At 48.9% G+C, this 141,807-nt stretch overlaps 6 protein-coding genes across 15 annotated transcripts in view; 2 read left to right on the top strand and 4 right to left on the bottom strand.

The window, feature by feature from the left end:
* The window catches only part of ccr10 (chemokine (C-C motif) receptor 10), a 1,164-nt gene extending 492 nt beyond the window's left edge, over positions 1–672 (top strand). Inside the window, exon 1 of the mRNA XM_070991089.1 lies at positions 1–672. This exon is cut by the window's left edge and continues 492 nt beyond it. Coding sequence (XP_070847190.1) covers positions 1–672 — 672 coding nt within the window.
* Positions 673–5,230: 4,558 nt separating this feature from the next.
* Positions 5,231–24,966, top strand: LOC139349437 (formin-like protein 1). 2 transcript variants are annotated; one of them, XM_070990235.1, is made up of 27 exons: positions 5,231–5,498; positions 12,534–12,617; positions 12,806–12,889; positions 13,102–13,175; positions 13,408–13,491; positions 13,625–13,768; positions 14,459–14,546; positions 14,781–14,857; positions 14,941–15,034; positions 17,163–17,237; positions 17,631–17,741; positions 17,839–17,988; positions 18,081–18,182; positions 18,513–18,756; positions 19,361–19,639; positions 19,776–19,900; positions 20,083–20,285; positions 20,379–20,613; positions 21,150–21,218; positions 21,893–21,973; positions 22,082–22,211; positions 22,529–22,692; positions 22,780–22,881; positions 22,964–23,059; positions 23,740–23,854; positions 24,133–24,212; positions 24,860–24,966. In XM_070990235.1, the coding sequence occupies exons 1-27, from the start codon at positions 5,364–5,366 to the stop codon at positions 24,863–24,865; spliced, it is 3,231 nt and encodes a 1,076-aa protein (XP_070846336.1). In that variant the 5' UTR covers positions 5,231–5,363; the 3' UTR covers positions 24,866–24,966. The 2 variants fall into 2 exon arrangements, with proteins under 2 accessions (XP_070846336.1, XP_070846335.1); XM_070990234.1 differs by lacking the exon at positions 24,133–24,212.
* A 4,748-nt stretch (positions 24,967–29,714) lies between these two features.
* srcin1b (SRC kinase signaling inhibitor 1b) lies at positions 29,715–101,549 on the bottom strand. Of its 9 annotated transcripts, XM_070989951.1 has the most exons (20): positions 101,240–101,549; positions 72,232–72,542; positions 63,316–63,342; positions 54,634–54,835; positions 52,339–52,468; positions 50,310–50,481; positions 45,943–46,871; positions 45,029–45,118; positions 44,555–44,595; positions 44,290–44,313; positions 42,578–42,738; positions 42,081–42,256; positions 41,657–41,787; positions 40,344–40,491; positions 39,004–39,328; positions 38,393–38,735; positions 38,154–38,296; positions 36,401–36,550; positions 35,035–35,172; positions 29,715–31,989 (listed from the first exon to the last, which is right to left on the bottom strand). In XM_070989951.1, exons 1-20 carry the CDS (start codon positions 101,259–101,261, stop codon positions 31,984–31,986), a joined length of 3,669 nt encoding a protein of 1,222 aa, XP_070846052.1. In that variant the 5' UTR covers positions 101,262–101,549; the 3' UTR covers positions 29,715–31,983. The 9 variants fall into 9 exon arrangements, with proteins under 9 accessions (XP_070846052.1, XP_070846057.1, XP_070846051.1 ...); XM_070989956.1 differs by lacking the exon at positions 29,715–31,989 and having other exon boundaries at positions 35,001–35,172; positions 101,202–101,549; XM_070989950.1 differs by lacking the exon at positions 29,715–31,989 and having other exon boundaries at positions 35,001–35,172.
* Positions 101,550–109,671: 8,122 nt separating this feature from the next.
* Positions 109,672–120,362, bottom strand: grb7 (growth factor receptor bound protein 7). The gene is made up of 15 exons (XM_070990502.1): positions 120,269–120,362; positions 117,692–117,854; positions 116,421–116,547; positions 114,027–114,183; positions 113,829–113,950; positions 113,159–113,233; positions 112,807–112,944; positions 112,602–112,712; positions 112,319–112,417; positions 112,056–112,139; positions 111,815–111,931; positions 111,512–111,569; positions 111,339–111,426; positions 110,491–110,584; positions 109,672–110,402 (listed from the first exon to the last, which is right to left on the bottom strand). The coding sequence occupies exons 2-15, from the start codon at positions 117,847–117,849 to the stop codon at positions 110,256–110,258; spliced, it is 1,575 nt and encodes a 524-aa protein (XP_070846603.1). The 5' UTR covers positions 117,850–117,854; positions 120,269–120,362; the 3' UTR covers positions 109,672–110,255.
* Positions 120,363–121,650: 1,288 nt separating this feature from the next.
* Positions 121,651–128,021, bottom strand: arf2b (ARF GTPase 2b). The gene is made up of 5 exons (XM_070989960.1): positions 127,945–128,021; positions 126,659–126,816; positions 125,381–125,491; positions 123,536–123,660; positions 121,651–123,428 (listed from the first exon to the last, which is right to left on the bottom strand). Exons 2-5 carry the CDS (start codon positions 126,804–126,806, stop codon positions 123,267–123,269), a joined length of 546 nt encoding a protein of 181 aa, XP_070846061.1. The 5' UTR covers positions 126,807–126,816; positions 127,945–128,021; the 3' UTR covers positions 121,651–123,266.
* A 1,782-nt stretch (positions 128,022–129,803) lies between these two features.
* On the bottom strand, positions 129,804–132,719 carry LOC139350001 (uncharacterized). The gene is made up of 5 exons (XM_070991088.1): positions 132,098–132,719; positions 130,929–131,035; positions 130,725–130,845; positions 130,544–130,644; positions 129,804–129,968 (listed from the first exon to the last, which is right to left on the bottom strand). The coding sequence occupies exons 1-5, from the start codon at positions 132,717–132,719 to the stop codon at positions 129,804–129,806; spliced, it is 1,116 nt and encodes a 371-aa protein (XP_070847189.1).
* Between the last annotated feature and the right edge of the window lie 9,088 nt (positions 132,720–141,807).

The raw sequence follows: 141,807 nt of genomic DNA, 5'->3' as shown, positions 1-141,807 counted from the left end.
CGCGGTCGGATATTTGCGGCTGGGACAGTCGCTGCTGTAGGCGTGTGGCTTGTTGCGGTGCTCGTCAGTTTGCCTGAAATCCTCTTCTCTGGGGTGTCAGGGTCCGGCAGCGAGGCGTTCTGCGGCATGCTAAAGAGTGGAATAGTCAAAATGGCCACCAACGGAGCCATCATTGCGGTCTTCTGCGTGTCCCTCTTGGTGATGGTGACATGCTACTCTCTGATCGCCCGGATGCTGTGGGAAGGGCAAGCGCACCGGCGGGGGAAGCAGTGGCACCGGCAGCGCACCCTGAAGCTGATGGTGGCTCTGGTGCTGGTTTTTCTGGTCTTCCAGCTGCCGTACACCGTGGTGCTGTCGCGTAAAATGGCAGGACAGTTCTGCGCTCTCCTGCTGGAGTACATCACCTGCACTTTGGCGTACACCCGCTGCTGCCTCAACCCTATCCTGTACGCCCTGGTCGGCGTGCGCTTCCGTAACGACGTGTTGAGGCTCATCCATGACTCGGGCTGCCCATGCGGCCTCCAGCTGGTGCCGCAGTTGGTCAGCTCCGTGTCCCCCTCCTCACCCGCTGTCACGGTGCTCTCGGCTTGCTCGCCAACGTCCGCCGAACGCAGTCACTTCAGCTGCGACGCGGTTCCTCCCGTCAAAAGTCAGTTTCCACGAACCCACTAAAATTATAGAGCAGACTGTAAACTTGTTAGATTTCCATACCGTACACACAGTGTACACTCACAGAAGCAGTGAACGCAGTACTGTCGACTACTTGTAAATATTACTACACATTGATAGGCTTACAGACTTACTTATTGACTTACTTTGTTCCTGATTGATTATCTGTAAAATGTCTTTTTGACACTCTGTTTCTGTAATACTTCAGACACGTTTTCATTTGGTAACCCTCAAACATTGTATTTATTGTGCAGGATAAATGACCGCAGACTCGTTTCGATCTTTCTTCATAGCTCTTACATTTGGCTTTCCTTCTTTAACCGGGTTTATTGAGACATTTGAAAATACTGCAGAGTACTGTGGAGGTGTACTGCTCTGCAGAACATATATAAAAGGTAAAGTTAGGTTTTCAGGCTGTTTAACAGATCACAGACGTGAAGTAACTTTAATAAATAGATACATTAAGAAGGAATTTTAGATATCTGCAAATCATATTAATGCTTCCAGACTCAAGCTAAGCTAACCTTTAGCAAGACCAGGTCAGCTGGTGTTACTTATTCTCCATGTAACGATTGGGCGTAGCTGCTGCCTCATTTATGTCGGATACCAAACTAAATGACCAACATTTACAGGAGGTTGTTGAAATTTGTTTTTTAATTACCTGAACGCAGCATAAAAATGGAATAGATTTGTTCAGTCGTGTCTCATCTGCTGGCTTTAAAAAGACATACGGCTGTTTTTCTTTGGCCGCCTTTAAAGAAGTTAGTCGTTTCTGTTAGATCTTCTTTTTTGAGGTATAAAATAAATGTCAGACAGTCACAACCCCGATGCCAAAAAAGATGTGATGCTGTGTAAAACGTAAATAAAACAGAATATGATTGTTATCGTGAATCTGATGCAGCGACACGTTTCAAAAACACCTGTTTGGATCATTCCACAGGTAAACAGGTGAGAGGGTCATGATTGGGTATGAAAGGGGCGTCCTGGAAAGGCTGAAGGATATGAACACATGAACTCAGAGACACTTCAGGAAACTGCTGTCAGTGAACACTTTGATTATTGATGATTGATTCTGGTTTGATTTGTTTTGCAGTCCAGACTGTAAAACAAATGGTCGTCGGCTCCTCGGGCTTCGTCAGTGTTGCTCTCATGTGGCGTCTTTGAATCAAAATGTGTGTTTGTATGAATGTTTTGGCGGATGCAGTAAAACCGTTGGAGCTGTCATGAGGTTTGAGTGCTCGTTGCCGCTGACACGCTTCAGTTGTTCCTCAAACAGTCTTGAGGTTTGATATCAGCTGTAGTCATTATGACCAAAAAGTTACAAAAAAAGTGTTTTTGGTCACACTTTATTTGTTGCTTTTTCAGAGATCAGGTGACACCAAGCAGATGGCCGGCGCCACAGATTTTCGTAACCTAACCACAGCCATGAAGGCAGCAGTTCCACATTTTTATTTTGGGGAATTTAAATCTATGAACGGAGCGGTCACACTGCTGCCTGTCGAGCTTCGTGTTCATCACGCTCGTTTCATTCAGATAAAGTCTGAAAAACTGATTTTCATCTGCTGAGGACACGTTTCCTTTTTGTTTTGACCTTCTGTTCTCTGCGCGATGCTCCATATGTGCAAATGTACTGTATATAGTGTGTATACTTTTGGATGTTTTCCAGGGTTTGCCCTTTGGCTATCTGCTGTATCTGTTAATATATTTACATTATTATTGTTGGTAGGTCTTTTTTGATAAGCTGTGTGTCATCATTGGACTGAAATAATTATTTTTTATGCATCACAAATTAGCATACAAGCAATATTATGATTATTATGAGTGAGATTTACAGAGTTTGTCTTTGTTTCAAAGTTCATTGTAACATCAGATTAGAGTTTGTTTTAATGTAGTTTTCTTCTCGTTTGTACGATTAAACTTTGATGTGTTTAATGACTCAAAGTCTCATCTCTCCACCCACCAGCCGTGTTAACAGTACAGTGATACAACAGATAGATTGAAAATGTAAAGCAGTTGTGATCATGATGCCTTTCATACCCCCCCTGCTGTCACACATTCACACCCAGACCAGACATTTTTAAGGTGATTTTCACATTATTGGTACAGATCATAAACACTGCTATAACAGACACTGAAGGCACTATGACTCATATTTACTGGCTATTTTTATTAAATAAGAACCATATTTTTTACCTTTTGCCTTTGACTGCAGAGAGATGGATGCATTAACCAGGAGGTTAATGGAAGGCGATTAAACCTGCTTTTGATTATAATATGAAGTATAAAGATAGTTTCTGAAGGATTTCGTGAACAGTGCTCTTATTTAGTCCACTTCACCTCTAGTTTTTAAAGAGGCCCAACATTTGGAGACTGGCAGGAAAAGGTGCAGAGCTCTGCTGCTGCAGTGTGACGGTTTGACCACTAGGTGTCAGCCTGCTGTAGAGGCTCTGAACCATTCTGACCTACAAACAGGACTACTCCACAATACTACAGTACTGTCACGGCTGTGTATGTGAGTCCTGCCCCACAACACAGCACCAACACACTCACAATAAATTACAATGAATGAATGAAACCGTTTATCAGGATAAGAACAAAAGAAAGGGCTGCAACTACTGATTATTTTTTTCTTCATTAATTCAGGGTGTTTTCTGTATAAACGATGTCAGAAAATAGTGAAAATTGCCTGAGATGATGTCATTTTCTTTGTCTGACCAACGATCCAGAGGCCACAGATGTTCAGTTTATCGTCACGTAAAGGTTGTCACCTGTGTGACACGGTATTAAAAGCTTGTGGTCGTGTGCGCCGGCTGTGGGCAGATCAATAACTTCACACTAAGGCTTTAAATCAGTTTCAAACTGGACTCGCATGCAGAATAAAGGATCAGGTTTAACAGTGTCTGTTACGCTCCTCAGCACATTTATCTAAATTCTCACTCTACCATGTGTCACGCTTCGTTATGTCGTGTGTGCTGCTGACCAGGTGTGTCCAGACATGCAGGTATCAGAGTGACACTCATGATTTATTAACAGCCGCCTCCGCCTTCCAGTAACGCTGCATTCACTGTGCGGCCGGCAGCTCGCTTACGAACGGAGTCCCTCGCTGAGCAGGAAGTTACGTCAGCGCTGCTGCACAACTTATGATTGTGATTAAGCGTGTGATCCTCTTTAGCAGCCGTGTCACAGCCGTGTTTTGTTCGGCCGCGGGGTGTTAGCAGAGCCTCTGGTGATGCAATGTGTCGCTATGAATGAGGCTTTGAGGGATCCGGTTCTGTGAGCTGCCAGCGTTTGGCCCTTTGTTACCTGTTAGTTTGTTTGTCTGCACCTGCTGCTGCTTTCGCCGACAGTTTGTAGCACCGACTTGATGCTGCTTTGATTTATTTAGGTGGAAACTCGTGTCCTGAGCCAAAGACCATAATGACGACTTCACATGCTCAAATATGAACATCAGGTCCAAATAAAATTCCATAGGATCGAACATCTTCAGGAAAGTAAAGATAATCAACTGAAGCCTGTACCAGAACTTCAATATATACTCAGTGGCCACTTTATTAGACACGCCTGTGCAGTCTGATGCCATCCAATACAACAGCTCTGCCTTAACGTCCATCTGTATGAAGCTCGACAGCAGCTAATTTCCACTTCCCTCCACACACACTTCAAACTGAGGCGTCATCAGACTTCAGATACATAGATGACATGTGTGCAGTGCATCATTTCTTTTGTCAAAATGTCAAAAAACACTCATCGCAGTTGAAAGCATGTCTTCAGATTCGCTCTTTTCCCTCTTCCAAAGGCCAAATTCTGTTCATTTCTACCATAAATGACAGAGAAAAGCAGCAAACCCTGGAACGATCAATCAGTCATCAGTTTCCTTTCGATTGACTAATCTGGCTCAGGTTGTGTAAACATGTTGTTTTCTGTGGATTACTGGTGGAGTATGTGCTTCCTGTACGTGGAGGCTTTAGGACCCAGAGGGCTCCTTTCAGCCGGCTCTGCTCTGGTGGAGCTGCTGCCTTCTGCCTCTCCGGCCCTGTTTCTCATAGACTCAGCGGCTGCCTGCTGGATCTCTGCCTTCTGTCCCTCTCTTTCCTCTGGATATGGAGATCACGGGCCCAGAGACTCCCAGCATCCAACAGCAGATGGAGGCCTTCCTCAGACTTACCTGCACGCACGGCGCAGTCTGATCAGCTGAGAGCGGAGTAGTTTCCTCCAGAGTTTCCTCTGCACCTGTGCAGAGGGGAGCAGAAGTGAAACCATCCTGTCCTCTTTAATTTTCCCTCTTGTTGCAGCTCGTCCTGCTCGCCGAGCTCCGGCCTCTCAGCTCCTCCCCTCGCCTCTTTCACTCGTTCAGCTGTCACTCTGTCACTCTCAGGATATCCCCTTCCCTCTGTCTAGGGTTTCATAATGCATCAGGATCTCATTCAGAGGCAGGGGTGGATTTCATCCCCCTGCTTTCTCCTTGGTTCAGAACGTGGACGAGTCGTGAACGCCACTTCAGCGTGAATCCACAACCGGGGGTCATGGAAATAACGGAGGGTCACAGGGCAGCCCCTCCCAGAGCCGCAGACTTAACTCTGAAGAGCTAGAAACAATAAAGATACTGACCTTTCAGTGCTGATCTGAGCTGAAGCAGATTTTTGGAAGCAGTTTTTTTTGTATGTGAATTTCTTGAATTTATTGGATATACACTCATGGGAAATGCAGCAGGAAGCGCGGAGGCCCCCCCGGGGAAGGAGGGCAAGGCGGCGTCGGCCCCTCAAACCGCGGGGGTGAAGCTCCCGATGCCACCTGAAGAAGAGCTGGAGCAGCGCTTCGGTGCCGTGCTGGTGAGTGATGCAGCAGGTCAGGCTGCACGTCAACTTTGACACAGAAGGACGCAGCAAGGCGAACAGCAGAGAGAAACAAAGAATTCAGAATATGTTGGAAATGTGCGCAAGCTTATCGCTGTACCTGGTACACAAAGCCTCTGTGGAAAGATACATAAGAGGTCCTTTATGCAGGAGCTTACTGCAGCATTAGGTTCACTGCATGGTCTGCTGGGGGGGGGGGGGGGGTCTGTTTACTTTTTGATCTGAACTTTACTTCTTCATCATCGCAGCTTCAAAATTCACTTGAAGTTCTGTTTATTATTAGGTTACCTTTCAGAGAAGCATTACAGAGTTACAAGTGGCCAAAAGTATGTGGACACGTACTTTGGACGCCCCTTAGTCTGTCAGGAGAAACCTTAATGCCACAGCAGGCAGTGATAATTCAGACAGCGGTTCTTTGGGTTTGTTCCTCGTGTTTCGACATGGTGGCGTCCCCGTAGACAAACGCTGCACTGAGCCACGACCTCAACCCCATCCAGCACCTTCGGGAGACCTGGAGCACTGACTTAAGTCAGACCTTATCAAATGAACGTTTTCTGATGTACGCCGCTGTTGGCAGGATGATCCCACATCCTTGATGCGCCGCTGCAGTGTACAAATACTGCGTTCTGTTGCTTCATTTTGTGTGTAATACTCAAAGGCACAGTGTGGACCTGACAAACTGTAGGCTTAGCTTCAGAGTTTCTCACCAAAGCACACTGTGTGTCCTGGAGGTCGAACAGACTTTGACTCTTCTTCAGAGCTTGATACCTGCGTTGTTCACGTCCACGAGCTTCCAGCTTCTTCTTCCCTGTCTTTGTTGGCTCATTGCTGCATTTCTTGGCACATTACAGCCACCTGTAGATCAGTGGACTAGTACGTCCTCCTGCATGTATGAGACAGACATGTACGCTACGAGAACCTTTAATGTGAGGGATTCTGTACTTGGATCATGTTGAAGTGTCCTTTGGCAAGACACCCTGAGTTGCTCCCAATAGGCCACCCAGAGCCCCGCATGGCAGCCCCACCGTCAGTGTGAGGGTGTGTGTGAATGAGGCATGTTGTGAAGCACTTTGTCCCCCTCGTTCCTGGACAGGCTGGTCTCACTGCTGCTCGTGTCTGAATCACATCCTGCAGCATCTGGTGGACGATGTGACGATGTGCTGTTACTGCAGCAGATTAATGCTGCTGGTTTGGGAAGAAGATGTCCAACAATCACGTATGGGAGTGTTATTAGGTGTCCGCATACTTTTGGCCGTGTTGTGTAAGTGGAGACGCTGACTTCTTCAGCCGAGCGGCCTCGTGCTCAGCAGCAGTACACTGCGTCTTCAGAAAAGAGAATGTTGATATATTAGATTTCTCATTGGCCGTCGTTCCCAATGACTCAAAGCCACGACGGCCGGCGTTCCTCAGCCATAACTTGATTTTCTCTTCATTACTTCCTTCACGGAGCTGATAGTTATCTCGTGTTTACAACAACACGAGCAGTGAACTCATGCCTTCGTGGTGACACATGGGAGTCTGACAATGCAGCTATGTTCAATATGTGACCGGAGCTTCATTCCTTTGGTCACCTGTGAGCGTCATCAGCGTGACGTCATGTTGATCTGCGCTGTGATAGCATGAAACATGTTGTCAGCGAGCGTGCTTACAGAAACAGCCTCCTGAGGGTGAATGTTAATCTACTGGAGCCCTGATAAATGTTGTTTCCTTCCACGGAGGCGGTTCAGTCGATGTGTGTGAGCGTGAAACGAGCTGAGGGTTTCTTTTCTGTCGTCACCAGATCAGCTGACTGTCATATTTGGTGGTTAAGAGCACCAACGACCAGCTCGTTAAATCAGGTGATGAGGATGATGTCACAGTTTAAAAGCAGGAATGTACATTTTTTTCACATTGAATTTTTCATTTAAGGGTTAAATGATGTTTGCAGAAAGTCAGATGTTGTGGCCTAAGAAAAGCTCTCATGGGACAGAGATCACATTCAGATGTTGTTAACCCTCCATCAGTCATAAAGCTCATATTGAATAAGTCATGCACTGTTTTATATTTGCCATTTCTTTTGTTTCTGTCCATAAATGGAGCTGTGTGCGGTATCTAACCTAATCTGAAGGTGATGCCTTTTCTCCAGTCTCCAGACAGTGCATGTCTGTACTGCACAGGGTAAACTCAGTGACCAGTGACGACCACTGCGAGGCCTTACTGTGCTGTTAGCGTGCTGTTAGCGTGCTAGCCGCTGCACGCTGTTCTACCTGAGGACGAGACGTGTGTGTTTGTACATGTGCAAACACACAGGCCTCACTCTGCAGCCCCTTCAGCTCCCCCGCCCTGCCCTGAGCACAGTCCCCGGGTGTCAACAGCAGGATTTCTGCTCCATCACCATCATATCCCACCAGCCCCTCTCCTCATCCAGCCCCCCATCTTCTGCTGAGTCTGCATAGCAAATCTCCCGTGCTAAGTGGAGAAGATGCTCCGTCTGCATGCGAAGCAGCCGGCTGAGTGTGAAGAGGCAGCAGTGAGGGATTCTGCAGGCTGTCACCGGTCTCATCCTGCAGGAGCTCACAGGGAACAAAGTGTCAGGCTGGTGTGGACCTGGAGGCTAATGGCAGGCTGCTCTGTGTGTGTGTGTGTGTGTGTGTGTGTGTGTGTGTGTGTGTGTGTGTGTGTGTGTGTGGACATGATACAGGCAGCCGGTGGGTTTGCGAGCTGCTTTTATCGACGCTGTGCTCGTTTTAAAAAGCTGGTGTGTGATGCCACTGCAGTGTTTTCAGACTGAAAGAATCGATATGAAAGCAGCAGAAATGCGCTCAGCTCAGCGCAGCGTGCGCTCAAACGCTTCAGTCACGTCTGAATTTACATGGAGCACTTTTTCCTCAAGGTTTTGCATAACACTTTGCATATTTCCCAGCAGGGAACGCAGCTGTGGGTGGAATCCTAAATGCACATCTGTGGTTTTGTGTACTCTGTTTACAGAGACAAAAGACGGCGTTGGGAGGAAGTCGATATATTTAATTTGTTTGTCAGCAGAATATGACTGACGCTGTCTGATGATAAAGCAAACTGAATGGCCACATGTATGTGGACACCCCAGGTGCACAAAGAGATGGGTTTCCCAGCTTCCCCTCACCTGTACCCATGCAGCACCTCCAGCAGCAGCACTGGGCTGTGTGGCAGTTTTGTTGTGTTCAGAGTTGAATCAATAACTCATTTTCATAAACTGCATGTGTGCAGAGCCGACAGGAAAGCACCTGCTCGGCTTCTGTGTCCAGGTGTCCCAATACTTTTGTCCATACAGTGCATTTACTTTCTGTTAATAGGGTGATGTTAACTTGTCTCACTCGTTCTCTGTCTCTAAGTATCTGACACTTGGTGCATTTACCAATGGGGGGAAATTCAAGGCATTTCCTGTCAAATGTGTTGATCCTGAAATTGAATTCTGTGTGTTTTTATGTGATTACCTGTGATGCAGTGGAGTCAGATTACACACAGTACGGCAGCCTTGATAGTGTAGGAGAGGACAGCGAGGATGCAGATTTGGCAGTAATTATTCAGCCACTGCTGCAAACGCAGCTTGTTTCTGTGTACATGATAAATCCATTGATCGGTCTTTTTGGGAGAGTCAGCACGTTTAGGACTCAGGGATTCATCAACATTCATCGCTCAGAGACAGAAATGTCCCACTTCCCTCTGCTGAATTCGGCTCATTGTGCTCGTCTTCGTATTCTTGGATCCACAGCTGTTTCCAGGCTTGTTTTACATGGATTACAGATGCACCACGTTCGTTCTGTGGTTGAAATTAACCTCAATCTGCTCGCTGCTCAGACACTTAGCGCACACACGAGGCAGGTGTAAAGGTCACACATTTTACTTTTTAATGCCACTTACATCAGCACACTTAGCACATTTAGAGGATTTGTAAGCCTGGAAAACACTGAGGCAATTAGTGTGCAGGCTGTCATGGAGAGCGCGAGTGTGACGAGCGGCCGCATGCTTTCACAGCGAACACGCTCAACACGCCGCCGCGTGTCTGAGGCGACACCAGCGGGCCACACATGAAATTCAGCTCATTCATATTTCAACCTGGACGACTCACAGCTTGTGTTCTACATTACAAAGACGACTTCCTGCTGATGCCATCGCCACAGAGCGCCTTCACCCACCCTGACGTGCAGTCCTCTTCGCCAGGTGCTTTGTACCTGCAGGAAACTGAAGCCCTGTCGTCTTTTCTACAGTCTGTTACTGAGAAATTATAGTTTCTAGTTACTTGATTAAACAGTAACTGAATACTTTTTTGGTTACCTCCACCAGAAAGCAGTGCTTCGCTGTGATCAGTAAGGTCTTAGTTACTGTTTAAATGTGTATTTTGAAGCTGTCGTTGGTCAGAGGGCGGTGCGATATGACCACAATCTGGACTTCTCGAACCCAAACCACGTCCACGTCGCTGAAGCAGCTCCTCCTTTAGGCACTCGCTCCTCGTTTGGCTCATTCCCTCTCCTCCGTCTTTGTTTGTGTTTCCTTCATGCAAATTTCCCGCTTGCATGCCATGTGGAAGAACACCAAGCATCATTCAAACGACAAAACATATTCCCATCATGCACTGTGAGTGCTGAGATGTCACTTTTGGTCAGTGTCTGTCATGCCCTCAGAGCATCCTTTGGACATGTGTGCAGAGCATGTGTCTCAGCTCAGGTGTCTGCTGCACTTTGTGCCTCTCACCTGTTCAGTCACGCACATTTTCTGTCTGTTCAAACACTTTCAGGTATTTCACTTCAGACGTTTCTGTTTTTTCTCTGTGCTTCTCTCACCTGTTAAGTCACTGAAACACTGTGGAGACTGAGCCTGTGGCCCACCGATGGAAGTACTGCAGTATTAATATATCTGCAGTATTATGAACTGAGTGTCTGTGGTGACTTCACAGAAGAAAAGCAGTATTAAGTTACTGCTGATGCAAGCCAAACACTTCCTGCTGCTGCAGCTTCACATTAAAAGCATTTCACCAGGTAAACACCAGATGACTTTTATTCTGAAGCATTCACAGGAAGTGCAGTGTGTTTGTCCTTCAGCTTTGCTCTGACTGCTGTCATCCAGCTTTTTCTGACCGCGGATCAGTTTGAAATAAGTCAGGAAGTGATGGAACGAAGGAGCCACAGTGAGCTGATGGATGAGGAGCTGCAGGCTGCACACCTCCAGCTCCTCAGGGAGGAGACAGACTCCTTCACCGTGTCCCGCTGACCACACTCAGACTAACATCAGAAAGATGGAAGAAGTCCAGTTTTCACCGGACAGAGTTAAAACACACTTCCTGTTACCAACAGAAGGTCCAGGTGTCCCCAGATCAACCAGGACTGACTGAAAGGACCGACTGTGTGCTGTCTGATAGATCCATCAGGTCAAATCTAACCAGCAGGTATTGATCCAGCAGCTCCGCTCATCAGGCCTGATTCATCACATCCACATCCTCACAGCCCCATCGATCGGCTGTGCTATTTCAAACTGGCACACATGATGTCCAAACCAGGGCCGGCCGACAGATGCTGAATGCTGATGTGTTCACGCAGGTATGAGGCCCCCACTCAGCCAGTCAGCAGTCACCAATACACTGTCTCCATCCCAGCCCTGGTCTGCTGCACAGTCGTTTTCCATGTGCAGATCTTCACCTCAGGAATGAGTGAAAGGAGTATCTGTGTGTTTCCAAAAACAGTTCAATGATTGGAAACAATCACATTAAAGCCACAGATACTCAAAGAATTTCATGTGACAAAAGGAGAAAACTGGCTGTGAGGTTGAGCCGGAGCTTATCTGAGGCCTGGAGGTGAAGCATGCAGCCAATCAGCTCGAAGTAACGACTGCTGGACATTCCTCCACAGACCACAGAGTCGCCGCTGACGCCTCTTTGTGCCTCCTGATGGACGATTTCAGCAGCGGAGACGAAAGCAGGAGGTGTGGGGACGGACGGAGAGGAGGACCAGATTAGACATGAGGAGCGTTTAAACAAAGGGAGGAGGAAGCCGACTGCGTGTCGTCCATGAGTGGGTCGCCCACTTTCACCTGTGTGTGTGTGTGTGTGTGTGTGTGTGTGTGTGTGTGTGTGTGTGTGTGTGTGTGTGTGTGTGTGTGTACCACGTCAGCTGACCGTAAGAGTTCAGCCTGATTGGTTCTTTTCAAAGTGTGTTTCTCAGATCGAAGTGTGACTCTGCTTTCAGACATGAAGCAGTTTACTCTGCCTGTGTTCATGTGCAGGTGATGACTGATACCTGTTCCTGTGTTATGACAACAGACACAAACACACCTCCAACCTGTGATGCATCCGTGAGACAGAAGCAGAGACACAGTGACTCAGAGAGGACCGTCATGTCCCTGACTAACAATGAAATCATTCACACTGCAGCCATGCATTATTGAGGACGGCTCCGTGCTGGTGACGTGTCCCAGAGGTGGATCTGGTTAGTTTGAGGTTAACGTGAGGGTTTACCTGAACACAGTAGACTCCATCCACGCTGTGCGTCACAGAGCAGCGGCGCGCTCTCAGACATCATAACAGTCTCACTGAGTTTGTTCTTGGAAAGCACAAACAGTGGACACAGATGGACAATAAAGAGGACAAACACGTCCGTCCTCTCCAAACTGTTGCAGATTCCACCTCAAGTGTAATCACTCTGATCGTCTCCTGGAAATGACGCCGGTCAGTCCCCGTCCCTGGACGTTTCCACAGCTTGTGGACAGCCACCATTAACAGCTGCTGGTTGGTGTGTCCCTGTCTCCTGCTCGCTGCTCCTGATGAATGTCCTTCCAGTCCTAGAAAATGTCACAGTGCGTTTGAAATGAATGTTTGACGACACAAAGGGACTTAAGTGATTTCAGCCGGTCTTTAAGCGTCCTGCTAAAGATGCTAAAGATGCTAAAGAACGACACACACAGAATGTCAGCTATGGTCTGTCCGCGGCAGGTTTTTATCCTCCATGAGACTCTTTCTCTGAGACATCAGAGTCTCCAGTTTGTCTGTCCGTCTGTTTGCAGAACACGATGAATCTTCCTCCAGACAAGGTGAAGATCCTCAGCCAGTACGACAACGAGAAGAAGTGGGACCTGATCTGTGACCAGGTGGGTTCACCATGTGATCCACCGGCTAGCCGGAAATGAGGAAATGAGGTGGTTAATGACGTTTTGTGTGTGTGTGTGTGTGTGTGTGTGTGTGTGTGTGTGTGTGTGTGTGTGTGTGTGTGTGTGTGTGTGTGTGTGTGTGTGTGTGTGTGTGTGTGTGTGTGTGTGTGTGTGTGTTGTGTGTTCAGGAGAGGTTTCAAGTGAAGAATCCACCATCTGCTTATTTGGAGAAGCTGAAGAGTTACCTGGATCATGGCGGAGTCAGTCGAAAGGTAAATAATCACAAAAACAAAGACAAATAAATCATTTTTATTAATAATAAACATCTCAGTTCACAGTTTGGCCTGAAAAATCATTTAAAAAGTTTTTATTTTTACTGTGTCGTCACCGCAGATCAGTAACCAAACCGCTTCGTCTCTGTTTGCACTTTCTGAGTAATTAAACACGAACTGGTCGTCTAACCTTCCTTCACGTCTTCTGCCAGTTTAAGAGACGAGTCCAGGAGTCCACTCAGATCCTCAGAGAGCTGGAGATTTCCCTGAGGACCAATCACATCGGGTGAGTCTGCAAATCGTCGTTGAAGGAAAGAAGAGCATGAATGAAAGTGGAGGACTGTGAATATTCACAAATCTGTAGTTTAACTGAAGCATTGGAGCCTCTGATGGAGCTGCTGATTATGTAGATATTTATCTACATGTGATCTTGCTTTAGTTCGCTTTAGTTTGTCATTTTAAACCTTTGGACGTCCGCGCTGTGAGGTTTCCTGCTGACGTGTCTTTTCTCGTTGCAGCTGGGCTCAGGAGTTCCTGAGCGAGGAGAACCAGGGCTTAGACGTTCTTGTGGATTATCTGTCGTTTGCTCACAGCGCTGTCACGTACGTATCAGCCTCAGACTCCTTTGTCTTTCATTCCTGGAACAGTCAAATCTGAACTATGTGCGTCTTATCTCCGTCACACGACCGCTTCCGTCACTATCAGCAGTCTCATGAATGAATCTATGACTCACAGGCACGACGTGGACACTTTGGACAACGGCACGCTGCCCACAGACAAAAACAAGACTGTGGACAAGTCAGCGGAGGATCTGAGCAGAAGCGCCAGTAACTCGCCTTCTCACGGCGCCTCCAAGGCCAGTAAGACCTTCACGGTCAGGTACGTGGATGCTTTCCCGTGTCTGTGAGCCAGACCTGATGCTGGACATCACAGTCCAGCTCATCCCAGAGGTGTTGGATGGGACAGAGGAAGGAGACGAACACACACTGAAGCTCGCTGCCGTCTCACATATAGCTGTTAAAGCTTTAAGAGTTCCCTCTGTTGGATCTCAGAGGTCTCAAACCATGAAGAGCCAGTCTTAAATTACCTGTGAACAGAGGTGTCCACAGACTTTTGGCCACATGGAGCAGCTGAATATTCCACAGAGTCACTGTAAACCCTTTAAAACGCAGCTTTATGAGAACACACCACCACCACGATCTGGAAATCTACACGTAGTCTGATCTGTTGTGTGTGCACACACTGTATGTACACTGCTGCACTACAACACACACACACACACACACACACACACACACACACACACACACACACACACACACACACACACACATTCTTAGACATCTGATCAGCATTCCTGTCATCAGTGTGTGTGTGAGCTGTTTCAGTGTGAATGTGTGAAATGTCCCTCTAACCTGTCATTAGGTGGGAGCTTCCTGTTTGTCTCCTCTGCTGGTTTCCATATTGTGACCAGTGAAACGATGACTCATGTATTAATTGTGATTATATTGATTATGTGTCATCGTGTCCCAGAGCAATCAGTCAGCTGACAGACAGTGTGTCCAACAGGAAAGCCCTGAGGAGCTCTCGCGTGGTGAGCCCGACGGACGACGTTCACCTGTGCATCATGTGTTTACGAGCCATCATGAACTATCAGGTATTTCACCTACGGAAGCCCATTGCTGCCAAAAACACAGAAAAGGACAAACAGTTTGGGCAAAAAGCAAAATTTAGACTGTAAAATGACAATTATTGGATGCTAAGACAGAAAATGGACTTTCTAAGTAAAGACTGAGACTCATTCAGATGTTTATTTTCTTAATAAAAAGACAAGTGTGTGTGTGTGTGTGTGTGTGTGTGTGTGTGTGTGTGTGTGTGTGTGTTTTGTCAGTCCGGGTTCAGCCTGGTGATGAAGCATCCGTGCTGCGTCAACGAGATCACTCTCAGCCTGAACAACAGAAACCCGAGGTAAGGACCGCCACCATCGTGATGTCACGGCGAGCGTCGAGCGGCGTGAGCGTCTGACTGAAGGTGGACTTTATGCTCCTCAGGACCAAAGCTCTGGTGCTGGAGCTGCTGGCGGCCGTGTGTTTGGTGAGAGGAGGCCACGACATCATCCTCTCCGCCTTCGACCACTTCAAAGAGGTTTTTAGACTTTTACTAAACTACATTCAGACACGTCCGTCCACGTCAGAGGGACGCGCGATGAGACACTGTGGATGCAGTGTTTGTCCTGCTGGTCCAACCAGTCAGAAGCAGCTGTTTAAAATCACACTGACAAGGAATTAAGCTCAGTACGTCTATATTTTTAATGTAAGGGCCTCGATGATACTGAGTTTCAGTGTGAAGCCGAGCAGCAGACGGACGCCGTCAGAGACAGACATTTAGCAGCTAAAGAGCAGGTATGTCCCTCAGGAGCTGGAGGAGACCAAACACTGAGCTAGAAGAGACAGAGGACTGGATCAGGTGACAGAGACACGACAGGAATCATCGTGTTGTTCTGTGGCTGCTGATGTGGAAACAAACTGTTAGCTAACGAGTTCAACACCTTGAAATGTGACGTCAGTGTCACAGCTTGTTTCTGCTGCCCCCAAGTGGCCAAACTGTCACATAACTGCTGCGTACTTTCAAATAAATCTCTAAAATTGGCAAAATCTTGATCCAAACCAGAAACTGTTGAATGAAAGAAAGACAACACATTTCAGTCTTTACCAGAAAACCTTGATAAAGGATCAGTTGATGCTTCAGACCTCAGAGATTTGACTGAAAGCACAGTTTAGTGTCTGAAAATGAAGGGTTCGCTCTCACCTCCCGCCCGTCATCCTTAAAGTTCTGCTCCACCCTCGAGCTCGTTCCAGGATGACCTCCATGTGTTCACCGGCTGCAGCACGATGGCTCACACAGTGTTGTAAACTGCTCTCAAGCTTAACATAGAAGGCAGATCAGTGTCACAGCACCCACATACCAGGCGCCCTTTAATGTTGAAAAGCAGGTTAAGGGGACGCCCGGACCCACCTGCCCCCCCACCTCAGCTGCTCTGCCAGCTGTCCCGCTGCCAGACCGAACAGCCTGAGGAGGCGTGAATATGTGAAGCACTCGTGGAGCTGCCTCTGACCTCTCCTTGGCCTCCTCACGTCTTTGCCTGAGAAAGCAGCAACTGTTGCCAGCAGATCTCCTCCTGCGGCGCAGCAGCGCAGACAGACCAGAGACTAAACCTGAACCAGGACGCTCTAAAATTAGTCCGACGCTGCTCTGCAACAAGCTCGACGGCAGCACTGTGGCTCTCAAACTGGATTTCCTCAGAAACAAAGAGACTTCAGTGAACACAAACTCTGGTTTTGTCTGATGTAAAATCACAGTTCGTCCTTTAGTTTCATTCTCTCACATAACTTTATAAAACATTTGCGTATCTTGATCCACCGTGTGGCTTTTATTTTGAAGGCCTTTTTCGTGGAAGACGTGTCGCAGGCAGAAAGCAGCTCCGGTTTCAGGGTCTTCGTCTTGTTCATGTTTGTTTCATTGATCGGGATCCGACCGTGAACCGTCTGCTCTGATGATCAGGTCGATCAGTCGCGTGTCCTCCGGCTCAGGTTCATGTCTCTGCGATCTTCATTAAGCTGCTTTTATCTGACTTCCTCCACCGCCTGCAGCCGGTGCGCGACGGCTGCCTCCGCACACCGACTTCCTGTCAGACTTCAGATAGATTTCATCATTTCACTGCTCACTTTCAAACGGCCGTGGTCCTGAGTGTGTTTCTGGTCTGTCGGCCTGGTCGGTGTCCTCTGTGGACGCACGCCTGCTGGTCATTTGTCTCGTCTCTGACTTCTGTCATATCTTAAAACTTCGCAAATGTTTGATTTACAGTTTTTATTCCTGTTGATTTGATCTTATTCGCTTCATTTTATTGTCTTTTCCTCCTCTGGGCTCTGGTCTTTTTGTTAAGAAAAGTGCTGTCCTTCCCTCCGTCTCTCCGTCCCTCCGTCCCTCCGTCCCTCCGTCCCTGACCTGAACCTGCAGTTTCTCCTCAAACAGCAGCCATGTTAACCTGGTCTGTCTCATTATGTCAGATCGTTTCCACTCTGTGTGACTTCTGTGCAGACGAGTTGAGACAGACAGAGTGAAGCTGCTTTAGTCCACGTCTGTGTGGACACACTGCCCCCATGTGTGTACATACGGAGGGACATAATGCAGAGTTATTTATCTGGATTTAACATCAACAGTTAGTCGTGAAGCACAGGTAAGTTTGAATCCTCACTGCGTTGATGTTTTCCAGGTGTGTGCAGAGAAAAGTCGATTCGAGAAGCTGATGGAGTATTTCTGCAAAGAAGACAGCAACATCGACTTCATGGTGAGACGTCAGTAATGCTGGACTCTACGTTAGCTGCTGCTAGCATCACACACGCAAACCTCCAGTCCAGCTGTCTGTGCTTCAGTTGCATTATGGGTAACGTAGGCACCATGATTAAGGTAGAACAAGTGGACTAAAGTCCATCATGAGTCCAGCAGTTTTTCCACTGAACAAGTGAAAAACATTAACAGCACGTTTTGCTTTTTGTATGAAGTCGCTGATCTTTAACATCCTGCAGAACACCTGTTCAGGCTTTGTGAACATGTTAGAAATCAAATGAAACACTGGTGTGAGGATTGTTTTTGTTTTTAGTGTTTTTAGTCGGACATAGAAGCTGCTGCTTCATGACCTGCCGCGGTGATCTCACCTGTATTTCCTCCGTCTGTCCACCAGGTGGCCTGTATGCAGTTCATCAACATTGTGGTCCACTCGGTGGAGAACATGAACTTCAGGGTCCACCTGCAATACGAGTTCACTCGTCACGGGCTGGACGACTACCTGGAGGTGGGTTTGACCTTTGACCTCACGCTCTCGCGGCGCCCTAGGTTCAGATCATTAGTCCGGCTGGTGATGATGTGTTGGACGTCCTCTGTCTGTGCAGAAGCTGAAGTTCACAGAGAGCGACAGGCTGCTGGTGCAGATTCAGGCCTACCTGGACAACGTGTTCGATGTGGGCGCTCTGCTGGAGGACGCCGAGACCAAGAACGCTCTGCTGGAGCACATGGAGGAGCTGCAGGAGCACAACGCGCAGGTAGACGCCGTCAGCTGCACGCACACGCACGCACGCACAATGTGATCCGTGACCTCTCGCACATAAAGACGATGACTGTGCAAATGTCCCAGCTGAGCACCAGGCTTCAGGACAGCGAGAGGGAGGCCATGGACAAAGTGTCCGATTTGGAGAAGAAGCTCATTCAGACCACCAAAGAAGTGGAGCTGCTGAAGGTAGAGTGCACGTCCTCCTCTGTATGCTTCATGCTTTGACCCAGCACGCTCGCCGTAGCAGTGGACGGGTCTGTGTTTTCATTATCAAACCCTGTCTTATCCCGTCCGATCTCCTCATTCTGATTAATGAGAGGTTTAACAAATCAAGTGATTATCGTCTTCTGGATGCATCAGACACGATGAGGACGCTGTTTATCCTTAGGTTCATTAATTAATGTCCAGGTGTCCACATACTTTTGGCCACACGGTGTCTTTCGGTGCAGCCTCTGTCCTACGATGTCCTTCACGCTCGTGGATCTGCTGACGTGTCCTGATGCGTCTTCTTTGCAGGAGAGTCTTCGCGAGTCTTGCTCTCAGGTGAGTCTCCTCCAGCAGCGAGAACGAGAGAGAGAGCTCGAGCTGGAGAGGGAGAGAGAGAGAGAGCGAGACAAGGACCGGTCCACGCAGGCCCTGAAGGAGCTGGAGGCCAAAGTCCAGGATCTGGTGGAGCAGGGCCTGGTCCGCGTGGAGCGCTCCTCCTCCGGACACCTGGACGTCCAGGTGGTCCCTGTCATCCAGCGCGTGACACAGACAGGTGAGAGACATAAGAGAGACACGTAGAAGCTCTAAACTGTGATCAGCTGAGGACGTCCAGTCAGGCTGCTCTCACAGGAGACGCCTCCTCCTCCTCCTCCTCCTCCTCCTCCTCCTCCTCCTCCTCTCACACAGCTGCCTGCATGAATCATGATGAATTCACTTTCTCCTCTCACACCAGAGACGCAGCAGTCACATTAAAGTCCATGAAAAAGTGATGAGCGTTTCCTGCTCTTTATTTTCAGTCAGCTGCTCCACAGAAATGAAACGCCGATTATTCACATTCTGCAGCCGTGAGAGCGAAAACTCCTCCAGAGTCAAAGACGGGAACAAACGACGACGTGCTCGTGGAGCAGATTTCACAATAGAGTCAAAACATTTAGTGCGTTTAGCAAATGGAGAATCAAAGGTGAAGCGGTCGGTGCTTCTCCACCCACATCCCAAAACCAACGGCTGGAAAAGACAGAAACCCTTTGACGACGTGGAAACGTCTCAACGACGTTCTGTTGATTAGACCTGAGGCTGTTCTGTGGAATCAGCACATTGTGTGCTTCTTCTAACCTCAGAGGTCAAAGGTTAAACAGAGCTGTCGATCCTGACTGCAGGTAACGACGAACCAGATTCAGGTAGAGAGGCCGCTCCCCCCTCCTCAGACCCTCCTCCCTCTGAAGCTCCTCTGCCGTCAGCGACAGTGCAAGCTCCTCCTCCACCTCCTCCTCCTCCACCTGCAGGCTCAACTGGAACTCCTCCACCTCCTCCTCCTCCTCCTCCACCTGCGGGCTCAACTGGAACTCCTCCACCTCCTCCTCCTCCTCCGCCGCCCCTGCAGCCTCCTGGAGGTGGTACGACCCAGCAGTCAGGGGGCGTGGCTGATGGGAGCTCAGGTGAGTCCACAGCGAGAGCAGGACGCCTTTCAAATGAAACACTTAAGTTTCATCTTAATATTAAAGCTGAACAAACAAGAAAAAGACCAAATTGAATGTCTTTTTGTGGAATAATGGAACTTTTTTCTTCTTCCAGGTTGTAGAAAAAAGAAACCCGTTCAGACCAAATACCGCATGCCGCTGTTGAACTGGCAGGCGCTGAAATCTCACCAGGTGACGGGAACCATCTTCAGCGAGCTGGACGATGAGCACGTCTTAGAGGTTTGACTGGATCTGGATTCCTCAGTCCTGAACGATGACGCGTCCTCTGTCTAACAGTCATTCTGCAGGCTGCTGCGTGCCGTCAGGTCCAGTTTCACCTGTGATTTGACGAGTCCGCCGTGAAAAGCTCGTTTAACTCCATCTCTGCTTGTTTCTCTGTTTTCTCATTGGACCTTCGTCAGGAGCTTAACATGGCGTCTTTTGAGGAGCAGTTCAAGACCAAGGCCCAGTCCCCCCCTGTAGAACTGGGGACCCTCAAGATGAAACTGGCCCACAAGACCCCCAGTAAAGTCTCTCTAATGGAGCCCAACAGGGCCAAAAACCTGGCGATCACGCTGCGCAAGGAGGGAATGGCTGCGTCCGACATCTGCTGCGCGATTGAGACGTACGCACCAAAACATGGAAACATCAGTAAACGTCTTAATCTGCCGAGCAGCACGATTACTGCGCTTATCTTTACTTTACTGCATCCACACAGGTACAACCTGAGAGCTCTGAGTCTGGACTTCCTCGAGCTCCTGGAGCGTTTCATCCCCTCAGAGTACGAAATGAAGCTCATCCACAACTACGAGCGTGAGGGCAGGCCGCTGGACGAGCTGAGCGAGGAGGACCGCTTCATGGTGCGCTTCAGCAAGATCCCGCGGCTTTCCCAGCGCATCAGCACGCTCACCTTCATGGGCAACTTCCCCGAGAGCGTCCAGCTGATACAGCCGGTGAGTCCCACGCAGGGACACCTGAGGCCAGGTGTGAACGACAGGCGTTAGACTCACCTGAGGCCAGGTGTGAATGACAGGCGTTAGACTCACCTGAGGCCAGGTGTGAATGACAGGCGTTAGTCACCTGAGGCCAGGTGTGAACGACAGGCGTTAGAGTCACCTGAGGCCAGGTGTGAACGACAGGCGTTAGACTCACCTGAGGCCAGGTGTGAATGACAGGCGTTAGTCACCTGAGGCCAGGTGTGAACGACAGGCGTTAGAGTCACCTGAGGCCAGGTGTGAACGACAGGCGTTAGACTCACCTGAAGCCAGGTGTGAACGACAGGCGTTAGACTCACCTGCGGCCAGGTGTGCTTTGTTTTTTGTTTAATTTCTCTCTGATTTGTTACCTTTAAACGTGTATTGAGTGTAAATTTATTTTAACTCTGCAGAAAAACACTTTATTATCAAATGTAAGTGAATGACGGCAGACAGTCGTTGCTTTTATCTGCGTCCACAAACGAATAATAATCATTTCCATCTGTTCCCGGCAGCAACTGAACGCCCTCATCGCCGCCTCGATGTCGCTCAAATCGTCCACCAAGCTGAAGAAAGTCCTGGAGGTGAGTCCAAAGAGCAGCTGAGTGAGTAAAGTGTCACATGCATGACTCTGCATGAGGCCTGTGGAGAACCTGGAGTCACAGCTGGAAGTTACTGAAGGTGAATCACCTCCTCACCAGGAACCTGAATACAGAAATACTCACTGTGTGTTTTAATTAAGAGCTCAGTTTGTTCAGAACTGCATTCAGTTTCACTTCAGGTGTTTTTAAAGTCAGTGATGAGCAGGAGAGTCAATTTTTAATTACATCACTTATTTTTCCTCATTTATCAGGACAGACGGTGTTTAATATTTAAAATGACTCATAATAACGACCTGCAGAGAGAGAGAGTGTGTGTGTGTGTGTGTGTGTGTGTGTGTGTGTGTGTGTGTGTGTGTGTGTGTGTGTGTGTGTGTGTGTGTGTGTGTGTGTGTGTGTGTGTGTGTCCCTGTTTGTTGTGACACTGATGACATTTCACGTTTTATTGCTCTCTGAATGATTTCAGTTTCTTTTATTAGAAAAACTTTTTTATTTTCAGTTTCAGACAGAAATCTCATTTAAATGACAAACTTTAATTCAGGAGGATTTTTCTTCTTCTCTGACTCAGAAGTGTCTTACTCTTTACGCCCCTGAGGGCGGCGCTCTCGCTCCTTCTCGTGGTTCCCAGCTGATCTGGTTTCTGTGTTTCTGCTGTAAAGATCATCTTAGCGTTTGGAAACTACATGAACAGCAGCAAGCGAGGGTCAGCATACGGCTTCCGGCTGCAGAGTTTAGACGTGGTGAGTGAGACGTCACACAGCGTGTTTACCGCTGCCGTCCACAAACCTTCAGCCTCGTCCTTCACATTCGTTTCTTCTTCTTCTGTGGTTTTCTGTCGTCTCGCTAAGCTGTCAGACACCAAGTCGACCGACCGCAGGCAGACGCTGCTGCACTTCATCGTCAGCATCATCCAGGAGAAATACCCCGACGCCCAGGCCTTCTACAGCGAGCTGCACTTCCTGGACAAGGCGGCGCTGGGTGAGTGACGACGGCGGACGGAAAGTTCTGGAGGTCCTCAGAGGACATGAGGACATCACAGCAACATCAGATGTTTTAATATGAAGGCTGAAGCTGAGGAGTTTTATTTCTGATGTGTGAGAGAAACGCTTCTCCTGAACATGATTTTAATAAAAGGTCGTTTTAGCTGATGGAAAATTAAACCTCAGATGAGTTTCAGACGTTAACGAGGAGCAAAGACAGAAGATTTAATCCCACAAATTTCACATCAGCAAACTGCAGCTGAGCGCCGATCTGAACGTTCAGCCTGAACTGTCCTCTGAATGTCTCTGTCGTAGTGTCTGTGGACAGCGTCCTGCAGGACGTGCGGGCTCTGGACAGAGGCATGGAGGTGACCCGGAGGGAGTTCTCTGCAGAGGAACACAACCCCGTTCTGCAGACGTTCCTCAGCAGCAACGCCGAGCTGCTGCGCGCTCTCAGCGCCGACGGGAGGACCGCCCAGGTCGGCTTTCATTGGCCAGAACACACCTGAGACGCTGCGTGACGTCATCTCTGCTGATCTCTGTGGTTTGTCTGTCCTCTCTGACAGGACGTGTACGACTCCGCTGTCGAGTACTTCGGAGAGAACTCCAAAACCACGCCGCCCTCCATGTTCTTCCCTGTGTTTGTCCGGTTCATCAAAGCGTACAAGGTCAGAAAACGCTCGTGTTATCCCTCGACCGACGGGCCAATCAGAGCTGAGAGAGGTGGAGCTAAATGTGTTTCTCTGACAGCAAGCCGAGCTGGACAATGAGCAGAGGAAGAAGCAGCACGTCCTGAACTGTGAGGCTCCGCCAGCTCCACCCAAACCTGAAGGCACCGCCAGCAAGGTAACGTGCAGCTTCCTGCAGTGAAACGATGCGTTCACATGCCCACGGACATCCCACCGCTCTGACGTTTCCATTTCTCAGGTTTTAAAGGATCTGCTCGTTTCGGTCCAACACAAAAACAGCTGTGTGGACAAACAGCTGTTCCCAGCAACACACATCTGTATGTGTGTGTGTGTGTGTGTGTGTGTGTGTGTTTGCGAGAGAGTTCATAGATATTAGCACAAAAAGCTAAATGTGCTAAATGTGGCTGTAAGCGAGGAGCTGAACTAAAACAGTCTCCAACGAGGAGCCACAAGTTTTTTATACAGACGTATGAACACACACACACACACACACACACACACACACACACACACACACACACACACACACACACACACACACACACACACACACACACACACACACACACACACACACTCTCAGGGCGACTGAGGCCGTCACAAATCACGCCGGCTGAGCTGCAGTTTGTTTCCAGCCTGTTGGATCGTCTGACTGCTCGTTTCTCTCGGCCTGCTCGATGTTGTTATTTCCCCGTGAAGCGAGCGAGTTCGTCATGTGATGCACGGCCTCCGAGTCCGTAAATTAAACTGACTGTTACTCAAAATGACACCCCCGCTGTGAGACGGCGGGACGATCCGGCAAACGTCTCGCTGACGTGGACGCGTTTGATGTTTCAGGTCGCCATGACGTCCAGAGTGTCGCAGGTGGAGCTGATAGCAGAGCTGAAGAAGAGACAGGTGTCTCCTCAGGTGAGGGAGGGGAAGGACGGCGCCATCGAGGACATCATCACAGGTAAGCGATGCCTAGAAGCACGGTGACGTGGTCTGGATGTGGTTAGCCTAGCTTAGCACAGACAGTGGAGACAGGTGGAGCAGTTAGCATAATTAGCAACGATGCTAACTCTTCTCCAGGTTTTCTGTCCTTTTCCTCAATCTGTCTGTTTTTTGCTGTTTTTCTGATTTCACTGAACGTTTCTCCTCCAGGACGCTCTTCCTCCTCCTCTTCTTCGCTCTGAGGCCTCTCTGACTTTAACGTGTCCTTGCTTCTCTCTTTGTCCCTCCTGTCTTCAGCTCTAAAGTCTGTGCCCTTCACGGCTCGCTCTGCCAAACGTTCCTCTCGTCTGCTCTGCGACTCCGTCTTCATCGACGAGGTGACGTCCTCTGATCCCTCGACGCTCCGTCTTTCTCTCCAGCTGCTCGCCTGTCTGATATTTACATCCACACCATTATTCAGTAACGTGATGTCCTGGAATAATTTCTGTGAAGCTCAGAAACGCTGTCCTAACACAGGAGACATGTTTTCTAATGTAGCTGCAGACTCACCTGCAGACAGATTAACGCCACCTTTAGTAACAGCTGACAGCAGCACAAACCTGCTCGGAGACGTTCTTATTCCGGATCCTTAATGCGTCTTTGAAGGACTATTTTGAGGCAGTTTAGTGTCTTTACGCTCCAGGTGTCCTCCAGAGACGTCGGCCTGTCTCAGATTTAGCGTCTCAGAAACAGCAAAGCTCTCTGAGCCTCTCTGATTGGACGGTTCAGTTTGCTTATTCAGACCCAAAAACGACCTCCAGTGGATTAATCGATACGTTATCAATACCAGACCTGATCAAAGATGGCGTCCCTCTCAGTGAAAGCTGGTGACTTTTTTCCTGCTGATTTGTTTAATTTAAAGTCAAAGTGACAGAAAGCTCAGACTGTGCTCAGGTGTCCACAGACTTTTGGCCGTTTAGTTTACCTCAGATCCGATCAGCTGATGTGGCGTGAGCGATCTGACAGAGTGTCCGTCTGTCCTCAGATTTAAGGAATCAGCCGTACAGACGGACGGACGGCAGCCGACGCAGCGCCAAGTGGAAGCAGGGACAGCAGCTCCACGTGTCCTCCGACATCTCGCTGTGAGGACGACGGGCAGACGCAGAGCTGCAAAGGTCAGGTGATTCAGTCACCGCGGCAACAAGACGCAGAGGTGAAAGGTCACCACAAAGATCAGAAATCAGCTGAAATCTTCCTGAAGGCGGTGAAACGTCCCGTGATTGAAATCAAATGTTTGAGTGAATGTTAGCCGCTAACAATGCTAACGACGCTGGATGTCCTCTGAGCTTCGTTAAGACCATGACGAGCGCGTCGTTAACGGCGCTCAGATAAACTGAACGTTCAGAAATCATTTTGATAGTTTTCTTAAAAGCTGATTTTTTTAATCGATTTGAAATTTTACTGGCTGCTGTTCGTCTTTCTTCACGCAGGTCCAACTCCGAAGATTTGTAATATATTTAAAGTATTTTTAATACTGAAGTGAAAGAACGAGAGCTTCGACTTTGTTTCTGCATTTCAGCAAATTAAACATTTTCTACTGGTTTTGGTTTGGCGTCTTTCTTTTCTAGGATGGTGAAGTCAGTGAACAGTTGATGAGCGTGAAGCGTTACCAGAACAGATGAACACATGAATCCACATTCATGCGTTCATCTGAAACAACAAAAAGAACTTTCACCTCTGACACTTTTATGAATGTTTATTTTAATATATTAATATTTTAGAGTCAGATTTTAAACGCAGGACTTTGACTTTATTTTTTACTTGTACACACTGAGTATTTCTGGACTGTAGTATTATTACTTCTGAGTACTTCTTTGAAGTAAAACCATGAACATATTATCATCCCATTAAATCTCATCAGGAGTCTCTCGTTAGCTTCTGTTCTGACTGAACTTCCTGTTTGTCTTTCCCGGCTTCCTGTTGGCGCTCAGCGAAGCTAAAACGTCGTCCGCTCTCGTTCTCGCCGCCTTCAGCTCTTCGGTCGTTTTCTTGCTTCGTTTCGCTGCTTCTTCAACGCAGGAAACAAACTGCGGCAGATCTGCGGCTCTCTGAGAGTCCGCGATGGCGTCCTCCATCGTGGTCACAGAGGCCAGAGTCTTGGCGGTCTGTGCTGGTAAACCGTGTGCGGCGGCGCTGGAGGCCATTTTGTCACTGATGGTCTTGATGGTGTTCAGCTCCTCCAGCAGCGGTTTGATGGCCTCCATAAAATCTCCACTTTTCTGCATCAGCTTCACCTTCTCGGACTTCATCTTGGCTCCTTTTGAGTCTTTGGTTCCACAGAAATAACCGATGACGCCGCCAACCAAACGAACCGCAAACCTCGTGGCGTACAGCGCGCCGAAAGCACCGCCAACGGCACCGCCCGCCGCACCGACCTTCCCTCCGAAAGTGCCACCGATGGCACTGCCGGCTGTGAAGCCGATGGCGAACCAGGCAACATCGCCAGCGGCGCCATGAACGGGACGACCTGCGGCTTCAGCCGCAGCTCCAACGCCGCTGCCGACGGCGCCGCCGAACACTCCGCCGGCTACACCGCCGAACATGCTGCCGACCAATCCCACGGTGGCTCCCACGGCGTTAACATCACCACACAACCTGCTCCACGTCACCGCACCAACTGCTCCCAACGTCCCCAACGCTCCTCCGGAAACGCCGCCGCACGCTGCACCCAGAAGGCCTCCGAACACGGCGGCCAGACACTGAACCATCTGTCCGTCACGAGCCTCGTCCTGAAGCCGAGCGGCCATCAGCGCGAGGCTCTGCGATGTCGCGTGAACACGATCTGAGCGCCGACTGCAGAGACGAGAGAAACGAGTCAGACTGATGACGAGTTCGTCTCCGTCGTCCACAAAATCAAACAATTCCTCCATTTTTGTTTTCCGTCACGTCGATGCCGCCGAAGCCTCAAAGTGTGACAAAGGAAACGTGGAGCCGCCGGGCAGACTCGACCTGTGGAGGAAAAACAGAGGACCAAACCTGTCACATCACAGGTGAGTCTTTAATAAAAACACAGAAGAAGAAAATGACAGAAAAGAGCGACGCTGGAATATTTACAGACTTTTACAACAAAATTATATTTTAGATTAAAAAAAAAAAATACATTCAATCTTATTTTATTCAAAAAGAAAATAGAACTTAATCGCTGCTTGATTCATTTTTAAATTCAATCAAGAATATCAAACAAAACTTTTAAAAAACTTGTAGTTTTTACATGAACTCATTTGTCTTCCACAGATCAGCTGTTACCTGTTAAATGTGTTTAAAAAAATCAGCGATTCCTTTTTAAAATGCAGTGATTCATTTGTCTTTTCACAGAATTTAACTGTAAAGTTCAGTAATATTTGTACTTTTATTCGAATACTTTTTAATTAATGGTCTAAATGTAAATTAAATTCATCTCTAAAAGCTTTTTGAAGTCTCTTAAAATAAAAAGTCTCAAACTTTTCATATTAAAGCTTTTATTCATTTGGCCCTCTCGAGCCTCCGTATCATCGTCTCAGCACGTTGTTTGTGTTTTAACACCCAGCCTCAGTTTGGGAAGTTTGAACCAATGACTGCAGCCACCAACTCTTCATCGTCATCATCATCGCGCGGACTCGTCTTAACACGTTTCCACATTTCAACAGTTAAACGTGCGTCTCGTGACAAACCGTCGGCTCAGGTGTTACAGACCTGCTGACCGGAAGTGAAGCTGCAGGTTCGTCGCTCTGATTCGTCCTCTGCCTTCGGTCACCGCGGCGGCTCGACTGTTTCTGGACAGATGTCGTTCACACACACGCAGGTGAAGAACACCTGAACGCTCCCATGTGCGGAAACAGGAAGTGGAGTGACGTGAGGGGGGCGGAGCTGATAAAACTTTGACTTCCAGGTGTCTCGAGGGAAAATGAGCTCGTAGAAACAGCTGCAGGACGTGAGGAAAGACTTCATCTGACTCACCTGGACTCAGGTTTCCCTCAGGACGGCAGAGCAGCTTCAGTGACGAGGAGGCTCCTCACAGAGATCAATACTGCTATTAGTAATGATATCAGTAATAATCAATGTGAGGTCTTCCTGTTAAACTTCATGGGAGCTCGATTCAGTTAAAAAACAAACTGAATTCTACCTGAAATATCATGTACAGGTATGCACAGATGGAAACAGTACTACAATACTACAGTAACAGTAAAAGTACTGTTACTTCAAAAAGTTTTACTCCAGTAAGAAAAAACTCCTTCAGGAGCCGCTTCAGACCGAGTCCTGATGTCCAAACACACTTCTATGGACAGACACACAGACTGTCCACCCAGCCTGCCTGTCTGTCTGTCTGTCTGTCCCAGTATAACCAGTCCTCAGTTCATCTTCAGGAATAACGCAGAAACCCTCCCTGGGGGAGCTAGCATTAGCATTTTAGCATTTATCCAAACAGCAGAAACTCAGCTGTGGTGTCTGCTAACGTTAGCTAGCTTAGCTTCAGCTAACCGTTGTAAACTAATGTTCTGTGAACACATCACAGGGTTACACTGATCAACTCAGAGGTCATGGTGTGAAAATCAAACGTCCCTCCACCAGTTTAAATGATGACAGAACATGAGTCCTCAGAGTTGAAGGACAGACTTACCTGAACTTTGCTGGACGTCCACAGATCCACTCCAGCTGGTCCAGGATCAGCAGCACCTGGTTCCTCACACAGGTTCAGAGAATCCAGCCGGTTCTGGAAACGACTGTTTTAATGTAATTCACCTCTTTACCTCGCTCACTCTTCCTCCTCCTCCCTCTGTTCACAGGTGCGTCTCATTGATCTCATCACCCTCTGTACAATTCCAAGGACGTTTGTCCTGCAGGGGCAAATCACTGATCAATAACATCGAATCAGCAGTTCAAAGTGCAGACAAACGTTCTCAGCCGGAGATCAATGATCCAACTGCTCATCAGACAACTGATGGGACAAAGCGTCCAGTTCAGGGACACACCAGGTGAAACCCACACAGGGTCCGTTCAGGCCTCCAGCTTCAGCTGACTCACCTGTCCGAGCTCCTTCTTTGTTTCTAAGAGCTTCAGTTCCAGATTCATTTGTTCCCGTTCAGCAGACGTCAGTCACACGATGAAAGTCATAATTTATTAACGATCAATTCTTCCGTTTTAGCTGTTGATCAAAACTTTGTACGTTCTTTAAGACAAAAACTAGACATTCATGTTTCTGTCTCAACAACTAGTGCTAATTAGTGCATATTAGCATGCTAACATGCTATACACTATACCTGCTAAACATTAGCATGTTAGCATGACATCATTCAGCTCATTCAGGTACTGCTGTGTCACAGAACTGCTAGCATCTTTCCAGACGTCTTCACTCGTCCACGTGACTTTACAGCTGTAGCTGTTAAGCTAACCGCTAACTCGCTACCCGGCTGGGAACATCAGCTCTCATCTGTCACAGCAGCCTCTTTTCTCTCTGAGCTCACTCACAGCATGCTAACGAGCTAATCAGCTAACGAGCTTCAACTGCTGTTAACTTTTGCTCAACGGCAGGAGACACGAGATGATTCTGACTGACGAAACTTCAGGTTTTTACCAGCAGTTTAGTGAGTTTGTTTGACTAATTATCAAAGAAAAATAGTTTACGACCATTTAAAGCTGCAACCAGAAGAAAGTTAAACAGTAAATATTCTGATGACTTTAAAACAAAATGTGAAAACCTTTTGGATCCTGGTTGTAAAATGTGTCTTTTCTAAATTTCTCTGTCTCACAAAATCAAATATTTTTCAGCTTTTAGGCAAAAAAAAAAAAAAAAGAACTGATCAATGAATCAATGAACGACAGACTTCAGGCCAATGACAGAAGGACGCCGACGCCGTCGTGTATAAGAGGGTCAAACCTTTATTGTCACAAAAACACAACGGGAACGTACAAAAGCAGAAACCGTCCGTCGGCTGATTGGCAGCTTTGTCGTCCACACGGAGCTGCTGCCGCCGCTTTGCTCGGTTTCGCTTTAGTTGCTCTTTAGTTATGTTGTAGTAGATTTTCATTCTTCACGATTCACAAACAACACTTACCCCCACGGCGCGCCAGGGTCAGCCCGGGGGGGTCGAGGGGTCGTCCTCCACAGCGACAGTAAAAGGGGCTTTCCCGCCATTTTCAACATGATACAAAGTGTTGCTGTACAGGTTTAGTTTTTAGTTTACTCACACACTCACAGGTACACGGATCATCGACAGGAAAGAATGAGCTCTGCTGACGCAGCGTGCAGACTTCAGGAATGTTTACAGTGTGCATGCCATGTCGGAGGGTTTCTCCGGCTAGAAAACTTCACACAAAATCAACTCTGGAATATATTGTTTGGGTTTATATACACTTCTGAACATCCACAAACGTTTGAACAATCACACGTTCATCAAGGAACCACCGACAGTTTAGAGGGAGTCTGTGGGTTATACAGGAGGAAGGATCTACAGCGCGGCGCCGTTCGGACAGACGGACGGACGGACGGACGGCGGGCGGGATGTGCTTTGTCTACGCGTGGTGGGACTTCGATCTGTTGGAGCGCCGGCCGGGCGGCGGCGGCGGCGAGCGTGGTCATGGGTTTGGTTCATGGTTGGCAGGAGAACATAAAAAATCTTCAACACAGAAAAATAATAATTTCCAGGATAAATGTGTCGCGTGCTCATGAATCCTCTTCAAGTATAAAAATACAAAAAAAGCTTGATTATATAAAACATAGATGATACTTTTCTTTTTTACACGTCAGTAAGGCGAAAAACTAAATGGTCATTTCATCTACATACAATAACTCTGACTGCTGCGGCTCAGACTCACGGCGTCTACGTTTGTGCGAGCTTTGATGGCGTTTCCGAGGCGACGGATACATTCTGTCAACGTACGAACTGTTACCTGCTGCAGCTCTGCCGTGTACAAGTACACGCTCAGGAGTAACGTGTCAGTAATACTTCACTCTCAGCTCCTCGGTTTGAACCTTCCGACCAGGTTTGACGTCCGGACAGAAACCTGAAAACAGACGTGTCCGTTTCACACCATTGCTGATCTGTGATTGGCTGTTTGACGTCTGCGCGAGCAGAAAAACACGTCAATCAAACTGAAACACGACCTCGACTTAAAGAAGAGCGGCGGCACTCTCACCACCATCAGCAGTTCAACAGGAAAGTCCCTCATTGGCTGACGCAGTCGGCCAATCAGATACTGTCCTGCTCAACTTCAGCGCCGCCTCTGACAAACCTTCAAACTTAAACGGACTTCCTGGATCGTCTTTCACTGGTACCTCGCCTGGCTCCGCCCATCACGCTGTTTCATCACAGGTGTGTTTTCGCTTCTCCTCTCTGGTTACCATGGTAACCGAGGTCCAGGTCAGGATCTGAACGCTGCATTTGTTTTTAAAGTGGAAGGAGACATTTCAGAAGACAAAGAGACGAACGAGCTCCTCGAGTCCACGGAGCAGCGTCCGAGCCTCGGCTGCTCGGTCTGGTCACGTGGACTCTGAAGTCTCTGGAGACAGCAGCCGTCTCTCGTCCTGTCAAAGTCAATAATGTCCACGTGTTTGAGGACAGGACGACACTTCAGACACAAGGACGGAGTCAGACAGACGCAGCTACACCGGAGGACGGCGTGACAAGACGGCCATCATGGAGACACGTGGTGTCGTTTAAATGCGGAGACAGTGGCTCGTCCCTCAGCCGTCCAAACCCGAGCGTCCCTTCAGGTCGCAGCACTAAATGTCTGGAGCGCCGTTTCACCCCGTCACCTCAGGGACTCCTCCAGAGTGAACACATGACAGCGTGTCCGCTGGGACAGACATGTTGTTTGGCTCTTAGACATGTGGACAATGGGTCTGCGTGTTAATTGGTTAATTACTGCTGCGCCGGCATGCTGATTGGCTCCCTGCTGACGACCTCTAGCACAAACGAGAAAATGAGATCGAGTCCAGAACGATGGGAGAAGCCGCTTCCTCGCGCTTTTGGTCCAGCAGAGACCTGAGAGGCAGACAGAGGATGAAGAAGCAAAGCCAGCGAGACCATAACGATGTGAGAGGGAGCAGCGAGGGACACGCCGGCCAGACGGATGGTGATTGGCCAGAAGGATGAGCGGCGTTTGTGCTGAAGCGGCGGTCAGAGAGAAACCTCAGCGCTGCTCCGAGGAGGCCAGCGGAGAGAAGAAGACGAACAGAAGCAGCGAGAGGAGGGAGAGAAGAAGACACACATCAGAACCGGCACACACACTCTGGGTCCAATCCCACATCTCACACACACCCCGCGCTGCCTTCTGATTGGCCACCGGGGACGTCAGGCTTTGCTGCATCGCACTTGTGGGCAGATGAGGAAGAGGAGAGGAGGAAGACTGTGGCTGTCGCTGAGCTGCAAACAGGCAGAAATGATGCTGCCCTCATTCAGCTCCTCTTCCTCACTGTGTGACGCAGGGAGGAGGAGGAGGAGGGAGGGAGGGACGACATGTTGCAGGAGGGGAGGGAGCAGAGCGAGGAGAGGAGGAAGGACGAGTCTGACAGGAGAGGAAGAGGAGACAAGGAATAAAGAGAGGGGAGGATACAAGGAGGGGAGGAAACAACATGTCGAGAAAAGGGAAGGGGAGAATCGAGAAAGGGCAGAGGAAACAAGGAGATGAGATAAGGAGAGGATACAAGGAACAGAAGGAGAGGAGATTCAAGGAGAGGAAAAAACAGAGGAGCAGAGATGAGATGAGGAGAGGACATCGGGAAGAAAAAGATAAAGTACGCAGAGGAAGAAGGAGAGGAAATGAGGACAGGAAACGACAAAAGGAGATGAGGAAAGGGAAGAGGAGAATAGGGAAAAAGATGAGGAGAAAAGGGAAGGAGCTGCCCCCCCCCACTCAATGTTGAATGAATGACGCCCGCTGACGGTTTGTCCGTCCAAATGCTCGAGGAAGAAGAGACGACGAGGAAGAAGAACGAGGCTGTTTGCTGAATGTACGTCCAGAGCTGGAGGAGCCCGAACCAGAGCCAGAAGGCTGGATGCTAACAGGCTAATGGAGGCTGGATGCTAACATGATATCCAAAAACACCTGGCAGCTGTTGTCACGTCTGAGTGGGCGTGTACAGGTTGTGCCTGCAGTGATCGTTCTCATTGGTCCACTGAAGACACCCGAGCAGGTGTGACCGAGCGACCCTGAACGCCTCACGGGCCGTTGAACCAGAGTGCGCTGAGGCTACGCGTTTGTGTTTGATGACATTATCTCACTGCTGATGTAAAACTGGAGTTTATGCTAAAAGAACTTTATCGAGCGTTTGCTTCGGGCTCTCTGCTGATGCATTTTTAAAAAGCAATGAGGGAGTGGAGTTGATATTCAGACGGGCGCAGGACGCCGGCCCTGAATGCTGATCCTCGAGGCGCTCGCCCAGATGGCGCCGCCGTGTCAAGTGGAGGTCAGCCGTGTTAGCCATGTGCTAATTGCTGTTACAGCTAATGGAGGCTACCGTCAGAGACGCTACGGAGTGGTAACCTGAAGCTGAGAGCTGAGTCTGTAAACGCGTCGCGGCTCCTATGATGAGCAGCGAGAGAAAGTAATGAAGTCGAAACACTTAGAAACCCACACTGCATGTTTAATGACTGAACTCATGAATTAATCAGAGCGGATTCCTGAAGCTGCTGCAGCTCTGGGTGGAGTGGGGGGGCCACGGGGGGGCCGCAGCGGAGGACGGGTCACGGCCGCTCGGCTCAGCGGGTCGGAGGCAGCTCTGCAGGCGCCGATAAGACGAGCGGAGCTTCAGAGCTCATCGGCTGAGTTTAACCTCCCGATCACACGTTTCGCTCGTGAGCCTGAAACCTGCCTCATTTACATACTCGACTCTGATTGGACAGTTTATTTCACACAGGTGCAGGACGAAGCAGCTCTTTTCCTGAGTGATGCTTTCATGAAACATCTTATTTAGCAGCTTGTTGAAGTTAAACTCAACGAAGGAGCTGCTGACAGCGTCCTCAGAGGGAACATGAGGACGACTGGACGTGTCCACGAGGACGTGGACAGGACGCGCTGCGAGTCCAGGTCACTAAACTTCACGTTGTCTCTCAAACAGCTCTACTTGTACAGGACTGAAACATTTCACTTTCACTGTTTGTGATTCTCAGAGTTCAAGCTTGGATTTGTGTTTGAGGGTCACGTGATGGACAGGAAGTAACCTGATTGGACGGACGTCTTCCCACTGCGGTCTGTTGGCTCAAATTTCTCATTTGAAGAAGAATTAGAGAAGATCAGAAGAATTTTGTGTCTGAATTGTAATTTGAGCCACTAGAATACGGTTTTTCAAAGAAACTGAACCCTTAAAACTCTTTAAGTAAACTTGAAAATGGAGACTGAACCAACACAAAGCGGACGGACGGACGGACGGACGGACGGACGGACGCCGGCAGCACGTTTAAGTTGCCTGTGTGTTTTCAGTCCTCGCAGCTTCTCCTGACGTTGGGTTTTAATCTGCTGCCTCAGTCGCTCTCCCTCCCCAAGCTCCTTTCCCTCTCTTCTATATGTATTGCACACACTGACCTGCAGAGCTCGTTCTCAGGTCACTTTGCACCTTGTGCTTCGCTCTCGTCGTCTTGCATAATGAATCGTAGCATCAGAGCTTCTGAAAGGCAATTCTGAGTAAGCTAGCTTAACGGACTGGCCTTTGGGCCGTTCCCGCCGCTCACTTCCAGCCGCACCAACGTACCGAAACACTGCGCAGCCGCCGCAGGGCTGCCTGGAGGGCGAGAGGACGGGCGATGCTGGATGAGCGGCGCGTGGCGATGACGGGACGAACAGAGCGAGATGAGGGGAAACATGTCCGCATCACGGAGGAACATCGTCACGTCCACCTTGAGATATGAACTCACTCCGTGGCTCTGCTGAAGGTTCGGAGTGTGAGTAGAATCTAGTAAAGCTAGTTGAGTCAGTCACAAGCACCACCAAGACCTTCCTCAGGAAATCAAAACATCGACAAACTCGCACGACAAAAACTTGATCTCTAAGCAAGCTAGGTTAGATCCAGGAACTCAAAACACATCAAGAACGGGGAAAGTCAGGGTTTCTGGAGGAGCTCCCCGGCCCGTGGAGTCCTCTCTGACTGTCTGCCGTGTGGCGCAGGAGTCGGAGGAGCCTCCTCTGAGCGGCGGCAGAGAGGAGGCCAGGCGGAGCGTCGCAGCCGGACGGTTAGAAGTGGAATACCTGCTGCTGGCCCTGGACTTTGGGGAAATCCTCTTTCTGCTTGCGGGTTTTGGGCCTCTCCAGACTGCCCTGCTGGAGGTGTTTGAGCCTGGCGGTGACCGTCGGGCCCTTCATCGGCCCCGGAGAGTTACTGCTGTTCTGTGGAGCCGACAGGAAACAGATTCACGGTCACAGACGCACAAATCACCGCACATACGTACTGTAAACACACACCACATGGCCAGAAGTATGTGGACACCCCACGCTACACTGAAGAAGGTGGAGGAAACCTGCTGCTGCAGCAGCTTCCTCTCTCCTGCTGCAGCTAGCAGCAGCTAGCTGTTAGCCGCTAGCAGCTTTTGTGCGGTAAGTCAGACAAAAACAGGATTAATCAGTTAAACGTATCAAGAGTCTGCAGGAAGAGACTAAATTGCACATCAAGTCGTTAACCGAGAGGACGAGACAGAGATTCACAAAGAAAGATCAAATTCAGAGCTGGAAGTCAGCAGAGGTTAACAGGTGAGGAAGAGAAGCTCGGCGTGAGAGAGCGAAACCACACTGAGACACAAAGACAGCGTCCACAGCAGGACCAGAGGCCTGCGCAGCTAACGAGGCTATCACGTGCTATGCTAACGTTAGCTGGTGGGTTGACTGGAGCCGTGAGGTTTACGTACTGAGGAGAGAGAGCTTTTCATACGGTGCTATGAAGCCATTTTATCAGAGGACGAGCGGCTGTTTTCAACACAGTCTGAGGATTATTGAGTTAAACACCGTCAGCTGTAATATTTAGAAGAGGCTGATCATGAAATCAGTATTTGGGAGTTTAAAGAAAAAATAAACGATTTATCAGATCTTGATGCAGATTCCTTTAAAGTTTTTTTTAGAGTCATAAGAAAAGGTGCGTTTTATTGTGGAAACATAAAAAACTCTACTCATCAGCGCCCCCTGCTGGACAAACTGTGTAATGGTATAATTAGCTTTTTCCATCTCTAACAGAAACTTTCCAGGCGACGCTTCGACAAATCAAACAGCTCAGTTCAGTTCTTCGTCTTCGCGCTCACGCTCTGTTTCAGTGGTTAAAGGTTTGAGGAAAGTGGAGAATGATGAAGGACGTCAGCAGCAGGACAGGTAAGGTCCACAGGTGTGGCTGACGGAGACGTTTACCTGTGTGGTGCAGGGAGCGGTGGGCGTGGCCTTTGGCAGACTGCTGAAGGGCTTATTAGAAGCTTTTAGAGGCGCTCGCTGAAATATCTTTGATGGTGGTTGTTGTGTGAGAGAGCGAGACACGTTATCACACGATGAGCGACACAGAACAACAACAGCGACAACAACAACAACAACAACAACGACGACAATGACCTGCTTCAGCTGAACAATCTGTTTGTACCTCGAGCTCAGCGATGATCTTCTCCTCATCGTCCTCGTCCTGAATGGCCGATGCTGCGATCACAGGAGGGGTGGAGGCGGGGCGCGGCGTGTCCGACGGGGTCCGCCTCAGCTTCACCAGAGCTTTGGGCAGCTCGCCATCGTCGTCCATCTTAAAGGGAAAATAAGACATTCAGACTCAGATGTTAGAGGAAAAGCAAGGTGGAAGCAGTTTACAGCAGGACAGAGGACGAGTGTACCTGAGTACAAGTACTCCAGTACATCTGAAGTACTTGTACTTGAGTCTGTTCTCTTCATGGTACTCTATTACAGTCGACTCCAACAGTAAAATCCTGCTCTGGGTCCCGATAAGACGAAGAGGACAACAGTTACAGGGGACATTTACTGCACTGCAGTACTTTGACTTTCAATACCTGAAGTACTTTTTCCTCATTACACTGACATACTTTTACTGAAGTAACATTTCCAGTGTGCTTTTCGTGTCCCTGTACTTCCTCCATGGCTGCTAACGGGTGACATTTCTGAGTGGACGGCAGGAGGACGGACAGTTCACACTCGTTTAGCTCCAAACTCCCGTTTTGTTCAGTGTTTAACACATTTCACAGACGTGGAAGCAGAAACCGCTCGCCGAGCAGCCGCCTCGCTGGAATCGATGCACTGAGGAAGTCAAACTGTTCAGAGACGAGAGTGAGTCCCACTCAGCAGGTGTCTCCTCAGAGACGTCCAGCAGGCTTCAGAGCAGCAGCAGCTCGTTCTGAGCCTCCAGCCAACAGCGCCTCCTCTGTTCTACATGTGAGAGCCGCTCAGAGACTTCACGCCGCCGTCCTCACCTGCCTGAAGGTACGCAGGACTTACAATGGCTTCTGGGATACTGTGGACCAGCTGCAGGACGCTCTGCATGAGACTCAGACAGCAGCACCTCAGAGGTGTGTCCACCTCAGTCAAAGCGCTGCTCGGGCAGGCGAGCAAACGGCGTTATTTACAATAAAAAGACTTTTTTTAATTAATGAAGAAATGTGTGGATCAGCCCTGATCTGATCTGGAGTCTGTTTACTTTCATTTCAGGGTCTAAGATCTTCATCAGTAGAACTCTACTGATGATGTGCTGCTTTGTTGTTGTTGTTGTTATTTATGCAGCTTCTCAAACAGAAATGTGAAAATTGGTTCAGTAACTGGAGAAGATGATCTCAGTCGGCCAGATGGGGGCGCTGTAATTAAAAGCTCATCTCATACACACTTTCAAACACAACGAGCCTATTGGACCATAAATGTCCTCCATGATGGATTTCTTTTCTAATTTGCATAATGTGAGAAAGAACGATCGTTGAATTTCAGCTGAATCAGCATCAAGTTCGACTCACAGCTCGCAGGAAACAGCCCGTTCCAAAAACATGGCCGCCGTCAATCAAAGAGGCTTTGCACACCGCCTCGCCGACTGTTTGTCCAATCATCAGAAACCTTCTACATCACGTCAGAGCCACAACAGACGTCCTGCACCGTGTCCTCTGTGTCCTGTATGTCATGTGTGTGTCCTGTGTGTGTCCTCTGTGTGTGTCCACTGTGTGCTCTGTGCGCCCTCTGTGTGTGTCCTGTATGTCCTGTGTGTGCCCCCTGTGTGTCCTCTGTGTGTGTCCTGTGTGTGTCCTGTGCGTGTCCTCTGCGTGCTCTGTGTGTGTCCTCTGTGTGTCCTGTGTGTGTCCTAATTAATTAATTCTGTCTTCACTCTGCTGGACCAGGCCGTGGCAGCGTCTCACCTTCAGGGTCTTGTTGGTGACGATGACCTCTCCGGTGCGGTTGGTGGTGAGGCCGTGTGCTGACGGGAAGCTTCGGCGAGGCGGAGGAGGAGGTGGAGACTTGGAGGGTTTCTCTGTGCGATACCTGGCCACGTTGAGGTCCACTGTAAGCAGACGACAGCACACAGAACTTAAATCACCGTAAACCTTTGAAGCGACTCGGGATGAACAGATTTACTGGTGAGAACCAGGCGACTCACCCGACCCTCGCTGAGAACCGGCGCCCTCCATGCTGTTCAGCTTCTGGGCAGCCAGCTGCACTTTGCCAGGCTGCTGCTCCCCGCTGGGGGTGGTGGTGGAGGTGGTGGTGGCCGTGGTCCCGGTGGTCCCAGCTGCGGGAGAAGTGGCCGTGGTGGAGGTTATTGGGATGGTGATCTGGGGCTTGGGGGGCACCGCCGGCTTGTTGATGTGCCTGGCAGCGAAGTCCAGGTCCGGGATGGCCTTCATCAGCTCGGCCTGGGTCTCCTCCAGCAAACGATTGATGTCCTGAGCGCTGAACTGGGTCAAGCTGGCACGCTTCTCCTCCCAGTCCCGTTCCGCCGCCTGACACATATTCAGATAGAGACAAATGACGACAGGCCGAGCTGGAAAAACGCAACTAAGACGCATTCATGCCCAGTTTCAACATGACTGCTGCTGTTGCTGCTCACAGACTCAAACCAAATCGAAGCGTCTCTGATGTGATTTCAAATGGAAACGGATATTTGCCATCTGGCTCATCCTGACGTAACAATAAAGAGACTGATGTGCGTTCAGAGTCGTGTAGCTGAGAGACCGAACAGAGAGATAAACTCAATCTGCAGCTGATTACCAGTCTGACTTCAGCCGACACCGACTTATCACCGGGACGCCGACTCGGCAGCTCGTCGAGGACCCGGTTCCTGAAGGTCATGGAAGGCTGGGTGTCCTGCTCGGGGGCCGAGGCGTCCGCGTCACCCGAGGACGCGGGGATCCAGTTAGCCAGGCCGGTACCGGAGCTCAGGTCGGTGAGGCTGAGGGGAGGACTGTTCAAGATGTCCAGGTCGGAGCCGCGACTCGTGTCGTCCACTCTCTTCTGTGATTGGCTGGAGAGGTCTTCGGGGCTCTTCCACACACCCTCCGTGACTTGTCTGTACATATAGGAGGGATACAAGAGACTACAATACACACAGGACACCATGAAGGTCCTAAACTGTGTTAGAGAGGAGTCTACAAGCTACAAGAGACACAAGATAAAATACAAAAACAGATCGTTTGTCAAATGAACAGTAGTCATCAGAGCTGGAGCGAGATGAGGAGATGGACGTGAGGACAAACGTCTTCAGCTGGACTCAAACCACCAGTCATCCTGGAGTTATTATCTATGAATCTCTTTTATTACTTAGTCTTTTCAAAACTAAACATCAACAGAACAAACTGCTAAAATTTACAGTCGTTTAGACTCAGTTTAATATTTCTAACAGTTTCTGTTTTGTCTTAAACGATGTCGTCTTTATTCATTCTGTCTGGAAGAATGACTTCATTGTATTTCTCATTAATGTCATGCAGATGAGTGTGGGAGGTTTGGGAGAGCTCTCATGTTCATTGTTTAATGCTGAATTCATTCTTATTTCCATTTTTCTGTATTTATGGTTTGTTTAAAGGTACGATGTGTAAGAAACAGGGTGCAGCACACGGCTAACTGCTGCTCACTGGACCCTTTAGCTGCTAGCTGCTATTAGCTAGTTAGCTCAGTTAGCTGTGCAGCTAGCAGTCATGCTAGCTGTTAGAACTGGGAGCAGACGTCAGCAGAATCATTTCAGCTCTTGTTTAAAACCTTTCAAACTTCTGGCCGTTTCACCTTTAATGTCGATCTGAAATCTGAAACAAATGTTTGATTTCTCCTCAAAGAGAAGCTCCTGAATTAGATTTTACGGAGTCAGAGTGTCTGCCGTTGTCATGTGACTCTGTTCACGCGGCGCTGAGTTTTAGGAGCTTCCTCTTCTGCACGGCCTTCTGCGTACTGTAATCCATGTATATCTGAGTGACCATGCAGGCTGACATTTAGAAACACCTTCAGAGTCTCAGCTCTGCATTTCTGAGCTCTGAATAAAACAAGAAGAAACAGGAAATCACATGAAACGCGAGCTGAGCTGCTTTAACCAGAACATGAGGAGCGCTTGATATGTATACCTGCGGAGCATGCTGAGCGCATCCGTCATGGTGTTGCAGCGCTTCAGCAGGGCGTCCAGGCGGTGCGGCTCCTCTTTCAGGAACTTAACAGCCTCCACCTCCACCCTCAGCACCACCCGCATCTTACTCTGCAGGCTGGGGAACTGGTCTGCACGGCAGGGAGACAGAGAGGGGATGAGGACGAGGAAAGACAGATGGATGAGAGGAAGCTGCGTGTTGGAGGGGTGTGTTGAGATAACACCGTGTGGAAGAATGGAGGCGGCGAGATAAAGAGGGAGGAAGAGGAGATTACAGGAAGGGAAGACCGGACGCTGTTTCTGTCGCTGCTATTCGAAGCGGCTGGATTTTCCCGTCATGTCCAGAAGGAGGATTCAGTGGACGTTGTCCAAATGAGACGGCCCGCTGGACACGAGGCGAGGATAACAAAGCACGCGCTCGTCTGTGGACGTGCTGCCACTCAAACTGTGGCTCAGAGCACAGGGAGGCGTCGTGGGCGCGAGCGAGATACGCTAACTATCAGCGGTCAGGCTTGACGTTATGACGAGGAAGTACACAGGTCAGAGAAGCAGGACAAGAGGCTACACCTGAAACTGAGGCGGGTCATAAATATTCATCTGACTGTGTGACATCAGTTTGACACTCAGTGTTTAGCAACGTGAACGTATGGCTCCAGGACCGAGTCACTGAAGTCACGAAGGAAACATTCACACCTTCACTCAGTAACTTCACTTCAGTGACCACGTTAAAGACACAGCAAGAAAGACTGCATGAACAAAAATGTTCAACCAGTGAATAAAGTTCATGTTTTACATCCGAGTTTCAGTAAAATAAACCCAGTAAAAAGAAACAATGTCAGTTTTTCTACTGAAGCATCTGATGGGACTATTTTCAGCGGCGGATGGATCCACATTTGGTGTTGCAGTGAGTGAGTGAGTGAGTGAGTGTGTGTGTGTGTGTGTGTGTGTGTGTGTGTGTGTTCATGGAGCTGAAGGAGCAGCAGTGACTGATGAACTTTAATAGAGCTCAAAGGAAGGTCTATCACACAGGACTGTTAGCAGTTAGCGGTTAGCATCCACTGCTGGTTTTGGTCTTTTAAGCAGCAGAGGGGGGAAGTTAGCGTTAGCAGCTGACAGTAGCTGGACGGCTAAAAGCAGTTGCTCTTAAATTTGTAGTAATTGGAGAGTAAAAGCACTGAAACAGACAGTGAACATCACTCAGCCGCTGGAGGTCAGAGGAGGAAGACTGACGATGAGGATGACGACAGGAAACAGCAGAAAAGACACAATAATGTCCAAACACACACATTCACGTACTTTTGAGCTCAGAGAGCGTTTCTCCCAGAATCCTCAGCTCTTTGCTCTTCTGCTCCACGTCCTGCTCCGTCACCAAGCCGTGGTTGACGGATGAATTCCTCTGCAGCTCCTCCACCGACTTCTCCAGGTCACTGTGGAGGAGCAGGCCACAGGTTGACATCACAGTAATGTTTGAGGTGACACACACACACAGAAGACAGAGGACAGTTTAAAAAGAGGAGACAGCAACAATCAGACGCCGAGTGTCCCATCTGCTGTCTGAAGACACCATCCTCTGACTGCACGCAAGGACATGTGTGAGGTCCCTCTGTCCCCGTGTGAGGTCCCTGTGTGAGGTCTCTCTGTCCCTGTGTCCCCCTGTAAGCTGAGACGAATGGCCTTTCTGTACTGTGCGTTGCAGAGATCGATGGCGCTCTGAACTCACTGCAGCTGCTGGATGAGCAGCTCCTCCTGGTTCAGGTACTTGAGTCTTTCCTCCTCCACCAGGAGGCGCTGTCTCTGGAGCGGGTCCTCCTGCGTGCGCATGGCATCCAGCATCATGAGGCTCAGCTCGGACTCTGTCTGCCTCAGCAGGGACAAGACCGAGTCCTGGTTCTCCAGCTGGGACAGAGTCACATGATCAGTCAGTGTATTTCAATGAGAGGACAAAGAAAGTCGGGGTCATGGGTCATGGTGGAGGCTGGGGAGGTGTTTCTGTTATTTAGTCCACCTTCACGGACATAAACAGGGTGGACAAAATATTAGAAACACCTCTCTAAAACAGCCTCGACACAAACTGACATTCTAACTTCATGAAGGGAGGATGCACTGCAGCACTGTTGTGTTAGCATTAGCTTTAGCCTGGTGGACCAATCATAATACCACCTGAGTGTAAATACCTGTAAGCTGCCCAATCCGAATCAAACCACTCTGCTCACACACCTGCATGTTGCGTAGCTGCGACAGCTGCTTGCGCAGAGCGTTGGTGTTCTGCTGCAGGCCTTGTAGGTGGAGCTGCATCTGCAGACGGGACACCATCACAGGCTGGTTGGCCCCCGAGGGCGGAGGTGGCATCAGGGCCAAAGGGGCAGACGGCGTCAAAGCTGCCCGACAGAAAGCAGAAGAATCAGGGAACGTTCTCTGAGCTTTGGGTTCCTTTAGAGCACAGAGGAAGCGATAGAAGGTGTCCTGAAACACTGTTAGCAAAGGTTCAAATGGACTCCTCAGAGGACAAATGTCCAAAGGTTTGACCTCAACAGCTCATCCAGCAGAAAGACAATGTGGCTGGTTGCAGCAGTAATTCAGGACATGTTCTATCTGTGCTGGACGTCACAGTCTGGACAATGATAAACAGCATGGGACGGCTTCGGGGACAAACAGGGTCCACAGTGGAAGACAGCATTTCCACTAAATCTGAGCATCTCTCGTCATAAAAGAGTCCACAGACAGCCTGAATGCACGAGTGCTTCAGCTCAGATGGATGTCTGACAGTAATTAGGGTGTAGAGTCACACGCATCATGCAGAACGAGACAGGGGACGGTAACTGCGAGACAATCAGTCCATAACAGGCTGAGGAGTTGCATTTTAAGACACTAAAGGGATGAAGAGCCGGCCTCCTGCGACGCCTCCGGACCGACACCTCCGCAGACAAGGCTGCCTCAGCCGCAGTGTCTGTCCTAGAAACTGAGGAGACCTGCAGCCACGAGGACGCCTTCACCGTAACTCAAGACATTCAGAGGAGCAGCGGGTCGTTACCCAAATGACTTTCTGCTGCATCATCAGCTCAGACGAATGAGAGCGGTCCAGATTTTAACTGCGAGCACAAAGACAGCCACATAACAGTCCGTCTGAGTCCAAATGTCCATTTACTGAAGGGACACTTTCATCATCCAGCAGACGGATAAGAATCTGATCTGAACAGGAAGGAGAGTCTTCACTGAAACTAGCACAAACTCAGCTCAACAAACAAAAGATATGAGGAAAAGTCCAAAGAAAAGCTGATTTGAGGCTGTGAAGACTCAGAGCGTCCGTCTTATCTGAGACACCAGATCACATATTCCAGATAACAAGAGGAAACTAATCTGAGTCCCAGCAGCTCTTCCTCTTGGATACTTCTGAGCGCTTCCACAGCAGCTCAAACTCAACACTTTATCAAAAGAAATCAATTAATTTTGCCCTGATTCAGCCGTGAAAACATGCGCTTTCATCAGCTCTTGTGTGGGCGCAGCACTTTTAGATTTGGTTATCGGAGAGGTGTGAACACAGCAGATTATTTTTTAAGAGTGCCAACAAATTTTCAAACGCTCGCTGGACTTTCTGAACACGGGAAATGTCGGACTGCCCAAAAATAACTCGCTGGGAGGGAAAAGCAGAAGGAAGACCTCGACAGAGCGTTGTTTTTGTCTCTGAATTAATGCAACTCAAATGATTTGTCAGTGAGAAAGACAGAAAACAAGTGGAAGTGAAGGACGCCTGCTGAGAGGGAGGCACGTCCTTCAACACACACACACACACACACACACACACACACACACACACACACACACACACACACACACACACATTTTAGAAGCTCACGGGGATCCAAGCAAAGAAAGACGACCACGGGGGGGGGGAGATGAGGGGACAGGACACGTCAGGGACACATAGCTACCTTTCTTTTTTTTAGTTGGTCCAGCTAAAACAAGAAGCACGGGCAGCAGTTACACAGCAGCAGAGCCCACACGTACAGCATGAAGAAGCTCGCAGTCAGCCATTATTAGAATTATGCAGAGAAAATGAAACAGCGGCAGCTCTGCGAGAGGAAGAAGAGCCGATTTCTGTGGCTATCAAACAGGCAGCAGTGGGAGCAGTGACAGGCAGTGATAGGAAACACTTTGTCTTTTTTTTGTGGGGGGGGTGGGGGGGTGAGCACTTACTGTCAGTTCCCGAGCAGTCGCTGGCTGACTCAATCTTCTCCCTGGAAGAGGCAAGTGCTTAGAGCCAGAACACACTAACCACCGAGCAGCTGAGCAGCCATTGATAGAAGATGAAACTGTGGAAGTATGTGTGCAGCTTCCTGCTGTGTGTGTGTGTGTGTGTGTGTGTGTGTGTGTGTGTGTGTGTGTGTGTGTGTGTGTGTGTGTGTGTGTGTGTGTGTGTGTGTGTGTGTGTGTGTGTGCGTGTGTGTGTGTGTGTGTGTGCGTGTGCGTGTGTGTGTGAATGGTGATCAGTTTCCTCATCGACAGACGTCAGAGCGCCTCCTGCTTCAGGTGTACTCTGCACTGAGGGGAAAATTGTCTGGACACGGGCTTCATGTGTGAGGCAGACGTGTCTGTAAATGGAGTGTGTTTTCACATACACTATTTATCTGTGAGTGCGTGTGTGTGTGTGTGTGTGTGTGTGTCTCTTACGGGCTCTCCGCCTCAGGCGCTCTGCTCAGGACTCTCTGCAGCAGCCCGGTCAGGCTTGCTATCTGCTTCTCCATGGCCTCCATACGCTCCCTGGACCCACACAGCAAAGAGCAGATGTGCTGTTACACTGTGCTTAATGAAAGCTGCCCCCCCCCCCCCACATCACGCCCCCCCGCAGGTGTAAGTACGTGCAGTCCTGGCATGACTGATGGCTGTATTGATAAATCAGTTCATGGATAATAATCACTTCTTTTCAGCACAGTTTGTAACACTCAGGCTAAACGACGCTTCTTCTCTTCCTCCCACGCTGCTTCAGTCGTACCACTGAGGCCGAGCTGTCCTGACAGCGCTGACCTTTTAGAAAACTCAAGAGCACAAACCTAAAGAAGCTTTCTTTTTAACTGTTACACCGTCCGATTTTACAGGACGGTGAAAAAGACGCTCTGCAGCAGCTGTGAGCCAGGAGTCGATCACATGAACCGATGAGCTTCTCTCAGTTTAGGACGAGACGTGAAGCTGATGGCAGCTCGGTGACTTTTCTGTTTTCTGTTAGTCGGGATGTTCCTGCCGCAGCAGCGAATACACCAGTTAGCTCGTCAGACGCAGTATTTGAAGTAACAGGAGCCCGACAGGTCGTAACCACGTCACCAAGCGCCCAGCATCAGGAGAGGAAACCGTCTGTTCTGTTGGCTAACGTTAGCTAGCATTAGCCTCAATAAGCTACTGGTCATCACAGCAGAGTTCAAGAGTTCAGCTTCGTTCAGAGAGAATAAACTTTGTTTACGTCAGACGTTAGTTTCTCCTGAAGGAATAAACATGCTGTGTTCAATAAACAGTGAGCTCAGAGTAAAACATTAACGCCTCAGTGATCCTCAGGTGATGACAGCATGCGTGCAGACGTGTAGCCGTCCTACCTGGTCTCTGTTTCATTCCCCACCAGCGGCGAGCCAAAGCCTCCGGTGCCCCCCCCCTCGCCTCCGGGCACGGCCATCAGGCACAGCTGCTCTGAGGTGAGGCCCAACGCCGAGCCCTGGCCTCGGGCTTTGGGGCTGTCCGCAAACACAGAGGAGGTCACGGAGTCCCGTCTCAGACTCTGCCTCCCGGGGGAGCCCCGGCCGGGCATGGTGCCGCCGTAGGAGTCCCTCATGTCAGGTATCTTCTGCGGGGAGGAGGGGGGCGGCACACGGAGCCCCATGGCCAACATGGACGCCGCGTAGGCGTCGTTATACAGCGGTCCTCCTGGTCTGTACAGAGCTCCACTTTCCATCAGCTCTCCTTGCAAAGCGGCTGCTGAATAGGAGGTGAGCGACCGCATCGACCCAGCGCCTCCTCCCCCTCCCCCTCCCCCCCCTCGGCGGTACAGGGAGCCATAGGGGTCGGCTCTGGCCGGCAGGGGGGAGTGAGGACCTCCTGCCAGACTCAGCCGACTTGTGTCTGGGCCCAGAGAGTAGGGGTCTGCGTAGATCCCCCCTCCTCCGCGCTCGTCTCCCCGCAGCAGCACCATGCTCCTGGACCCCCCCAATTCGTCGTCGGGCTTCACGTCCCTGCGCTCCAGGATGGCGCTGGAGGAGGCGCAGAAGGCCTGCTGGCTGTGATGGGGCTGGTGGAGCTGCGGCTGCTGGTGAGGGGAGGAGTGGTGGGACTGGGAGTGCGGATGAGGCAGGGAGTGGGTGTGGTGGGGGGGTCCGGCATAGGAAGAGGGCCTGCCGCCGCTGTAGAGGAGGCGGGCGCGGGATGGCGAGCCTTGAGGGGAGGCAGAGGAGGACGAGTGCTGGGAGGACATGGGCGGGTTGCTGAGGCGGCGGTTGGGCGGAGAGTCCTGAGGTGCATACACCATCTCTCTCTGCGAAGAGACACAAGAGACAGAGACGTGGACAGAGGACATGTGATCAGGAAATGACTGCAGTCTTTATTTTCTACTCCCTGATGACGACGAGCTTCAAAGAGCTTTTCAAAGGAGAACCTGGAGCTGCTTCACAGTCTGATTTGGTGTGTAACAGCCGAGACATCAGCGGCAATAAATCACATTTCGATGGTTCTTACAGCTCCAATTTATCCACATAACAACGAGATAATTAATTTATCTCCCACCTGTGAGGGCGAGCGTGCTAACAGGAAGTGTAATTAACTGGAAGCTGGACAGCTATCAATGGGTTAAGTGTCCGCAGCCCCACTGAGGGTCTGCCTGCAAACTACTACTCATAAAGGACACCGGATGAGGCTGACGAGGACGTGACGCCTGAGCCAAAGTGTCTCCTGCTGTGTCCAAAGCAAAGAGATGACTTTTTTCTTTGTTCCATATGTCCTGTAACGTTCGTGCTCAGTCGAATTCATCACGCTCTGTGCTGCTTTTCAACTGTCTCCATGATCCAGTGAAAACCACAAACCTCCATCATTTGTCCTCTGCACGCTCCGTCCTCTGGCAGTTTACGGGAACATTCTACACAAACTCACAGATGCTGCTTCAGGATTGACGGGAAAGACAAACTGTCCGCTGTAGTGCATTTTAAGTTGCACTTGATGGCTTATTGACGGACTGAGCATGGAGGGATTATCTTTTGGCATCAAGCCCAAGTGTGAGCGGGAAAGACAAAGACGGCAGCAGCAGCAGCAGAGTGGACGTGAACGTCCCGCGTCAGACAAGAGTAATAGATACAGCAAGGAGACACAAAAGGAGACAGCGGCGTAATGGCTTGAGACGCACAGAGCTGTCTCCTGGAGACGATGCAAATTGAAAAACCAATATTTCTACGTAATAACCCTCAGGCCTCCTCAACAACACCCTGCGGACAGCCTCGCAGCAGACTAATGGCTCCAGCACCACCGTCTTCCATCCTGTATCTTAGCAACCTCCTCGCATCGACGGCGTGCTAGAGCCGCACCGAAGACAAGCAGACATGTCCTCCCACCTCCAAGACCCCCCGAAGACACAACATGTCTGTCACAGGTACGCTCCTGAGAGGTTCCCATGGCACTGTTCAAACCTGGCCTTTGTCCCGCTGAGGACAATCAATGTCATCCTGAACCACAGTCTGTCCTCTGTCCTCTGTCCCCCAGCCCCCGGCCTGGACAGACCCCAGTAATCCTGGTCATGCTTTGTGGCGTACAATCAGGGAATAATCTCAGCTGCGCTGGCTGGGGTTCAATACGCACACACGCACACACACAGACACGTCCTCGTCGCTCACCTTGGCGCTGGCAGAGCAGTGATGAACCTCACACACATAAAACTCAAGGTAAGCCTGCTGCTTTGATTAGGCTGTAAAACGCCAGGAAGCGTTCAACGCCACGGCGCCACGAGAGAGACGACCGCTCGACCTCCTGAACATGAGCAGGCAGCAGCGGATCACACACACACACACACACACACACACACACGAGCATGCAAACAAAAGGCCGCAGGGTGTTTGATTGACGGCAACAAAAACAGCAAAAGTGTCATAGACGCTCACACCAGCTAAGCCAATCAACACGCAGGTTCGTTCGTCACAGCGTGCACGCCGCGTACGTCTGCTGCTCTGTAATGTGATTTATCGACTTCATCATTCATCATATTCTAGAAACGCGGCGTTCTGCAGCACTTTAAATCACCGCTGTCTCATTTCCATAATCACGCCGTAATTAGACGGCAACAAAACACACAGAGAGACTGACGCTGCGGCGCTGAGGACATCAGGCTCTGTCTGTCCACTGGCAGAGGTTCGCCGTGCTCCAGCTGTAGCCTAATGCACACAGCATCAGTAATCACGCTAATCAGGCCGGCGCCAGGTTCGCTGTGCCAGCAGCGGGAAGATGAATTGAGATAAATCCTCATCAATAAGAGCACAGCCTCAGAGCAGGACGGATGTTACAGGGACTGAGGACAAAGACAGAGGAGGAGGCTCAAAAAGACGTCTTCAACTCGTTTAACAGTTTTTACATTTCAACACGCTCTCGCCGCCACCTGCATCCACAGAGCGCCACCCAGAGCTCAGACGATAGGCTCACCTGCACACTGGATACGCCGGTGATGGGACATAAAAACACGAACATCATGTCAGTCGGTCTTTGTGAGTCTCGTGTCAGCAGCATCATCGCTGTGCTGCACGTCAAACCTGTAAATAAAGCTCTTTTTGAGTGAAGCTACATTTAGCCGTTTCTTCTGAGCACAGGATGTTCACGTGAAATAAAATGGATCGTTTGTGAAGACGATATTATGGCGGTCGTGATGCTAAGTACCGTTAGCATTCTAATGGAACTGCTATCACGTGTTGACGACCTGTTCAAGCTCTAAATCGTCATGTTCCTGCTGTGCTTTAATGTAATGTTATTCAGCTTTTTTGCCAGGTTTCCTCAGTTTTGCAGCTGCTGGTCTGATTGATCTGCTGTTTCTGTGTTTCCAGGTTTTAAACTGACAAAATGTCGTTTCTGGACCCAAACAGTTAATCCAAAAAACGATCCACCATGACAAAAATCATTGGACGCAGCTCGACTGCTGCAGAAACCCTGCTAGCATTAGGACGGACAGGCGTGGAGGAGGTCATCGACTGGGCTGCTGGTTTGATTCCCGGCTCCACTCTCACATGCCGCAGTGTCTCTGAGCCCCAGACTCCCATTACTCGGTGCAGGTGTGTGCAGGTGAGCGATGGTGAAGCGTCTGCTCGGCGCTCGGGTTAAAGCACAGCCCGCTCTGCATCGGCGACCCGTCCTCTGGTGAACTGGACCTCAGTCTATCATCTCTGAACACTGTTTGTACTACTTTACAGTCGGGCGGCTTCCAGCCTCGTCAGCACCGGCGGTGTGAAGGGCTGGCGCCGGTCCAGGAGCAACAGGTCACATGACTCACTGTTAGCCTCTCAGAGCGGCTAACTTGTGCTTGGACACATTATGTAATGCACAGAGTGTTTGTAAACAGGAGGGGATGATGTCAGTGTGAGGTGGGAGATGGATTCCAGCGTGCCGGCAAACAAAGACCAAATTTCAAGGGGAATTACAAAACGTATTATTGGAGGGATGATTCGGTCGCTGCTATCTGCCACGACCAGAGAGAGACGAGCGTTTGTCTCGCTCTCTAATCTGTGAGTCATAAAGCAGCTGCACACAGGATGAATTGGTAATGAAGGAAAAGGTGACTGTGACTGAGGCAGGATCATTTTCTTGGCTTTACATTTTGGCGCCACAATAATGCAAACTAATCCGGATGGAAAGTCACTGTGCGACATCTCATCTGCCTTCTATCAGGACGACTGGACGTGGAGGAAAACATCTGCACCAACACAGAGACGGTGGACTGAGCTCTTACCCGCAGGTCGCCGTTAGCCAGGTGAGGGTTGTGGTGTCCGGGGTAGGTGCCGTAGACGGGCTCTTTGCAGTAAATCTTAATTACGCAGCGGTCCTGAACGTCCCGTGGGTCCTCCAGCTCGTAGAAGACGTTACGCGTCTCATCTTTGATCAGCAGAGCCGTGCTGGGAGACCTGCACATCAACAGCCATCAAAACAAAGACCAGATCATCTAAAGGCGGATAAATAGTCCAGGCAAAGACATTCCAGCACCTGTTAGCCGCTAATAATCAGAGCTGTACATTCATTCACAGACCAGGAGGAGACTGGAGGTCTTTGACTGCACGAGGCGCCGTGATGACAGTCTGCTGATACTGAACTCATCACAAGAGTAATACTCAGTGAGTTTAGAGGTCAGAGTACAAAAAAACAACAACCTGTAAAATCAGGTTTGAGCTCTAAAGTCAAACTGAAATTCATTTTTAGTAGCATGTCGATGGTGAAAAAGTTAATCAAAGTCATCTGCATAACGTGCTATGATCACTGCGAGTGTGCTGCGACAGCAGACGACTCAGCAGGTGATGAAATAACATGAACTAATCAAAAAGTCCAGAGGGAATTAATGCTAGCGTTAGCATGTTAAGGCCCATTTATACCCTCCGTAAATAACGGATACAGACGCTTTCGTCGGTATCCGGAGGCTGTTTCATCCGTCAGTTTGTCCGTCGGCTCTGAGCTTAGCCATCCGGAGCTCTCCGGACGAAACCACTCAAAACCACCGGAAGTCATGGGGGCAGTGTAGAGTCAAAATGAGCAAAATGAGTCAAACTACAAACCATCGAAGAATAGAACCGGTGAAGCAACTGGTTGAAAGTTGCGGCGGACATCCGAAAGTAGGAGAAATGCCTTTCTTCATCCATTTCCCGCATGGGCAACACGAGTGAGAAAAATTCTCCATTTACATATCGGTCTTCATTCAGTGGTCTTACATGCCACCGCCTCGCAGACCTCTGATTTTTTCTTTTTTCCCTATTTCTCAGTACTGTCATTATAATAACCTCCTCTACTGACGCCATTACTGATGCCGGCATATGCTGACAGAAGCGTTGACAAGGCAACGGCTGCCATGACAACGGCTCTGTAATTTATGACTTGACATTGCCCTCTAGAGGACACACTGACAAAACGCTGAAAACGGATGGAGGTATGAAGGCCCCCTACGGAGGCAACGCGTGGGGCAGACGGACGGATTTCGTCCGGATCTGGAGGGTATAAATGGGCCTTTAGGCTAACTACGTCATCTTATTCCAGCACTGCTTAGCCTAGCCTGCTAGCTTCCACTGTCTGAGTTACACAGAATGCTGTGAGAGGACAGAAGACGTCATGGACACTGAGCAGGTCTGCTGAAAAAGGAAGAAGCTCAGTTGTAAACATCGCTGAGCTCTTCAGGGCCACGAAACGCTGCAACACACTGAGCTGCAGGACCCGCCCACTCATCCTTTCATCCTCTCTGAAGAATGAAAGAATGAGCCTGTGGTGTCACTGTGGTTCACAGCTCCTCGCTCAGACTATGTGGAGAATCCAGATTGACTGGAACTCGTCATTTCGTGATGCTTCAGATCAGATTTTATGATGGCCTCTTGTGGCCTGACGGCGGTTATTTCTCACTTCCTTTGGCTTCATTGATTTCTGTTTCACTCCCTGCTGCTTTCATCCTCCATCTGCTTACAAAACCCATTTATTCAAGTGTCTGAGGAGGAAACTGCAGTGTGTCACTCTGACCGCTCACCTGGTGACTGACTGACAAATCCTGCAGTGTAGTACTACTACTACTACTACTACTACTACTACTAATAATAATAATAATAATAATAATGCTAATCTTTATTTGTATAGTACCTTTCATACAGAGACAGAACGGCCCTTGAACGACTGTGTAGCACTGCAGATGTTCAGGAAACATCTCGGCCAATCAGTGGGCTTGCAGACAGCTCAGTGACGTGTGCACATACATATATTTACACACACAGCTTCATGAGGTGCAGGCGTACCTGAGCATGGCCATGGTGAGCCTCTGGGGGAACATGTGCACGATGAGGGCCCTCAGGGTGTCCAGGCTGGTCAGCTCGTGGGTCAGGTGCACCCGGCGAGTCTCCTCCCCAAGCTGGAGGAACAAGATCCCTGCATTTATGGATGGGGAGGAGCAATGAGGGAGACCCGCAATGGTTGAAGAGGGGTGATGGAGTGTAGAGTCAGGGATGAAAACAGAGAGCGGAGGAAGATTTTCACCTCAAAATGCTCGTTTGTGTGTCTGCTGTCGTACTGATGCTGAACACACCTGAGGAGTTCACAGCTGCTAATGAGTTTGTTAGTATGTGACGTGAGAAATATCAGAGTAAATATTTCCTGTGACTTCTGCATAATAACATCAAATCCTGAGAGCACTGACTCTCCTCTGGGCCATGATGTGCTTCACACCTGAACCAGTGAAGTCCCATGAAACCACACACAATTATCATCCACCTGGAAGCTGCAAAGCACCGTGAGCGACTGAAGGTTCTCAGCTGTGTGTCAGCTAACGTGGAGCACACAGAGGGAAAATCACCTCAGTCAAAAATGTTATTCAACAGTTTGAACACCAAACAAAATGTGACACACGGTGCTTAAAAACCCTCCATTAAGAAAAGCTGTTTCCAGCTTTCTGTGTGGCTTCATGATGCGTCTCGCCATAAAATGACTGTTTGTTCATGAATACACCTTCAACAATCTGCAGGCAGTTCGAAACAGATGCTCCGTCAACAAGTCCAATCCATCACTGGATGCACTTTGTCCCACATTTTCTGGCTCCTGCAAATGCATCATCCTCCTCCTAATATGCGAGATGGACGCATTGAAGGAGGAGATGATTTTGCTTCTCGCCTAAACCATTAATCAAAGAGGACAGGCAGCGCGCAGCGTGAGACGGCTCTGTTTACGTTCCTACAGGCAGGACGCCGGCCGCCTCGACGCTCAGGTCGGATCAGGTTCACTAACACTCGACGCCTTCAGTCCACTCAAATAAGTGATTCACAGACGACTAATGCATCTTGTTTATTGCTGCTTGTCAAAAACAAGACTGATCGTTTACACGCATGGACAGTGATTGGCTCTCAGCTTGTCAATCAAAGCAACATCGTCACAGACTGGAGGAGTCCACAGTCACCACGGCTGAGATGGGACAGGCAGAGCGAGGGATCGGTGACCTCTGAACGGGATGGATTGACTCATCAGCCGAGGAGGCGGCGACTCCAAACGCTGAACGTTATCGGTCAAGTCCTCGAGCTTTTGTTTCACCGCGTCATTGTACTCCGAGAAACAACATGGCAGCTGTTATACACTTGGCCTCGTCTCACAAAGGAGACGAGGTCTGCGAGTGGAAATAGAGATGAGTGATAGAGGAGGAGGATGAATGAGCAGGAAGCTGTGTCAAACGACGCTGCCGCCTCTTCCTCCGTCACATCAGGCGGCAGCAGAGGCACTGAGGTGTGAGTCTTTCAGGTAAAGTGTGTGAAACCTGACGTGTACGGCGGCTGCTGTGCAGGTGAGTCAGACTGAAGCGTCCAGAGTGTCGGTCAAAGTCAGCAACGACGCAGCTCTTCAAAGACAAAGCAGCTCTGTGAGCACAGTGGCGCTGGAGCTCAACGCTAACATCACATTGATAATGCTGGTCTCCATCTTTTCTTTCCTCTTGTGTTAGCATGCTTGCTAATTTGCACTCATCCTCATCCTCTCTGCTAGCATAATGTAGTGTGTCTGAAATAAAATGGACTGTGGACAGTGACGAGGACGTTAGCGGCTCTGACGCTGATGTTAGCTCAGTCTGAGCCCGTCAGACGCAGAAACCACCTTTTTTGGACGTACAGACGCTGCAAACAGCAGAGGGATTACAGCTGCCGGCTGAGCCACCTCGTTCGATACTGGACCAATTTCAAAAAACGCTGTCCCCATTAGTCACTTTCACAGACGCCTGAGAAACACGGCTCCACAAACACAGATAATACTTCAGCTGGATTCCTCCTGTTTGTCCAGGACACTGAGATGTTCCAGGACTGGACTGACTGGGAGATGCAGACCAACATTAACTGGTCACTTCCTGGTTAATGGCTGAATGAAGTGAACCCGACACCCCCGGGCGCCGCTCGTGCACATGTCCATGTGACTATATTCAACTTAAGTGAGCAAACTGAAAGCTGTGCTTCTAACTCTGTGCAGACTGTGAAGTGTTGAAGTGAGCTCTGCTGCAGCTGAGGGACAGATTGTCCTCTGCGGTGTCTCGGTGCGGTCTGTCTTAAAGACGGCGGTCTGACCTGGCGCTCGCAGCTTGGCCTGGCTGGACGAGCGGGCCAGCGGCAGGCTCTGGCGAAGCCGGTTCATCCGGTTAAAGCCGATGGGGATATCAGGCTCCGACATGGTCTCCAGATTTTCAGCTGACGCAAAGGACACCCTGCTGGCCTGGTCAGCGAGAGCCGGCTGCGTCGGGCTGAGTCGAGTCACACGAGGCGTGCGAGTCTGCAACACAGCAGATAAGAAGTTTGGAGAGAAAACAGCAGAGTGCAGACATAAAGACAGACAGAGCAGATGACGCTGAGACCTTTGTGTACAGTAATCAATGAGTTGACACCAAAAAAATGTGGAACACGCCAACAAAAGAAAAACAAAATGGCCTCAGGAAATCAATGCGAAGACACAGAACAGCGAGTGAAAGCGTTTGGCGCTCAGACAAATGAACAGTTTACCTCAGACAAAGCAGCCTTTACATCCTCCTCCACCAGCAGAGGCTCAACACAAACCAACCTGCTTCCTGAAGATAAAACCAAGCGTCTGAGACGGAGCAGCAGCGCCACCGCGGCCGGCGTCACGGCCCAGCACGCCGCCGTCCACCTGCATTAACGATGACGCACAACAACCGCCAAACAACGCTTCAATGAAGTTTTCAGAGAGAGCCGAGTGTGGAGGCAACAATGAAGACTGAGCACGCAGCAGCAGAGTGAAGAGTTTCTGAACAAAGATGAAACAAACGGATGTTATTCTGCAGGACGCCGGCCCCGAGCCGACAACGCTCCGTAAAGCACTGAGCCAACGTGAGCATTGTTATGCTAATGACAGCGACAGAGCTGAACTCCATCGCCGCAGCCTCTGCCTGCGATGCAGATCACTGCTGATATTTCACCTGTCCAATCTGAGCCGCCGGCGAGCTCAAATTGTGAAGGACCTCTCATTACAGCGCGACCAGGAGCTGCTGCAGCAGGTTGGCTTTTAATGAATCCTCACTGACAGACATTTTCCAGCCCACAGGATACAGTAATGAGCTCCCACAGTGCAGCAGGGAGCAGCTCCCATCGCCTCCTGCATCTGTGCTCGCCGCTCCGTCCTCGTCGTGTGGGTGCCGTATGATGTCCGGAGGCTACGGCGAGCTGAGAGCACGCAGGCATGACACTCAGCCATGCATCTGTGCGCAAACATGCAGGAAACACTAATCGTGTCAAAAGACATAACATAATAAGCAGCACGCGCACACACACACATGAACACACTTACAATCTGTTGTGCTGAATTAGCTCTCAGGGCTTTGCTGCTTCTACATTAATAATGTTTGAGAGTCTTTAAAATGCTGAAAGCAACACGAGCAGCCACACTCGTCTCCAAACATTCAAACAGCCTGACAGATTATGTGTGCTGCCTCTCATATGTTTGGAGATTTACGGTGTCGGCGTGCGCCTGTCAGCCAGACGCCGCACACCTCCTGCCTTCAACCACACAGCCGAGCGAGCGAAGAGAAAGAGCGCAGCAGCGGGGAATTATAAAGTTTGTGTTTAGTGAAGCGTGAAGAGGAGACGGATAGAGGTTAGAAGAGAGCGTGCCGGAGCTGATGTGCACGGGAGAGACGAAACGCCGAGCGGACAAACAGAGGAGGCAAACCAAAGATGGACACATGACACGTCCTCCAACTTTCCTCTAACTCGTCCCGTCTTCTGGTGGGTTTGCCGCAGAGCTTCATTTCTTCAGGTGGAAACAAAGGACGCAGGCTCGGCTAACGCGGAAACAGTCCACACGTCCTCCCACGGGATCTCCGCTCAGCCTCATTCGCCATGAGACGCTCACTGCAGCTGTCACATCGAAGCCGCTCGGGCTGCAGTGATAAGTCATTACAGGAGATGGTTGACAAGAATCAGCACAATCACACTCGTTCAGTGATGAATTCTTACATTTCACGGAGCGCGGTGTGAATACGCGGCACATTTTCTTGACTGAAGTGTAAATGAAATTGATTTGAGCAATAGCTCAACCTCAAGAGAGGCGGAAAAACAAGGTCTGAGAGGGCTGATGATGCTGAATCAAACATGGAAATAAAACCAATCAAGACTCAAAGGACAGAGCCGTCCTTACACAGGCCTCACGGAGGACTAAACGATGGAAGTTTGTACGTTTACATTCAGCAGATTAATGGCAGAATCTCTCCTCGCCTCATCTTCTGTTTCATCTGCCTGATGAAACATGTTTTCTGATGCACAAACGCAGCATCAAACAGAATATGTGGAAGTCCTGAAGGAAACACTGAGGAAAACCTCCATCATCACTGTCAGCAATGCAGCTCGTCACCACTCACAAAGCTTCAAACCATCGACCAACAACCAACGAAGCACAAACCGAGGAGAAAGTGTTTCACATTTGCAGCTTTCAGCCTCTTAAATGTGAACATTTGATGCTTTTCTTTGTCGTGTAAGACTGTAAAGTGAAAATCTTTGGTTTTTGGGCTGTTGGTCAAATAACTGAAGAGATTCGAGGACATGGCCTTAAATGAAAACCTTGATGATCTGCAGCCCAACGTGAATCTGAGCTTTGTGTTTGTCCTGGTGTATTTTCCAACAGTAAACATCCAAATTAATGTAGATTTGACAAGAAACTCATCCGATCTTCTGTTACTCCACCATGAAGCTTTTCTACACTGCTGAACAAAAACAAAACACACACACACACACACACACACACACACACACACACATTCCTGGCATGCTAACAAACCGCTAAGTTAGCATATCATGTACTGTGTGTGTCCATGAAGTCTTTGTCTTGACAGCAGTCAGCAATGAAGCAGTCAGCTGCAGACAGTCTGTAAGCATCTTTAGCTGTTAGCTCCAATTAGCTGGAAATGGAAGTCCTGACAGGTTAGCAACAGGGCTCGACAAGGACTCGATAAACTCAGAGAGTAAGAAAACAGGCAGGACGTCCAGAGGCTGACAGAGACAAACTAAGTGTAGGACGGAGTGTGGACTGCAGGGGGTTTGGACAGTAACTCACACACTCGTCCTTCCATACAACAGACAGCACAAAGGCCTCTGAAGCTGAAGCAGCTGCTGCAGAACGTGCTTAAAGCACCATCAGTGTGAAGGATTGAGGACGTCTCTTTTCAGGTTCCTGCATGACGGACTCTATGAATTTCATGAGGGAGGAACAGTCGTGCAAGACGTGTGATAAAAAAGAAAAAAGTGCACTGCATGGTTTTCAGCAGCCTGGAAGTGAATTGGAGTCAGTGAGAGAAGACGATGAAATGAGGTGTATAATTCCACTCGTTCCGCCCTCCTCTTCCTCTGCGATGCGCAGAAATGAAACTGTCAACTTTCCATTAATGAGCTTTTATGTAGAAAACCGTCCTCAGTCCATTTGTCAGCCTTACACTGTCCTGTCTTTTCTGTCTTTCTGGAGATCTTACACTCCAGAGAGAGAGCCCAGAAAGGAGGGAAGCTAAGACAACGTCACCAAACCAGCAGGGTTAATGTGGAAAGAGACCACCAGAACTATTCAATAATGGTCCACATCCAGCCTGGACCACACGCTGAGGCCACAGAGCAACACTTTTCTGTGATTCATGCCAAATACCCAACGATCTGACGTGAAGAGAAGCAGCTTTCTGTGAAATACCTTCTCCTCTCGGTGCCGCTGAGCCTCTCCTCCACTGGCAGCATCTTGCCAAGCCTGAAGAGAGGTCACTCTTCAGCTCCATCAGCTGCTCTGCTCCACGCTGGGACGTCTGAGCTCGTCAGAGGATTGTGTTCACGTCCATCTGCAGCTCTTCATGCTGCTTCAGAGCCTGAACAGCAGATGGAGCCTGAGCTGAGGTCAGGGCTCCACCTTTCAAGCACAGACCGTCGGTCAGACCGACATTTCCCACCAGCTAGCACGCAGGGTCGTGATGGACCAGGCAGCTGTTCACGGCTGTACCATGCCCCCCCCCGCACAGCTGCCACACCCCCCAACTGTGAGATTTCACGGGCATCGCCGCTGCATACCGTGACATTCCTTCCCACCGAGAGCCTGAGAGTCCCTGAGAGTCCACAGATGACGTGTGCTGGTGAAATCACATGAACTGAGCAGCTAACTGCACGTCTGTAAGACTCCAGCCGGGGGGGGGGGGGGGTACATGACACCTTCACTTGTGATTGGCCCGCTACGGTCCACAGACTTTCCCACGGAGCAGCTGGGGGTTAATTGCCTTGCTCAAGGGCACTTGTTTTTAAGTGAGAGGGGGCAGCCTCTCATTCACGTCCCTGCCCGGATATTCCCCGCTGAAAGGGGGGGGGGGTGTCGATCAGAGCCTCTCTGCTCTCTGTGCAGTGATGGAGTCCGGCTTTGACCTTGACGTCTGCAGGCTGGATCTGAGCCGTGCAGGCGTCCCAGTCTGCGGCGTCCGTCCCTACAGAGACAGATAAATGTCTTTCACTTAAGATCTAGAGGGAACGTCTCATCCTGTTACTGCTTTCTCCCCCGTTCAGCCGCACCATCGTGCAGCCTAAGCGAGCCTCGCAGTCTTGGCAGATGGTGGCGAAGTGTCAATAAGTGACTCTGGCCACGTGCCTCAGCGCAGTGCCAGTCGGGGAACGCTGCAGCAGCCGGACTCTAAGCCTTTTAGCGGTGGAAAACACTCCCGCCATTCTCTGAGTCAGATCGGGGAATAGCCATTTTCCACCGAGGATCCTATCAACAGCCGAACAGCACGAGGGCAACAAAAGCATCTGTCTGAATGGGTTAGACTTGAGCTAGCTCGCTGGGACAAATATGGCTGGTCTGGTCTGGGGACGCCCCCCGGCACAGAAAAAGCCTCGCTTACATCCTGTACATCAGACACTTGAGACTGTGATGAGCTCCAGAATCCCTGACACGACACAAATCTTTAAAAAAAATGTCAAATACAGACACGTTTGTCTTGGTGGATGTTTGCAGATGACTCTCCTCTTCATCCCTCCAACACCTCCTCACTCACCGACAGTCATGATGCTAAAACACGACGAATCGCATCATCTCCTCAAAAGGATTCATCACTCGATCGATGGCGAGCCTCTCCGGTGCAAACGGTCTTCGCAGGTGTATATGACAAGTGAAGGGACGGACAGGTTGAAATGTCCATGGCTGAAAGCTACGTGGACGACCTTAAGATGTCCTAAAATGATCTGGAGATGGTGAAATGATTGACTCCTTATCTCCAGAAAAATTAATGAAGCACAGCGGTTTTCGCCTTTTCAAACTTCTGATCTCAGACTTGCAGGAAATGGTCAATCTGTCCGTGAAGATGGGCTTCGCTCAGGTAAAATCAACGTTCTGAGGACGCAGGAGTGACACTTCTTTGAATCGACTACTCCCTCTGTTTTGTGTCTACGGTTACTTTAACAAGCAGAAGAAGAATCCACCAGGAGTCGTCTCCGTGAAGATTCATCTCCTTCCTTTACATTCAGAGAGCAGGGGAGGCGGTGGGCTGTGATCACTTTGGCCACTCCACACAGAAGGACAGGAGCACAGGAGGCTCAAAAAGGAGCGTTAATATTTGTGTCAGTAAGGCTGAGAGCTGTGAAAGCAGCGAATGGTGCAGCTCTGAGCAGCAGGCTGGTGTCTGAGGCCACAATCGTCTCTGCACGCCACGCTGGAGGATGAGGAGGACACGTGAGGAGTCTTCACATGTGTGTTTAACATATGCACACACACAAACATGCATGACAGTTTCCATGACCACTGTGTGTGTGTGTGTGTGCGCGCGTGTGTGTGTGTGTGTGTGTGTGTGTGTGTGTGTGTGTGTGTGTGTGTGTGTGTGTGTCTACCATAACTGTTTGCTAATCTATGAAGCTGTGGGAGCGTCGCCTGTGCTTGTGTGTGCATTTAGTGAGCTGGAAAAGCAATGAAACATCAAAGGGGAGCAGTGGTGGACTTTTAAACACACACATGCACACGCACACACACACACACACACACACACACACACACACACACACACGCATGCACACACACACACACACAGCAGCGCGCTGCTGCAGGGGCTTCTGTTGCATCAGAAGAGGAGACGAGACTCCCCCGACTCCCCGAGAGGAAGGGGAGCGATAACCAATCCTGAATGAGCTGCAGACCAGCAACAAACAGGGCAGAGTGAAAAAAAAAACAAAAACAACCATCGTGTGTGTTTGTCACGAGCTGAAAGACGAGGGGAGCGAAGAGGAGGCTGCTGCTGCTGCGTGACGACAGCAGGCGAAGATATGTCACATAATTCACATGATGAATGAAAGAGACGCCTCTGATCTGATCCTGGCATTACGTCCTGTCAGTGTTTCAGGATTAAAGCTGCTTTTATTCTGAAATTAACTGCTGAAATCTCTCAATACTTCCCAACTCTGAGCTCATTTGTTGCTCCAAACATGTATATCTTCAAAAAAAAACAAAACAGTTTGATTGTCCTTAATAAGACTCAGTGATTTGCTGAGTCGGCTGATACGATGCATTCAGGGACTGCTTCACACTCTGCGTGCTGTAGCTGCTGTATTTCAACTTATTTTATTCACTGTGCTTTATTGACGTGGATCTGTATTCATTCAGGTGGGTCATACGGTGTTTTCCTCTTCCTCCTCTTTACTTTTACTGGGGCTGTTGTTTAAACGCTCATCTTCCTCGCTGGTGAAGCTGTGACCCGTGTGAGCGTCGGCGCTATATATAAAGGACAGTGAGCGTGTTCAGGGTAATGAACACTGCATCAACAGCGTGGCTCATTAATGGGACTATAAAAGTTTCAAGGGCGACGGTGGAGCTGTGAGGTACAAATACACACAGTACTCCTGTGAGCAGGATCGGCTCATTGTTCGCTGACAGTAAGAAAAATGAAGAACTTCAACAGCTCGCACTGTAAAATATCTATAAAACATTTCGATTTCATTCATTTCAGCAGCTTCTCTGTTGTTCCGTCTGAGGAAATCCTTGGGCAGAGTTTTATTTGCTGGATCAGCAGCAGGTATGCAAAGAGCCGTCCACGGCTTCACCTCATTTTACGCCTTAGACGCTGTGAGCTGCAGTGAGCGCTTAGCTTAGCACAGAACGACCCCCCTCAGGGCGCACTGACGCGGGGGTCAGAAGGGTCCGTTCACACTGAGCTGAACTAATCGGCCTTTCGTTGCTCTTTCCAGTTTTGCATTAGCTTGAGAAGGAAAACACTGAGGTGAATTTCAGGTTGAATCACAAACATTTCCTTTCCTCTCATGCATTGTTCTGTAAACTCGTGTCTGTGTGTCAGCTATGACTTTAAGGGTCGACGCTTGAATTATGAAGACATGTGTGCGTCTCACTCAGAGTGCTAAAACAAAGACATTTCTGAAGACTTCAGCAGCAGCATGTCCGTCCACACGCAGTGTCTCACTTCGTCCATGAACCACTGAATGTCGGGACTGTTTCCCTCGAAGCCTCAGAAGACACTGGACACATGGCTGGACACCACTGACAGCAGGTTTCTGTCGTTTGGGTGAGCGGAGCCTTTAACATGTTCACTATACTCAGAGCACAAAGAACCAAACCTCTTCCAGTAACTGGGAGGATTTCGCTCGTCCTGTTAATAAACTGCATCCTCCTGTGAGTCACTGAGCAGCACTTCAGCACGTTCACACTTTCAGAGGAGCTGATGTCAAACACTCCATCCAAAGAAACAAACACTGGATTTATGTAATGAATCTGGTCCAGACTTGATGTGAACTCACTCTGTTATTCCTGTCTGCATCATCACTTCACATAATGGGAGTTAAGCTCCCAGTTTGGAAAACGTGAAGCCAGTTGGTGGCCGACAGCCGCAGCTCCAAACTGGCAGCACTGATGACCAGTAATGGCTCCATTTTCAGACTAACTTGTGCGTTTCACTGTTTACAGCTCAGCCGTGCCAGTGCTCGGTAAAAACTCTGCCTCTGACTGAAGACGAGGTTTCGTTTTGATGGTGGAATCCAACGTGGGCACACGTTCAGAGGCAGAGTGGTGCAGAAATCCTGGAGGCTAACCATGTGTTTGTATCAGCGTGGGCTTAAACTTGGCTCATGGTTTTCACTTCATGCCAACTAATCCCATCTCTCACATTCTCTGTCGCGAGGTAAAGTAAAGGGTGTGATACAGTACAGATTACATTAATGTCACCTTCTGAGAGAAGAGGCGCCGCTAACACACCTGGGACCTCAGACTCTCCTTCAGCTGGTCAGACAGTAAGACAGGTGTAACTGGCCTGAGCGCAGCCACACCTGTGAGCCAGGCACATGAAGGCAGCGTTACACAGACAGAGACGTTTGGGAGCGGGAGTGGGAATCTGAGCTCCAGCCGGCTGAGACTAGACCACACATCATCCTTCACACAGACGCCGGACGGGTCGGCCTCGTCCTGCAGGAAACCGGCCTGTTTTGTTTGATAACTCCAATGACCGTACCACGATTAGCGCCAATCACAAGCAAGTGGCAGCGCTGCTGTAAGGACGACTTAGCTCTGTGAGACTGGAGGGTTCCTTCCTGCCAGCCACAAATCAATCCATCCACAGCGAGCAGGAACAGAGTTAAACACCAAAGTGTGCGCCAACATGTGACCAACACTACACGCAATGGCGAGACGGCAAGCATGCACACAAAGACACAATGGACAGTTATCCTGTTAGAGACAAGCGCACATTGAGGGACAGATTTACGCTCAAACACAAACACAGTATTGGCACTGACCTTGAAGCTCCAGTAGTTTGGTTGTTGCTGGGGAAAGAAACAAAGAGCAAAGGAGACAGAAAGGAGACGGGGAGGACAGAAGAGGGAGAAGGATCCAGTGTGAGACATGTTCTCATGTGCTGTGCTGCAACACACAACAGGACAAAAGATCAGGCAGCCGGACGGACGGCTGGACAGAAGCGGAGCGAGAGGAAGCTCCGTCACTCACAAAGCGAGACCAATAAAGTCGGAGAGGTTTAATGGACGGTGTTTTAGTGCGGCTCCTGAACGCCTCGCTTAAAGTGACCACAGACTGAAGCAAAGCTCGAACAAACCGCTTGTTTTTCTGCACGTTGAGTAAATGATGGGCTAATTATTGTGATGATAGCCAGATTAACTCGCGTTGTCCTTCACTGCCATCATAATAGGACTTTAATTGCTTGTAATTGCTTCTCAGCAATTAATCAAATGTTTACAGTGACTTCACACACACTAATGATGTCGGCCCAGGCGGCTCCGAAACTCTCGTCCCGCTCTCTCGATGCAGAGTTGGCTGGCGTGGACCCAGGAGCAGGATTAAAGCAACGCACCGACACTGGATTAAGGAGCAGGGAGGAAGCCAACGTTCAGGTCAACGGCCGCCTGACTCTCAAGACACAGCGGCTGAAGATGCCCAATAATTAACACGTTCATCCGCTGAAACACGCAACGGGTTTGAGTACGTTGTCGACTCCACATGTTTGTGTACTTCTGCTCTGGGACTGTTTTTCTTGGTTCCATCTGACTGATTCCTTTCCCTCCACTCACCAATCAGAGCTGAGCAGAAACTCAATCTCAGCCATCTTTCTGCTCTAATTCCTCTGTTGCCAAGTGCCTCCAACATTCAGACAGTATTCTATATGCTTCTTATTGTCAGCAAATCCCATTAAAGTCCATCACTCACTCCTTCCCAGCTCTCGAGCCTCGAGCCCATCACCGGCTGCAAAAACATGAGCTTTTCCTCAAACAGCTGCCGACTGTAGTTTCCATCAAACGTTACTCAAACAGATAAACACTCTGAAAGTCAACGTCCTTTCTGAGCAACAGTGCTTTCAAATACACACATGACACAGAGTTTTATCATAAATATACTGGCAGCAGTATTTTTATAGTCTACATAATGTTCATATACACAGCTGATTTCTATTCTGCGCCACTGTTTGTCTTATCTTAGAGCATCTGTGGGGACTATTTTCAGCGGCGGATGAATCGTCATTTGCTGCTGCAGTGAGTGTTTGTGGCAGCAGGACGGGGGGTGTGTGTGTGTGTGCGCGTGTGTGCGTGTTCATGGTGATGAAGGCTCACTGATGTGTTTTTAATGAAGCTCTGCGGCTCAGAGGAAGAACATCTATCACACACATAACAGGAGATCAGGATCACTTCATTGTTGGTTCTGCTGTATCGTGGGAAAAGTTCATAATACGTCACAATAAGATGCTGACAAACAGGAGAACGTGCACGGAGCAGGAGGAGGAGGAGGAGGAGGAGGAGGAGGAGGAGGAGCAGCGCTGCTGGATGAGCTCCTCGTGCAGAGGAAACACCTTCACCGCTCAGACTTTGAGCAGAGCGAGTTTGCAGACATTTTTTCTCCGTTATGTCGTGACCTGCCTCAGCTCTGCTCCAGCGTTTTGAACAGAGTCATCAGCTGCATCCTGAAGCCCCTCTGACAGATTCATTGATTTCCGGAAACTATCAATTATGGACGATAAACTGGCTAAACGACAGGGGAGAGAATGATCAGTCAGACAGCACAGTGACCTTTAGGATCAGAGGGTCTTCTGTTCCAAGACGCCCTGCAAAGCCACATACCTCCCAGTTTGGTGTAGAAAACACTAACCTCAACCCCATCTGACACCTCTGGGACGAACTGGATCGTGACCTCCAGCCAGACTGCTGGTGATCACTGATGCTCTTGTGGCTGAATGGGAGCAGGTTCAACATGTCAATGAAAGTCGTCCCACAGGAGAGACACTGTGAGACCCTGGCAGCTGATGTCCACATACTTTTGACAACCTAGACTCTGCTGAACTTTCAGGTTTTGGTTACGACCGGCATGAATGGAGGCCGTCTGAGTAAAAGCCTAAAACACTTCAACTATTTCCTAAACAACTTCAGCTGCTCTGAAAATGCATCTAAACATGAGGTCTGAGCATTCCTCAGTTCAGAGTCTCTGAAAGTCCTGACACCAGAGAGGAAGGTAGAAAAGAGACAGAATGGACGGCTGTCCTCCAGGAGAGAGGACATTGGGCTTGTTTTAGACTCTACAGCGACTCTGTTTTCAGGTATTTAGCTTCGTTTCTTCTGTCGAGGAGGCTGTTTTCACTCCAGTGTATCTGTTATTTAGCAGAACATCCTGTGAATGTTTAATGATCATTGTAAGATATTTCCCTGCTCTGCTCTGCTGAGCTAACTGTAGCCACAGAGCAGAGTTAAAGTCTGCAGCCATGCTAGCAGCACAGAGATGCGCACAGCCTTCCTCTGAGTAACATGCTAACATGCTCACAACGTCAAGCTGATGCTAAGCAAGTACAATGTTTACTGTCCTAGCCTAGCTTGTTAGCATGCTAATGTTAGCTAATATCCACCCAAATGCACACAAAGTACACCTGAGGCTAATGGGAATAAGCAAGCTGTTCAGTCATAAACTTACTGGAGAACTAAAATTTTGACCAAATGATGGCGCTAACTAAGAGGCAAAGAGACGAGCAAACCTCTGACAACTCGTCCTGCAGGGGCACCGACGTCTGTGCTAAACTTATGGCGATTCATCCAGTGCTTAGCCACACTGCTAGCTGCTAGCAGCTGTTCTCCAAAAGGGCAAACATTCAGATTCAGTCTCAGTCTTCTGTCCATGTTTGCGCAGTAAGAAGAGAGTGCACTATCGTACTGATGCTGTGGTTAAAGGTTCATGACCAGCAGACGTAAACACTCGTTACTGCATGTCAAATAATCACTTCATCATCTCGTTCAAGAGGCGCGAAGCTGAAACACAGAACCAGCCTGGTGTTTGTCACTAAAAACAGTCTGTATTGGTGAAGTTCAACAGCCATCAATTCATCACACAGACGGCTCAGAACGAGCTTCTGGACGAGGAGGGGATGATGGGAGCTGGCTGCTCTGACGGGATTTGTGACGTCCGCTTTGACTCGAGTGATTTCTGCATTTGAGACCAGCTGTGTCTGATCAGGGGTTCTGAATGTCGGTGAACTGAAATGATGTCATTAATATTTGGATCAATGCAGGCGTCTGTTGGAGGTTCAGTCAAACGCTGTACAGACCTCATCACAGCCAATAGGCTTTGAGCTGAGAGTCATGTCACATCCAGTGAAGCACCGTCGAGGGCTCATCGCTGAGGTTCGGACTGGAGGAGCATCACGGCTTCGTGTTTTGACAGCGACAGACTGCGTCATTAAAACGACTCTCATCACATCCACAGGGGATAATCCACCTCTGAACCTGCAAACAGAGAGGACGTCGGCTCTAACTGCTCCCAGCGTCATCACAGGCCAAACATCCTCAGATAACTGTCACAACAAACCATTTGCCCCAGTTTGAGGGAAAGTGAGCGCAGATTTGACGCTGCAGCTGCGTTAATGCAAACACTAAGTTCCACCTCTGAGTAACTTAAAAGCATCCAGAGCGCAGGTGTTAACGCAGTCTGAGCGTCTAAACTCCATCACATATGCTGCGAGAGCGCCTGAGAAAACCAGCTCCCTTAATAATTAAACTCAGGTGTAGGTGGAACTTAATTCATGTTTGAGCAGCTGTTCTGGGAGCTGCCTGCATCCCAAATATTTTCTCTGCTCTCGCCCGAAATCTCAGTTGCAACTTCTGAAAGCCGTCTCACTTTCTTCGTGATTACAGAGCGAGGAGCGGCTTTGGGAAGGAGACCATCAGGCCTGTGGGCTGCCGTGACCCAGATTCAGAGCTATGCGCTTTGCAGGCCTCTGAGTCCAGTGACCAAACCAGGACAAGCTGATCCCAGGCCACCAAACCTCCGTCAGCTGCAGTCAGACCAAACTAAACGATCAGGCTGAAACCTTTAAAGACAGATTCTGCCTCCACAGCAGACTCTCTGTCTCATGCTGTGCAGATCAGAGGCTGACAGATAAAACCACATCAGCTGATAACACAATAATAAAGTGTTTAAGTTGAATTGAATTGATTCAGATCATTGAAGGCTTCAAATCTGAGACCATTGTTTTTGAGAAGGGAAGGTTCACCACTTTGTGAACACATGACTGGATGAAGGAGATGAACACATGGACTCAGAGACGCTTCAGGAAGCACAGTTTGATTACTGATGATTGATTCTGGTTCAGACTTCCTGAATTTCTTTCACTGACAGAAAGAAAGGATCAATCTCAGAGGGTTTAAAGTTCAGAGAGGAAGATGAACCTTACAAACGCTGTCAGACAGTTTCTTCTCTGATAGTCACATGAGGCATGTGCCGCCATCTTGATGCCTTCTTCTCCTGTGTCTTATTCACAAAAGTGAACCATGAATATTTTATGGTTTGTGTAAATCTGCAGCAGACGTGGCCTCTGCCAGCCTCTCGTATGACGCTGCTGTGACTGAGGAGGAGGCCTTTGAACCATGTGACCGCTCAGAGCTGAAGATCAAACCCTGCTAACAGCCCACTTCTTCTCTGCTAACGTTGCCACATCTGTATTTGCTGCTCCAGCTGAAACATCTGAGACGCCTCTCCTGTTGGATCACGTCACTGCAGTCTCGTGCAGAAGTCTGAGGAGTAAACAGGAGCAAACTGAAGAGAGCCATCAGCTGCTCGTTAATTAATCAGAGGAAGCAAATGGCTCTTTGGGAACAGAGGAACCTTCACACGGCTCGTTCTGCAGGAGGTTCCTCTGGAGACAGAGACGAAGACACATAGAAGACGTTCATGGCACAGAGAAACTGACTGACTGTAGCTCATCTCTTACATTATTCCTGTCAGTGTTGTTTCACACGTGCAGCGTGCTGTAAAGTGCCTGATGGGCTGAGGACAGTCTCCCACCCTGGTGGACAATAAAGTTATCCCTCTTCTATTAAACGCTAACATTTTACAGCCCGTCTGTCTGCAGCTGGACTCCGTATGTTTGTGAGATTAATAAACAAACATCATCACCTCCAACGTCCACATTCTGTCAGCTTCTGACGTTCATCTCTCACGTGTTCAAGGATCATTTCAGAAGATTTAGAGCCAACAACCTCCAAACCTCCAGCTGACTTCATGCTGTCGACTTTGAAGCACTTCCATGTGGTGGCTTCATAATTACGAGCTGACACCTGGAAGCAGGCGTTAATGTTATCGCCGCTCTCGCAGGTGCTCGTCACCGTCACTGTGACAGAAGCTAATAGCTGATAATTGTCAAGTCAAGCACCCATTGTGTTATAATCCCTAACACATCTGAGCATCGGCTCGCCGCCATGCCGCGTAATCACCGCCCGCTTCGCTTGTTCGCCTTAAACCGGCGCGGCTAAAAATCTACCACCAAGTCACTCCGCAAATAATTTAATGCACCAACAAGCGGACATCTTTTGGAACATAAAACCTGTCTCATCCAACACAAACAGGCCCCCGACGCGCCGTGACTCAGTGATTACTGCTGCAATATTTCTCAATCACTTGAGCTCAAATCCCAAAGCGCTCGTACGCTCAGAGACAGAGACGGCAAAGACGGAGAAACAGCGAGAGAGGGACGAGCAGAGAGACAGGCGAGCCTGACCTGCATGCCAAGTAGCCATTTTTACCCCCCCCCCCACAGTCCGCCTTCCTTCCTCTCAGCCCAAACACACACACAGACACATGTGCACTCACTCGTACGCTAACACACACTTGTGTTTGTGCTTACAAACACACATTTTTCTTCTGCTGCGCACACGTTCACACACATCACTGCGGCAGCACAGACACACCTGGTTGACACCTGCCTGCACGGAGCGAATGGACCCTCCCCTCAAACACACACACACACACACACACTTCCTCACACTGAGGGCGAAGGAAGCAGGAGATGAGGTGTGTGCTCGCCAGGTCCGCCTGTCTTCACATCACTTGGACTACACACATACACACACGCATCCACATGCATTAAGAGGACACACACACACACACAGACACACACAGACACACACACACACACACACTGCTGTACTTCATCATCATCATCGTTTACGCAGCAGCAGAAGCGTCACAGTCGCCACAGAGGAGACATCTCAGCTGAGAAAGCAAGCGCGGGGTTAGAGAGAGTTACCGTTGCTACTTAAGGAGCAGGTCGGCCGCCTGGCGCATCCTCCCGCTCCGCACGCCTCCCTCTTCCTCCTCCCCCCTCTCCATTTTTTTCCACTGCGGCTCTGAGTCTTTCCCGCGCCCTGAGGATCCGCCACAGTCCCCCTCGCTGGTACCCGTAGTAGCGCCTAAGAGGCGGTTAGCGTCTCTTGCCGCCCCTCCTCCTCCTCCTGTCCTAACCTCTCTCTCTCTCTCTCTCTCCCGCTCCGTCTGTCAGTGTCTCTCGCCCCTCATCCCTGCTGACATGAACGATAAAAAACCCTCCCTCCTTCCTTCGCCGTCTCTCCTCTTGTCGCTCGTCCTCTCGGTACAGCGTGTGCCTCCTTCCGAAGCCCAGGCAGTGCCAACCATATGATATCACACAGTTGCCTTATATGGGAAACGGTGGGTTGCCATGACGACAGCAGACTCCACCTGTTTCTCCATCTCTTTCTCTCTCTGTCTCCGTCCACCTTTTTCATCAGGAGATGGACGGTGTGATTTGGGTAAACAGACACAGCACAGCAAAGAGCAAAGAGTGGGTAGAGAGGAAGGAGGAGCTGGACGGGTGAGGTGGAGGAAGACGGAGCAGACGGAGGCGTGATGGACAGAAGCTGATGGAGGTCTGAAGGGAATGGTAGAGGGAGCGCACCTACAGGAAGAGTTCTTATTGGCTTTCTTACTGAGGCTCAGAGGAGCCTGGTTAGCCTAGCTTAGCATAAAGACTGGAGGCGGGGGACACAGCTAGCATGGCTCTGTCCTGTGAGGAAATGCACCTTCTAAAAGGCACTAATTAGCATGTTCAGTCTTATTTCCAACATTAAATCTCAGTTCAAACAAACATGGAGGAGGCGTCTGCAACTCCACACCTGCATGAACATGACTGGATTTTAGTCAGCTGGTGGCCAACTGACGAACGCTCGAGCCAGTGTGAAGCACGAACGAAGCAGCTGAAGCCAATCGCACCATCAGACCTCTCCCTGAACTAACGGCAGACTCCCACTGTGCTGGCCAGACTTCATGCCAGCTTAACTCTTCCTGGTTATACAGATCAAACATGCAGACGTCATCTTCCTGTTCCTGCACACGCAGAAGAAAACGCCACAAAAAAGGAGGCAAAGTTATGACTGCAGCTACGCTCAGAGCCCAGAGTTTGTTAACGTCGGGGATGCAAAGCAAAGCCTGTGCTCAGGGACTGATCCTCCCAACATGCACTGCAGCCAGAGGCGGTACACAGAGGTAGACAGTGGAAGGATAAACAGCTGCTCATCAAGAAGTAGTTCCACATGAAACTTCTTTTCACATTTCTGCTGATGCACATCAAACACGCACCATCACAGGTGCTGGCTGGCAGCCTCCAGTCTTTATGCTAAGCTAGGCTAATCATCCATAATGAACACACCTGAAACGGTCTCAGTGTGGGAGAGGAAGCAAACGTTGACGTTCTCCTTTAAGCTGAGCAGAGAAGCGCTGACGCCGGCTGCTCTGTGCTGACCATCTGTCACAGGTATCAGGTCGGATTGATGGCGAAATGAAAGGCAGAACACGGCGAGCAAACAGAGGACAGACACGACGGAGCTTCACATTCTGACATTTTCTCAGTCTCACTTAAAACCTTTTTCACAACCTCTTGCTGAATCTTTCAGACAATAACCACTTAAAAAGGACCATCACTGACCCAGAGAGACGCTCATGAATGTGTGTGAAGCTGAGCGTCTGCGGCCCAGAGGCATCGCCACATAATGCGCCTGTGTGGGTTTCCCACTTATTATCTCCCAGGAAGAAAACGTTCACATGTGGGAGCAGAGAGCACTCAGAGAGCTCGCACCCCCCTTAGGTGGGACTTAGGTGCTCTGAGGACACAAAGGTGACAAGTCTTCGGTCTTTCTCAAGGCCTGTGAGCGACGGTACGACACAAACGTTTTGTCTACAGCAGAATCTCTACTTTTCCATTTGTTTGTGAAGCTTTAAGGTGGATTTTAAAGCCAGACGAGGGTAAACGAGCTTCAGACAGACGGACAGAAACCAGGTCTGCTGCTTGTGTTTACCTGTAACGCCCATGTTAAATGAAATAACAGATAAACATCAACGTTTATCAACGCGCAGACTTTTCCACTTCAGGCAAACCGAAGAACATTTTGCTGTATTTCAACCTGTTCTTCTAATTTCTACCTACATTTGCATAAAACAGATGGATAGAATGATCTCTTGTCAAACTCACAGAGCGGCAGCAGCAGCTCCTCACAGGTTAATCATGAGGCAGCACAGGTATCAGCCAGACTCTGAAGCTTCGCTCCCGTCTTACGTTTGTTTGGGCGTGACGGTGCAAACAGGAAGTTGTCTCCTGCAGGGTCACGTGGACGAGCTCAACCGCTCATTTCTGGTTTTCCAGTATGCCTGGTATGTTCTGTCATGTTCTCAGAGGACTGTCTGTCTCTGTGTCCCCTGACTATCTCACCACACATGACTGAGGGACATGCAGGATGTCTGCATGTCCACTGACCCTCAGGACGATTCCAGGAAGCAGCAGAATTGTCCAACCTTTGTCTATTTTTCTGGAGTCAGTGTCAGACATGTCGTTTATTCTACGCGGTCTTAAAAAGGGTTTTAGTGACATCAACACTACCTACCTGTCGTCCAGCGGGGGCGGAGCCCTGCGACATGCTGCCAGGGCTGTTGGAGTACTTGTTTTTCTGGAGGTCCATGAGGGCGTCTCGCTGGCGTTCGATGTCCGCCTTGTGGATGCTGTTCAAGGCCTCCAGGCTCTTGGCGGCCACAGAGTTGTGCCGGCGGTCCAGCGAGGACGACGTGAACCCCCCGTTGGTGTTGTCGGGGAACCGGCGGGCCCCGCGGCCGCCACCACGGGCGGCCAAGGTGTGGTAATCCCGCGGGAACTCAGCATCACCGGCAGAGATCATGGGACCCTTTCTCTTCTCTCGACCTAGAGAACAGAGAGTGAAGGAGTGATCAGCGAGACGACCACAAACGCTCCTGCTGATGGCGTCACATCCTGTGATGACATAATCAAACGATTACTGTCATCTGTTCTTGATCAGCCAACATGTCTGTAGGTTCAGACTAGGATTCAGATGAAGGCTTGAATGAGTGTTCATAGAGTCATCCAACGCTTCCACTGATCACAGGAAGTGTTTCACATTCAGGTGGAAAACTGTCTTTACGAGACTGATCATCTTCAACTCGATGACAACTGTCCACCGACTGAGGTCATGTGACCTGACTGAGAGCTCCTGGACAGCTTGAGGTGAGACTGTCTGGAAGCTGTTTTATTCACTTTTCATGAATGAATAAACAAAAACAAACATATATTCTTTTAAAGTGGAGATGCCACAGAACATGACAACATTACACACAAGCAGCAGCCACATCAGCACTGGACCACACTCCAGGAAGTAAAAACATCCAAAACAACACAACATTTAGGATCTGATGGAGGAGAAAACACCTTCAGCCATCAGCACACAGGCTTTAGAGCTGATTCCACTGTAAATACCCAGATATTTGAGCGTCCTTGAACGCACCTCTAAAGAGTGAAGATACCCTGTGTTTAGGCTCACAGGTTCCTTTGTCATATTGCAGTTATTCCTCTCGGCTCACTCGCTTCCATAACGAATGCGGCGGCGCTCACACCGCGTTTGTCCACAGGGGCCGCCAAAACCAACACACAATGAAAGCTGAATGCACCTTTAAAAAGAGTCACCTGCGACGAGCTGCTCACATCAGCACATTTCAACTCTGCAAGTTCATTTTCAGAGCGAAAGAAATGCCTGAAAGGTGCAAAGTCGACCAACAATCAGCAACGAAGTAAAGCCTGAGTGGTTTCTGGTCGACAGGCCAAAGCACGAACCAGCAGACGGCTGACGGGCTTCAAATTGCTCATCACGCTGACTTTAGGTTGGAGGTTAGAGTCAATATCACAGCGCTAACTGCAGTGAGTAAACACACCGTTGTGAACAGTTCAGACCCTGAGGCGAGTCCAGCGAGCCGCAGAGTTACTGTGAGGACTAACGACGCTGCAGCACCCACAGGCCTGCACTGACTGTCCTTCAGCAGCCTGCTCACTATTCATGTCTGGAAGAAACACAGTTCTGTTTCTCCCTCAGCCCAACACACAGTGCTACTGTCACACACACACACACACACACACACACACACACACACACACACACACACACACACACACACACACACACACACACACACACACACACACACACACACACACACAGAACAACGAGAAAACACAAACACACCTCTAGCAATAGCGAGCCCTTGTGGAAACAGCTGCAGCATCTGTCTATTCCAACAACTGCAACTGTCCTGGGACGCCCGAGGCCAGAAAGACTGTCGCACAGCAGCGTCTCTGCTATTATATGACAGCACAACTGTCTCACACTTGTGTCAGACTCAGTCAAGGAGAAGGGACATAAATGGAAATGAGGTCTTGGAGCATGGGGACAGATTTACTGCCCTCTTGTGACCAAAGGTATGTAAAGCACTGCTGACTTGGTAAAGATCTGTTACAGTGAAGGTCTTTAAGTGACAGTGAAGACATTTAGCTTCCTCAAGAGGCTTCACTGTGTACTTCTACACACTATGAAGGACAGAAAACAGCACTCACTGTCCGTGATGCTATAGTGTGGACCTAGGGAGGTTAAGACATTAAAATCTGACCTGTCTGAATCTCAAACATGTGCTGCTGTCGGTCATGTTTCCAGCTGTGAGAGACAGATTTTCACATGTCCTTTAAGATGGACATTTTCACTCATTCCTGAGACACCGGTCGTCCAGGGATTCAGCCCAACGACCGCAGTGTGTGCAGCAAACATCCGAGCTGGTCCACACATTAGTCTTCCAATAGGAGCACAGAGGCATGCCGGTGTGTCTCCATGGCAGGAAGGAAAAGAGTTATAAAACAGAGAGAGACAGAGGGAACATCCAGACAAGAGCTTGTCACTTTAATTTATGTGAAGCCTTGCATGTGTGTCTGTGTGTGGGTGTGTGTGTGTGGGGGGGGGGTACGTGGGACAAAGAGGAGCTATATTTCACCATGAGAAGCTCTGCTGGTCATCTGCTGGAATACCTGCAGGAAATCACTGCCGCCGTTGTGCAGAACAGCTGTGTTACAGTGTGGACGCACAGCAGCGTCCTACATGTCCACCAGAGACATACATGTAACCACTGCTGGCAGCTGCCCAGTACAACCAGTGCTGGCTCACACAGACATTTGTTTTGTTTGTCTTCATGAATACATTTTGAAATATTACTTCATGTACTTCATGTACTTCATGTACTGCATGTCTTCAGTGTGACTGATTTTCCTTTATGACACGGTTTAGATCGAGATGATGACTATGAATTATTCCTCGCGGCGCCTCGCCCTCATTAATATTACAGCCTCTCTTATGTATTTCTTTCATCTTTTATTGATGATCATTTCTAATGTAATGTTGTTCTGCTAACTGAGACAATTATCTGAGTAAAGCAAACTTTCTATTATTGGAAACTTCATCCCTTCATGTATGTTTAATCATGTGTTCACACCAAATGAAAGACTTCACATCACGCTTCCTCTGCATCTAATCAGCCGTAACTCACTGGAAATGCACCGACTCAACATCAATTAGTCTCCACTTTACCTGTAATTAGCACCGAATTACAAAACTCTTTCCAGGAAACTTTCTAGGAATTACTATCAGGACCCGATGGACCCGTAAAACAAGAGCTGCATTTCATTAGCTGTTCCATCTCCCCTCAGCCATCGTGCTACGCAGGGAGAGCAGAGGGGTCGTGGACTTCAGTGCAATGGCTTTCTGACGTCACGGTAACAGGGGATTCAAACATTTCCACGTTCACTCTGACTCTCTGGACGCTGTCGCACACACTTTTCCTGTTTGTCTAAATGCTGTAAATTGCAGCAGAGAGGAGGAGGAGCTGCAGCCACAGCGGCTGATCTGGGATTCCCTCAAGGGCGAAGGACAATAGGAACGTCGGGCGACCGATGACCCGCAGCTGCTACCTGTCTCAGGTGTTTCTGTGTAAAGATGCTGTTGTTTCCTATCAAAGCTTCAGTGATTGATTGTGTGAACAAAGTGCTGCTTCCTTCCATTGATCACGTGTTTACATGGTTGATTTTTCCTCTCAAGCGTAACAGCCGCACGTCGACATTTTCCCCATCAGCGTTAGTTTCACTTGTGTTTCTGTTGAATTTATTCTGCTTCCTCTAACAAACTCTGTGCTCTCAGCTGGAAACGCCTCCTGCACAGAGACCAGGCAGCACACGTGACTTAAATCGTGACATTAAACTCCTCTGTGTGTGAAACCAGCCCCAGCTCAGTTTCTTCTTCACTCCACCATGTCATTACTGCTCGTGGTGGTGGTTAATGGGCCTCCACCTCCTCCCAGCTTGCTCCTGGCTGTGACTGTGGCCCTGCTAACGGCTAACGGCTAACAGTGCTGCCTGTCCAGCTGATGAATTCCCCTTTAATTATCTTACTCTGCTCACATTATTGAATCTTTCACTGTGATTTCGCCATCGGGGAGACATCATATTTCAGCTTCGCTCACTCGAGGAACGCTGTACATTTTACACACCAACGCCGCAAACGTGTGTGTAAGCCCACGAGGAACAACATTAGCAGACTTGTGAGGACGATCGTGTGACTACATGCAGATGTTTTCACCGAATACACAGAGGTAAAATCAATAGATGAGTGGAACAAAATGTGTGTCCCTCGCTCTTTCACACACACACGCACACACACACACACACACTGGCCTATCCACATGATCCATTATTCTGTGTTCATTACAGTTGAAGGGAGACTAAAAACCAAGTGAGTGATTGTCATTGTGCCACTGAAACCATATTTCAGCTGTCTGGGACGCATTCCAAAACGCTGCTCAAGGCCACGTCCAAACATTTCTCATTACAAGACTGGAAGAGAGTGTGTGTGTGTGTGTGTGTGTGTGTGTGTGTGTGTGTGTGTGTGTGTGTGTGTGTGTGTGTGTGTGTGTGTGTGTGTGTGTGTGTGTGTGTGTGTGTGTGTGTGCGCAGTACAACCTTGGCCACTGATGGCCAGGGTCTGACAGAAGCCATTTGTTAGTTTTATGGTTTCATTGGACTGAGGTCCAATCATTTGTTCTCGTGTGTGCTTCACTCAAACTTACTTGACGTTAGTTTGATTTGGAAGCTGTGTGTGCTGTTGCCTGCTGATGGCTGCGTACGCGGCACATGTATGACACGGTGACGTACACGCTGTCCTGTCTGTAGAGGCACTTGGATTAATCAGGAGGTGGAAGCTGGCGTTTGCTGCAGACAGTCACATGCTCACTGCATTTACAGCTGAGACTATTCATTAATTAATTCATCACTCAACCCACTACTTTTTCATTTATGAAGCGAAAAATGTCAAACTTGCTGGTTACGGCTGCTCCAGCGCGAGGACTTGATTCAGTTTGTAAATCACACAATAAACCGACGTCACGCTGGATGCTGCGTGCCTCTGGCGGGACGATGGACGTTTTATAGACTAAATTAATTATCGGTCGATAAAACCCTCGTTACAGTCACTGATGGTGAAAATAATTGCTCACTGCAGCCAAACTGTGTTCGACAGACATCACGAGAGTTAGCAGCCCATCAGAGCAGTATTTTAAAGACCCAGTATGGTTCAGCTGTAGTGACCTTTGACCCACACTAAGACAAACTGACGTCTGCAGACACAGAGAACGAGAGGCTAAACAGGAGCTAAGCTAATGTAGCTTACTGGCTGTGCTGCACATTGCATTTTTATTGAACCTCCTCTGTCAGATTATAAGACACTCAACAAAAGACAAAGGTCTGCAGGCCTGTCCAGGTTGACGGACGGGCAGAACAAACCGACTTTACTGTCCTGTTAGCAACGAGCTTCCGCACAGCGCTGCGTAAATACGAAGAAGCTTAGAAAGCTACTGTGACTGACCAGCTTTAGCTTTTCTCAGCTAACCAGCATGTTAGCTATTAGCTTGCTAGCTACAGCTGTTCACTAACAAGCCCTGCGAGCAAAGTACTCAGTCCCACGTCAGTCACATTCAGGGAAGAAGCACCAGTTTAAAGGTGATCGACTGACATGTCGTCCAGTACTCATCAATGCTCTTGTATTGATCAGCTGCAGCTTTCAGTTTAACGCCGTTCATTTATTTCTGAAAAGCATTTTTCCTGTGACGTCCTCCCTGGACCACCTGTCCCCCGTGTCTCTTCGCCCTCCTTCCACCGCCTCATTCATTTATTCATGTATTCATTTTTTCATAATCTCAATCACATCCTAAGACGCAGCCGGCGGCGTCCTTCCACCAGCAGCAGCTGACTTCACTTCCACCTCCGTCTTTCTGTCTCCGTCTCCGTCAGAAAGTCTCTGTTCACCAGAGATCATTAATTACGAAGGGAGGCAGGAATGAGTGGGAAAAAAAAAAAAAAACGGTGCTCCTCCATCCACAAATTATAATATCCAGCTCTCCAGGGCACTTTAAATTAAAATAAAACCCAAACAAGATCTGAAAGCTAACGCCGAGCGGCTATATTTGGAACAAGCTCTGCCTTCGCTGAATACAAAATTTCTGCAAACTGTTGCCGGCAGGGAGGCGTTCAGGATCACAGCGAGCGGCGTGCAGCTACGCTTATAAAGAGGTGGTGTCCGCCTCACATGTCCCAGCCTGTCAGGCGTATTAAGAGCAGTGCGCCCTCCCGTCAGGTCACATGTATGTTAACCTCTCCTTCATTTAACAGCGTTACTCAGACCTGAACCACTCTCAGTCCTTGAGCACAGATTCATAATTACAGCAGTTCTTTGTAGTAAAAGCAGTAGTCCTCCTGCTGTGGAGGACAAAATGTGTAACGAGTTGTACTCTGCTTTAACAACGTTAGGATGGAGAAGCCGCCACCTCTTCCTCTGACCTGCAGTTCAATCTGAGAGTGCTTCATGATTCATTTACAGCCTGAAGATTGATAAAAAAGTTATGGGCTGGAGAGACTTAAAATATCTGAAACATCTCTAGACATGGGCGTCGAGACAGAGCAGACAGCAAATTAGCAAAACACACGGCTGAGTCCGGTCCAGCTCCAGAGCTCGACCTCTGGACATCTTCAGCCTGCAGCCGACCCTGGACATGCTGTCTGTGTACAGCTTCAGAGGGACAAGAGGGCGAGGGACAGAAGGACAGGAGGGAAAGGGACAGAGGGACAAGAAGGCTGGAGAAGACAGAGCAGGGCCGACGTCCCTGAAGGGGTCATGTGTACCACGGGGTAAAGCACTGCAGAGCTACATCTCCCAATTATTTTCACTGTTGATCAAGATTCACATCATCTTATTGATCGGCTGATTGATCATTTGATCTATAAAACAGTGAATAATGTCCATCGTTCCTAAAGCTCAAAGCTAGGTGGTTAAACAGCTTGTTTTGACTGTATAAGACGTCAAAGCCGGAAGACATTCAGCCAACGAAATTGATTAATTGATTATTAGTGTCGTTGCATATTAGTTTTACAGAGCCGCTGAGAGCAAACACATTAACAAACACTGAGGAGAAGAAAGACGAGCTAAAAGTCAGACAGGTGCCCTCTGACCACCCTCTGCTGGACGGCCTGTCAGACGAAACCAGCCATCAGCTGATCAGAGCTGACAGCGAGCTGGGTTTAACTGGTCATTACTGCTTTTTACTGGGAAACTCTGTTGAAGTCTGACGCGTTCGAGTCTCTCCGGTCATAAAGAGTTTGATGTGAAAATATTCTGCTGCTTCTCTGATGTTCGCCCTCTCTCTCTCTCCCCTGATTCAGTGAATTAAGAGCTCATTTCAACTAAACCACAGCTGGTGGTTACTGCTGGAGCAGTGGAGGACGAAGCAGGACGGTTTGCTGAGTGTTGTTTTGTTTCTGTCAGCGTGGATGAAGTTTGCTTCATAATGATTAAATCACTGCTTCTGTGAATGGAGTCTGGCTCTGGACAGAGCGATGTGACAGCAGGTTACGGATCTCACTCTTTAACAGAAAGGTCCACCTCTGCGTGGACCCTTTCCATAATGTCCAATGACGTCTGGCTTTGAGTGGACGTGCACAGACACACTGAGGGACTGTACTGCAGCTCATTTCATGGCTACTGGCTGCAGAGCTGTCACTGAACACTGGACCCGCTGTCCCTATTAGTCAAAACAAGGGAAACAGGGTCCATAAACACAGATAACACTGGACCAATGTGTCCCATTTGTGGGGGACGCTGACCTCCTCCAGGACACTGATGCAGTCCAGTGTCCTCGGCTCAAAATCAGCCTGTTAGTCCATCGATGGCATTAGGCCATCAAAAGCCAGATGAACCGAGACTGACGTCCCAAGTTCAGAGTCTTTAAAACACTACCACACCCTCAGTGTGTGTGTGTGTGTGTGTGTGTGTGTGTGTGTGTGTGTGTGTGTGTGTGTGTGTGTGTGTTTGTGTGAGAGAGAGAGCTCCAGATAAACATCGCTGCACCATGGAAACTTAATGTCCTCTCCTCTGCTGGGAAAGCATGCTCAGTCCATCTCTCTGCCCTCTCCTCACACCTCTCACACCCCCCCCCCCACCCCCCCACCCCTCACCCCCCACCCCCCACCCACAAAGCATAGTGTGTATAAGAGCCACGACATCTTACTGTGTCACACCAAATGAATTTCTACAGAGCTCTAATTTGGAGGAAACGCTCATCTTACCCACGGTGAGGAAGGTGCCTGAAGCCGTCACACGCAGCACCAGCGTGAATCACAGGGGAGTGATGGAGATGACAGGAAGCTGTGAAAGCACGCCTGAATGTTTTAGCAAGAAATGTCCTCCGGGAGTCGACGAGGACTCATACATGTACGAGAAAACAGTGAAATAACCTTCATCACAACACCGAGGTTTGATCGTGTTTCCCACCTCCTCTGTCACATCAACGAACCCTGAGTGAACCACAGTGTTTTCAGCGTTTTAAGGTTTCTAATCTTTAAAGGCTGCTAACAACAACAAAGCCAGCGTAAAGCTGGAGAGTGTGAAGGAGGGAGAACAGAGACGCTAACACTCAGACGCTAACAGCGTAGCTACACGAGAACAAGAGGAAACAACAGACTGCAGCCTCACATCACATCATTCAACTCAACACTGAAGTTAAGGAGCATCCGTCAGCTACGCTGGCTCGTCCTTCAGGGGGCCAACCCCAGCTGACGTCAGCTGAGGGGCGGGAACACCTGCACAGGCTGCCAGTCAATCACAGGCTGGCAACCAATCACAATCACACCTCCAAAGCCCTGTTTGAGCTGCAGCTCGTAGACATTAACTGCATGAAAATGAAAAGCAAGTAAAGCAAAAGAGCACGACTGAACCAAGCAGCAACCTCCAGGGCTGCAGTTCCTCAAGTGACCACTAGAGGCTGGCCCCCAAAAGCAAGTCAATTCCCATGGACCCCCACATTAAAAGTTAAAGCTTTGAATAAACATGTTTACAGCCTGGTACAGAGTACAGGAGGTGGATTTTATAGACAACACGCCTGTTTAAATCATATTTAGCTTGAAGCTACATGGCTGCTCTGAGTGACAGCTAGCTGCTAGGTTTCAGACAGCAGGCTAATTTGCTAATTAGCATTGAATACAAAGCATGAACAGTGTTCTGGAGACCTGTGGTGTTGAGCTAAGATAAACAAGCCTTCACAGACGTCCTCTCGCACACAGGAGGTTTACTTTTCTTCTTCTGTGGATTTTCTAAAGCCAAACCTCTCCTCGAGGGTCAGAATCAAGCTGCAGCTTCGTCTTCTTCATTTGTCCCTTTCAGCTGGGCTGCTGGTCATTAGCCTGTCTTATCAACGGCCTGTCCAGTGAAGACGAGGACAGTCCATCAGTGTTTGCTCATGGCAGTTTGGCCTCTGACCGCCAGCTGCTGTCACACATCGTTATCACGCTGCATCGAGTCGTTTGAGTCCTCACAGAAAACAGAGTTATTAGTTAAAGCTCGTATCTGCAGATGTGTTGATGCTGAGTGTTTATGCTGAACTGAAGGATGAAGAGTTCCTTCATGTCTTCTTCAGCTCAGTAAAGTCTTTAAAAGCCTCTTGGATCAGCTGAAAAAGCTTCGTCATTAAGCTGAAAACAGCCTGTTTCTCTGAGCTCAGCAGACTTTTTGGAGATACGTGGTTCTCACAGGACGGCTGCGCTGCACACATGTGATGATCTTATAGAATATGAAGCATTGATGAAGATTAAAGCACCAACAGGATATAAAGGAGCTCAATGAGCTGAAACATCTACAGCAGGAATGTGAATCCACAAACAGCAGGTAGAAAAACACACTTTACTGCGACAGGAGTACTCTTACTGTGAGTACTGTGAGTAAATTTAGCTGACAGGACTAGGATTTACTGTGGTACGGTTTGGAATGCAGGACTTTTACTTGAGGTATTAGTACACTTCCCGGAGTGAAGGATGTGAATACTTCTACCTCTGACAGGACTGATGAAATGAGGAACGAGGGCCTAAAGAAAGGTAGATTTAAGCCCACGTGATGCGCTCATGTGACATCTATCCGCCACTGATGCTGTTTCACGGTCAGTAAACACTGACATTTATCTCTGTATCAACATCAGCCTTTATTGTATTACCACACGTTCTTCTGGACGTCCTCTCTGAGCCTCGGCGGCCGCCAGGAGGCTCATCACGCTGAGAGCAAACCAGCAGCGCTGCAACTGGATCTTCAATCTGATGATCCGTCTTCAAAGAGAATAATAATGTAGGACAGTCTGGAAGAAAAGACAGGTCTTTGTGATGAGAGGAGGGGACGGCTGAGACTAAACCTTCCTTCACTTTTCCCTCCTCTGGTCCTCTGACAGCCTCGTCCTGGATCCATACTGCATGTCCTGTGAGCTTCAGCCTCACCTGCTGCTTTAAAAACCTGAACACTCACATCAGCTCATCCTGGTCCAACATCAAGCTCCGGGACGCTCACTGCATCAATCTGCCAACAGCCGGGATGCGGTTCATCCCCGGTGCCATTAAAGTGGGATGAGAGGCTGCATGATTACAGCGTTAGATGTGCGGGGGGGGCGAGGTTATCAAGCAGCAGCATGATTGAATCCAGCCCCTGAAGACCTGACAGCGAACACACAAGCCTCTTTTTCCAGTTCCACCACTGAATCAGCAACACTCAGGCCCGCCCTCCTCGCACCTTGCAGCCAATGACGGGACAAAACCTGGTCTGAGGCCAGGCATCAATTCCAACTCAGAGAGGAAGTTCTGGTAATTAGAAAGTGATATTTTTGGCTTGTCTGCGCCCAGGACACGTCCTGAAGGTGAGTAATCGGTCTCATTGAGTGAACAGTGGGACGGGATGAGTCAGGATGGAGATCTATTAGCGGACAGTAATCAGCGTGTCACACTGGGCTCTGGGAGGCGGCCAGCTGGATGACTGCTGCTCCTGCTTTGTGCTGCGTCACAAAGCAAACAAACACCGCTGAATGTGCTGAACTGTAAACATCTGCAGCCAATCAAAGCGGCTGAACATCCTGCCGTTCTGTCTCCTCTTCTGTTGGAAAGCATCATCTCGTCTGTTCGACTGTCACTCGTCTCAAACGGTGGAAAGCTCGCTTGAAAGAAAACTCTTCACTATTAAAATATGCAACGCAAAACATTTGCGCCGCAACTAGGGCAGCTGTGACTCTTTGAAATCTGACGCGCATGATTCATTTATCACATAAATACTGGGACACAACTCCAGCATCTCTGTGTAGAAATATAAATGAGGGAGCCAAATTACTGCTGCGACGAAGATGAGACAAAGTCTAACGATTGTTTTAAGTACTCAGGTGGAGAGGTCCTTCAGGGGCTCTGTTCAGACGTGAAAGTCCTCTTCTGATTGGATCCACACAGTCAGACGCTTAGTGACTGATGTCACCTGGTGTGTATGTGCACTCATTCTCTATCATCAACTCAATCTCACAAACGTGTCTACTCAGCGATCAGCTGATCAGCTGAGTCTTTGCCATGTGACCACCAAACATCCTCATTTTGCTGCTTGCTGTCTTGTCCTCCAGACTCCACCAACAGCATTTTGTCTTCCTGATTTGGTCCCAGATTTTGCTGATTTGGTCAGTTTTCCTTCCTTTGTGCTTCTATCATGAGTTAGAGGGGTTTGCAGTGAAAAGGCATCTTCTTTGTTTGTTCTGTCTTTACTGTTGATGTATGAATCAGAGTCTGCACAGCATTTTATTTTGAAAATCTACTGGATTCTCTACACTGTTGCGGTGTCTGACTTCCTGTCTTTGCTCGATCTGCTCTGTGCAGCTCGACGCATCCATCGAAACCCGACTGGGCGAGTATTCTCCGCAGAGCGGCGCGTCTGAAACACGGCCAGAACACACCCAGTGGAACCGCACGCACTGTCTGCGATGGCGGCGATCAGCTCTGTCGGACGCATCGCTGATTGAACGCACCCTTTGAAGTTCAGGCCTAAGACGATGTTCTCAGTCTTGACATGGTCTCAAGCCTGTTTGGACTGTGTAGGTGGTCTTGTTGCATTATGGGTACTGTAAACATGTACTGTCCATCCTGAGGACGGACAGTACAGTGCTCCTCCTCCTCCTCCTCAGTCCTGGTAGGAACAGACTCACAACACTGCAGTGAAACTGATCAGAACTTGGAAGATGGGGTGGCTCATGGCCTGCCTGCTTTCAAAAAAGGCACAACATGCCAAAAATAACAATAATAATAATAATAATAATAATAATACTAGTAAGTCTCCCAGCTGGTGTAAGGTTTACTGAGGGTGAGAATGTGTAGTTCATAAGCAGATGGTGGTTTTAATCCAAATAATTTACTGAAACTGGTCCTTTCCCAGCATACTGTCTAAAAATATGCTCTGCCTGCAGACGGGGGGACGGGGACGGGGGGGGGGGGCAGCATGATGTGCAGATCAGCCTGTTCCTGACTGGAAACATGTTACACCAGTGGTCATGAGTCAACTGGTCTGGGAAAAATGGAGTGGGCCAGGTAATTAACAAGACTGATGTGCTCTGAGGGAAATCCACTCAGCTGAGGAGGCACTTTCAAAGGTGTGTGGTGTGTGTGCGTGTGTGTGTGTGTGTGTGTGTGTGTGTGTGTGCGTGCGTGCGTGTGTGTGTGTCTCTGCCTCCTTGCATGTGTGTGTATTTCTGAATTTCAAAGCTTAAAGTTGCCTCGCTGATAATGAAATCCCACCACCAGAAGTGCCAGCTGCTTATACAAATAACACACAAATCCATAAATAACCATGAGCCCTGATCCACACACTCGTTCTTCTACCTGGCGTCTCAGAAACTCTTTCATCTGTCAACTAGCGTGGATCTCAGGGGACTTGAGTTAAACCTGGGTTCCGTGACCCAGCGGATGTGTAATGTCGCTGCGTATCCGCCACAACAGCGTCCTTAAAGCTGCCGCTCCGTCGGGGACACGAGGAGGACGCTGTGTCACACATGAACTGGAAAGTCTAAACCGTCTCAAGCCCGCAGAATAATTCAGTCCAGCGCCTCGTCAGCTCCTCCAGCATCATTAATGGAGGCGCACTCAGACAGACTGCAGTCCACCTCCGTCTCTGCTTGTTATCCCTGATCTCCTCCGTGCTCTTCATGTCCCCCGTCTCCTCTTAGCCTTTGGCGTGTGAGGCTGACAGCTCAGTGGGCTCCGAGCCAGAGCTGATACTACTGCCTGCTGTAGGTCAGCCTCCCTCTGGGGGGGGCAAACACGCAAAGACAATACGCTTAACAGGAGGCCGTGCCCCGGTGGCTCAGCGGGTCGTGTTCTTGCAGCGCGGCTGGTGTCACATGTCTTCCTCTTTCTCCTGACATGCAGTAATAAAAAAACATGGCTACTGCTGCAGAGCGTGCCAGGCTGCTAAAAGCATGAAGGAAAGGTACTCTCAGCGCGGGCTGTACATTAAGTGATGCATTTAACATCTCTGCAGTGATGGTTAGACTGCATGCACAGGCGCAGTGCATACATACAGGCGCAGGTAACTGAAGCACCTGACAGGTGACAACACTGAGAGCTTTAACTGGGAGCTAAACTACCTCTCATTCCTCCAGTTTAAGGCTGCTGGTATTCTACATGTTTCTAAGCTCGGTCATCTCCTGAAGCTGCTGCAGTTCACACTGAACAGAACTCAAGCAGGAGGAAATGGGGCATTTATTAGGGACTATTTTCAGCGGTGGATTAATATACAAAAGAGCTGCAGTGAGCAGGACGGTGTCATGAGAGCATCACGGCGGCTTCCTGATGTGAAACAGGTGAATCAGAACCGTGTGTGTTCCTGCTGGTTTTGGTGTTTTCATCACATTCGCTGGCCATAAGAAAAACTCATCCTGTCACTGTGTCGGCTGCAGCGCTCCTCAGTTTCCCATCACTCAGACGTACAAACGCCAACTTGTGACGCAGCCATTTTGACCTAAGTGGGTCAAGATGATGCACTTTAAGCGAACACACAACAGGAAGCGCCGCGACCGATTTTTCATGACTGTAACACAGTGTGTGGATCACATCAGCCTCACGGTGGACTGAACTACTCTGCGGCCTGTTTAAACAGTGTCTCATGTGCGTGTATGAGGTTCACGCCCACCCCTGCACAATTAAGATTTCTATATTTTCACATTTCAGGCAGCAGTGGGAGAAAAAAGTTTACTCAGCACCTGTGATGCCACGCAAGGTCGTGCAATCTTAACAAATACATGAAGTACAAATACCTTAACGAATACTTTAAGTGTGAGCAGTTTCATGTGAAAGCAGCAGTGCCGGTTTGTCCCAGCCCCACGTGGTCAGCCTCCATCTAGACGCTTAACTTTTTACAGTGTGCCATTAAGAGATTTGATAGTTTTGAGAAGAATTACACAAGAGATGTTTGGCCTGACTGTGACGTAACTGGAGCTGTTATTTAATTATAAAGCAAAGCCTTATGTAATAAACAGCTAACAGAATCATATTCCAGAGGTCTGGCTTTGCTTCTCGTCTTGAAGCTTCTTGTCAGACAGTCGTGACTCTTTGGAAAGTGACAGATCAAAGAAGTTGGATGGAAAACGTCAGCGGTGACTCAGATTAAAAGCTTGCTTTGCGTTTTCAGGCCATCACAACTTCTTTCCACCATTTTCCAGAAAGAGGCAGGGCCCTGCAGTCTGGAGATGCTGAACTGATATCAAACCAGCATCAAAGTGAATTCTGAAGCCCCAGATTCTGAGTCACCAGATCCTCCAGAACGAGGGGAAACAGAGAACACATGCACTTCAGAAAGCCTGAGACTGACTGGGAGTCAGTGGTGCTACTGGTGTACACACCTGACACACCTCAAATAAACCAACACAGCTGTCTCAGGTGAAGCCTGAGCTCAGAACAGAGCGAGCGCAGCCACGCTGATTCTGTCACACACACACACACACACACACACACACACACACACACACACACACACTCATCACCAGAAGGAATAATCAGCCTGCACGCTCATTTGCATTTCCACCAATTGCAGCAAGTCCCCTGAGCCTGTTCAGCATGTACGGTTATTAATACGACCCCCGAGAAGGAGAGAGAGGATGTGAGGAGTTTGGGGGGTGGGGGGGTCCTCGTGGACAGTGTCCCACATGCTGTAGCCCCCAGCAGGAGCGCCGCCTTCCACTGAAGGTCAGCCCAGGTTATCTGGCCCCCCGCCGCACACTTTTCTCACCCTACATGACAAACAGTGCTCAGTTTGGCTCTTCTCTGCTCTCGCCCCCCCCCACCTCCCCTCTCCTCTCTGCTATCTTTTTTTGGTTCTCTCGGGGCTATGCAAAGAAGCCGGATAATCCTGGCGCATGCAGCCTGCGAGTCTTCTGCAGAGAGCGAGTGGCTCCATCTCCACAGCGACAACCCAAAAACCTGCTGGTGCAGAGTGAGCCGAGACGAGCGAGCGGACAGACGGGCGGACGGACGGACGGACGGACGGAGCGTACCTGGCTCGTGGTCCTGTGCAGGTTGGTGTCCCCCTCTGGCCGAGGCTCTACATGGCAGTGGTGTGTTTGTGCCTGCACATGTGTGTGTGTTGAGGAAGCAGAGGAGAGCTGAGGAGGAGGCGCAGGGTGCAGTGGAGGAGATTGGAGGCAGAGTGCTCAGTGTGAGCTGAGACAGAGCCTGAGCGTCTCCCTCCCTCTCTCTCTCTCTGAGTATAATCCTCTCCACAGTCTACGGGGACGAGCTGCAAATGAACCAGCTCTATCTCTCCCTCTCTCCCTCCACTTCCCTCTTGTTCTGTATCTCGGCTTTGCACATGAGCCCTGAGCAGAATTACCCCCCCCCCGTGCCTCCACCTTGCAGTAGATAAGCCAGAATAGCAGAGAGCACTCTTGCCCTTAATGACTGCCACAACTCTATCGCGCCTTTTTCCCTCCGCTAAGGTCTTTACGGCGCCGCGGCGTCCGGGCTCGCTCGTGTCGCAGTGACTCCTCACGCCGCCGTTCCAGCTGTGCTATTGAGAGAAGCGTGTTTATTGTTTATACAAGCACTTAGGACGCGATAATGCCTCGGCTTGTTTGTGCCGAGGCTTCAGCTGCATTTGAAGTTTTGTGAACTCATTTCTGGCAACGCTTTTAAAGACGCGCTATGCAAATGTTGTTAGTGACTCAGACTATCCTTTATCCCATCTGGAAATGTCTGGCAACATATTAAAACAGGCTGAATGTTTGAGGAGAAAGAGCTCAGCCGCCTCCAGTCGCCTACATTATGTTATTAAACCTATGCTTATGTTAGTAATTCATCCGCTTCATGTAACTGCAGCTTTCCAGCGCTCTCGTGTTTAAAGGCTTCTCCAGCCGAGCTACACAAAGACACTGTTCCACTTAGCACTGCGCTAACGGGCTGTGCTGCTAGCTCTGCTTTCATCTGTGAGGGGTCTCAGATGCACAATATGGCAAAAAGTATGTGGACGATTAATTATAGCAAATTTCAGTTTCAGTTTCAGTTTTTCTTACTCCTAATCTGGGGTTTCGACTGCTGGTTGGACCTGCAAAGCCCTGACCTCCACCCTGCCCCTCTAACATGAACTGGATCACAGACCGTGAGCCGAACATTATGGCCAACATCAGTGCTGGACCTCACTGATGCTCTTGTGGCTGAAGTGGAGCAAATCACTGCAGCAGTTTCCGATAATCCCACGTGGGTGTGATGTTCTGATGTCTGCATACTTTTGGCCATGTTGTGTATCTCTGCCAACACCCCAACACAACAGAGGTGAATAATCTCATCTATGCCGCTCAAAGAATACCAGAAAATGGTGCCAAATGACCATCAGATTTTACCAGAATAACAGAGCAAAGCCCAAAGACTTTCAATTCATATCAGGACAGAGCCCAAAATGCAGGAAGTCATCACGTTTCAGGAGCTGGAATCAGTGAAGTTTTGGCTTAAACTAGGAATAAGTGATTATGAGCATCATAAACAAGTTTGCATTTCGGTTTGGAGGAGGCAGCAGAAGCTTCAAACATCTCAAATGTGATCATTTAACGTCTTCAGGTATTCTTGTGAATACAGCAGGATGTTCTTCATCACTTCCAGATGTCACACCAGGCAGAATTAAGACGTCGTCTCATTACCGCTCTCGTCCGGATACACATACAGTATGCCACCTATTCATGTCATTCACTTCCACTGCTCTTCACTGCTGCAAGTGCAATCAGCGGCATACAGAGCAAATTGGTTGTGATGTTAAGATGAGTTTATTTCCTCCAGCTGGGTTTACAGATCCACGCTGTGACAGCTCCATCCATCTGTACGCGTCTGCCTCTACAGCGTGACTCTGAGTGCGTGTTTAGACCGATTTCCTCTTCCTCCGCGCCCACTCGAACGCTCCCGCTTCCTAATTTAGGCCAAGCGTTCCTCCCCACCCACGCGCTCGGCCCACTGCGTGTATCCGTGATGCTACGGCGCTCCGACGCGTCGAGCCTCTCGCCTCCCCGTGACGGCTGCAGGGTGGAAACGGCGGATTATGAGCGTATCAAATTGGCGAATGTGTTAGCATCACACCAATCGCCTTCACATTTACCCCCACTGGTCAATTATCAGGATAGATAGCTCGCACAGATAATGGCCCTGAACGGCAACTGGACCCGTTTCCTGCTCGGTGGACGGAGGGAGGGGGGAAAGCAAGCATTAGAGATGTTGTGATAAGAAGAAAAAGCTTCTTTCAGCAGAGCTAAAATCAGACGGAGACAGAAAGAAGGGAGAGGCTTTAAAAAAAGGGGGCCTGTATTACTGCAGACTGCCTCTGGATCCAGGCGAGGGGCCCGGGTGGCAGAAATATGGAGGCAGAGGCACACTTGTCATCCCAGTGAAATCACTCTCCAAGGCTGCTGAGGAAGGCGAGAGCTGCACGGTGATGAGATCCTACAGCCTGCGTGTGCGCGCGTGTGCGCGCGTGTGCGCGCGTGTGCGCGCGTGTGCGCGCGTGTGCGTGTGTGTGCGTGCGTGTGCGTGTGTGTGCCATGAACAAGGAAAGCTGCCTGCTGATTACACTGCGCTTCCTTGTGAGCATCTTTGCTCTCACGCCCTCTGCAGATATATCTTCCTCTTAAATCTGCTTCCTCCTCTCTGAACAACACGAGACTCGTGTCGTCAATATTCACTCCGGTGATCCGCAAACCAGCCATTCACTGCAGTGCTATCTGTATTAACTGGCTCTTCTTGTATGGAGTACATTTTCACTGTCTGCCATTTTATTTGGCCGGTAACCTCTAAAATCCCCAGAAATGATCACAGAAATTGGTGATATCACTTGATTAATCAATGAGTTCATCAACAAAAAATTAATTATTTTGATAATGGCTTAGTTGTTTAAGTCATTTCTTACACCAGTGATGACACGCAACAACGATGAATCTGAATTTACTGCTCAGTATGGATTAATCTACTGAGTGTCCTTTACATAAGAAGCAGTGAATAATTGAGCACATGACATGAAAATAGTTTGCTGTTCAGATCTGTTAAATTTTCCATATGCCGTGTTTGTCTCCTCATATTTCTTTCATAATGATCGTGTATGGAAAAAATATCTTTTTGGGCCTGTGGGCATCATGTGAATTCCACCACAATCCATCCACAGCCCGGTGCTGTTCCCGGGGGCTCAGGCCTGAATAGAGAAGACAGAGACTTCGATATGCTTTGAGTGAATTCACCAGCTGACAGCACACCAACAGTCGATCACGGCCACAGAAACAATGAAAGAAGGAGACGAGCTGAGATCCCTCTGAGAAAAGTGACAGAAACAACTCAAAAGTCACAACAACCAACAGTAAAGAACTGCTGTGGGTGAACGAGGCTACGACACGTGAAGATGAAGTGGTTCAGATGTTCTTCTTAAAGTCCAGTAGGCCAAAGATCAGCCATGTTTACTGTTAACGGTGCCAACAACAGCAGGAAGCTCACAGACTTGGTTTATTACCTGAAGCATCAGCATCCAATAAAGCACAGAGAGCTCAGAGTCTCACAAGCGCAATGAAAGCAGCAGAGAGGCACTCAGAGGAACAACAGCAGTAAAGTGCAGTGACGCGACCTGCTGCGTCCAGAGTTACTGAACCAGCAGAGGATGAAGCAGCAGAGGCTGAACCAGCAGAGGCCGGACCAGCACAGGCTGGACCAGGAGAGGCTGAACCAGCAGAGGCAGAACCAGCAGAGGCAGAACCAGGAGAGGCAGAACCAGGAGAGGCTGGACCAGGAGAGGCTGAACCAGCAGAGGCTGAACCAGCAGAGGCAGAACCAGGAGAGGCCGGACCAGCACAGGCTGGACCAGGAGAGGCTGAACCAGCAGAGGCCGAACGAGCAGAGGCTGAACCAGCAGAGGCTGGACCAGCAGAGGCTGGACCAGGAGAGGCTGGACCAGGAGAGGCTGGACCAGGAGAGGCTGAACCAGCAGAGGCTGAGGTGAAGCCTGAGGGGGGTTAGCAGCAGGCTAGCCCCAACAAACACTGAATGAATCCTTCATATCAATTATCAAAGATTTCTTCTGTCTGTTTATATTGTGTGTTTTTTGTTGATGTACGATCGGTGTTTTATTTTGAAAGTTTACCGGATTCTCTACACTGTGTCTGACTTCCTGTCTGGCTCAATGTGCTCAGTGGAGTTTGACAGGTCTCCTGTCTAAACACACTCAGCACATTTTCTCCACGTTTCGGACAAAAACAAGACGTTTGAGGCCATCCTGAGCTCTGGGAAGCACTAACTGACATTTTTTACCATTTTCTAAGATTTTATAGACCAAAAAACAAAAGAATTGATTAATCAAGAAAATAATGGACGGATGAACCGACAATGAAAATAATCTTTAGTTGCAGCCTGATCACATTCATTACACTGAGGCACAGTTAGACATCAAAATAATTGTGGTAATTACAAGATTATTGTAATTATGTTACTGTCAATCAGCTAATGGAATAATTGTTTAATCAGCTGTAGAATCGGCTGTTGGCGTATTTTCAGCTCAAAGAAATCAACAGAAACAGTGAAGGAAACTTTCCTCTTCTGCTCAGGCTGACCTTCATCTCTCTCCTCATCTCAGACGCCCCAGGCTGGACAGGGGCTTTTCACTCGAGGGTCTGATGGGAGTTTCAGGAGGAGCGATCTGACTGATCACCAATGAGTGGCTCTTAAATGTTGTGATTTAGTCATCGATGCGGTCAAGCAGCGCTTCTTTGCTTTCAGCTTGTGTGTCAAAGCTGTCACACCAGATATGAGCTGACGAAGAGGAGGACGAGATCAGAGCTGTCACACAGCACATGTACAAGATACTAGCAGCTAACACGCATGTTCCACATGCAAACACACACGATACATGCAGGCAGCCGCAGACACAGACACTGAAGTCAAGGCTGCTGCAGAGATTCTGGCCAGTTAGAGAGAAGCATTAAGGCCGTTAGCGTCAGGCTAGCAGCTGTGTTTTCATGTTCACACACTGAATCCATTCACTTGTGTTTACATCATCGGTTACTGCATTGATTGTATTTGTCTTTCTTCTCCTTGAAAGTCTTTTTATATAGTTGTGGTGCTACTTTGGATGTTTGTCTCAGCAACAGTAATCAGCTCTCGCTGCTGGACAAACACCACTGTGTTGACTGATGTAGTGCAAACAGCTGTCAGACTGTGGGAATCCTCATCTAATCGAATCTATCTCATCTAATCTACCTGGATTTAAAGCACAGGTACAAGAATAGACATCAGAGTTTGACTGTTTGCTAATAAACAACATTGTTTTATGTTGGGTAAAATGTCAACAACATTATCTAACAAGAGTCCACAGCCACAGAAACACTGAGGCTGTCCTTCAGCACATCAGAGTGCTCGATGCTAACACCAACATGCTAACAGAAACGCTGAGGCTGTCCTTCAGCACATCAGGGAGCTCAATGCTAACACCAACATGCTAACAGAAACACTGAGGCTGTCCTTCAGCACATCAGAGAGCTCGATGCTAACACCAACATGCTAGCAGAAACGAAGAGGCTGTCCTTCAGCACATCAGAGAGCTCGATGCTAACACCAACATGCTCACAAGGACAACGTCGACATGTGGGTGCTCAACAGCTACAGCATTCATCACGTTCTCTATCTTAGATTAATGCGTTAGCATGCTAACATTTTGTGACGGTGGAGCTACGCGATAAGCTACGAGGATCATCAAGGTCATCTGAGGTCATCCTCTGAGGAACATGAACATCTGCATGTCTTTCTCTCTGCTTCCGACAGTGATGCAGGAGTGTGCTGCAGGGTCCAGGGTGTGGTCAGGGCGCAGAGACCCTGCTGTCAGGTGTAGTTAAGGTGCACTAAAGGCCACAGCAGGGGGGGTGACAGACTTTAACCAGCCTGGTCACTCTTTAACCTTACGTTAACGACTCTGATCCCAGGTCTGAAAATCAAACGCTTCATTCAGTCCCAGCTCCAGTAGAGCAGTTTTACTGAAGCTTATTGGTCATGGGCCACAAATCCAGCATCGATGTCACTTCTTTAGTGATTTAAGTCACAAACTGTCTCAGTCTCCATCCATACCATATAATCCTGTAATTTGAGCAAATCAGACCCGATGTCTCCCGTGATGTCGGAGCTGTTCTGCCTACGCATCCAGCATGCACAACTCACAGTAAAAGGGAAATATGAGGCGCCGCGCCTGCAGCACGAGCCGATCTCACACAGACAAACGTGCAGAAACGACGAATTTCATAAAACAAATGAAACGTGCACAGGCAGAGGCACTTCCTTCATCCTGCAGCCTCTCTCCTGTCACAGCAACACACCTTCTACCTGCAACAGCGTGTGTGCTCTGTGCGCCCTGATGTGTGACAGTAATGCCATCTGATAGGCTGCTCCCTGCCAGAGATGTTGCTGAAATAGAAATCCCTCATCAAGGACAAAACGTTACAGCTGTGAGAGAAAAACGTGGAGATGAATGTCTGTGATTCAGTCTTTGAGGGAAAGTTGTCAGATTAGACTCAGTGTATTTCCCTCTGCATTGGAGATGCCAGAATATGAGGGAGCAGCCAAGACCTTGAAGTAACCTCCTCACTCTCTCTCTCTCTTACACACACACACACACACACACACACACACACACACACACACACACACACACACACTGCAAAATCCAAAAGCCCATGACAGTTTCTAATGCTCTTCCTATGGTATGTTAAAAGCTGCACGAGAGGCCGTGTGAGGGGAAATCAGCCCGTGCTTTTATGCAGCACAACAGAAAAAACTCACTTCTCTGAGAAAAAAGCTAAAAGATGCAAGAGTGTGTGCACAAACACAATCTGTGTCTCAGATCACCCTCTGCTGAGGGAGACGTGGAGGCTGCAGCCCGAGAAGCTGATTGGCTGATGTGCCCGACGAGCTGGGAATCAAACTTCAACAAGCGTGCACACACACATGCACGCACACACACACACCGTGGACCTGCTTCAAAGGACTCTTTAAAGTGTAACAGTGAATTCTCTCAGACGCAGTTTGTTTACGGGTTTCCATACGAGACGGAGTCATGGGAAAATAACGATGTTCACGCCGACCCGCAGGGTCTTCAGCTCTGTTAGCAGACCTTTATGCACGGCAGACATGTTGACCTTCTGAAGCAGAAACGCAGAGGTGGAACTAACACAATTAGAAATGGATCCATTACGTGTGCTAAGCTGAGAGGCAGCATGTATGTGCCAGCAGCAGGACCCTGGACCGACACAGCTAAACAGTAATTAATATCGTTAGTTACACCTGAGTCAGACGAGCAGCGTCTGCACTGAAGGAACAAGGCCCTGCTGGGACTTCAAGAGGCACTTCACCCATTTCACACACCAAAGTCAATTTATATTCACAGAGAGCAGCGAGCAAAGCATGAGAGCGACGCCAGTGCCGGTGTCTCAGCTCAGGGTGTGGAGTTCTGAGCTGCATTGTGGGAAATGTAGGATCCAGCCTTCTCAGGGACTAAAATGTCTACAGACTGTAGAGACTGCATCAGTGTGTGCTCTTTGAAGTGATCAGTGAGCAGCCTGAGGTGAACACCATGCAGCTACAGTGTGATGTACCGCCTGAGGTTCGACTGACCTCATCCCGCCGAGGCTCACCTCTCAGGTAACGCTGTGATGCCGCTCAATCAAAAACAGTATTTGACAGTCACTGGGATCTACACCCTGATGAACTACATCACCCCCACACGGGTTACAATCATACATTTTAAGACGATAGCCTCCTTAATTATTCTACTTTTATATTGGACATTATGACCCCTCCCTCACCCCAATGAGACATCATCCAACAAAGCGCTGCTCTGGCCAATCAAACGCATGGACGCACACACTCCTGGTGGATTACTTTGTAATGTAAATGCTGTACGTCTGTGGTTCACTGTGATAACTTCCAAAGTAGTCAAATCCCTCCTGGCATTATAAACCACTGCGCGCTGCTAAAAGATGGATTACTCCCAGTGGAAACCCTGGATGGTGTAACTGGTCCCTGAAGAAGAATGACCCCACCAGGCGGCCCCTTCCCTTTTTAAAACACTGAGGAATCAAAGGATCCAAAAATACCACGAAAACGAACCATATTTAATTCAAAATGTGAACAAAGTAAAGGGCTGCTGCCTGCATCTCGACAAAGGTCATCAGAACACATCACTGTCTGACTTCCCAACTCTTCATCACATTCGCTCCTCGGACCCGACACGCTGCACCTCCTCTGCCTCCTCTGTCTGTAAGAGGAGCCCGGTGTCAGTACAGTCAATGAATGAGTCAATGCTACGTGACGCAGCCGCCGTCTGCTCCATTTCATCCTCTAATTCACTCATCCTGTTGTCTAAAGAGGTAGAAGTACAATAAAATCACATTTCTGACCTCAGCGGACGAACACGCCTCCTCTGACTGGTGCACATGATCAGGAATAAAGCTCACGCCCACAAACAGGAGCATCAGAAACCGGTTTGTCAGTGATGTCACCCTGCGGCTGAGGGTCAGACGGCGCTGCAGGGATCTATCATGGACTGAGTCTGCATGTGTGTGATCATCGGCAGAATAACGTGTGGAAACTGTGATAGCCGTGTCGAGCCACTCCCCGTGCAGGCTGTTCAAATGATGGCCGCCACAGCTCCCACATGAAGTCGTTATCAGCACTTTGCGTCCAGCGACTGTCAACTGGAGAAGAGAATGGGACCAGCTGCTGCTGCGACGCTGTGGTGAGCTGATTTATTAGAGAAAAGCCAGCGCCGTCCCTTCCAGGAGAGGCTCCTCTGCTTACTCCCTCCATTTGTCCTCCACTGTACACAACTTCTGGAGGCTGGGATACAGAAATACTGATGACAGAAGCATAAAAGGCTGCTTCACTTCTTTTATCCTCTTCTCCTTCCCAGACAAGGGAAAGTTCTTTTTCACTCCAAGCCTCTTGCATATAATTTGTCTTCATACAGACGGATTTGCCTTCAAGACACTTTTTTAAAAAGAAAACTCTTCTTCGGCACGCAGTGACAGCCGTCAGCATCTGTCCTCCAACAGCATGATGAAAAAGGTCCTCTGTCCTCGTCTCTCCACATTCCTCTGTGCTGTCCATGTGTTCGTCCGATGCCTCAGGTGGCCAGAGGAAATGAGGTTAAGATAAGATGGCGGCACGTTATAGGAAAGAGAATCTGTCGTGACACAGTTTAGAAGACTTAAAGACTTGTACGTCTTCCTGTTTGTGCGTCATCAGTTGGACGCCAAAGCTGGTCGAGGCAGTCACATTTTGAAGTAGATGAAAGATGTCCTGAACGTGGAGACAATCGTCATGCTTTTAACAGAAGTGCATGTTTCACTCTGACCGGAGCTGACGGCCGGCGTGAGCGACGGCCCTGATCCTGAGCTGGCAGTGGAGCTTCTCATCAGCTGTCTCAGCTCCAGAGGCCTCACTGAATAAATGAAACAACATCCACAGACAGACTGCCAAGATTTTCCTGGGTCAGCTTCTCCGAGCAGAGCGAGCCAAATGAACTGAGACTTATTGTTAATAAATCTCATCGCATCTCTGCAGCGAATGTTTCACTGCTCTGTGATCAGGAGGCCAAAGGTCTTTAATTATCCACTGAAACTCTCCTCTTTCCATTGTCAGATCTCACCTGAGGCTGCGACCACAGAGCGTCCCTTAATGTCCTCTATGACAGCAAAGACAACACAGCTCATTTTAAAGCAGAGGAACGTGTTTCCATGTTGTCACATTCGAGCAGTATTTGCCAAACAGGCTGCAGAGTCACTGCTGTTCGACTGAACGAGCGTCCTTGAACAAGAAACTGAAGCTCTGCCAGCTCCACAGGTGCTGCTCTCAGCCAGCACTTCACTCAAAAGGCAATCGCCACAGGATCATTACGCCCCCTTCAAACAGGACGATCTGGACTCTCTGAAGACGCTGCGAGACACGAGCTGAGTCTCAGCAGCCGCAGACGGACCAGACGGCTGCAGACGGACCAAACGGCCGCAGACGGAGCTCAGAGGCAACAAGAGAGGTCAAATGTTTCATCTGCTTTTAATTTAATTTACAGTAAAGATTACTGTTCATGTATGAGGACGCTGGGACAGGTGAGACTGTCCACTGTTGTCTGTCACTGTGCTTGTTTTCTGTGTGAATATATAACTTTGCTACAAACATTAAAAAAATGAATTTGCATGTTTTTGTCTGGAGGAGTCAATAAAAAGGACTGAGTGGCTGGAAGTCATCTGCAAAGGGATCCTGCTGTGATCAGTGGTGGAATGTAACTGAGTACATTTACTCAAGTACTGGACAACTTTAAGGTACTTAACACATATTATCCAAACAAAATATCAATCAACTGATAAATTATGAAGCATCCTTCAGGATTAAGCTGCCAGCAGCACAAACAGTAGTTAAACTTTGCTCCACCTTTACCTGCTGCAACATTAGGAACACCTGAACGCATCAATAATCATAACACACTGATATGGACCATGCACGAGTACTTTTACTCATTAGACGAGTACTGAGACTATCAGTGAGATATTTCGATATTTTGTGCGTTACATGAATTAATCAATAGATAATGGATAAGGTGAGAATCCAGAGGAGGAGCAGATGCTGGGAAAGGCGGAGGTCTGAGGTGTCAGCAGGTGCCTCCATGTGTCAGCAGGTTTAAGGAAGAGGTTCAGCTTTTTACCGTGAAGCGTTCTGTCAGCGGCAGCTTCACCGCTTTCTTCCACATTGTGCCGAATGCTGAGGCCTCTGGTGTCAAGGATGCATTCAGGTACCTGCAGCCTCTGAGAGGAAGCCACATTTCTCCAAAATGTTGTTTTGACTCATGAAAGGAGTCACAGGAAGGAGCATGGAGGATGAAAGGCAGCACAGTGTGGAGCTGTCAGAGAGCAAAGCAGCCCTCTGGAGAAAGACATCCCTGAGTCAACAGTACAGTCGGCTCAGGCTCACCTGGCGGCTCCGCGGCAGCCGCATCAATCAGCCGAGCGACGTCGGCCCCTCTGCTCCTCAGCTTCCTCCCTCTGCCCTTCATCTCGTCCTCCCTTTCTCCGTCTCTCTTCCATCTGCTTCCAGATGTCAACAAGTTTGATCAGGCTGACGTGGGAAAAGAGCTGTTTGGCTGCCGCTCCTCGCTCTGACAGATCCTCCACCCTGCCGCCTCTCCTTCTCTTTTGCTCCCCAGTCACTTATGATTCCAGCACGCTTGATCTGCTACCCACCTCCACTGCCGCCGCCGCCACCCACCCCCTCTCAAACCCTCCTGTGGAGCTGGAGGGGGGGGGGCTGTGGTGTGTCATTGAGGTGACATGACTCACACAGTCATGCAGCACAAAGAGATAAGTTTGAGATGTTCAAGGACGACTCTGTAGTCTGTGTTTCAAAACGCTCTGCTCAGAATTAATCCTCTCAGCGCAGAAGTGACGGCCTCAGATCGAACCGCGCTGAATTCTAAGATAGCTGCTACTTTTACAATCCTATCTCCAAAACTGTTCAACACATTCCAGCCTCTTCTCACTCTGACACAGATTTGAGCAGCGCGAGCGAGCTGGAGGCTGGAGAGAGGAGGGCGTCATGTAAATCAATAATGATTGGACCAAACCTCCAGTCTGCGCTCTGCCGGCCCCCAGCCTCTTAGATCTGCTCCAGGGTCAGTTTGGAGCTGCAGATAAGAGTCTTTTCTCTGAGAGATGAATGTCTGGTGATCTTTGAAAAACCCAGAGGGCTGTAACAAGGATCCTCTCAGCACCTGGATAAAACATATTCCATCAGGGTGCCTTAAAGACGCTCTTAACGCATTCCCAGCCAATCAAAACAAAGATGGAAGCCAATAAACACGCACACATGAACGCATAAAAAACTATGGAGTGATTAATATGGACAAAAACTTTGACTTCTTCTGTTTCAGCAGCTGGAAAATAATCTTTGCTGAAAGGTGTCTTTAAAAAGTGATGAGTGTCGTTAAATGACCTTCATCAGAGATAATCTGACAGTTGCATTTTTAGACTTTTACCACATTTTTGCCGTTATTTGACGGCATGGCAGCCCTGTAATGACAGAAATGAAATGTCACGAATGTCTTCAACCACTTCACCAACAGCAGCTTCTACACAGCAAAGAGTGTCCATGTGTTCATCTCCTTCATCCAGTCAGGTGTTCACAAAGTGGTGAACTCGCTCCATCCTCTATGAACGACTGAGCCTTTCATACCCAATCAGGATCCTCTCACCTGTCACCTGTCACCAATGAGCCTGTTCACCTGTGGAATGATCCAAACAGGTGTTTTTGTTTTTAAAGCGTGTTGCTGCATCAGATTCACATTCAGCAGATATTTACAGAAATCAATGAAGCTGATGAGCAGAAATATGAAATATATTGACTTTAGGGTGAGTGTGTGTCAGAGAGGATCAGATCAGGTGGTCACTTCCTGTTTGTGGAATCAGGGTTGTAAACATAAACAAAGCCAGATGACTAAGCTGCTGCATTAACTCACTCGAGCTGAACGTAGTCACACTGATGAAATAAACTGACTTCATTGACATGTCTAATCTTTTCATGCTGTGACGTCCTTGTTTCAGGCGAGGCGAGGCGGGCCGCCGCCCCCCCACAGTAAAGCACAGGGGAAATCCTGCTCTGTACGCACCTGCTGGAGTCTACAAGGCTGTCGTGACTGCAGATGAACGGCTGAATATCCTGTAGTGACTTTACTGATCACATCTATGAGGGGGGTATATTTCTTTTTTGCTTTGTGGTTCACATGTAATGATGCACATTTTTGGATAAATCCACCTGAACGTCCCCCCGCCCTCTCATCCTGAAGACAGATTCCCATTCTCCAGCTCAGTGCGTCCACCATGTAAATGAGCTGCAGCTGGCTGAGCGTCTCCCAGCGCTCACTAAGTGGACATCACTGTTTGTGTATTTCAAACCGCTGCATTAACATCCAGCAGACGACCTATAAAGCAGCATCATTGTCTGCATCACTCTTTCCATCTCTCTGACCAGCAGCTGCCTCTGGACGTCCATCAATAGCCCTCTTTCATGCTGCCCCAGATGCAGAGCACAGAGGCAGAGCATGAACAGCCTCCATCTGCACAGGCAGTAAACAAGTGCTGCTGCCAGACGCAACCGACACCAGCAGACACTCACGCCCCCAACCCTCTCAGGCACTCAGCGCTGTCAATATCTGCACTGAAATGCATCTCGAAGACACTTCTAATGTCTTTCAAATGGGCTGCAGCACTTAAAACTGCAGTAACAGCTCAGAGTAACACAATCAGAGGCTTCACCTCAAATCAAACCAAACGAAAAAACAACTTAGAAGACGCTTCAACTCGGTGCCCCAGATTTCAGATCACGCTCACACACTGCAGTGACACAATCAGAGCTAAGGAAAAAAGTACTGAGCGCCAAGGTGGACTTTAACTCTGTAAAGTGAAATCAGAGGCGTCTTTCAGAGACATGCAGGCACAGACAGACGTGCAGCAAAGACAGACAGCATCACAGTGAGGAAGGAGGGGACAGCGGAGGGGGACAGCGGTAGTTTCCCAGCACCCCCAGCGCGTCAGAGAAGGGCACTCAAGTTAGAAATACCTGCAACTACAGAATGGACGGAGAGAGAGGGGACATGCCTGGGAAGGAGGAATTGCCCATTCTCCGCCTCGATGCTCCCGTTCACTGTCCTCTATCGCACCGTCACTTTCTTGTCTTCTTTATGCTTTAACCTCTTCTTTCTTCCCCATTCACTCTCCTCTTCTTCTTCTTCTGCTGGCGTTCCTCCTTGCTTCCCGTCCTCCCTCGCTCCAGTTTTATCCCTTTCGTCTCTGCGGGTCCATGTCCATGAGCCGTGTCAGCGTGTGAGGCGTTTGCTGGGATGGGGACGCTCTGCCTGCGACGGCTGTGAGAGCACGCTGAGCGCAGAGGCGCTCCTAACCATGTCTTAGCATGGCCACTGAACAAACTCATGTTTTATGGATGTGGAGCCCCCCCCCGTCCTGCCTCTCTTAAAGGGCCTGCGCCCCATTCCAGCTGCCTTTGATCTCAGCGCCATCATTATACGCATTGGATTTTAATCGTGTGCTCACATGCGTCTGGGAACACACTGTAGCCCGTATCAGTAATTCAGGACCACGACGTGGGCTCGACGCTCGTCTGTGTGCGGCTGAGGAGGCGAAGCGGCTGATGGAAGGATGAAAAGACATCCAGGCAGATGTTTCTGCGACAGTTCAGCAGACAAATTAATGAATTATGAATTCCAGCTAGCAAAGCGTGGAATAGCAAACACTGACAGCACATCATGAGCGGCGCTGTGTGTGCACATGTGATGCAACACTGCAGCTGATCTGTGTGTGTGTGTGTGTGTGTGTGTGTGTGTGTGTGTGTGTGTGTGTGTGTGTGTTTGCAGGGGCGTGCCCGCAACAGAGGATATTGTCAAAGTAAATCCTGCACCAGCACCGGCTGTAATTCAATCCTGAGTTGAAGGCCATGAATTAATGAGACTGTGTGTGTGTGTGTGTGTGTGTGTGTGTGTGTGTGTGTGTGTGTGTGTGTGTGTGTGTGTGTGTGTTCAGGGTCAGAGGGGCTGTATATCATGGCCACTATCACACCTAATAACAGCACCTCGGGGAGGGGAGAGAGGAAATGCTTCGGCACCACAACACAAGACTGAAGAGAAGAAACAGAAAAAAGAAGAGTTTCTGTCTCAGAGTGTCCTGATAAAAGCAATGAAAACAAAGCTGAATGGACGTGAGGACAGCTCTGCGTGCTGACAGACAGGTGGGGTGGACTGGACGCTGTGCATTAACACAGAGCCGTGTTTGTCGCTCGGTGGCCTGAGCTGACTGTCTGGTAAATAAAACATAGCGATAAATTAAAGATAGCGCTCACTGAGGCCTTGACAGCGCAGACGCTCCCGTGCTCGCCACAACGCTCCGGAGTGTCTTCTCTCTGCCCTTGAGGGACTTGCCCTCACTTTGCTGCACACACACACACGCAGAGACACACCCCCCATGCCACAGGTGGGTAATAGAAAAACATATCAGTGTGATGGACGCTCAGCCTTGGTTTCGCTCTCCTTGAGCGTCGCCTGTGTGGCGACATGCTCGGCACCTTTCCACAGGTTGTCAGGTAATTGGTACAGTAAGTCACAGCTCAGCAGGACAAATCCTGAAGAAAGAGGACGCAATTATGGGACAGGTGAGGGGAATGAGAGCAAGGAAAAAGATGAAGACAGGGGTGCAAAGTTTACTACTGTTTTCCTGAACCTGCATCAGTTTTTTAAATGTCCAACCCTCACAAAGACTGGATTTAGACATGCTTCCCTCTGAGCTGTGGGACATGAAGGGAGGAAGACACAGGGAGAAGATGGCAGCGAAGGAAAGCCTGTGAGAGGAGGAAGAGGAGGAGGAGGAGGAGGAGGAGGCCGAGAGGTGACAGGTGGACAGGCTGAGTGAATGACAGAGCAAGCAGAGATACAGACAGCAGAAAGACAGCTGAAGACAGAAGGAGCAGACGAGGCAGGGGGACAGACAGAGATGACAGGATGATTACAGATTCATGGATTCCTGGTTGACCGCTGACAGCAACAGCAGCTGCTCTCTTGCTACGTCGGGCCAGGGAAGCTGAATAATGAATCGGGACGCAGTCGATGTTCGGGACACATGCGGTAACAGCACATACATCACACAGTGCAGCAGCAATTACACGGAGATGGAGAGGACGAGGCAGGTGGGGGAAACTTCAGAAAGACGGATGCGGTGTCCCTGAAAAGAGCCAGATGTCAGGCAAAGGGACAGCAGTTCAGGTGAGGTGACGGCAGAGACGTGCACAGACTCTGAGGGCCACAAATAAAAGGGGGCGCCGGCGCCTTTTCCCACATCAGGTCACACCAGGACGACACCACTGTCCCATTCGCTGCCATTAGACATGAATCATGGTGGACACACCCAGCCCGTCCTGTTCCTCAGCTGTGTCAATAAAGCTTTGGACGGTGAAGAATGACATCAGCAGTGGTGGAAAGTAATTAAATACATTTACTCAAGTACTGTACTTCAATGCAGCTTTCAGGTACTTCTACTTCAGTTTTCTGCCACTTTACACTTCATGTCTTTGACAACTGCACTCGCTGCAGATTCACATTAACACAAATATAATCAATAAGTTAATCATATGTATTATTACAGCAGCAGCGTATGAAGTTATTATAATGAGCTCCACCTTCAGCAACATTAACCTGATCCACACGTTGATGCATCGATAACTATAATCCCATTACGTTAGTCTGAGATGCATGATGGGTACTTTTACTTCAAGTGCTGTAGGTGTATTTTTATGCTAATACTTCCATGTAAGTAAAGCTGTGACTGTAAAAGAGTACTTCTACACTGCAGTATTGCTACTTGTGGACACGCCTTCTGTCCACCTGTCACTGCTCTTTATTCTCTGCAGTATGTGCACAAAGTACACACTGTACACATCCTGTGTGTTCACACATGAATATGACCGGATGAAAACATGGAGGCTCTCATCACTGTGCTGTTTTCTAGGGTTCAGGTCACGTCGCCTCGTGACAAACAGCAAGCAAACAAACTCTCAGGGACGACAAACTGGTCTTGCTGCCACTTGTGATTTCTCCCTCTGCAAGTAAACATTTGCTCAGGTGAGTTTGTGACAGGTCACTCACCTGTAACAGCCAACAGCTCCCTGACTTCTTTCCAAACCTTGTCCTTTGTGAGGATCCTTAGATCCTACTGTCAGTGACAGGTTGGCGAGGACGAGTTTGCAGAGCTGAACCCATGCAGGACTCTGGACTGGAAGAAGACCACAGAGCAGAGGCAGGATACGCCGGAGGGTTTGCATCTCACAACCAGTCCTGCAGAAGCACATGCAGATATTTGGTGAGGAAAAGAAGAAATAAAGGATGGAAAAGGACTGTGATCAAGTTTCTAAAGGGATATAAATCTTCTCTGAACAGTCAACTGGATGGGGGGGGGGGGCATTACAAAGGGAATGAAATGAGACTGAAGTCACTGCATTCACACCATGATTGGTTTAATTACTTTAACAACAGCCCTGATCTCCACACTGAGCGACACAGACTCTGTCGCATTGGAGGACATTAAAACTCATCTCATCACATCACTCTCGAACATACTGTGTCCGTCAAGTCTGTCATTAAACACTCATCAAGATGAAAGACTTGACTGCGGCTCAAAGGCCTCGTTCACACCGACAGCCCAAACCTGTCGCTGACGCCTACGTCGTTACCACAGCAACCCACGCAGATCACCATCGGCTGGTGATGTCTGATCGGACCGCTCTTAAAGATCTGCCTGAACGAAGCCAGACTATCTTTAACTGGCTGTAATTAGCTGCTTTGTGCTGTGAAGTGGCTGAAAACACCTTTTGTTTCTCGCTGGCTTGGTTTTATTTTTAGCTCTCCTAACGATCAGGCAGACAGACACTTTGATCTTTGCATGAATGTGGGTTTCATCCTAAAAGTGGGTCAGGTAAACACGCATTTATTCTACTGGAGCTCCAGACTCAGCGGACACATTACTGAATGACTGCTGGACATCACTTTAAACGATGATTCAGAGACACAAATACGAGTTCAAAGACCACCAGAGCTGAACAGCTAAATACACAACAGCCACCAGAAGTCAGAAACACTACTACATCCCTCTGTGGAGTTTTATTTTTGGTGTATGATAAGGTTTCTAATGAAAGACTGACAAAATGAGCCTCACACAGGATTTCCAGCTGGCTGTGAACCGTCTGTCCTGCTGTCCTCTCCAACATAGCAGAACTCTGATTAACGTTTGGCAGCAAAAGGAAATCAGTAATCACCTGCCTTCGTCAACGTCACACCTTTGGTCCAAAGAAAACTTCATGAGCGGCTTAATTCTGCTGTCAAAGGGATGAAATCAACAGATTTGGGCACAGGTTGTTTGGATAAACGTGGCCACAGACCAGAACCAACAACTGGCAAAGCTGACGTCACATTCCAGTCAGCCCAGCAGAGCGAGGTCCTGCCATCACCAGTAAATATACAGGAAAGAGCAGCCCACACAGACGCCAACCAATCAGCTTCAGAAGCCTCTGACTGGCTGACCCTCACTTTAACCAATCACACTCCACATGTCTAAACCAAACCAATTACCAGCCAATCAGAAGCAGAGCAGGGCGGGTCATGACTTCGCCGGCACGCTGGCAGAGCTCATGCACTTCAGGAGCAGCCATGAACATCTGAAGGGTTTCATGAACAAATCACGTACACACATCTTCTACGTAAACTGTGTGAACTTATCATCCTGTTAGCATGTGAGCTAATGATCTACCTAAGTGACAACATATCCCAGCATGCACTGTGTCAAAGGTGAAAAAGACTGTACTGTAAACTACACCAGCAGCAGATTGGGCCAAACGCAGCACGTCGTATGAAACTAAAGTAAAATCTGCAGTACGTCAGAAATACCCAGATGTTGTAGTGATTCTCCAGCGTGCATCATTCGCCGAGCTCACAGCGAAATAAATCCACTTCACAGCTTCATACTGCACACCAGTGTGAAAAGTACGTGTTTGTCGGGAGGATGCAGGCGGCTCTGAACGCAGCCACGCTCTCCACGCTTCGCCCAGCTGGTACGAGGCTGACACGAGCATACTCTCATGTCTGGACCATTCACAGCTACACGACTTTCAGCGTGAAAGCAAACAGAAAGCCTGAAAGAAACGAGGTCAAAGCACCTGCTGACAGAAAGGACGAGGTCACGGCGCACAGCTGCACGAGTGTACTCGTCCTGTAAAGAGCCACTCGATGAGGGTTTAAATGAGATCGGTGTCTTTTCACCCCGAGTGGAGCTGTTCAACGAATGAATGGACGAATTAAACGAACAAAAGCTGCAGAGGAAGACAATCGCAAATCCTCCCAACAATAACCCAACCGAAGGTGGAGTCTGAGACGTTAGCACCAAGGCTGCAGCTCAGTTACTTCCATTATTCTGCTGATTACTTTCTCAGTTCATTGATTAGTTTGAAATGAGTGAAAACTGTCCATCGCAGTTTCCAAGGGCCCGAGGAGACGTCTCAAAGGTGTTGTTTTACCAAACCAACAGTCCACAAGCAAAGATATCTGGACAGATAGACTGAAGGGAAGCAGCAAACATTCAGCAGAGAAATCAATCAATCAGGTATTAAAACAGCTGCCGATTAACAGCTGCAGGTCTGATTTAAACAAGAAAACACACACACACACACACAGAAGGTTTGATGTGAGGAGATACAGATTAAAACTTAATTTTATCGACTGACCGGTTACTCAGATAACAGACAGGTTATCAGCAACACTTTGAATAATTTAACTGTCAGCTGGACAAATCTGAGGCTGCAGCTAACAATAATATTAATCTGTCCATTATTTTCTCGTTTGATCGATTAGTTGTTCAGTCTATAAATGTCAGAAAACAGTGAAACATGTCGATCACTGTTTCCCAAAGTCCTCAAATGTCTTTTTGGTCCACAACCCAAAGATATTCAGTTTACTGTCACAGAGGAGCAACCAGGATATATCCAAATTCAAGAGGCTGCAATCAATTTTTAGCTTTTTCTCTTGAAATATTTCTCAAACCAATTAATCGCTAATCAAGACTTGTACTGTAGCAGTAACTGAATACCTTTACACTGCTGTACTGCTACTTTTACTTCAGTAAAGGCTCTGAGTACTTCTACCAGCACTGCAATTTATTCTGAACTAGGTGATTAATGGAGAATAACTGACAAATAACTCATTAATGAAGATAAAAGTTAGTTACAAACTACTAATGACATACTAACACACTCAGACAATTAACCGACCGAGCAGCTGCTAACTGTGTGACGTTAGCTTAATAAAACACCAACTGTTAGCAACAAACACACTAAACTCACCGTTAGCATCTGTACCGCGTTAGCTAACAGTTAGCCAACATCCTTGCTAGCTTGCTAGCTCGCTCACTTCTCCCGCTCCGTCCTGACGACGCAGAAACGATAAAACAATACCATTTCTCCAATCAGGAAACATTTCGCTCTCGTTTGCTCCTTAAACCGCCGCAACTACGTGAAAACTGCGGTATTTTGCTCGGAAACAGCCGTTTGCTTCGACCGAACAAGGAACCGTCAAGTTTGCTCACCCGCCGCGCAGCCGTAGTATCTGTGGGAGTGTTCGATTTGTGTCACCTGGCGGGCTCGCTGGGCGGTGTTTTTGTTTTCTGTTTTTGTTTTTGGTTCCCGCCTCCAAACAGTACTTCACAATATATTATATATAATATAATATTAATATTAAATATTTAATATTAAATTAAATTAAATTAAATTAATGCAAAAAAGGTTTTTTCTTGTAGTTAAAGCCTTTTTTACAGATGTAGGATGTCCACGATCTCCTTAATTTACACATCTCATTTTAATAAGATGTGTGAAAAATAATTAAGTAAGACTTTTATATTAAAGTGATGTTTGGAGCTGTTCAGACATGTGACTGGTGCTTGCCTCCTGACAAAATCCTCCAGGACAAAAATAATAGTTGTGCTCTGCGTTGAGTTTGTGTCCCTTTGGACAGACAGAGGACACGTTTGACGGCTCGTCCTCTCTGAGACATTCACTCAGCCGCCATAACGCCGCCTGGCTGCTCGCGTTAGCCTGCTCCCTTTGAAGCCTCCTGACCAGCTCTGCTCGCCTTTTAGCCCTCAAGTTACTGTACCTGGCCATCTAGGCCAAAAATTTGTTGCCATGGCAACCCCTTCACATGGAGGGCTGCAGCAGCGAGGAAGGGTTACCCGAGCACACTGGTATTTAACCACACATACACACACACACAAAGAGGGTACGATGAGAGTAGGTCAGCTCTTCAGCCTCTGCAGCTCAGAGCAGCTCGCAGGCGTCCAGCAGAGGATCTGTGATCTGAGCCAGGACCCCCCCAGAACCCCCCAGAAACCCCCAGGCCGCCTTTAATGTGGCTCCACTGACAGGCCTGTCAGGACTCAGTCCAGGTTTTTCCACTCGGTCTAGTTTGGGGCTGATAGAGGTTTTATAAACGCTTAATTTAAATCAGGCGGAGCAGCAGCTTCTTTCTGAGCTGCCAGCGGAGGAAGAAGTATCCAGGTCCTTCACCAGAGTAAAAGTACTGATGAAGTACTCCTGTCGCAGTCAAGTGTTCATATTCTATAAGACCATCAGAAGTTCCTTTAGATGAAAATACTTGGAGCATCTTTAAGCTGTTTTATTGCCACTGGAAGGTCTGAACACTCTTTCCTCTGTAATATTTCCTGCTGTGGTTCAGTTAATGACACAGGCAGCATTTAGATGTAAGAATTGTTTGATGTGAAATTATTTATTCAGAATACAAAAGAGAAAATTCAGAAAGAGTATATAAAAGGCAGTAAAATCTGGACAAACAGTAAACTTTGACTGAATGACAGTATCTGTGCACACACTGACATGTCAGCTCTGCAGCTTTGTGCTAAAATGAAAACAGGAAGTGCAAAAATCCAAAGTGACAGAAAACATGTAAACAACCAGCAGGAACCTCGAGGTCACACACGCTTTAACTGACACGTGTGTGCTCTCACATTAGCTGTCGTCTGGTTTTGATGGCAGGAAAAAGGATCACTGCGCTCCATCTGAACCTGAGAAAATGTTTATTCATCATTCAGTGAACTGGAGGATTGATCGTTTCCAATGAGTCTGAACTCAACAGGAACATTTTCACAGGTCACTCAAAGCTCTGACCTCGAGGTCCAGTCACGAGCTTTTTCCAGAGCTTTCAGCACATCTTCCTCAGCAGTAAAGACGTTTCTGTTTGTTCAGCTTTTCATGTAAAACGTTTCTATTAGATATTTGGTTTAAATGTGAGTCCCCTTCACCTTCATTGTGCAAATACAGTGATGAAAGAGTTCCTACAGCACTTAAAGGTTTCTTCTCAATAACATGAGAAACTGTTTTTAGAGACACAAAAAAGACGTGAATGTACAAAACATCAAACAGTCAGAGAGGGAGAATTTACATGCTACATGGCTGCAACCTGGGTGTTTTCAAAACCTCAATTATCTTCAGCGTTAACATCAAAATCCATGAAGTGCACAGCTGAGCAGGCTCTGCCTCGGAGCGCCCTCTGGTGGACACAATCCGTCAGTCCTTCAGTGAAACCTGCTGAAGCCACAATCAAACGCTTCCTCCCGCCGCCTTCATCACGTCCTCGTCCTCCAAATCTCTCCGCGGCGTCACGGATCTGAATCAAAGTGCACGTTAACAAAAAGCTCGACCAGTCTGTCCAACATGGCTAATTAAGGCGTCTCCACGGGGACGGCGGCTCATTAATTAAAAATAAAAAGCCGCAGAGCTGCACGTGGAGTCCAGATAATTAAGAAAGAGAGGGGGGGACAGTGTGCTTCATGTCTGCCGTCACCTCCCAGGAGTCCACGTCTCACAGCCCAGATAACGTTATCGCAGCCTGCACACCTGCGCCGCGCTCGGCTCATCAGCCAATCAGGTCACAGCTCGTTATCGACCGCGCTTAATAGATATCTACACGATCTGATGACCGGGGCTCACACAGGTCTGGGTGACTGATCCCAGGCCAGCTGGAGAGGCTGCATTAAAGGATGATGGGGGGGGGGGTCAAAGCGCGACGCAGACACAGGGGTGTTTGAGGCACACGGGGAGGATGCCCTTGTTGATCTGGTGGAACTCCACCAGCTGCAGGAGGTCGATGAAGAGCGTCAGGCCGTCGTCCATGGTGAAGTACTTCCTGCCTCCCTCCTCGCACTGCGGAGACGAGGACGATCAGTCAGGACGGACAATAAAGACACAATCCTGAAAGAGTGACGTCTACGAGAGAACGAAGGGAACTCACAGGGATGACCAGATAATGTTTGGTCTTCAGCTTGAAACACAGCGAGAGGACGAAGCACTGAGCGTGCTGCTGGCTCTCACGGATGAGGAACATCCTGCAACGCACACACACACACGCAGACACACACGCACACACGCACACACACACACACACACACACACGCACACACACACACACACACGCACGCGCACACATGCAAACAAACAATTCACACATCATTTTCTTGACAGACATTTTCACATGGAAACAAAATGACAGTGAAGTTAAATACTGAGCTGAGCTTAGCGCCTGAAGGAGGCATCGGGCCTCCTCCTGGGGGAGGCGCCGGGCCTCCTCCTGGGGGAGGCGCCGGGCCTCCTCCAGGCTCCTGCACACTGTGCGGTGACGCTCAGCGTGTCGAGGGTCTGTTGAACTCTCGCTCACCGTCTTCGTCAGGCTGCTCAGTTTCAGTTCGGTGACTCATGGCACCAAATGCTCGCAGACGTCGTCACTGCAGAACTCAGCTGCTCTCTGCTCTGTTTTCTGTCTGTTCTCCTCTTTTTTAATCTACCTCGTGTCCTCGTGTGGTTTCCTGCTGTGTTTCCAGCTGTTAGCTTGAGGACGAGCTCGCAGCAGCATCATGTACTGAGGTTTCCTCCAACATTTCGAACACTTTCAGGCTGTTGGACTCAGTCGCGTCGTTTTAACGTTGACTGAAAACTAAAGCTGAATGGCGACGTGTCCACACTCTGTCCCTCAGCTACTCCACACAGAGGACACATCACCTCCTGCATCGACGCAGGACGCTGTCTTTGGGCACACAGAATGGACACACTCACACACAGTGCGTCCTGTAATCGTCCACTCACCCGTCCACCAGGCCCTGCTTCTCGATCAGCCTCTGCGCCTCCTTTCTGGACACGCCGCCATGAAACCACGGCTGGGACTTGTGGATGGCTGCAAGCAGAAAGACATAAAGACGGTGAGGCGGCGGCAAGCGCTCAGTCCTGGACTAGGTCTGTCTGCTCCCATGTGGACTTACAGGAAGGTCTGGCTGCAGAGTTCAGGTTGGGCAGACTGCACCTGAGGGCTTCCCTCCTCTGCATCAGAGGAGCAAAGAGAAGAGAGGTCAAAGGTCACCGCTTCAGACGTCACACTTCACAACACGGCTCTTACTGCTGTCTTCATGCTAACAACGCTGCACTACACTGTGGTGGACTCTTCCAGGCCTTCAATGACCCTTTGAACTGTGTGTCCTCCTCGTCTGACAGACCTCTGTGAGCTCAGCCGGACGAGGGTCCGTGATGTGTTTTACCCCCACCCCTCCTCCTCCACCCCTCCTCACCCTCCAGGCTTGGCCCTCCTCCCTCTCTGCGCTCTGGGCCTCGGTCGGGTTCTGGATGACCCGTCCGCCGGCCTTCCCTGAGAAGTCCATGGCCACCAGGCTCGCCTCCGACTTCGACTGCACGCACACACAGACACACACGCGCGCGGTGAGACAAACAGCATGTATGACAGCAGAAATGTGCGATGACACCACCAAACGAGCGCCAGCCGCCTCGCCGCCTCATGTCTGATGATCTCACTTTGCCATCTGCGAGTCTGGATCCTTCCGGGCTTCGTGGGGCCGACTTGGATAATTGGTAGTTACACTGAAGCTGCTTCCCGTGCTGACCGCACAACACACACACACACACACACACACACACACACACACACACACACACACACACACACACACACACACACACACACACACACACACACACACACAGAACAGATTATTCACTCACTTCAGCGTCGAAGGCTCGTCAAAGCGCCGCAGACGGACGAGGATCATTTCACAAACCTTGAACAACCTGAAAGCTGAAGTCCAACAAGTTCGTGTCTGTTCGTTCTCAGCGCACAAGATCTTCAGGTCCTGAGAGCGAACGGGCTTCCTGGAAGGCTGTGCAAACACACACACATTAAACACACACACAGAACCAACACACACACACTCACACACACACACACACACACACACACACACACACACACACACACACACACACACACACATACTCTCACACACACACACACACACACACACACACACACACACACACACACACACACACACACTCGGTTACCTTGATGCAGAAGCTGAACTCGGCAGGCGCTCCGTACAGTTTGCGGCCGTTCACCACCGCGTACACGTTCAGGTCGTCCAGGTCGGCCACATACTGCAGGTGTCGAGGCTCCTGCTCAAAGACACACACACCTGATCAGTGATTGGTCGACGCGTGAGGAGCACAGCGACACAGTGTGACGCTCGCGGTGGTGATGGCGGCTGACCTTGGAGCAGCCTTTGGTGGAGCAGTAGAGTCCAGAGCGGCGGAGGAAGAAGTAGACCTTCTTCCAGGCTTTGCGGCCGGGCTCTTTGACGTGCAGGAAACCTTGTATCTCCGGACACGTCCCCGACCTCAGCAGGTTCTGCAGAGGACAGAGGACAGAGGACTCGTTAGCGCTTTCCCCAACGAGCTGTGTTTTTGTTTGTGGGATTCAGTGAAAATCAGATTAAACTGTTGTTTTTCAGGCACGTCACAGACGATCAAAACTTCAACAGGATCCATTAAATCTGAAATAATTCATGTTCCAGGGCTGCTCGCACACTGGTGAATCAGAGCGACTGAGGCTCCTGGTTTACCTGAATGAGCTCTGATGATGTCATCCCTCTGCTGACATCAGCGCTGTCGGAGATCATGGACTCCGGGAAGAAGAGCTGCGAGAGGAAGAAGAAGACTGTCATCAAAAAAAAAGACAGAAAATCAATCAATCAATCAATCAATCAATCAATCAATCAATCAATCAATCAATCAATCGTTTTTCAAGCAGAAGCAGAGAAAAAAGCAGCAGAAAGTTTCTCGTTACAGACTGAAATCAAAAAGTTTGTTGCTTTTTTCTGTTTTATTTTGTTGTGAACTGAAAATCTTTGACTTTTAAACTGTCAGTCAAACAAACTGAAGACATCAGTCTGAGCTCGAGGACGGACACTCAGCACATTAAACGTGATGAAGATGGTTGGACCTCTTGGCACACGGCGTGAGTCTGATTCCATGACATCAGAAAGACGCCGTCAGACCCGCCCTCATGGCAGTGAGCCGACAGATCAGATCAGATGTCATGAAACACCTGAGGCGTTAAATCAGCACGTCTGCACCAGCACGCAACCTGTCAGTCACTCAGAACCACTAACCGCCGTGACGTCAGGTCTCGTCTGCGGCGCCCGCAGCTTTAAAGAAATCCTGTTCTGTTACGTAAAGAAGGGCTGGATTTGTCTTTGCACGCTCGCGGCGGGCGAGCTGCAGGCTGCGTACCATTGGCTTCCTGAAGAACTCGTACTTGGCGTAGTTCTTGCAGAAAACCAGCCTCGTGTCGCCTTTGAGAGACCAGGTCCCCCGAACCTCCAGCACGACCTCGTGGTCCTCCAGGCATCTCTCTGCGGAGGCAGAAGGTGTGTGAGCGCGAGCATTTCAAAAGCCTTCATTCACTGAGTCGAGGCGACTCGTCTGTACCCAGGCCCAGCGTGGGATGCAGCTCCAGGAGGGCCCAGTTCTCGTGGTCGCTGCAGTGAGCCGTCTGGACCAGCAGGTGGCACACCTCTCTGGCGGTCGCTCCTGGAGACACCCACACCGACCTGCTGTGGCTGTCCTCGCCGTACACCTTAATCAGCTGCAACGGCAGAGGAAGAAATATTCAGAGTCAGGAAACCACAAGAAAACACACTCCACGAGTCGTCCAATCAGAAGCTTCACGACCTCAAACCTCATTTTCAACACGAGGCATCATCCGCATGCTTTGTGTAACGGCCCTTTAACGTGTTTTGGTCAACAGCACGAGGAACGAGGAAGCGCTGTCATGTGATCTGTGACCGCGAACCTTTGACTGACACGTTTGATGTGAGTGTCTGAACACAACACAACACAAAAAGACAAACTGTGAGGACGGAGCTGCAGCCGCCGTCTCTGCGTCCAACAGGCCTGCACGCTCGTCCTCAGCTCAGACTGATGCTGAGTCACGTCTTCATTCCTCTGTGCAGGTGAATCACAGCCAGGTGTCAGATGTCGCTCTGTGATGAGCTGGAGGAGCGCGTGGCCACGCGTCAGCCCAAGAGGCGGCCATGCAGGTGGACTCCACGTCCCCGCCGCCGCCGCCGAGGTGAAGCAGGTTATTCAAGGGTCAGGACGCCTCTCAGAGGCAGACAGCAGCACGCCTCCAACCAAAGACAACAAACCTGCCCCACCTGAAAGCCGCGGCCGTCAGTCAACAAGTCCCGACTGGTCGGGCGGGTCGACGCCAGACGAGACAAATAAAGTCTGAGCGTGCAGCGCGAGGCTCGCTGAGATGAGTTTGACTGTCAGTCCAACACGAACGAGTCCCTCAACAGCTCATCAGACACAAACCAGACGGCCACAAGTATGTGGACGCAAACACCCTGATGTGACACCTGAACGTGACGCTCTGCTGCAGGACCAGCGAGGTCCAGCACCGAGCAGGTCTGCCTCGCCGTCATCCAGCTGATCCCAGAGCTGAGCTCAGGACTCCTTATGAAGCTGGTTTCATGCTCGTCATCATGTGGAAACACACAAAGCAGGAAACGTCTATCAGCTTCTAACGACGAGGGACACACGATTTCCTGCGACAGTTAATCAATCAATCAATCAATCAATCAACAGGAAAATCAGACAAACTCATCATTTGTGTCGTTTTAATGTCTTCACCTGTCTTTGTCTCAAGATAAGAAAGTGGACGTCACGTCGCCTCGCTTCCATAATGAACTGAGAGAACTGATCACCGGTCATCAGCTCGTATTGATTAAGCCTCGGGCCTCTGCGCACGCCGCCGCCGCTCTTTATGAACCTCTTTAACTTCATTTCTCTGATGACTCAGAGGTTTGTTCTCGCTGATGTGTTTTTCCTTAAACTGTGCAGCCACGTCGACAGTGTGATTAGCATTAGCATTAGCATCATTTCTGTGTCTGTCATCTGTGTCTGTTCATTTCTTTTGAGAGAGTTTTCAGAGCTGAACATCTAATAAATAAGAGCTGAACATGTCTTTCGTTAACTTTCCACACAAGGACAAAGCAGCTCGTGGTGTTAAAAACAGTGTCCACAAACATTTGGCCACTTGTTCACGTTCAGTCTTGATTCGTCTCAGAGCAGCCAGTGGAAAGCTGACTAAGACGCCGTTAAGCTCCTGTTTTCCCTCCTGTTCCAGCAGACGATGGTGATTCACTCGCTGTGAGAAACACCAGCAGCCGGAGCGAAACGAAGCCTGAAGAAACGGCCGCCAGCGTCCACGCTGAGGGCGAAACTCCCGCCGTGAGCGTGACACGGCCGCGTGCTGCTCTAATTACACATGTTTATTCTGGCAGCGTTCACGAGGACAATGAGGCAGCGCAGCCACTGTCAGTCACCTTCATCACCTCCACCTGCCCGCTCAGCAAACAGGTTCAGACACCTTTAACGGACCCGCCGGCTGAAGACGCCCGTCAGAGCCGACAGGTGTGAGGGGACGGACGCAGCACCTGTCCGACAAAGACCTTTAAAAAGCTCACGTTCACTCTGTCCTGAGGCCGCTCACTGCAGGTTTGATCAGCAGGAGGAAGCAGAGCGCTCACTGGGGACTACTTTCAGCGGCGGACTGATACACACCTGCGCACACAGACGGGCCTGTTAGCGGGATACCAGCCTGATTCCTGATGCTGATCCTTCCTGACGTAAACTCAGTGAAAACAGCACGACGTCACTTTCTTTCATGTCTGAGCTCATCGGCTTCGTTCACGTCGTAAAAATCCGTTTATTCAGACACACGGAGACGCGTGACGTCCAGCTCAGTCCAGACTCACAGCGTCTGACGGGACAGCAGGTTTCTGCAGCCGCCGCTGGCTGACGAGGCTTCGGACTTACGTGTTTGTCGCTGGACTGTGGCGGAAGAGAGCCCACGAGGACGGGAGACTTGGAGGGGCTGCACAGCTCTGGGAAAGGGTTTGGGATGGACGGGAAGGAGGAGGACAGGGACTCCAGAGCTTTGGTCCTGAGAGACGAGAGAAGAACAGAAGCAGCAGAATCATTTCAGAGGAAACTGAAGACGTTTCCTGATATTTCACATTTTCTTACTGTCAACAAATCCAAAGAACAGAAGCAGCAGCGAACGCATCGCCTGTGTGGATTCATCCGCCGCTGGAAGTAGTCCCAACAAAAGCTCCTTAGCTTCCTCCTGTTAGTCTGATCAAACCTCAGCCAGCAGCTGCTCCTAAACATCGAACTGAGTGTTTGTGAGTCTTCAATCTGTTTCATGGGGACAGACGTCCACAGCGAGCTAAACGTCTCACGTCGTAAAGCTGTGACGGCTCACGCGTTGATGATGATGATGGTCCCTCCCTCACAGTCATGTGATCCGCTCACGTGATTGATCGGAGCAGCTGTCCGTCATCAGCAGGAACCAACGACTGTTTGTGGACTCACTTTGTTTGTTTTGGTCTTTTCATGAGATTTGTTGACAATAAATCAAATCAGAAACAGCTTCAGCCTCGTCTTCAACTTCTCTCTGTTTCCAGTCACACTGAGGACGACCGTCCTCGTCCTGACTGTCCATCTGATCTCTGATGGATGTGTGTGTGTGTGTGTGTGTGTGTGTGTGTGTGTGTGTGTGTGTGTGTGTGTGTGTGTTACCTCCTCAGGTCAGTTTACTGTAACTTAACTGTGTTTGTGAATTCCTGCTGCATCACGCCAACTCTGTCTGTCTGTCTGTCTGTCTGTCTGTCTGTCTGTCTGTCTGTCTTTCTGCCTGTCTGTCTGTCTGTCTGTCTGTCTGTCTGTCTGTCTGTCTGTCTGTGTCTGTCTCTCTGCCTGTCTGTCTGTCTGTCTGTCTGTCTGTCTGTCTGTCTGTCTGTCTGTCTCTCTCTCTCTCTCTCTCTCCGTCTGTCTGTCTGTCTGTCTGCCTGTCTCTGTCTGTCTGCCTGTCTGTAGACAGAAGACACTGTCCTGCTGCTGAGAACACACTCTGCTCTCAGCTCATGGCTCGTGTCTCGAAGGCGTGGAGCTGTTGAACAGAAACTGGTCTAACGTCAGATGATTTACAGCCTGAGTCACTGACTTTGAGTCAGTCTCCTCCTCCTGAAGTCCATTACTCATGTCCACTGTGGGTGAGTCGAGTGTGTGCGTGCTGTTGGACAGACCTGTTTGAGGTGATGAGGATGGGCTGGGAGCGCCGTACGGACGGGGACTCGGCCGGCGGAGGAGACGCGGCCCGAGCGCCCCCCAACAACGCCTCTGCTCCTCCAGACTTCTCCTTCCTCTCGAACACTTCCATCCAGGGACCGGCCACCTCCATCATGTCACCTGAGGAGACGGAGGGAGGTGAGACACGGACGTCCCCGTGGTGACGAGCAGCCCGTCGGCTCGCCGCCGAAACCCACGTGACTCTGAGAGGAGGGTTAACCTGGACGGACGACGAGGCGGAGCAGCAGAGCTCACTGCTTCAACACCTAATTCATCAATAAACGCTGCGAAATAAACGCAGGACTCGATCCCTCATGACGAAGTAATCAGAGTAAACAGTCAGCAGGTGGAAATTCAGGTTGGCTTTTCTTCTTTGGCTCGCTGCCACTAAAATCTATTTTGAGTGAGTGAAGTCTGACTGAGCTGTTGTTTGTCTCGTGGCGTCTGTTCAGCTGCTTCATCAGACACCTGCCGCAGGTGATTTCACTGCCACTGAAGCTGATGTTCAACCTGCTGGATGGAAGCACAGACGTCGCCGCTGCACAGAACAAACATGAAACCCTGAAAAAGTCGAGTCCTTTTTTTATCAGAAAGCGTTTTTCCTGTTAAAAACACGTCAAACATGGAGGACACGTCTTCACTGACCTTCATCTGTTAGCCTGCAGAGAAAACATCACCTCATTATTGACGAGTCAGTCAGTTTCTGAAGAACTCGCCCGCCGTGCTAACATGCTAACATTGCTAACATGCTGAAGTTTAACAGGTGTTAGCTTCACCTTGTTAGCATGCTAACACAGCTGAAACAGTCGATCAGTCAATGAATTCCCATTAATCTGATAAAAAATGAATTTTTAAAGCAAACGTTGTCTCATTCTTTGACGTCCTCGTCCTGGACGTCATGAAGGAGCCATTTTTAACAAATAAGACACTTTATTTTTTTAAAAAAAAAAGGTGAATCAAGAAAATGATTGAGTGAAAATCTTCAGCAGCTGCAGCTCTAGACGAAGAGTTGGACTGATGAAGAGGATCAATGTTATCAGAAACATGCTGAGGAGGAGACGTCAGAGGACGACTCGTCCTCTGAGGACCATGAATCTAATAAATGACAGTCCATCTGACTGATGCTGAGATCTTCCAGTCTGGACTTCTTATACTGGTTCTATCACAGTTTGCTGTCTCACTGTTCTGTCCTGTCCTGTCCTGTCCTGTCCTGTCCTGTCCTGCCCTGCCCTGCCCTGCCCTGTCCTGTCCTGTCCTGTCCTGCCCTGTCCTGTCCTGTCCTGTCCTGCCCTGCCCTGCCCTGTCCTGTCCTGTCCCGCCCTGTCCTTCCACGCAGATCGAGCAGCAGGTGAGGACCTGATAGCGGTCTACAGGTTTATGCTGAGGCGAGGACAGACAATCTCAGTATGTCCACGTCTCTCCACAGGCAGCAGTGGACAGATGACGTTACCTTTACAAACACAAAGACCTGCGTGCAGCCGTTCAAAGCTGTCCCCGGCAGGTGTGTGTCCCATGTAAAGGTGTGTGAACAGGTGCAGACGTGCAGCCGAATCCAAACTACAGCCTGTTTCCTCAAAGAGCCGACGGGACGGTGGCAGAGGACGTCGTGTCCCGGCTGCAGGGAAGAACCACCATCGGCTCATCTGCTGATTGTATTTGTGATTAACGATCAATACTGATTGAACAGTCACCAACGTGGCTGCAGATCAACTCTCTGCTGATTATTCTGTCGTCCAGACACGTTTTTAACGCTCTGATGTTCGACCATCAGCCCTGATGTCTGTCTCTTTTAATGTCTTTAAGACAAAATGACGGACGGTCCAAACACAAAGACGTCCGGTTTCCTGTGGCAGAAAAGAAAAGCAGCAGATGCTCACAGAGCAGAAGCTCGTCTGGTATTTGGCACTTTTGATCGATTCAGTTATGAAATAATGATCCAAGCTGTTGACGATAGCTGTTGTGTTGACCAACCAATCAGCTGTTTCAGCATCAGAGCTGCCTGTACAACAGATACTGCAGTACCACAGTACAGTATGACGGTGTACGTGTGTACACCTGAGACATGATGAAGAAACACCTGTTATCAGCACCAACACCTGAGTCACTGAGAGACTCTGAGCTGTTTGTGGCAGTGAAGGGAAAAGTCCAGGTGAGCCCTCAGAGCTTCTGCTTCGTCAGATGACGTTCTTCCTCTGACAGGTGGAGAACAACCTGCTTTATGTGTCTATAAACACCGTCTGTGAGTAAATCAATGATCAGAAGGCGGACAGGACCAGCTGAACAAGGTCACTCCAGCTCGTCCTATGAGCCTAAAGTCAAAGCTAGCACAGGTGCAGAAAAACACACACACCTCAGAGAAGCACTCGTGTGTCCTCAGTGGAGCTCGGTCAGATCAAACACACTTTGTCTAAGAGGACAATAGGACAATGCTAACTTCGGCTAACTCCACATCTTCACATGATCTTTGTTTTCGCGGTTGAATCCCGGCTGCACCTGTTGGGACTAGCTTGTTAGCCGCTCCGGTGAAGCCTTACCTGTGATCGCCGTGTGGTCAGTCGGCAGGTTTCAGCTGTCACTCATCGCGTTAATCCCACAGGTGATGCTCAGCTCGGTGTTTTTCCTTCTCTGTGGGAAACTAAACGGGATGCGGCGCCACCACGAAGCGTCGACAACATTATCTGAACGGAGCGGGGCGGCGGGGAGGAGTCTGCCGTCAGGTGTGCACCGTGAGCCCGCCCCCTCCCTCCCGGAGGCCGCTGTTTGGAGGCTTAACGGGCTGACAGGTTCACATATGAGTGACACCTTCCGGGTTCATGTACCTGTGTGTGTCCTTTTCTCTTTTTAATCACAACAGAAACACACACAGGAAATGTACTGAAGTACCGTGATGAAGTACAACTTTAGGTAGAACTACTTGTACTGTACTTGAGTATTTCCAGTTTATGCTACTTAATAATTTACTGCACTACATTTATCGGACAGTTTTAGTCACTTTGCAGATTAGACTGTTTACCAGCTGCATCGATCGTGATATTTACACATTAATGGATCAATAATCAAAACCCAGTAATATCATGTACCATGAAGTAATCTGACATGGACTACTCTCATAATGAGTACTTTTACTTTTAGTAATTAGCACCTCAGGCTAATGGTGGCTAATTTAAAGCTTTGTCTGTCCCTGTCAAACACACAAACAGTAATAATAAAGAATAATCAGGTGACGCTGCCTTCACGCGCGGCTCTCTGTCGCCACCCAGCGGCGGACTGTGGCGCAGAGGACAGGAGCTGCTGATCGACATGTTTTTCTCTGACCTCATAAAGTTTGACCTCTGCTTTAATCTGCACAGAAAAGCGGGTGCAAACAGGTGTTTCCTGCAGACACACCTGGAGGAACCTTATCACCTCTAACAGGTGAAAAGTCCTCCAGAAAATCTTCAAAAGAGAGAAACTGGTTTTATTTTTGACTTTAAAAAATGATTTGAATGACTCAGCAGTTCTCAAAGTAGTACAATTACTCAAGTTCTGTCCTTTAACACAGTTTTAAAGTATTTACTTTCTGCTACTTCACATTTCAGAGGCAAAAAGTGTACTTTTACTGCTTTTTAATGACTTGCAGATTCTGAAGCTGCTTTTTACTTCTGATGCTTCAAAGTAGAAAAAAGTGATGCTAACGCGTGAGCCAAAGGCTGACAGCATCCTGACATTCAGCTGCGAGCGCTGAGCGAGCGCTGAGGAGCTGCAGCCTTCAGTCTGAGCAGGCTGATCTGCTCTTTGGCTTCAGGACTGGAACGTTTTCCAGTGCTCATGTTTTCTAGAGAAACCTTGAATCAGAGACAGACGACTCAAAGATGAAATGATGACTGCGGCTCAGCTGACGTCTGATCACTGGCTGAAGAAAAGGCGACGCAGCACAAACTGTTGGATCAAATCATGTTTATTAATGTGTTCAGGAAATCCCCGCGGAAAGTTTACAGGGGAACTTACAGATTTACAATCATTCTTGACAGAAGTGCCAGCTTGACCCCCCGGTTCGACACTGAGAACGCCTGCTGAATCTAGACCAGTTACCCGCACGCCCGTTCCCTCGACAGGTCTACCGCCGCGGCCTCCGGCTCCTGACAGACCGCTCGCTGCGTCGGCCTTTCGGTCGTTCGCCGCCTGTCAACGGCCGGACATTCGAAGCAGGCTTCCTGTCGCCATGTCTGGACCGTTCACAGTCAAAGAGCCTTCATATTTGGTGCCAATCCTTCATCCCAAGCAGGAAATTAGACCACTGGATGCTTTCAGATTTCAAAATAAAACCAACCGTTGGTGAGAGAAGCCTCTCGGGTGAAAATTCGTATCAGTTCAGGCCCTGCAGGAAACTGTCATGTAGAGGATTTGTCACACTGCTCAGATGCATTTGGTTCAGCAGTCAAAGAACAAGTAGAAATGCTAAAACTAGTTACAGAAAAAAACATGTAACATCTCTGAAAGGAACAACACGTGAAGCTCGTGAACGCATCAGGACACCTGTCTGCTAACCGGCTGACGGACGCTCGAACACTGCCAGGACGAGTCATCGCGCTGAAGGTCGTCTCCAAAACCTAATTTAATCCCGGGAATTAAACACCAGCCACGAACGTCTGGAAAGACAAGACTTGCTGATCTGAATTTGAAGAGGACTGAATTTGAAGATTGTTGGCTTGCCTTGTGCTTCACGGTCTCACTTAGCGGGGAGGAAGGTAGTGTTCGCTGGAGAACCATCGCTAACAGAAACGTCTTAAATTCCAATATAATAAGAAGAAAACAAACAGCATGATTTTCAGATGACACCAGAATGATCGAGGATGGGCCATTCGCTTGTTTTTTGTCCTTTTTCTGTTTTTGATTTGCGTCGACCTGATACAGGTTAAGATGCAATTTACTGAATCTCTGACTGGGTTTGAGGTTTCAAAATCAAGAAGAGGTTAAAATGAACATTTAGCATTCAGTCTACATCAGGTGAACATCTCTAGTTAACATAGATATCTCTACGGGGGTGGGGGGTGGGGGGGCTTGCACCCTTGCTCTTTCTTTGCCGTATGAAAACCATGCTTCCTCTGGAGAGTAAGGGTGGGGGGAGGGGGCCGTGCAAGACTTGGAGTGGGGCAGGCTGGGTGGGGCAGAGGCTGAGTTTGGTGGATGGAGAGAGGGGCTTGAAAACCAGACTGCTGATTCCACAGGAGGTGTGTAAAAGGCACGCCAGGGTCACTCCCACTCCCAGCCAGCACACAGACGCCTTCACACCCACACACTCGCTGAACACACAAGGTACACGCTCACGCACGCACGCACACACACGCCCACACACACACAAGCAGCACAGGCTAGAGCCCCGAGAGCACTGACGAGGGGGGAGAGCGGGAGGGGGGATGAAGGAAGTTCTTGAAAGAAAGAGCCGGGGTTGAGACGGGGTTCGATGGGGCGAGGGGGCCTGGATCCGGTGCTGCCGCTGTGTTGAAACAGAAAAAATAAACAACAAACAAAAATCAAAACTGGTGGAATGGATCATTTCTGGTTCTTCAGCTGGTTGGAGAGCCAGTCCAGGCCCTCGTACAAGCCGTCCCCGCTGGTGGCGCAGGTGGCCTGGATGTACCAGCTGCGCTGGCGGAGGGCGTGCAGGCCCAGCTTGTCTGTGATCTCTGCAGCATTCATGGCGTTGGGGAGATCCTGGAAGAAGAACAGACTGTCCGTCAGCACGCAGCTTTCAGGTCGGCGGCTTACAGACACGTCGGCGTCGCCGAGAGGCCAGACCGACGCTCAACGCGTGACCTCACCTGTTTATTTGCAAACACGAGCAGCACGGCGTCTCTGAGCTCGTCCTCGGCGAGCATTCTGGACAGCTCCTCCCTCGCCTCGTTCACTCTCTCCCGGTCATTGCTGTCCACCACAAAGATGAGCCCTGCAGAGACAGACAGCTGGCGCTGAAGCATCGTTTCACACATCTGTCCTCTTATCAAACATCAGCGTCTGCCAGACGTTTGATTCTCTCTCACATCAAATCTGAGACTCTTCCATTAATAATTCAGTGGAAATTGTTCCTAATGATTAATAAATCTCTTTGACCCAATAAAAGCCTGACGTGGCTCTCTGGGATGAAGTCTGTGGTTCTAACGTGGCCACAACATTTGAGGATCACATCGATAAACTGGGTGTTTAAACGTGAACCTGAGCTCAGCGGTGGAGCTGCCGACGACGCTGTCGAGTGGAAAAAACAGCTCAAGTCAAAAATAAACTCAGAATGTGTCACTGCAGCGAGTGTGAACATCAAAAAAAACACTTGGATCCTGATATCTGACAGCTGGATTCATTCCTTCGTGCTGTCGAGTCACTCTGAGACGAACTCCTAGAAATGATGCAAACGCAGCGTTTTGAGGAGCAGAAAGACTCAAAGTGAAACTTGTCAGACTGCTGGTGCTGCTCTGGCCTCGCAGCCACGTCAGCCTCTGAGAGCTGAAGGAAGAAACCTGCTCGGACATCAGCGACGCCGCTGCAGATTTCCACCTCGAGCCATCGAGTTGATGTTCGACCAAAGTGAACAAAACCACAAAACGTGAAGGAAGAGACGACGGCGAAGGTCAGACCTGAAGACCTGAAGAGTGTGAACGTCCTCGTAGCTGAAGACAAATGAGCCACGAGGACGTTCAGACTCTTCGGTCCTAGACTGTTTGTTCACGTCCTGATTTGTGAGGCGGCGCGTTGTTTTAAATAATTCATCGTCCCTGCAGATGACTGAACGACAAACAGGTTATTTCTGCTGTTTGCTTGGACACCACTGACACACATCTCTCATCATAAAACAAAGATCCTCGCTGAGAGCGTGACAGTGACACCTGTGTCATGTGATGTCAGAGCAACCCAACAGTGCCAGAGAAGACTCGAGCGTCCCTCTGCACTCACTGTCTTTAAGCTCTTTGTCTCGTTCAGAGACAGAGCGGTGCAGTTTGGAAAGGTCAAACCAAACAGAGAGACGCAGGCTGAACTGAGCAGCAGAGCAGCTTCTGTCGTCTGCAGAGGTTCTGCAGGCGCTTTCATGCTTTCATGGCTGATTCGAGCAGCAGGTCCAAACTCTTTGACCTGTGAGCCCTGACACAAACGAGTGTGGAGGCAGAGGTTATGATGCTTTCCACACATATGATGGAGAACATGAGATACGAGGAAGACGGGCCGTCTTTGATCAACGATGCTGTGACTAACTGTCTTTACCAAAAGGATTCACGCGAGCTCGGTATGTGGACGAGGACGTGTCCTGCAGAGACATGTTTGTCTGGTGGAGCGGAGGGAAATGAAGAGGAGCTACAGCAGGACCGAAGCTGTCCGGGTGGAGCTGCTCAATCAGCCAAATCAACTGTAACAGCAAATACGAGCTGAGCAGAGAGTTTACCTGCAGGTTGCATCATCAGTGGGAGACACGAGACAGCGTTAGCACACAGAGGCTTCACACTCTGATCAACTCAATTTCAGGAAATAGTAGAGGAGTGACACAACACGCCCTCTGAGAATTGAACAATAGTGTCTGAGTCATTGCTTGACTAGTTTTTAGATTGTCTCTTATGCAGCAATGAGGCCACCTATAGGCAGCAATGCTCACTGACACCCAGCTCACATAAAGTCCTCCTCACCTTGAGTGTTCTGGAAGTAGTGGCGCCACAGCGGCCTGATTTTGTCCTGACCGCCCACGTCCCACACTGTGAAGCTGATGTTCTTGTATTCTACAGTTTCAACATTAAAACCTGGACAGGAGAGAGAAACACGGATGAGTCACGAAACGACAGAAACATTTCAACAGTTCAGGCTCTGAATGCTGACGGTCGACGTGCCGACGCTCCATCCAGCTCAACGCTTCCATGATCACAGACTTTAAATGTAATGCCTCTCGCTCAGCAGGTGAGTCTAACACTTCAGAGCTGAGAAGATTTTGTCCATGACATAAAAACTATACACACTAATCAGATCTCTGGTCAGATTCATGATCTCTTCTACGTATTATTTGATTAGGTCATTCCTGATTTATGTCATTGTTTTACCCATTTTAGATTGTATTTTATTTAGGCCAAGTTCAAGTAGACCTGATCATGTCCACACAACATTTAAACAGGACGAATGAGCAGGATTTCCCTAAAAACATGACGCAGAGACTCATACAAAAACAGTCCCTGTCATTCATCACTTCTCTGGAGGCGCGTGGCTGTGTCTGCATCTGACACCCTGACCTGCGCTCGTCTTCAGGTGGGGCTATTGGCTATCAGCGATTGGCTGAGGTTTGGCCTCTGCAGCAGCAGAGAGATGAAATGAAAACAGTGTGTGGAGCCTCAGAATTCTCACATCAAACACATTTGGTGAGTTTCACTTTGCGTCTGTGCAGTTTGAATGAACGAGGATTTAAGTTTGTCTTAAGAGACAAACCTGAAAGCAGAAGGTGCAGGTATTTTCCTGAAAAGATGGAAGAACAGTGAGTTTGTTTGTTTGTTTGTTTGTTTGTTTGTCTGTTTGTCTGTTAGGCTACGGCTGGTAATGGAAATGTGAACCCCAGCCTACATTTTCTCATTTTGCTGTGTTTGTAACCTTTTTGGGTGTCAACCTGTGGGCAGCTGGATGTGTCACCACCAGCCAATAACAACGCCCCACACTGACCAGGGATCAGATCATAAGACGAGGCTGAGCTGGACCAGTTTTCAAACCACAAGCAGCAAATCCTCTTTCAGTCTCTAACAGCTCTGCCATCTTTTGTTAACGCAGATCAGATTTTTCAGATTAACATATTCAGCATAAATCCAAAATCTCAATATTGTATTGATGCTAATATGAAAACCATTCAGATGATCCAACAAGCTGTGAATTTAGGAAATCACTGAAAAAACACAAGTGAACAAAAGGGATGAATCCACAGAGATCCTTACCAATGGTGGGAATGGTGGTGACTATCTCTCCAAGCTTCAGTTTATATAGGATGGTTGTTTTTCCTGCAGCATCGAGCCCGACCATAAGAATCCTCATCTCTTTTTTGCCAAATAGGCCCTTGAATAAGCTTGCAAATACATTCCCCATGGTGACAAAGCTGCCAAAGAGAGAGAAACAGGGTTAGGAGAGTATTTCAGCTTCACCTGTCCATGAGAGCGGTGGACAACACGTTTCATCTCTGTGGGACAGGTCAAAAAGACACCAATGAATGAACACAGGTTGATGGCGGCCGCGTCTCTGGCGGAGGAAAAGGCCAAACGGAGGCGCGATGAACGTAACTTGGCTGGAACACAAGGGAGATGTTTACTTAAGCTCGTGGTTAAACATTCAGCTTACGGTTTCTGGCTATACATTACCCGCCAGCCCAATCCGTCCACAACATCAAACATTACCTGACGCTTCTCTGCGTTAACTTCACAGCACACGTCTTTAGTTCGCATTAATAATACTAAAATTTCACTAATTAGCGGCTAAAAATCATATTTGTCACATTGTCAACCCGGATCAACTGAAAGCTAACTGATCACCAGATAAGAGAGGCCTGTTCCAGCTGGCAAACTATGCCCGAGCACTAGCGGCCAGGATAATGTTACTGTAGGTGTGAGCTGTCACAAGACGCTGGCTAACAACACCTCGACCTTAAGAGCAGGCCGACGATCCCGCAAACGTTAAACTCCGCATCCCAGCTGGCAAAATATCAAGTAAAAGCGCCGAGTACGGAGGGACTCATTGAGTATTTTAAATATGTGAATAGCCGAAGTTGGGTAGCGTTAGCTGGTTCGTACTACTCGAAGCAGTTAACAGTTAGCTTCCCTTAGGGCGGATGCTTCAGATAGCTAGCTTGCTAGCTTATGCTAGCTTGCTGATAACGGGCGACAAAATCTCGCGACCGTTAATCGTCGAAAGAGCTCCGCCGTTTACAATACACGGCGGCACATTAGTAACATAACCGACGCTCACACGTTGTGTCCACCGCCGGTGATTTTTAAATGCAGTATTCTGTAAAATCAACAGTGACAGTTCTTTGATCTGTTCCGTTACAGGAACTGGTTCAACGGGCTGGCTAACGCCGCTCCGGTTAGCTAAATGCCGCGTCACAGTAAAGACAGAGCACCGTGACGTCATGTTAAATGCCAGAGAAATCGAGTCGTTCGTGCAGAACAAAAGTCAGTTCACATATGAGTACATTTGAGGATAAAAACAGCGCGTTTATGCGGAGTATTACCTTTAGAAATACAGCTTCTCGATCTTTCCGTTATCTTTCACTGTCACTCCAAAATGGCGTCTTGCGCAACCAGGGAGACACCGGCGTACGGGCACTTCCCACTATCGAATTTGGTCCAATCACAGCACAAGTAGTGTCACACATAACCCGCCTCTATTCTCCTGCTGTCCAATCACAGAGTCAGCAAGTCCCTGAGCGCACATTGCACAAAATGTCGAGGAAGTGAAGCGCACACAAGTTTATTCAAGTTTCAGCCACAATGAACAACAAGACCGACGAGACTTTTGTCTATTGCTTCTTGTAAAAACGACGTGTGAACAAAACTCCAGCTGATCCAAATGTTTCTGATGCCGGATTGTCCCTGAACAATATGAACTTTAGGGCCAAAAGTGGACACGTGACCAGTGGCTGTTGTTTTATGGCCTGGGCTCGGCCCTTCAGTTCAATCATGAGCCTCAAACTCAGTGGCAACAGTTTGTGTTTGTCTGTTTCCTGTTTCTGGACAAAGCGGCTCCGTACAGAAATGTTTTTTCCAGTTGAAGAAGCTGCCTGGTCTGCACAGAGCTCTGACCTCAGACCTCATCCAACACCTTTGTTAAACACTGGATCACAGACTGAGAGTCAAACCCGATCAGAGACCGGGTCCACATGTGAAACCAGTTTGTGGCTGTCAAAGCAGCAGATTAATGTCCACTGTTTTGTAATGACGTGCTGAATGAAGTCAAATCCTAAATGTGACACAGATTCTTAACATTTTTAATGCATAACTAAAATCAGTCGTGTTTCCTCCCTTGTTTTCGTCCATTTTGCTTTGCTGATGGGACGTCTGTTGGATCAGCTGCTCTGAGGCCGGGCACACAGCCCTTCAGTACTGTGTTTACCCTGAACAATTTCTGACACCTGCTGAAAGTCAGCACCATCCCTGATCAGCCCCGGCGGACTGTCACATTAGGATTCTTGGTGCATTTTGTTTCAGGCCAGATGGATCGGCCGTCCTAACCCTCACATAAAGAATCATGTTATAGAGTTAGAAAAGCAACAGTTGTGATGTTGTGGCCAAAAAAAGGTGGCTGGCCATGTTTAAATATTTGCTTTAGGAGGAACTGCTGGGACGACCCACATTCCTCAAACACATCACATCTTATCTGAAAACAGCAGCTTCACTGAACCACGAGGCTGTCAGCATGACGGTGTGTTTCAAAGCTGAACTGGTTATTTATATGTTGAGGTGGTAGAATTCAACACCGTCAGCCTATCACATCTCTACCACATGGTTTTAATTGTTGAATGCAAACAGACTCCGGCGTCCTGTCTCTGGACTCAGGCTGGTGAATGTCTCCTAAAGGTTTGAGGTCTGGACCTCCTCTGTGTTACAGCAGCATCTTCATCATTTTGTGTTTGTGATGGACAGTTCGGTCTCCTGTCTCCCTCTGTGGACTGAAGCTGGAGGACACAGTGAAAGAAGGACCAAGCAGAAGAGAGCAGCGTCTTCACCTCGGAGGTCATTTTTTATTAAGATAGAAAAGATCTGCAGCATTCAAGTATGAAAGTCTTCAGGGCTCACATTGTGTTCTGACAGTTAATCATTGTCTCAAGCAGCCTCACTCGTTCTAAAGCTGAAAAGGCACCAAACAACATGACAAACTCCAGTTTCCAGGTCACAGAGGAAACAAAGGGATATTAGAAAAAATAAACAAGTGAAGAATCTTCTTTAAAACTAGAAAATCAGCTTAAAAATCACATCACAAACGGATTCCTGCCAAAAGCTGCATGCTCACATTCACGCCTTCATGTCCACATGGCTCAGAAACAATCAACGCTTCAGTTAGTGCAAAGAAACACAGAAAGAAGAAAACGTCTCATTCTCGAAGTTCCAGCTTTCCGTCTCTGACTCTCCACCTCCACCGCTGACATCTGTCAGGAGCAGGAACACAGCGCAGCCACAGACACGACTCCTTGACCTCTTGCTCAAAGGACACCGTCTTCCTGTCCAGGGTCTCCAGCGTGAAGGCTTTTCCTGAGATCTGAACGACAGACGAGATCGCTCAGGTGGATTTTGGTTGGATTTCGTTGAATATCCAGAGGTAAAAAGGTACTCCCACTTCATGCTGCTTTATATATTCTACCAAGTACTCGTGCCTGAATGTCGCAGCCTGTTTTCAGTGCAGATGAATTTGCTTCAAGTGTGATCACAGCTGATGTTAAATAACATTAGCTTGCATGCTAACACAAACAAATTGCAAACTGTTATATTTTATAAATGCTGTTTTCCTTTCATTGGTTTCTGGAGCCTGAACTCCTCACAGACAGTGAAGAAGACAAGGATCGATGTTCACAAACTGAGCTCTGAATTGATCTGTTCCACACAAAAGAAAACCTTCAAAATCACTTTGACAAATAACCCAAATTAACAATACGGCTCTCTCAAAGCTTTTGCTAAAATCAACACTTGGACATTATGAGCTGAACCCTGTCCTCTTATTGAGGACAAGGACACTTTTTAGTCCTTTCGAGACCTGCAGGGCTGCCTTATCTAATGTGAATCTTCAGGCTGTGTGCGACTGTTTAGGCCTCATCTGCTAACTAATCAGTCTCTTACCTGATCACTGATGCCGATAGCAACATGGCTGACTTTGACCTGCCGGCGTTCACGGATCCTCAGACACTCGCCCTGCACGTTCTCGATCCAGATGTCAACACCTGCAGCGTCAGAGCAGCGAAGACAATGAAAACAGAAGTCGGCCAGCGTCTAACGCAGTGACGCAAGTCTGCCATCTTACCTTCGAAGCAGTACGAAGGCGGCTGATGTGCTGAGGCCAACCACTCCAAGCATCCGTCCGCCTGACTGTTGCAGGAGGAAAAGACTCCCGAGCTCAGATCATCGGACGAATGCTCAGAGTCCTTCAAGATGGAGAGAAATGCTTTATTTTTCAGGGAGTAATTCCACGTGTACAGCACACACACCTGCAGCTATGGACACACACCTCCTCTGAGGCATCCATCTGCGACGTGTCCGAGCAGCTGAAGCAGGACGGGGGGTCGTCTCGAGGTTCGGGGGACGGGGTCTGGATTGTGGTGCCTATTGCTACATCTAGTGAGAGACAGCATGTTAGTTTGTGTTAGCAGCAGACGATATGCAGTTTTTAAGGGGTGTGAACATCAAACACCTGCGGGGCTGTTTGTGAAACCCTCTGTGGTGTAACCGTATCTGTCATGTCTGATGGCAGCTCAGAGGTTTCAACTCCTCGCTAAGCCATGAGCAAAATCTGCAGCTGTGTTCAGCATTGAAAGGAGAAATTTATACAGCAACCAACAACTCATCCAACGTTCATACAGCATGTGAGCAGTGCATTAAAAGAGCACTCCTCAGATTTGACAGTGAACTCCCACAATGCTGTTGGACTCATGATGGAGAGTTTGAAAAAGAAGATCACAATCAATGCAGCAGGATACGATGCACTATTGTCTTGTTAATTCCAAGCATTCTTCTGGTGCCTACATTACCCACAATGCAACACGACTGCCAGCAGGTCAGGATTTGGGTGTGATATGCTAGTACCAGCTAATGTAGCCTCAAGCCTCCAGCAGAGATGAGGAGCAGCTCCAGAGGTCGAACAACCACTGACTGTGAATAAAGATGGACGACGCGTCTCCACGAAGCCAAAATACGCTGAATACAGACGTTACTCTATAAACAGTTCTCAGAAACAAGTCCTCCATGACCACTTCACTCGGAGCAGCTGTCAATCACAGCCCTCAATTATGACATCACATCTCCTCTGTTGTGTCGTCCATCTTTAAATACAGTCACTAACAACAACTAGCGCTGACTCACGTGATGTCATTTGACCTCATGCAGAAACGTGAGCCACAAAAGGCTTCAAACGACTCCTGAAGACCAGTTTACAGTGTGAGGAGTACCATCGATGGAGTTCCTCTGTGAGACGACTGGAAAGACTCTGAATCCATCCTTAAAATGTTCTTTAAATGTGTCTCAGAGAGGAGAGGCTCTGGACTCACTCAGCTGTGCTATCAGCTGATGAGATGCAGTGTCTGCTAACGTGCAGCGGCAGCAGACGGACTGAACTGATTCTGGACTCGTACCCAGTCCAGCAGGACCGCGTTGACCCTGCTGAGCAGTTTTCTGACTCACCGTCTCTGAGGTATTCCAGCTCCGCCTCTGATCCCCATGAAGTGTCATTTGTCTGTTGAGCTTTCTGCAGCAAAGGGAAAAGACCTCGGAGAGCACGAAGGTACCCTGTCGACATGGAGGAGTCCCACTCTTCCTCCTCCTCCTCTTCCTCCTCTTCATTTCCCCCCTCTTCCCAGTCCCCCTCATAGTCTCTGTCAGTTTTCAGCCACTTTTCCTGAACATATTCCTCCTCTGCCATGTAGATGTCAACCTCTGAATCAGACCAGGTGTCCCAGTCTCTTTCACCTGTGGCGTATTCATCCTGCAGGGAGTTTGGCCGGGACTCCCATCCCCTCGTTAAGGAATCTGTCTCCTCTTCAGAGTCTGTGTCACCGTCTTTCCAGTCATCGCTGTCCTCGTCCACTGCTGTGGTCCTCCAGGGGCTCACCCAGTACATTGTGGGTGCTGAGGGGGCAGCTGATGGTCCAGTCAGGGTGACGGGGATCTCAGGGGACAAAGAGCAGGAGGCGTCTTCATTCTGGCTCTTGCCGTGATACAGTGTCTCACAGGCACGTTTGATGGACCAGGGACTCAGACCTCCAACTGTGGACCAAATGTGCACTTTCAGTGATGCAGAAAACATCCCAACAACAGTCACTAACAGATCACAGCTTTTTGGTTGACACACTGATTCTGTGTTTTTACAGGCAATCACATCTCTCCAATGACAAAAACTTGGTTTGGAGTGCCTCAGGGATCTGTCCTCGGCTCATATTTATTTTCCTACACTCGCTCCTTGTTACATTTTTCTCTTCCTTGGTATCGCCTTCAATCTTTATGCTGATGACACGCAGCTATTCTGACTCATTTGTGATCCGGATAACGTATCCAGATACAGATCCCACTTTAATATCAGGTGTAAAAGAGGTCAGAAGAAGAGCTGAGTCAAGTCATTTGTATTGTGTTTATGTAAAACATTATTGCTTGCTCTTCACTTGTTTTAATGCTGTAAACCCCATCATCTTTGTTCAGAAACGTGCTCCAGAAATAAAGTTTATTTTGAATAGCTAACCCATCAACCTGCTCTGAGGGCCTTGGTGGTTTTCCTCCTGAGCTCCTTGGCCGATGCTCGTCTGTCAGGGTCTTTCTGGAGTCCGGCTCTGAACACTTTGGCCGTGAAGTTATTACAGTTGGACGGCACCTCCCAGAGCGGCGGAGGCGCATTGACAATCTGACAAACAAGAAAGAAGTGTGAGAAAACCTCCTGCAGTTCTTTCCACTGCAGGACGGAGACACAGACTCACCTGGAGACACAGCGGATGGGAGTAGTAGCGTATCCACGGGTGGCATCCATTGAGCATGTGCAGCAGCATACAGCAGCCGCTCCACACGTCGGCCTTGGCGCAGAGCCGGTCCCCTCGTGCCACCTCGGGGGCCATGTGGGTCTCTGTGCCGGGGAGGGCAGCTCCTGGGGCAAACAGCACACCGTGAACTGTGACTTTAAACATGTTGTTTGCATGTTTTCAGCAGATTTTACAGTCAAAGCTGTTTCCTGTACGCTGCCTTTGTGTTCATCTTCAGCTTTCTGTCACATTTCTCTCAGTAAGAAAAGTTCAGTGAAGTTTGATCAATGGAAAACGTATAAAAGATGGAAGTAACTTTTTACCGCAGACGTTTCAGAGCTTACTCACCCCTGAAAGCCTCGGAGCTCCAGCCATTGTCATCTAATGTCTCTGAGAGACCAAAGTCACAGAGGAATGTGTCTCTGCAGTCTGCAGACAGCAGCACATTGTCAACTGGAATAAAATCAACACACAGGATTTAGTGAGACAGCTTGTTTTCATTTGGTGCTCATTATGAAAGAGTTGACTGAGAAATCAGGAGGCTGTCAGGGGCTGTCAGGCTGACGGGCTCACGGGGGGCTGAAGCCTCTGCAGCCTCTGCAGAGCCTGAACAGCCGTCTTCAGGTAGCACGAGGTAACATCTTCAAAGATAAAGCACGCTTTTCTTTCCACCTTTCAGGAAGATCTGATACGATGAGACGGTTAAGTTGACTCAAACCACAACGGAGGGGCCTAATTTGAGCGAGCCCCTTCCAACTCAATCCTCTCAGCAGGGATTACTGAGGGTTTAGGGGAGAGGTGTCACTTCAGGATTAGTTACCAACACTGGGGATGCTATCTGACAGCAGAACCAGCAGCTCCAGGCTTCACTGGGCTCCCTCCCAGTCAGCACTGCTGATAGCATCAAAGCTACTATCAGGGCAGGCAGAGATGGGACACTGCAGAGACTAAAGCTGAATCCAAGCATATGCATGTCTACAGTAATACAAATGAATAAAAAGCTGGTTAATAAAGTGATTCTACACTAAAGAAAACTGCTCACAATGTCACACCTGACTGGAGCTGTCAGATACATGTAGTGGTAAACACATTACCCTCCCTGCAGATCTAAGAACAGTATTTCAAGCTGCATTAACTGATTTTTGATTAATTTGCACTTAAATCTTTCCTAAACATAAACAGGTCGTGTTGTTGCCTAAACCTCAACAAACTGCGACAGAAAAGTGAAAATAAAAAGTCTGAAAGAATAAAATCGGGTTTCACAGAGGAGCCCGTCTCCAACGCTTGACTTTAAACATTCATTTGAGGGTAACAAGTGGGTTAAAATAAATAAATGAACACAAATTCACATTTGATTTCATGAATGGAAAACTTCACCACAGAGACTAAAGCTGTCGTTCGTACCAGGCTGTAAACATGTTTAATCGGATAAGAATTTTAATAAGGGGTCTATGGGAAACGACTCACTTATGGAGCCAGCCTCAAGTGGCCTTTTGAGGAACTGCAGGTTTTGGCCTGCGCTGGCTTCTACAACGAGAACATACCTTTGACGTCCAGGTGAAGGACCTTCCTATGGTGCAGGTGCTCTAGTGCCCCCAGTGCCTGATGAAGGTAGTGCAGGGCCAGATCTTCTGGCAGGGAGTTCATCTCTTTCAGAAGCTGGGCCAGACATCCTGAACAGGTTTGGACAAATCGTTCATTTAGAGCACTATTTTCATGCTCACGTGGACATCTTTGTGCTATTTCTTGTGGAGTAAGCTCACCTGGCTTCATGTCCATGAAGAGCACGATGTTGAGCCCCTCCCTCACGGCGCCAAAGAGCTCGACAACACGAGGAGAGTGGAGAGCGCTCCACGTGCTCACCTCCTCGCTGCTGAAGTGACTCAGTGGAATCTGAGACCGGAGAGGAGATGAGGTCATTTCAGGCACTTTTAGCTGAGTCATGGTATCAGCGTTCAGGAGAACACTGCAGATGTGCACTGTTAGAAGTGACTCAGCCTTTCTTGGCTTACCCTCTTGGCAGCACACTGGAATCCAGACCTTTTGTCCCGAACACAGAAAACGTCACCGTAGGAGCCGTTCTGTATGTGATGAAGAATGCAGTACTCCTCTCCCTCCCTGTACCGACAGCTGTTGGGCTGAAGTTGCTTCAGGTACAAAACAAACAGTGAAGGTGTGAATGAGGAGCAGGCAGAGCAGTTAAAGGCTGAGTACAGCAGCCAGCGGATTGATCTGAACGATGTCACAGAGGACGTTCACAGTGAAGCGATATCACCTGGCTGCAGTACTTTGACACGTCTGAGCTCACTGATCTGATATTTACTGCTCTGGTTCAGCCTCAGTGTTTGCATCAGCAGCACCTGCACACCTGTACACCTGTACACCTGCAGACCTGCAGACGAAGCGGCGAGCAGCTGCAGACACACATGCATTATTAACTGCTGTCTTCATTAGGCTGTGCTGACAGACCAATCAGTGGACGGATTATGTTCACATCAGTCGACCTTTGTTAAGAGCAGGTGGGCGGGGGGACGGTGGGCACACAAACTCCAGGACGTCCGGTTAAAGTCTCATGAACACAAACTTTGTCTGTACTAAACCGAGAACAAGATGTTTCCCTCGCCTCAAACAGGTGTTTCAGTGTCTGAACACAGACATAAAGGACGTTTAATGACGCTGTCGTCACTGTGAGGAGACATAGTGTCAACATTTTAATTAATTAAGGCTTCCTCGTATTAATAGAGGATGAGTTCAGGTAACGTTACGTAACACGTGAGCGTGTTTACTGCTGCACATTAGCTGTTAAAGGTCATTTTGAAGACACAGGTTTGACCCACGAATGCTAATGTTGCTCAGTGTTTGTGGATGTGTGAAGAGGCGACTATCTGATGTGTTGAAGGTGCAGATTTACACATTTTTCATACGTCAACAACGAATATTCCTCAGCAAAACTTTCATTTGAAGCTACTTCACACTTAATATGAAGTAGAAATATTGGACTTTTACTCCGCTGCTTTGATTTGACGTGACTGGTTGCATTCTGGGAAATGTAGGATCAGAGACCAACAGTCATGACAGCTCGGCCTCTTTAGCTGAACTCTTTCTGTCGCTGCTGTGACTCTCTGACCGTGTTGTTACTGGAAGTCATGAAACTTCTAACTCAGTTTGGTGTTTGTGTCTTATTGCTGAAGGCAGCTGTGGACATCATATCATAAACTGTTTATAAAGTGGGTGTCTTACATGATGAAATATGAATCCTTCATTGAGACGCCTGCTGCTCTTCCAGTCGTTCAGGGTCTGTTTGATCAAATCTCTGAAGAACGGAGACGCTGAGAGCTTTGACATCTGTGTCACTCTGCCTCTGAGGACGTCCACAGCTGTGTGAGCGTCACTCGTTCCCTCAGAACCACAGAAACTCTGAGGTGTATCCACAGCGCTGGACGAGGAGTCTGAATTTCCCAGCAGGCTTTGCACAGACCCCTCAGAGTCAGACAGCCACTCGGCGCGAGAGGAGGAGTTCAAACCAGACACATGCATCAGGTCAAAGGTCAGACTCGACCTCCTGGATTCGGCTCCAAAGCTTTCAGGTAGTCTCATGAGGGGCTCTGCGCTGTACGATGAGTCTGACTCACTTTCCTGAGTCCAGACTGATCCAGAGTCCTGCTCCAGGTCGTAGTCTGAGTCTGAGCCTCCTCCCTCATTGGTGCTGGACGTGTCCTCTGGATCGTCCACGCAGGACTGCAGGTCTCCACGGCTGCAGGGGCGTGACGCCGAGTCAGTGAACTGAGGAGGAGGCGGTATGATCTCAGCCGATGACGTCGTCTCCCCGTCCGCTGAATTCAGCCAATCGACCTCCTGCACCCACAGGCCTCGGATGACTGGAGGCTCGTCCTCTCCCTCGCCGCTCCGTCTTCTGGTTTTCCTGCGCAGTTTCCTCAGGAAGTGATAGCGCACCACATCAGAGTCCTCGTCCTCTGTGTCGCTCATGAGCACAGGGTCCTCGCTGAAAGACCTGCACACAGAGGACATGTGTATCACACACAGGACGTGTGGTGTTGAGTTTGACGCGTGGACTGTGAGCTACCTGTGCTTCCTGAGCAGCTGAGATCTTGAGTAAGGACACTGTGTGTCGGTGGGGCTGAACTCCTGGAAGTCCTCTCCTGGGACACAAGAACAATTAGAGTTTAAGGGATTATAGAAACTCCTGATTATGATCCTGCTTATCAGCTTTCTGGCAGAGAGTTGGTGGTTAGCTTAGCTTAGCACAAAGACTGGAAACAGGGGGAAACAGCTAGCCTGGCTCTGTCTAAACAGTTTACCAGCAGCTCTAAATCTCACTAATTATCTTGTTTGTTTAAGCTGTTTCCTCCTGCTTCCAGTCATTATGCTAAGCTAAGCTAATGTCTGCTGGCTGTAGCCTTATGGTGAATGAAGTGTAATTCTCTAAGTGTTGAAATATTCCTGTCTTTAAATTCTCAGATATGGAGCAGGAGGTGAAATCATCACTTTTAGCCTCTAGAAAAAGTTAAAGCTCCAAAAGCGCTGCATCCTACACTTCCCATGATGCAATGCAATAACGTCTCTGCTGGTAAAAGTGCACTTTGTCGTTGTTTAAATGTGGGAAAGTTCACATAAGGAAATCGCACATGGTGCAGTATTTGAGATTTAGCATTTTGAAAGTAGAAAAGCCAGAAATGAGTCGTGTGAAAAGCCATCGAGCATCATGTAGATGGACTCTGCTGATCTGCACAGAGACGAGCAGCTCAGCCTCACTGTGGTCGTTCTCGTGCTACATTCACTGATCTGCATCCTGCAGCCCTGCGGTCTTACTCTCTGCCTGGGCCACGATGGAGACGCAGGGATTGTCCTCAGACAGCTCGCGGCCCTCTGAGACCACGTGCTTGGCGGTGCCGTGCTGCATCACCCGGCTCAGATGGGGGCCGATGGCCTGGACCAGCGAGTCCTGCTCCTCCTCGCAGCCCTGGCTGTTGACCTCTTTGCAGAGAAACGAGAGTTCAGATCCTCCGGTCACGATGACGAACGGCGTGTTGGAGTTAAACATCCGGGGAATGGCCATTTCTCTGTCCCCGTGGCTGTGCATGGACGCTGTGAGACCTGGACAAGAGGACGAACATGTAATAATGATAATAATACGATGACATGAGTGTGTGCAGGCTGCTCTGTGTCAAATCTTCCAACTTAGAAAGCAGAACTGGATGACAGACCACACCCAGATTTACAGATGTTTATTCAACATCTTAGCATAGCATGTTAGCATGCTAACGTATGCTAATTGACTCCAAACACAAAGTGCAGCTCAGGCTGTTGTTTGGTCGTGAACCAAAGTTTGGGATTTACTGAAAGTTTGGCCTCATGGTGGCGCTGTAGATGAAAAGTCCCTCATTCCTCTGGAGACCATGAATATCTGCATTAAATTTAATGACAATCCATCCAATAGCTGTTGAGATACTGAAGTCTGGACCGACGTGGACGTATTGACGGCTAAAGAGCGAGCAGAAACATCCAGCTCGACTCCACATGTTGACTTTTATTAAAACAACAACAACAACAACAACAACAACAACAACAACACAGAATACTTTTTAACTGTGGAGCTGAGATGATTTAAAAACCTCCTCCACAGCAGAGAGTCTGTGATTGGCTGTGATGTGGTGGCCTTTGGCGGGCGTGAATGAACGGACACCAGCAGCGCGGCTGGCGAGGTGAGTATAAATAGCCCTCAGAGAAGTGGCAGCCAGAGCAGCCGCCGCATGCTTTCCACTGAGGGCGGCCAGCTGTCCAAGTCTCTCTGCCTCAACGCTCGCCATGTTGACAGCCAACACTGAGGATCAACACACACAGACGGAGACTGGACCAGGTCCTCGGACAGAGTCTGAGCTGGACCGTCAGACCCGACGCTCTCTGATAACGTGGGAACGAACACGCGTGTTGGTTTTCACATGAAAGGGTCAAACAAACAGAACTGTGTGATTCCAAGACAAGAAAATGTTCTGATCAATACTTCAAACTATTGATACTCAGACAAGTCCTCAAACTTCATCAAGCTCCCAAACAAACGGCTCTCCTCCCATGATGCACTTCCTGTCCTGACACCTCCTCACTCTGAGTACATTTACTTAAATACTGGACTAAAGTACTTTTTGACATACTGTAATTCATTTCAGTATTTACATTTTGTCTAACTGCAGTACAGTTCAGAGGGAAGTACTGTACTTTGTACGCCACTACAAGTATTTGACATTAAAAAACATATGAAAAAACATATGAAAGGCTTATATGACATAATGCAGTACTATAGTACTACTCTACCCAGCAGTACACACACAGGACCTCACAGTCACTGCTACATTAGTTAGTGTTAGAAACAGATCATACTGTGAAAGGAGCCGTCCTACATGAAGAGTACTTTTACTGCTGATACTTTCTGAGTCCAGGTTCTACTTGTAGCACAGTATTTGTAGTCATTTGAAGTAACTGTGAGTACTTCCTGCAGCCCTGGCTGACAGTGAGAGCAGCTCCAGCAGATTGAAGTGAAACTGTGCACCGGCTCTTTACCTCGGGGGGGTCGGCGGCTGCTCCCCGCTCTCAGGCTCAGGTGAAGTCGCTCCGGAGCTCCTGCAGGAGGAGAAGGACCCTCCTGCTGCTCGTCCTGTGTCATGTGTGCGTTACTGTCCAGCTGTAACCTACCGGCTTCCTGCCCCCGCAGCCTCAGCTGATTGGTCGAGCACAAGTGTGAGTTATGAGCTGTTACACCTCAGCCCCCCCACCTCGTCCACCTCCCCCTCCACCCACACACAGCCTCCGCGCTGTGGATGTGACCTGCGGATGCCCTCGGTGACCCTTCAGTCTGCGTTAACGCGACTTTCTGACTTTCCACAGTGAAACTGAGACGCTGTGAGTTCCAGTTAAGTCAGAGGTGGAAGAAGTACCGCGAATACCACAGTGTAAAAATACTCTGTTACTAGTAAAAGCCCATTTCAGTGAATACATATCGCATGACTTTAATTAGTGATGCATTCATGTGTTCATCACGTTAATGTTTTAATGTGCAGCTCATGGTCATGCCTTCATATACTGCTGAGATTAACACATCAGAACGCTTTCATTTATATTTCATTTTGATCTGAATCTGAGAAGTAACTAAAGCTGATAAATGCAGTGCAGGAAATACTCGAATAAAGTACAGGTACCTCAAACCTGTTCTTCAGTGTATTGTCATATTATCATTGTCAGTTTATATGACGCACTTTAAATATGATGTGAATGGTTTATTATTATGCTTTGATCATAGCAGCGATATGTACTGAAATGTCTGACGTACTGAAGCAGCTCGGACGTGAAGACGTCGTGTATTTAATGGACTCAGGTGTGTTTTTTCACGTCACGTGATATATTTACATATTGTGGTCACGTGTGATGTTCAGGTGTCTGTCAAATGGACAACACACACACACAAAGTTCACATGTGACATCATCATTAAGCCACCTGCAATGCTTTTAAACACACTTTGTTCTTATTTATGTCCAAATAAAACTCTGAATAAACTCATTTTCAGGTGTTTTGTAACTTGTAGTTCATGTATTAATTATATTTAAGTCATAAAATGTAAGTTATAGGTTTTAATTAACTGCTTGTTTAAGCACATGCTAAACTGGTCCTCCATCCTTTCAAAGATGGTCTTAATATACTTGATTGTAATGATTGTGATGCAATGATCAATCAAATTAAACAGTGTTGAAGTTGTACATATCATGAATACATTAAGTGCAGTACAAGTGCACTTAAATAAAGAAAAACCAACATAATGATTTTTTAACTTTATGGATCCAATTTAAATCAAAATCGAGTGTGAAAGTTTTCACTCACGAGTTTGAACCATTAAAACCTTCAGAGTGAGTATTTGAGATCTGTCCATGAAGCAGAAATGACGCCTCGTTTGTGTCTGAATCTGGTTCATTTATTTAAAGAAAAGAAACTTTCCTGTTTTTGAATCACTGAGCTTCGTCTCCAACAGCATCTGCTGTCCCAGATACACAATCTATACATTCCTGTGGGAATTAGCCAAATACCAGAGGAGGGAGGGTGTGTGTGTGTGTGTGTGTGTGTGCGTGTGGGGGGGGGTCCCTCTCCCTGGCAACATCTGAATGGGATCAGCGGCTGACCAATGGTGACGCCGAGGGGACGTTTGCTCCCACGTCAAAGGCTTTTTGTCGCTGTGGTTCCTCTCTGCTGTTGGTGGGTCGAGTCGTCTAAACATAGAGGTGAAAAGCCTCGCCGAGGCTGTGGAGCTTCTCGTTTCCTGGCAGAAACTGATCGATTATGGTTTATTGATTGATAGATGAAGGAACTTTGAAAGCTTGAGAGTG

This window comes from Chaetodon trifascialis, chromosome 21, assembly GCF_039877785.1.
Source record: "Chaetodon trifascialis isolate fChaTrf1 chromosome 21, fChaTrf1.hap1, whole genome shotgun sequence".
In the NCBI taxonomy this organism is placed as follows: domain Eukaryota; kingdom Metazoa; phylum Chordata; class Actinopteri; order Chaetodontiformes; family Chaetodontidae; genus Chaetodon; species Chaetodon trifascialis.
The sequence above is the reverse complement of the archived record's forward strand: the minus strand, read 5'-3'. Positions and strand labels throughout refer to the sequence as shown.

Excerpts from the sequence above, each read along its gene's own strand:
- LOC139349437 (XM_070990234.1), top strand. The coding sequence starts at position 5,364 with ATGGGAAATGCAGCAGGAAGCGCGGAGGCCCCCCCGGGGAAGGAGGGC. Across the intron at positions 12,890-13,101 it reads ATGGCGGAGTCAGTCGAAAG|TTTAAGAGACGAGTCCAGGA; the intron begins GTAAATAATCAC and ends GTCTTCTGCCAG. Across the intron at positions 21,219-21,892 it reads AGCTGAAGAAAGTCCTGGAG|ATCATCTTAGCGTTTGGAAA; the intron begins GTGAGTCCAAAG and ends TCTGCTGTAAAG.
- srcin1b (XM_070989950.1), bottom strand. The coding sequence starts at position 101,261 with ATGGGCAATTCCTCCTTCCCAG. Across the intron at positions 52,469-54,633 it reads GGCCAAGCTGCGAGCGCCAG|GGATCTTGTTCCTCCAGCTT; the intron begins GTCAGACCGCCG and ends CCATAAATGCAG. Across the intron at positions 44,596-45,028 it reads GCGCCTGAGGCGGAGAGCCC|GGAGAAGATTGAGTCAGCCA; the intron begins GTAAGAGACACA and ends TGCCTCTTCCAG.
- grb7 (XM_070990502.1), bottom strand. The coding sequence starts at position 117,849 with ATGATGGAGGTGGCCGGTCCCTGGATGGAAGTGTTCGAGAGGAAGGAG. Across the intron at positions 112,713-112,806 it reads CCACCAAAGGCTGCTCCAAG|GAGCCTCGACACCTGCAGTA; the intron begins GTCAGCCGCCAT and ends GTCTTTGAGCAG. Across the intron at positions 112,140-112,318 it reads CAGCTTTCAGGTTGTTCAAG|CACGGGAAGCAGCTTCAGTG; the intron begins GTTTGTGAAATG and ends TTGTGCGGTCAG.
- arf2b (XM_070989960.1), bottom strand. The coding sequence starts at position 126,806 with ATGGGGAATGTATTTGCAAGCTTATTCAAGGGCCTATTTGGCAAAAAA. Across the intron at positions 125,492-126,658 it reads CACCACCATTCCCACCATTG|GTTTTAATGTTGAAACTGTA; the intron begins GTAAGGATCTCT and ends TCTCCTGTCCAG. Across the intron at positions 123,429-123,535 it reads TCGTGTTTGCAAATAAACAG|GATCTCCCCAACGCCATGAA; the intron begins GTGAGGTCACGC and ends TTCTTCTTCCAG.
- LOC139350001 (XM_070991088.1), bottom strand. The coding sequence starts at position 132,719 with ATGTTTTCTGCATCACTGAAAGTGCACATTTGGTCCACAGTTGGAGGT. Across the intron at positions 130,846-130,928 it reads AGATGGATGCCTCAGAGGAG|GACTCTGAGCATTCGTCCGA; the intron begins GTGTGTGTCCAT and ends TCCATCTTGAAG. Across the intron at positions 129,969-130,543 it reads CTATCGGCATCAGTGATCAG|ATCTCAGGAAAAGCCTTCAC; the intron begins GTAAGAGACTGA and ends TCTGTCGTTCAG.